The sequence below is a fragment of the Seriola dumerili genome, unplaced genomic scaffold (genome assembly GCF_002260705.1).
Source record: "Seriola dumerili isolate Sdu_G_001 unplaced genomic scaffold, Sdu_1.0 BDQW01000531.1, whole genome shotgun sequence".
In the NCBI taxonomy this organism is placed as follows: Eukaryota; Metazoa; Chordata; class Actinopteri; order Carangiformes; family Carangidae; genus Seriola; species Seriola dumerili.
In genome coordinates this window covers 1,082,973-1,203,489 of record NW_019174786.1, presented here as the reverse complement: position 1 = coordinate 1,203,489, position 120,517 = coordinate 1,082,973, and the positions used below count along the sequence as shown (strand labels likewise).

Below are 120,517 nucleotides of genomic sequence, written 5' to 3'. Positions count from 1 at the left end.
TTACCGCGCTGCAGGGGCTCCAGTGGCCGAATCGGCTACAAAACCTAAAAGCCTCCACCTACAGCCCTGTTGTTTTCACTAAGACTCCCATGACCACAGTTCAAAGCACGCCTCATACTTCCCTCTGCAGTGCACCACTCTCTGACCCTGAGCCCACACAGGAGCTGTGATCTAAAATAAAACAAACACTTTGTTCTCTGCAGAGTGAAGCCCGCTCGATATCGATGAGAGACGTTCCTGTGAGTGTGTGTCAGAGACTTGAAGCTGCGCGGCGTCCACATTGAATATGAGTTTGCATACTGATGTTGGTAAATCTATATGTTGGCTTGAAAGCAGCGAACTGAGCGGTGATGTGTGTGTAGTTCTGTATGTGTGAAGACGTATATGTTATATATGATGCGCCGCATGAGTGGTACATTTGAGGTGGCGTGCGCTTCTTTTGTCTCGTCTGTAGTGAATTTTATGTCTTTGCGATTGCATGTGTGCCTGAATTTGTTAAGCGAGCTGTCAGGTTTGTGCTGTTATCATTGGCTGGTTGTGGAACCTCCTCCATAAACATTCATTAGCTCCAAACATCAAGCAGGAAAGCAAGACCAGAGCAAGAGTGAGTGTGTAGGTGTACAGAGCTACAAAGAGCATAAGAAATGCCACAGACTGAAGTTGGGGAAGATAACTTCTCTTTTTCTTTTCAGTTTAAATCATCTAAAGCCCAAGGCAGAGAAATACCATAATGCTATAGTATCAGTGGCATGTATTGTTGGTAAACCATGTGTGATATAATTCAATGTGAGATTGAACAGATTTAAGGCTGGTTAAGAAGCAGCTGGTCCATCTGTGGATAGAAAAAAATCTGACATTTGAGAAGAAACCCAGAGATCCCATAAAAATGTCCCTGTTTGATGTTGTTCTTGAAACACTGACACTTTGAAGATTGATGATTTTCACCTGACAGAAACAGTCTGGGGTTGATCAGACTATGATAAACTTTAATTTGGCTTAGATCTCATAAATAAACTTTGATGTCTAAATTTGTCTGTTGCACAAAACTGGACCCTTTTTTTTAAAATATTTTTAATTTATATTCCTATTCATTAAGAGTCTTTTTAAAATAAAGCATGACTGACTGCCTGACTGAGCAGGAACAGATACAAAGCCTTTATTTTTCAGCAGGGATGTTCAGTAATGAGTCAGGCAACATCAGCATCGCCTGCAGTCTACGCTATATAAGAATCAATGTCACCTGATGAGATGATAACTGTACATAATGAGGAATAAACACGACTGGGTTTGTGGTTTGCTAGCTTGACATAAAACGAGTACGCTTAATTTATGTACCATTAAAAAGGGAGAGTGTGTCCAAACTTTTGACTGGTACTGTACATACTGTATATATATATATTCAGCTTAGTTGTTCAAACCACAAACAAAGTTTTCCTCATTATGTGCAGTTATCATCTCATCAGCTGACATTGATTCTTACATAACGGAGACTCGGGGACAACCTGCGGTCATAATGTTTAACTTTTGAAGTCGCTATAGACCCACAGTAGGACCAGTGTTTTCACTTGCTTGATTTGACCTCTTCTGTGGGTGTGATCAGTCTGTGGTTGACCTTCTTCAGACTCATGTTAGCTCTGTTACGCCTGCTATTCCTTCATCTTTCTTCACTAGTGTGATCACTTTAACGAACTCACATCATTAATTAGCAGCGTAGATCTGCCCAACTGAAGGCCTGACTGAAATTTGGTCGGTCCACCACTTTGATCCACACTTAAATATCTCAATGACTATTTATTTATTCATTTATCTGTGAGTCCTGAATGACTTTGTTGACTTTCAAGATCTCCTGTGTTTTTCTCTAGCGCCACTAGAACACGAACACTTGAACAGACACAACTGACTTTTGTAATCGCCTGATTATCATCGGGTCAAAATGTCATGCATCATAAATGTCACACATTGTTGTTGATGTTTGTAATTACACCTGTGCGATCCGTGCTGCGACATGTCATGAAAAAAAAGCCTGTATGGGTGGTTTAGTTACCATGAGCTATTTCTTTCACAGGTGCAGTAACAAGCACCCCACACATTCCTCCGTGAGTAATCATCAGTCTGAATTTGTGATTCACACTAAATCAGCGTCAATGCCACTGCACAGAGGTAATTAACAGTTACACCTTTTGGAAATCACAATTTTGACCAATAACAAACAGCAAGGAGATATTTATTTCTGTCCAAGTAAGAATTATTTTAATTTCAGTTTCAGAATCAGCCAAGATATCTGTCCAGGTTTGCAGGGCTTTTAAAATGAGTGGGTCTGTATTACTGTGCACCTGTCTGTTACGTGCAGCTAACAATTCAGTTTCAGCAACAAATCCAGTTAGGATTTCAGTATTATTTTGATCCTAGCAAGATAAGATTAACTGTGGGTAAAAATAAAAAAAAACTTAAGTGAACTCACCTTTATTTCCCTGTGTTTCTTCATTTCAAAGTCAGACTGTCCTCCATCATTCTGCCTTCATGTAATTCTTTGGTGCGTGGAAAATGTAGAGCTCTGTTTTTCTCCTACTTGTCATGCACAGAGCTCACAGCTGCTTCACACTCATTTCACCAAATTACGTCACATGTTCATAATGTCTGAATGTTGAAAGCGGCATATTTATCATATGTTGTGTTTACAGTTACAAAGGGGGTGTCGTACTTAACGCCCGTGGCCTCACAGAGGACTTTTTCTTTTCTATCCTTTTTTTGTTTTGTTGCTGTAACAGTGTAATGAGAAGGCGACAGCAGGCAGTGTCAGAGAGATGACAGCGGCCTGTCTCACTTTCATTAAACCTCACACAGACCTGACTGCACCCGCAGATAAAAGAGCAGAGGAGGAAGACAGGAGGGTAATTGGAACAGCAGTATATGCAAATATTTAGCCATTTAGAGGGTTCAAGGATGGCTGTGTGTGTGTGTGTGTGTGTGTGTGTGTGTCCGTATATTGGGAAATTAAGTTGCATGAGACTATGAAAACATCCTTATACAATATGTTTTTCACACTAGTTTTATTTTTTTGTTTTTTTTTTACATATGATGAGTATGACGTAACAGTATGACATCACTGTTTTTTAAAAAACTGAGCTGGTGCGACATCTACAGTATTCTGTGTAATGTGGCTCTACGGCAGCTCGCTAGCCTGTGGAAAAGCAAACCTGTTCTTAGATGGTTTGCAAAATGGACTGACTTTGAACTAGCACCAGACTTACGTTGGTGGAAAGTGGGTAATCGAAAAGTCCCGAAGATGTCAGACAACAGCGAATGGAAACGTCACCTGGCTGTTTGGATCACGAGGAGGAGGAAGAAGGAGGTGTAGGTTTTACACGCGCACAGATGTAGGTGATGTTCTTTGTGCTTCCAAGCTTTAAGAAACATATACGGGGTCTGGATCACATGTTCGGTGCAAGACACAGGAAAATGTGTATTTAAAGCGTGTAGAAGAGGATTTGTATGTTTTCATCCTGTCTGCACAGCGAGCCTCTGCTGCTGGTTGGAATAATTAGTTGCTATGTGACGATGGCATATTTGGGCCTGGCCTTTTTGGGTAGAGTGTAGGCACGTGTGGCATTTCATGCTGTGTCGGGTACATGTGCACGTCCAGGAGAGCGGACGGGGGGAGGAGGAGGGGGAGGAGGTGTGTGTGTGTGTGTGTGTGTGTGTAGGGGGGGGGGGGTTTGCTGGTTTGCTTTACGTGTCTGTGTGGCTGTGGAGAGTGTGTTTTAATGTACAGTGGAAGTTTGTGTGTGTGTGTGTGTGTTTGTGTGTGTTTGTGTGTGTGTTTGTGTGTCTTCTCCCCAAGCGGCTGATGTCACTCAGTAGTCGAGCGGAGGAGCATCTCCGGTTTCCTGGGCTCACAAAGAAAATAACGGCCGCTCTGTTGCAGCGCTCCATTCTTCCGGCAGCCTGTGGAGACCTGGTGGGCCTTACAGAGGACCCCTCACCCTGCTCATTATCAGCCCCTCTTTTTCACTCTCTCACAATGTCCCTCTCACACACAATTTCATTTTCCCCTGCCCTTTTTCCGTCTCTTTCTTTCTCTCTGTCATCTTGTTCGTCTTTCTCACAGCCTCTCTCTCTCTCTCTGTATTCCCTGCCTCTCTTAAGTCCTCTGGCCTTCACCTGCAGAAATTCACTTCTGTTGCCAAAGAAGATTAAAAACTATTAAAAAAACATAATGTTGGCAAAAGTAAATCCTCAAAGGACACCACCAGTGAAGATCAAAGTGTAAAACATCACGTTTCCTCACACCACCTTTCTGTCTTCTATCTAAGATTTCTCTGACACCTCAGACTTTGACAAAACACCAGTGAATTATGCATCTCACCTCAGTTGCAGCTTTCTTTTTTTTTTCCAATTATGATTCATGTTGTGTTTCAAAACAAGATGTGTTGCTGACTGAATGTGAGACGGAGTGCATCTTTCATCGAGGAGGGGGCATGCTTTTCTGTTGCCTTGTTTCAATAATGCAACAGTCCAAAGCATTCGTCCATACATCATTCAGAGGACTCATCTTCCCTTTCCTCCTGTGTGCTTCCTGAACTCACCACAACAAACTTTGTCAACGAAACTCACGTTTTTTTTTTGTTTTGTTTTTTACTGATTTTCACTTTAAAATTTTTTTTTTTTTTTTATAGAGGAGCTGGTGGCTCAGAAATTGATTTTCACTTTACTTTTTTCTTTTATATCCCCGAACATGTAAAAGTTGGTCTGTTTCTTGTTGCAAGAAGATGCTTGTTGCTGTGGTTTACATTGACATAGGGGCCAAAGGGCTCGGCGAGGTAGCACGCCACATCTTCTGGGGCGTCCGTGCCCAGGGGCCCGACGTTTCACAGTTGCTCCATGTGAGGTCACACGGTGGTGACGAGCACGGCTCAAACAAATCCTCTACTGACAGAAACCTGGGAGGAAAATTAGCGGCTGAGTTTGCTCCTGTCTTTAGTTCATTCGTTCGAGCCTCCGATGGACGTTCTGGAAAAGAGCTGCAGACCGTCAGGACAGAAATCCTTCTGTTTACTATCTATTTACATTTACAACTGTAGAGCTGATGGATTCAAGTAACGACCATTTATCAACTATTTATTTACATGCAGAATCTATAGTTTAGTACCGACTTGTTGTTTGTATTGTTGTTTTATATTTGCAGACATGATGGCTTATTAGAAGATAAACATTTATTAATAACGTGATGTTTCACCAGAAATAGCTTGTTCACAACCTGGCAACCTTGAAACTGTTCTCAATAATGGCTTATAACTTGTTTTCAAATGTTTTATGAACCATTAATATCGTCATAAGTTATAAATTATAAGGACTGACTTGTTAGAAAGTTGTACAGATCATGTCAAAGGGACAGAACGTTTTCTGATGGTATTTGTTTTCATTTTATAACTCAGATTTTCAAATGTTTTTGTAATAAGTTGGCCTTGATAAATGAACATTGCACAGATCAACGTGTGGATGCTTCTCCTGTCTTTATTCGCTGTAATATTAGCTCCAGCGTCCTCGACAAGCCTTCTTTGTTGAGTAATGTTATTAAAAAAAAAAACACATGAATGTTGAAGATAATAAACCATTCCCATAAAGTCTTCAAGGAAACAACAAATATATAGGAGATATTTTCTCATTTTGTTCAAGTATTTTCAGTTAATGTGCAGATGTAGCGTCGGCTCAGTGTTCATCTCTCTGTCTCGGGTCTTTTTCTCTGTCATGTTCAGGATCCCAAAGAGCTGGAGCGTGAAACTCGAGCCTCAGATAAAAGTACTTGGTTATTGGGTTATCGAACAGAAGGACAGAGAGCTGGTGGAGGAGGTGTGGATGGGGCGGTATATGGGTGCGGTGGGGTTAAGGCAGTATTCTTAACTGTGTGCTGTGGCCGGAGAGTGGGAGTCACGGATTTACAAAACAAATGAACGGTTACTCGAGGAGAGAGGAGGGGAGTAATCTGACCGCTCCCCTGCTTTGCATTCACATTAAAGAACTACTCTCTGCTACTTCTACCTCACCCCACCCAGTCTGGACTGAACACACACACACACACACACACACACACACACACACACACACACACACCCTCCTCCTCCTCCTGAAAGACAGCTTTCAGAATTGGATTACCAGCTCTGAATGGGGTCGGTTCCCCTCCGCTGGGTTCCGTCTCCATCCCCTGCCGGGACCAGTGGTCCTCACACACACACACACACAACACACACACACACACACACACACACACACACACACACACACACACACACACACACACACACACACACACACACACACACCAGTCCTCCTTAATTGGTGGACTGTGCCCTCATTACATGTCCAAATATATGCATGTGCTGCTATTGTCTCTCCCTGAAGACTCCCTCTTTGAATGCAGATTGAAAGTGCGCTCCTGTGTGTGTGTGTGTGTGTGTGTGTGTGTGTGTGTGTGTGTGTGTGTGTGTGTGTGTGTGTGTGTGTGTGTGTATGTGTGGTGATCACAGCTGCGGATGTGTCCTTGATGGCGGCGAACTTGAATCTCAATCCGACCCTATCCTACTCTAGGGGGGCTCAGAGACAAAGCTTCATACTGTCCATAGGGACACCCTGAGCACTCTTTCTCACGCCGACACACACACACACACACACACACACACACACACACACACACACACACACAGACACACACACACACACACACACACACACACACACATTCACATGCAGGTGAGCTCAGTGGGAGCTTGGAGAAAGAGATCTGGTGTCTTGTTATCTGCTGCAGCCTGTTGTTCTCTCTGCTTCACACCGACAGATACCTCAGAATAATTACCATAAAATATTCAAGCACAAGTGAGTAAAATGGGAGAATCTCTTCAGCAAAACCTACAATTATGCCCCATCCAAATACACATTTTGGCAATACATGAACAGAAACACCACCTGAGCTCATCTTTGGTCAGCTCAAACCCAAACCAGCTGGTTGCTGCGAAATAATTTGGGAAAAAATACCTCCAGATGCTGGCAATCGAAGCTATGTATTTATCTGTCTCTTGTGTTGGCAGGGTTTCAGCCCGTGATGCTAACAGGTAAAAATCACAAACCATTGTAAAAGTTACATATCAAACTGCATTTACATAGTCTTAAATTATACTGTATACATATATATATATATATATATATAAAATGCTGTTTATAACCCACGTTCCTGCTTTGTCTCCCTCCATGCATCAGTCACAACGCTGGTTTTATTCTTAATGGTTATAACAGTGGATGTGTATATAACAATATGAATGGAAATGCAGCTCTGCTTCATTGCCACGACTTCCAACTTGTGCATTTATGCTTAAATTATGTAGGAAAGATACCAAAGTCTTAAATATGTAAATAGGTTCAGAGCTTTCTAGGCAGTTCATTGCAATTTAAAGCTGCTCAACTCCATTTTTATATAGAAATTAGATCAAATATCTGCGTGTGAAGTGAACGCCGTTGCTCGTAATGACAGACTCACAGAGAATTCCCTCGACTCAGTTCCTCTCCGCCGTAAGGAGCATTTTAGCACCTTTCAGCTCTTTGTTTTCGTTTTACAGCCGTGACTTTCATGTTTTTTGTGCCATTTTCATTTGCTTAGTGGTTGTGTTGCAAAGCGTGGCTCCTGTTGCCTAGCAACCTTGAAAACACGTAACTTTTTTACACTAAAACATGAGGATTTAAGACTCTTGGTTTTAACAGTTGTACCGTTAGCTGTTGAACCGAGCTGAAACACAATACTTACATATAAAAGTGGCCCTCTGTCGGTGTTGTTTGCTTTCATTACCGGCGCACAATGAATCTTGGGATAGGTTGGTCCACAAAGGCTCCTCCCCCATTCTTCGTTGCCCAGGAAATTTGTCGGCTGCACCCTCCGAAGGATACGGCCCCTGAATTGGGACACAGCTATAGTTAGCAACAAGCTGGTGAACACAGTGGAGCAGCTGAAGAGCTTGGTGGAGACTGAATCAGAGCTAAAAGCTGAGCAAATATTGGACTTACATGCTGCAGATTTCCAGAAACACAACTTTAAATGAATGTTACTGTTGCTCCGTGTCCGCTGGATAAATGTGTGAATAGGCAACTCTTTGCTAACACATTCACCATGTTGTTGAGGCGTTAATGTATAAACATATGTTGTGTTTACAGCTTCTTGTGCTGCCCACAAGTGGCCGCCAAAAACTCAGTTATTACAGGTTTAAGATGGAGGATTCATACGTGAAATGTAATTTCTCATGGAGCTTAGGCTCCTTTTACTAAAGTGAAATCACAATTATAATGTTTATTAATGTTTATTGTATGTTTAGCAAAATTGATTCTGGTCTTGCAGTGCTGCAGAGAACGTCAATGCTCTTACCCATCATTGGTTGGTGTTTAGAAACCAAAGTTGACTTATGATAGAAGAGGAAATGTATTGTTTTCCACTTCAAACATGTCTTAGACTTTGGTTGCAGACGAACAACCCCAACCCATTTCCTGTATGCATCCACCCGTCTGTCAATCACCCAGGCCTGTCATCGTTTAACAGATTAATTTACCGATGTCGGAGGATGGATTAGTCATCCAGAGGTGTGATCGTCACGCCTGTCATCCCCCCACTTTACACGTCTCTCACTTCACCACCGCTCCCCCTCAGTAAAGAAAAAATAAAATAAAATACTTAAACCATATTCTCCCTCCTTCTCTCACCTCCTCTCGCACACACATCCATTACTCCCTTCCTGCTTTCACACTCTGTGTCTCTGTCTAGAAGCTCGTTCTGCAAGATGACCTGGTGGTGCATGTTTATACTTATACTGTACATACATATATATATATATATGTGTGTGTGTATATATATATATATGGTGAGACAGGAAAGGACTGTGGGTGGTGTGTCTAAGTGCATATACTGGGGGTGGGGGTGAAGAAGTGGCTGCTGAGGATTGAAATGTGACAACAACTGATTGTTCTTTTCTGTCTCTCATTTCAGTGCTTTACGGTTTATAAGCAAAAGCATTAGATTTTTATAAGAAGTAATACTGATTAAGTAATGAAATGGAAGTCTGATTAATGTGTATGACTATTCTTTACAAATCTAGGTACCACTTTACAATAAGACTACCCTTATTAAGGATTTATGAATGGTTTATAACTAGTTCATTAATTAGCTTGTTAACACTTTATAAATCATTTATACAAGCTGTTATAACACATTAGATTAAAAAGGGCAACACTGACCTGTTGCTTGCCAAAAAGTGGGTCCATGTATATCTACTGTATTTATAACTGTTAAAGGGAGTCTTATTACCAGGTGTAAATATAGTAACTCATTAATAAATGATGATGTATTTTACACTTTGCAATAAGGCTCCTTTTACCAGTTATAAATGATAGTAACTCATTAGTAAGATTAATGAGTAGTAAGCATTAACTTGATCTTGCCAAATAGTGAGCCTGCATCAATGTATGAAACTGTGTTAAAACTGTTTCTTCACGAATTAGAAAGTGTTAACAACCGAATAATAACCTCATTTAAAACCATTTATGCATCCTCTATAAGGGTAGTCTTATTGTAAAATGTTAGTTATTTCATGGGTTATAAAGACAGTGTATATTCAGTCCATGCACACACACATATAGACTAAGTTGCGAGGCACATCTGCAGGCTGACAGACAGACGCTCTCACATGTTCACAGATTTTCAGGTACAGGTAGTTTGTATTGTGTGATCTCACCTCAGTGTTTCAGACACAGTGAAATTCTGTGATGACGGTGGAAAGGAGAGAGACAGAGAGAGAGCGAGAGAGAGAGACAGAGCCGACAGCTGCAAGGAGATCAGGAGACGTCAGCTGACGCGCGGCGTCTTGAACAGATGTTGGTGTCAAAACATTTTTATGAAGTGTCTGCTCCAGTGGATGGGCTCTGATCTGGGAGTTCTCGCTTGTCCCTTTCTACTCGATCTCCTCCTGTCTTTCTTTAAACCACACACATAACAGAGCGCGTTGCCACTTATTGGCATTAAAATAAAACTAAACTTTTAATTACAGATCTGTTTCATGCCAAAAAAATATATATAATGCATTCAGCTTCTTGCTCAGTTTTTCTTTTAAAACAGTGAAGAAATGACATTTAGAGCATTCATTAATAGCATAAGTTGTGGGCTGGAGGCTTCTGCATGAATACAGGTTGACACATAACACACCCACTCAATGACCCGTAGGTTTAATAAGACGTTAATGAAAGCATAATTATCAAAATTGAATTAGGTAAATGAAATGTGAAGAAAAGAACATTTGATTTGGAGGCTTCACCGACAATTTTATCAACAGGAGGAAGGAGAAGAAACCATGTTTCCTTTAGATTACTGCTGATTATTCTCCAAAGCATAACTTCAGTTTTGAATTGATTTTCTTCCTCTGAAACAAGTTTCACGTTTCTAAAAGCTGATTTTCATACTCCACTTACTGTACATGAAATGAAACAAACAGCAGCCTTGAAGGAAGTAAATCAATCTAAATCTAATCTTTGAAATCAGTCGCTGTGTTGTGAAGTAAACAGAGTTTATAACAAATGGACAGAACAGGGTACTAATCTCTGACTCAGAGCATATTGATATTCAATCTGACATCCTGGTTTACTTCAGTCTTAGATGGAAACTTAGATGGAAAGTTGGAAGAGATGAAGCCAAGTGACTTTTATATGACTTGTATTTCCTTATAAACAATATACAACAGAAACTAAAGCTGAACATCCTGTATTCACCAAGTGCCATCACTTACTGGTTTTTTGTTGGAGCTGTCATCTGTAGAAAGTGAAGTGTGAAAGTTCAGTCTAGACCTTTCAGCTGTGTCACATGGTCTTCACCAGTGGTTAAAATCGTCATAAGGAAAGATCTGTTGACACGCAAGCTAAGCATTAGTCAGTCGTTATGTATCAAATTCTTGTCTTAAAAGCTGAACATGAAAGTTGACTCTTGACTTTGAAAATAGAAATCCCCGACTCAAGGTCCACTTACTGGCTTTTGTCACAGCTTTCAAGATGAGGTGAGTGTAAACGTCCCTAAAAGTGAGTAAAATCAGAACAGCTACTAAGCTTGTCCACCTCCGTGACGACTGGATAAACCAAATCTGCTGATGAAGACTTTTCTGATATGGTCGAAAGCTCTGGAAAAGGCCTTCTAAGTGGTCGTAGTTTGTCAAACTGGTCAAGAATGAACTGGTTAGTGCTGTTTCTAGTTTTCCTCTCACTTGCTCTTCTGCATGTTGTTGACGTGGTGGTGAGAAACATAACTCTCCTCCCCGCCTGCACTTTCTTTTACAGTCTACAAATTAAACAGGTCAAATTCCTCACAGATCCCGTCCACTTGGCAGACGCCCTCAGTTCTCGCTCTGAAAAGCACTAGACTGAGGATTAACTTATCGCAGTGTCGTTAAAACTCAGCCCGTTCTAGCTCAGTACAAACTGCTGCCTGCCTGGGTCCGGTTTGTTAGACCACCGCTGTTGTTATCCGACCACAGCGTCCCGACTCTGTGACTCAGCTGTTTCTGTCTCTGGGTCCAGGAGATGTGAACGAGGTGTCAACTCGACTCCGTCACTGAGCCGTGCAGCGGCGGACTGATCTGCGATGAAGGGAGGGAACAGAAGGACGGACAGACAGCGGAATAACAGGGCGCAGGAGACGTGGTCGACAAAAGTCAACTCTTCTGCTTGTTGTCATATGCTGCCCAGCCCTTTGGCATTGTGGGTAATGTGCATGGAGAGTCTTGGCACGTGTGAGTCAGTGTAATACTCTGATGTTTTTCATTGGTGTACGATTCTTCAAAATGATCAAAGATACTGAGAGTGTTAAAGTCAAAGTACAGCAGCGTTATCAGGAAAATATACTCAACGTTATAAAAGGAAAAGCAGCTTTTAAGCGTCATATTAATACACACAATATATTATATGAATATTTCAAAAGAAAATCATATGTTTTATATGTAAAATCTTTATAGAGGTGGAGTAGAAGTATAAACAGTACTTGGGTAAATCTCTACCTCTACTGTAAGGATGTAAAAATGGACGAGCACGCTCTCACACAGAAAACACACAACGTTTCCAAACTTTTGCTCCGCAGCTTCTTGTCGTCCGGCTGTAATCTTAGCTTCTCTGAAGAGCTCTGGAGTTGACGCGAAGAGGTCTGAACGGCAACACACCTGCCTGTCTCCACGTCCAGCCCCCAGCGTCTGATGTGAGCGTACACACAATATCTGACATGAGTGTAACATGATGACACTCCTCTACACACACACACACACACACACACACACACACACACACACACACACACTGACAGTGTAGCAGTGCCTGTGTCCCTGCTCATTTCTCTCTTGGTGAGTCAGAGATGCGTTGAAACCACAACACATCACTTCCATTTGGGTTCACACTCTGACGGGCTGTGGGCGGCATGAGTGTGTGTGTGTGTGTGTGTGTACAGAGACAGAGACAGAGCGAGAGCAAAAGGGCAAAAAGGGAAAAAGAGGTAACTTGTTTGCATCTGTCTGTGTGTGTGTGTGTGTGTGTTCTAATTAATTAACATTATCTCAGCGCTGTTGGTTTCTGAGTGGCTGCAGATTGCCACACTAGTGATTTTTCCACTCAGTGGATGGCGGAACTGGCCCACAGTGATCTGGCACGTGAAAGATGCTGCAGGAAGAGGAAGCTGTCTGAATGTGGCAAACACCCAGCAATGAAACACTGAGAGCCACACAACATCTGAAGCAGAGTTTCCCGCCTGAAGGCGTTCAGCAGACCGCAGCTTGAGAAAATAGGACATTAAAAAAAATACACACACACACACACACACACACACACACACACACACACACACACACACGTCACACACTCTGACCTTGGAATGATACTTTTTTTTTGTGCCAGTTTGGTCAGACTGAGTTATTCATATGGAGAATGTGGCTATGTATCTATGTGAGTTTTTTTCTATTGTGCATGATACGATATTAAAAAAGCGAATAGGAAAAAGCTACAGTTGAATAATTTTGCTATTTGAAATATCAAAAATTCTCATATTGCAGACAGCTGTAATTCTGAGTCTGCAATTTTGTAGTTTCGCCCCAAAGCACAGTCAGAGTCACTATTACCAGGCCTGGGACACTGAGGTCACATCTGTATTTTTAGCCACGCTAGCAGTATAGCTCCAGGGATGGCTCTGTCTGTCTGTCTGTCTGTCTGTCTGTCTGTCTGTCTGTCTGTCTGTCTGTCTGTCTGTCTGTCTGTCTGTCTGTCTGTCTGTCCAGAGTCAAATATCTCAACGACTTGACGGATTGACACAAAACTTGCGAGACATTCATGGTTCCCCCGTTTGATCCACTGACTTTTCCTCCGGCGTCACCATGAGAAATTTCTCTACAACCGTTAAATGGATTGCAGTGAAATTTGGTGGAAATATTCACGTTTCCCTCGGGATGAATAGTTCAATCATTTTGGTAAACCCTTGACTTTATATCTAGCGTTTATACTTGTTTAATACTTATAGTTTACAGGATCATTGAATGAAATCAAATTAATTCAAATAAATAGAATTAAATTTATTCAATTAAGTTAAATGGAGTGGAATTAATTTGAAATAAACACAAATTAAATTTACACCATTAAATGTGTACTCAAATAATTGAAATTAAATGTATCAAATTTAATTAAATTGACTGAAATCATGTCCAACAGGATGAACTGATGAAATGATGACATTGGCAGAGGCAGTAACTCTAGTTTAACATTATGATACATTTAATTGTTCATTCAACAAACCAAGAGCAGAAAAAGAAGAAGAACAAAGAGCAGAAATTTGTTTAACAACAATTTTTCTCCAACCACAACCGCCACTAAAATTACAGAGCAAAACATGAAAATTTGTATAATTGTCACCGAGTGTCAGTGTCATCATTTTCAGAATGGCAGGATTTCACAGTCACGCTCATCATGTGGGAGAATGAGTCCAGAGAGGCATGAAAATGAAAAGAAAACAAGTCTTCTTGGAAGAAACGAGAAAACAAACTCGATTGGATTAAAGAGTGTGCGAAGGAATGAATGTGGCCATTAAGATGCGTGGCTGAGGCTCAGACAGTAATGGTCCACTGCCAGACACCAAACAACATCTGGAGCTGGCACGGCACCAACAAACACTGCACATAGAAATATTAATAATGAGAAATGGAGGAGGCACATCGCCGCGTTTCGAACTTAATCCGATCAGAGATATGATAATGTGGCATGAAATGAGGATGAGAAGAACACCAGAATCAAACTCTGACCTTTTGCTGAGAGACAAAAACTATATGGCCAAAAGTATATAGACAGCCAAACATAACACATCTCCTGTTGAACATCTCCTGCGTTTTCCAGATCATTCCAGAGGTGATGGATTGTGTTCAGTTCAGGGCTCTATTTTAAAATCCTTTAGAAATCCTGTCTATATGTGTCTTATATCGTCTTGTCATATTGTTGTTGAAAGATACAAATGAACTTCCCTTGCCTTGCTTTTCCTGGAGCTGTTCTTAAAAGGGGCTTCACCAACAAAAGTGCCGTCCCCCGTAACGGTCCAGTCTAGACTGGTGGACTGCCAACAACTTTAACCTGGAAGACCTCAGAGACCTTAACGAGATTTGAGGGTTTAACATATCTGAGATGTGAAAAGGAGCCAGCGCACTGAGTGCCTTTAAAACAATCAGTAAGGTTTTAAAGTCAATTCTGTGCTGCAAGGAAGAAGTCCAGTCACTTTCCTCCACATCAAACTGATGGAAACCATTTCTTTATGGACCTGGCTTTTCCCATGGGAGCGTTGTTATGATGAAACAGGACACAGAGACAAAGACCTACAGCACACTAAAGTGTATGGTGTCCATCTACTTTTGGCCATGTGGTGTAAACACTATGCATAAAAGATGTGTTTGATCATTGAGACAAATAATATGGTTATCTGATTAAATGACAGTGTCAGTGTGACAGTGAGCCAGCTTGCGCAACACCAGGACCCTGAAAATGAAACTAAATTCTATTACTCACACAGGCGCTTCTCCTGCTGTGACATGTCCTCTGTGAAAAAGTGAGTTACAGTTTGGACTCCTGGCTCAAAGAGCATATTGACCTACAGTGGAGCAAACACCCTGTGTGCCCCCGAAACAAAATTACACTGGAGAAAATGAGTTGCAGCCTTATATGTCATATATATTCAACATTAATCCAATGTTATTTAAAGTATTAGTATGTAAATGTTATTTCTATGGTTGGAGACTGTGGTTGGTGTTATTGTGTGTAAAATGTGAGTTTGATGTTTAAATATAATTATGTTTTGTGTCACATGTTTATTTGCGGTGTCGTGCTGAAAGTGTTGCTTATGTTTGACACCAGTTTCAGAGTTCACTGTCATTTCCTTCAGTGAAATGAGACGCTACAAATAAAAGTTTGTGTTTCAGACTCTCTGAATAATCCGTAAAGGTCATGAAACAAAGTCTCAGTCTCTAAAACTCCCCTTATTAAAACCTCAGTCCTTTAAATTCAGCCATAATGCTCCACTCTTCCACATCTCATGACGCTTGCGACCCTTGGAGGTGAAGCTGTAAACACACAGCCTGTGGCGCCCTCCAGTGGGCAGTGGCAGAACGACACATCCTCACCTGTAACAAGAAAAAAAGAAAGAAAGAAGAAAAGATGATGGATACAGCAATCCAGAATTAGCTCGCAGAAAAAGCGCACCGTGCGTCAAAGTCCAGCTCAGATTATGTGACGCTCTAGCAGCTGCCCCGTGCTCACAGTGTGATGCGTCTGATTAATATGAAGAATGATTCAACTGAACACAGTGTCTTTCATGTGATGGAGCGTATTAGAACATTAGGGGTGATGATTAGATGATTGAGTTATTTAAAATCTCCTATTGTATCTTTAGTGTTCCTATAATGTATTGTGTGATATTATAGATATACTATTTCTTTTTTTTTTTTGAATAATGTAAATAATTGTCTGTCATTTTTATACTTTCTGTTATTGTTATATTCGTTAAGTTTTGCTGCTCAATATTCTATTGAATGTTATTGTAGGATTATCAACAGACTATTTTATTTTTTCCTTTAACTTTAAAGACTTTCTGACGGATTAAAGATTTTTCAGTGACATAATATGATTTGGTTTGTTGTGTGTGTGTGTGTGTGAGAGAGAGAGAGAGAGAGAGAGAGAGAGAGAGCGAGTGTGAGTGTGTGTGTCAGAGTCAGGGAGGCGGGGAGGGGGGGGAGAGGGGGGGCGCACACACACTTACACACGGATATACACTTATACACACATATACACACACACACACACACACACACACACACGCACGCGTGCTCTGCTGCGACTGTGTGTACCGCTTCAGATGCTCAGACAGAATTAAAAAATGCGCTCCTCCGCCTTGTCACCGGCGTTGCGCGCAACATTTTCTTGACGAGCCCGCGTTCCCACAGCATGGTGCTCGGACTCCGCGGCTCAGCAAACGTCTCCACACACAACTCTTCCCGGACGCCTAATTAGACAGCAGAGCAATCACAGCGCCGCGCGGCACCTGTTCCCACCTTCACAGTAGAAGGTAAGTTTTTTTCTTTCTTTCTTTTTTTCCAAGCGGAATTTTTGCGACTCGCTTGTCAGTGCTAAGGATGCTGGAGAAATGGCACGTGCAAACATACATATTTGTGGATTCATGTTTTCTCCTTCCTTTTAAAGGTCTCTCTCTCTGTGTTCTCAGGTTCAAAGCGCGTCGGCGTTTGTTGTTTAACGTAGTTTCCGGTCCGCAGGGGACGTCTTGGTAAACAATGCTGCTCAGTGATTCATGCATATGTGTCCTCTTGACATTCAAACTCTGCCAATTAATCAGCGAGTGATCAGGGCCATCATAAATCTGCGGGGTGCCCCACACTTCAGCCTGTGTCCAGCCAGAAAGTAGTGGTTTAATTGAATTAAGAGAGAAAACCTTCAAGTCTCCAGAAAGGAACAATTAGGGATTTTAATTTCATTGTATCATGCTGGCATTTAAGACACAAAGTGTAGGTGTTGTAATTATGATGAGCCACAGGTTTGTCCTCAGGTTATCAGAGGAGCTTTTGTTCTCACTGTGTAGACTGACAGGTTGGCTTTCTTTCCACATTTTTGGAGACATCTCAGTGCTGTGTTCTTTAGTCTAGAGAAGAAAAGAAGAAGAAAAAAAAAAAACGCTTCCAAAGTTTGACTCTTTAAATGCACAAGCAGTTTGTTCAGTTTTCCTGCAGCTGATGTTTCGATTTATTGATTCCCAGCACCCATGAGGAAAGATGCAAAAAAAACGATGCATTTAAATTGGCTTTTTTGTTTTACAGCTTCATAGGTGAACTACTGTCATTTCTGCACCTGTGTTTTGGCCGGCATGCACCTTTATGAGCCAGAACAGTGTTCAATTAGCCACTCAGACATTTAAATTTTAAGTATCCTGATCTCTTGTCTCCCCTCTGAGGGCAAAGTGAATATAATCTCACACCATTGGACTGTTACATAACTTTAAAACTGAAGTGCCATGCTGCCTGCGTAGGAGTAGATGTGATGTTCCCACTTCCTTGCTGTTGTTTTGCTCGTTAAATCTGAGAGAGCCACATTACTGTAAGTGGCGTTTTGTGACTTTTACATGACAGTTGATTTTTTGGGGGGTGTGGGGGGGTGGAGGTGGGGGTTCATGCAGATGAGGCCCCCGAGAAGGACTGATTGCTCTGCGAGTCCTCGCTGTGATTATGTAGCCTACCTACATGAAGTCTGTGATTGTTGAATGTGGAATGACATGTTAATTTTGAAGGTGGCATGACCAAATGTGTGTATATATTTATGTGTGTGTGTGTGTATGTGTGTGTGTGTGTGTGTGTGTGTGTGTGTGTGTGTAGGGGGGCAGCATTCTGCCCTGTGTTGTGTGGGAAGAGTGTGATCGCAGAGTGCCCAAGCATGACGCTCAGAGCTGTTGGACAGAGTTCAGTCCTTTGCTGAGCAGTCTGTCCTCGGAGCTGGGAGCGCTGTGCAGACAGACATGTTACAGTAACCTGACTCATGTATATGGCAGGCTTCCCCCATCGCTGCTCAGGAACTGTGTCATCATCATCATGCACCACAACAAAGAAAAACCAAAATGAGTTTCATTCCTGAAACAAATGTGTCCACCATTTTGAAAAAATCTGAACGATACTCAGATAAAACGATGGCTGGCAGACAAGAAAAACTCCTGACTGTCAAAGTGTTGCAGTTAAAGGCTTTTGCTTACAAAGGAAAACCACTGTAGATGATAAACCGACCAGTAACACCAGTAGTTTCTATAAGTTTAGTTAAGTGATTTTACACTAAATTATTATTGAAAGCTGCTTTCAACCTTTCAACTTTAATCTAATAGATTTTTTGATTTACTAATTCCCAGGAATAGTTCTTAATAATTTCATAAATCGGAGCAGGCATGTAGGTGGTATTTCTGAGGATGTTTTCATGGAAACGGGTTATGTAATTTGGTAGTAAATGGAGAAAATGTTGATTGATACTCCCACGTCCTTTTTGGACTTTTATTAAATTTTTTCCTTATCCTTTATTCATAGCCTTTACTGTCCCGTGTACACAGGGCGCCCATGCAAACGATGGCGAACTTCCCTCATTGGACGTCCCTAAGAATTCAAGGTCACATTCAGACAGTTTGGTTTTTGTACCGATATGAAGCATTGAAAGATACAGTTTCTTTTAGTTCCTTAAAATTGCTTCCACATACACAGACCCTGCCGTTAAAGAGCTCATAACACAGGAAAAAACAATACATCCCGCTGTGCTTCTGCATTAGATAAGACATGATGTCATCGCTATAGGTAGATAACGAAACAAGGCGGTGTGTTGTTACAGTCAAATTCCACCTACGGTTAAACTTTTGTTTTATGGCGGCTTGTTTTTATTGATTTGGTGTCAGTACAAACTTCCTGAATGTGTCACATGATTGCTCAGAGTCAAAAAACACACATGATTGGATTTAACCCGACACACCTGAGCTTTGTCGTGACTGTCATTAGACTCAGATATTCTCCTCTGGCTGTTTCAGAGAGCGCAGTATTAATGCAGGCTTTTGTCCTCTTGTGGTCACTCTAACACAATCTGTAAATGGAGGATGAAAGTGGTCCCTCTTTGTCATTGTCCAGACGACACTCAGAACGTTCACATGAGGGAGTAGAAAGCCTTTAGAGGGCTGGAAAATTAATTAAAGTGAAAGTAAGTGAAAGTTAAAGTTGGGAGTTTAGAAAGATGCAGAAAACGTCCAAAGTTTTAAGGCAAAACAACATTTTTAACATCCCAAAATGTGAAATAGTTTCTGTAAACTCACTGTAATGTGTGTTATCTTAATGTGTTTTAGCTTTTCTTTTAGTTTTTAAGTTACGTGATCTGATCGAGAGGAACCAAACCTCTGACTCCAAAGTTATTAAACCAGTTCTGGAAAGGCTGTTAAACTGGAAATGAACAAATATCTGCTAAAAACCTGTGTAAAATATCTGCTCAAAACATCCCCAACCCAAACTTAAAAAGGCACTCAGTGTTTTAGAGGTATTATTCACACTCACTTATCGAAAACCTCTGACATTACCTAACAGTGCTTTACAAAAATAACATTTTGTATGAAGTGCTTCTCATGCCCATCTGTCATTAGTCACACTGTGAATCACATGGAGGTCAAAAAAGATCAGAAAAGGCAGAATATGTGACGTTCAGAACCTTTTTAAGTGCATGAATCCTATTGTTCTCCCACAAATATCAGGGTTTTGGATTACAGACTGTCCAAAGAAATATTTACATTTCTGTGTGTTAAATGTAAATGTTGCAGCTCAAAACAAGTGTGAAATATCTGACAGTTTCTTTTTGTTTTGGGAAGCGGCAGCAACAAGTGACACCATCTTGGGAAAAGCAGGAGACAAAGTGAATAGATTGGAACTGTTTTGATATTCTGGCAAGTTTTCCTTCACTTATTATGAGAAATATTAGATTTCAAAACTCAACGGTGGATTGGGTGACCTGTTCAGATGGCCGGATTTGGCACTGCAAGCCAACTGCAGCCTTTCCAGAGAGAAAGACTCATTTAGCCAAAAATATTCTCTAAACATCAATTAAAACTTCCATCACTCACAAACGGAAACATTCAGTACACCAGCTCTTGGCTCACGCCTCTACATACTCGTACTCCACAGGTGTTTGCACTTGACTCTGCAGGTGTGAACAAACTGCACTTGATTGACAGTTCCTCCTGTTAGTTTATATTGTGGCTTTCAGGGTGGGACACTGGTAGAGTTTGAAAAGTGTAGCTCCACCCAGCTTCAAGCCGAGCACATAATGAGCCAGAATAAGTGAAGACACCTGTGCAGATTTGTGGGACCTTTAAAACCTTAACTATCACTTAAAAGCATTTTTTAGTATTTATAATTTATCCCAGCAATTATGACCATAAATTATGTCCTTTTCTGTTTTAATAAAATATGTGCAAGACATAAATTAACTGCAGTGGTGGGATGCAACTAAGTACATTTACGCAAGTGGTGTACTTAAGTACAATGTAGAAGTACTTGCAGTTTACTTGTGCTACTTTGTACTTGAGCTAAATTCCATATCAAAAGGAAATATAGAGAGAAGAGAAATGTAAAAATGGGAACTTCAGTGTAGATATAAGGATGGGAACTTTTTACAAAAAAGGGATATTCTGTGAGTGATTTATGTGTGTTACAGAGTTAAAGTAGTTTTTCCTCAAAGCGTCGATTCAGTGTTGGTTTAATTCAGTTAAGTGTCAGACTGTAGAGAAGAATCAGGAAAGACACTGCGGACCATTCCTGGAGAAATATGAGACAGTTTAAAGATTTTATGACATTATGATGGATAGTCTATAGCTTCTCTCTCCCTTTTACACACACATACACATGCATGCGCACGCACACACACACACACACACACACACACACACACACACAGCACTGGTCTGACAGAACTATTTGTGATAATGCCCCCTCTGAATCACTGCAGCAGTTAACCGATACGCTTCTAAAATTATGAATATTCACAGTTATGCTAACAGTCCTTCTTCTCTCCTACAGCCCAAGTGTTGCTTCTGACTCATACTAATGCCTTTGTACAACTTCATCACACACACACACACACACACACACACACACACACACACACACACACACACACACATACACACACACACACACACACACACACACACACACATTTTAACACACATCTCTCACTTCCTTGTCACTGGCCCGAGTGCCATTGCTACGACGCTCTTGCAACAGGCATCAAAACGGACACCTGTCATCAGTGCACAGGTCCCTGTGCCCACTGTTGCCCCCTGTGGATACTTATAGCCCACTGCAATTATGTTGTTCCATTAGTCATCCTACGCATGCGGTGATGGGCTGCTGGCTATACTTAGCCACCGTCATGGTCACTCTTGTGCAAATGAGAGATTTTACTGACTGATGCTGGTGGTTGGCGTCAAACACGATGAATAGAGATGAATAATGAGTAAACAGCTGTTGTTGACTTGTGATAGTGGTAAGTTTGTTTGCGCAGGGAACAATCATTGCTCATTAATGCGTGGTCAACTATTATTTTGCGTCTTTGTTATGTTAGAAAAATTTACATCAGAAGGTTGAATCTGGTATGTAATTGTGTAGAGAGCTGAAGCGCTGCCCCCTCATAGTTATTTTCAGCATTTTAAGACTTACTCTTATTTCTCTTTTTCCCCAAGAGTTCAAGGTAAGATGTTAGGTGTAAGCTTCTGCTCATTTCTTACCTGTATACTGCTATAGCAACCTCCCCATGGCAACAAAACTGAAAGAAAAGATAATTAATCAAGATTGAAAAACAACAAAAAAAAATTGTTAGCATTCAACAACTACATATCCCATGAGTCTTACCTTTTGGTGTGGTGTCAAAGTCTCATTGGAACTGTAGTTATTTAATGCTAACACAATGCTAACAAAGTATTTGTTGTCTTGTCTTATGTGGTGGTGATTGTTGCTTGACAAGAGCTTCAGCCATTGTTTAGTTTATAAATAAAAGTAAAGAAATTAAGTTTGATTTTGAACTCGCAACGTTTCTTTTTGACTAGAGAGCTGTTAATGCTAACGTTAGCTATGTAGCAATAGCAAACTTACCAATAGCTCTTTTAAAATGACAAGATATTTTACTATTCTGTACAGCAGCAGAGATGCATTTATTTAGCTTTCCACAACCGTTGACATTTTGGGAAATATACTGTCCATTAAATATGAGGCTGTGACCTGGAGACGGTTAGCTTAGCATATCTTAAATACTGGAAACGGAGGCAAACAGCTAGCCTCTGTTTAAAGGTGAAAAAAATCACCATGTCTCAGTTTTTAACATATCTTTATATCTTGTTTAATTTGCACAAAAAACCAACAACATTCTGTAGTTTATAGGTACTGGTTTTGTTAATATTTTTTGGCTGAGTGCATTAACTTTCTTGAGTATTGGCATGGCCACGAGGTGCCCAGGGAAACAGCAAATTAATTACAGTCATCCAGCTGCAAAACAGGTTTTAAAATCCGTGGTTTGATCATTATTTTCCAACTCACTGCCGTCCCCCAGCAGTGCCGCCAACAGGTGCCAAATTTTACACTGGCATCTGCAATTATCCTGCAGCGTTTGAAGGGAGCCATTATGGATCATTGTCAACACAGAGCTACATATTAGAATGCCAAAAGCCATTACATTATCAGGTCACATGAATTGAAAGAATTTGTAAACACGGTTGGAGTTGTGGAGCAGAGGTTAGTAATAGGAGAGGGGACAGGACTTTGGCTCTTTATAGTGCAGAGTTGTTAATGTAGTTGGAGACTCTCATGCCCTCTACTGAGAAGCGTTGATCTTGTTGAGGTGCAGCTGTCGTGGATGAAAACTCATGAGCATAAACTCAAGTTTTTTTCAGTCGCTAATCTGAACAAACACCAAGTTCCTGCAGCAACCCAGTTTGAAAATCATTTCAGTTTCCTGTCGCCACTGCAGAGGGAGAAAGTTGCAGACTCCAGTGCTGACGGTGCACATGGACACTTTATTTTGTGACTGGACTGTTAAAGTTTTAGTAAAGTTTGGGGCTGGCTTCTCCTGTTTCTCTCTGTCATAACAGGAGGTGATATTCCTGTTTCTGTGACTTTTTAGATTTAAAATGTTTTGGGTTTTGACAGTTTGACTGAATATGAGTCACTTCCTTCAATGCAATTGTGCGAATAAGTTACATTAAGTTTAAGTCAGCAGTTTGATGCAGAAATAGGGAATTATAGACCGACAGTAAAGTAGAATCTGGTGGAAATAAGGAAAGATTGTCGATTTGTCTGGAGTAGATAGTTCTGTAAACATGCAGAAATTACAATTTTGACACTATATGATCATGTGGATGTGCAAGAGCTGTGAAATGAGTTAGTTCAGAATATGCATGTTAAGCAACAGAAGAGAACCAAAGCATAAAAGAATATCAAAATATATAACAAATAAGAGAATTAAGAAAAACAACTGTGACTTAACAGTGACTGAATATGTGCTTCACTGGCTGCCTGCTTATCAAAATCTCCAGATGGAAATACCATACGTAGGATGTGACAACGTGGCAAAGTTCACAACATCGCTATCTGTTTTCAGCATCACTATCATCACGTTTATTGGCTGAAGGTTACAAAAAAAAAAAAAAATGTATCCATAGAGTTGAGACGAGGCTTGGATGCTGAGGCAGCGGCTGGAGGTGGTCCGTAGCAGCATCAGCTGTGCGTGGAGGGGGCGGCAAATGTTGTCAAGGATGAGGAAGGTTTCCTCCTCATCCTCCCTCTGCTGCTGTCTCAGGAGTCTCTGCGACTGTCTCTGCACTTATTTTGTTATGTTTTGTGTTGTTTCTCTTTTTCCAGTGGATGATGTTACGTACAGCACGGATGATTTGTCACCAAGGTATTTCCACTGCAGCTAAAATTGAGTTTAGGAGAATACATGAACCACAAACATCAGCAGCATTTCTGATCTTATTATTTTTGGACAAAGGATCTGTAATTGTCTTCAGAGCAGACAGAGATACTAATCTCTGCTCTGCAGCTAGAAGACGTGTTGTGCGGAGTGTAAAGGGCAGTTTTTCTTCATTGGAAACCTGCGCTCTTTTGCTTTTACTATCTCTATCATTATGGCCATATCCACCTACACATAAAACTCAGCTGAATACAAGTTCATGTGTTTTCTCTGGATGAAACTGATGTGGGAGATGTAGGGAATCATTTCCTGGTGGAGAGGCAGGTTGAGGCAAAGTGAATATATGAATAAAAAAAGCAAAATTATCACAAACATCTCCTGGAATTGATTGAACTTTACAGGCTGATTGATCCCACAGTGAATTCCTCCTTTACAGAACCATTTCCATTTACATTATTTAACTTAAATCTTGAAACATTTACCAGATAATTCCTTGTTTTTAAAAAAAAATATACCTTTCAGGTATGCATTGCCTGCATTAGTTTCTTTAGTTACATATGAAAATCAAATAAAAAATTCAAACTATAATAAATTGAAATTTTCAACAGTTGGAACATGGATAGTTTTGGAGAAAGCCATAACATCTCACAACGCCACTGCACCGCCACAGTATGAACAGTGTGTGAAAAATGTTTTCTTTGAGTTTCACATTTCCACAAACTGATTTTACCCCATTGAAATAAATGGAAACTACAGTTGTTGGTTGTTAACTCTGTGTGATAAACCACCTTAATGGGACACAAATTACACTTCATTGTCAGAGCAGTGTCCTTTGAATGAAGGTCTTTTAAGACTGACTTTTCGTCTCCATTCACTTTGCAACTCTCCCTCACTCATCACCTCACTCTGCATGGTTCATGCTGGTTTCCTGCTCTGAGCTGCAGCTAGTTGCAGTGGCAGCTGCTGACGAAACTCTTCACCAGACTCCTGTTCTCCTCTCCATCTGCCTCAGTGATGCGTAACGTGGCGAAGCTGTGATCGGCCAACATCTGGAGTGTTGGGAGTTTTTGAAAGAAAAAAGGTTGAACCCACCGATCCCATTGGGGGGCGCCACTGTGCTTTCTCCGCAGCCTGTCAGGGCACTTGTCTGGAGGCGGACAAACTGAATCCTGCAAATCTGGACACTATGACGTTGTCCATCTGCATCAAGCTGAGCTTCTCCATGAGCAACTGATCTCTCTCATCCTACACTGCTCTCTAAAAATGTAAAAAATCTTAGGTGTTGTCATCTTTTTATTCACTCTACAGCCCGGGTGAAGTAACTTCTTCCTCATCTCCAGCCCTGAAAGTGTTCTTTTCATTTCGAGTTTTATCTAACCAAATTGCGCAGTTATCTCACTGGCAGATACATGAAGCTGTGGTCTGATGAGTGACAGGTGGGGATGTTATCCTAAATCAATTATTTGTACCAGTGCCTTCAGTGTCTAAAAAAAACGGAATGGAGTATTCAGGGCTGATACCTATGTGTGTTTTTCAGTTAAGAAATGGTCTTTTGTAAGTGTTTGAGTCACTGCATCACTCTGTCATCACTCCCTCAGCCAGCATGTCGGTCAGTCCGTCCTTCTGTCCAGTGATGCAGCAGATCTTTGGCCAAATTTCTCTGCAAGAAGGTGTAAACTACACAGGTTTTTTTTCTTTAAGTCATTAAGTCAATATTTGCAAAATAAAATCTGATGTTCCCTTTCCAAGAATATTCATTAACGACCTGTTGATTTTTGCCATTGTAAACGCTTATTTCAGTTTCATATATACGGCTCCGTTCGCCCCTCGACTGATCCTCTCTCCCAGAGAAGGGGGGGGGGTGTAATTTAGTTTTCTAAAACTCCACTCCTCTCTACAACTCCCCACAGATTCCCACTTCTGGGCTCAGCACTCCATCTCCTCCGCCTCCTCCCTCCACCCAACTTCTGACAAGTCTTGCCCTAACTGTCTCTTCATCTGCTTCTTGTTAAGTGCTCAGTGCGTTCAGCAGCATCAGATTTTCTGGTCTCTCCCGCTGGGTTCCCGGCTGCTGCTGCTGCTGCTGCTGCTGCCTGCAGGTGCAGAAACACCTTGTTAGATATACAGTGTACGTCTCCTTCTGCTTATTACATTTCTAGTCTGCCAGCTGGAACCGCTGAGCAGCTGCAGGCCCACTGACGTTGTGATTTCCTTAACCCAGCTTTAATTTTCAGTCCCGGCTTTTCTCCTCTCTTTTCATCATTTTATCTTTTATCTTATCTCCTCTGTTTCTCCCTCTCTGTGCGTCTCTCTTTCTCTGAGGGAATTACATAAGTCTGTGTGTGCGTGCGTGCGCGCGCATGTGTGTGTGTGTGTGTGTGTGTGGGCAGCATTGCATTTTATATAAGGCGGACCTGGAAATGGCTAGCGAAACACTTGGGTCTTGCTCTCTGTTTTGTTTTCTCTCTCTCTCTCTCTCTCTCTCTCTCTCTCTCTCTCTCTCTCTCTCTCTCTCTCTCTCTGCTCGTCTTTTAGCCTTGTGTGGTTGTGTGTTGGGTCTTCGGGTTGTGGATCTGCGTGGTGGCTGGCTCCAGATATACAAAGAGGTGACTCTGCGGGCCCACTCAGAGTCACACACACTCATACACTTATTATTTATTTTTTCTTTATAAGCACACCTTGAAATCAGAAGTATTGAACTGCTCATTTGAAGATGATGTTGACTTGTAGTGCTCGTGTGAAGGGAGTATGTTGTGACGTTAGGAATACCTGAAGTGTGCATTTGACAGATGAAGCAGTTTCCGCTTTATTTATTTGCAGTTGACTGTTAGACAAGCCCCACCCCTCTTAGTTACTGTTGCTATGCCGGTCAAGCTTTCCATTCACACATGGCACATACAGTTTCAGTATTATGTTTAGCACTTTTTAGCCCTAGTATTATAGTGCTGTATTCAAAAGAAAAACTTAAATTATTAAAGGTTTAGATGCTTATTACAGAAAAACTTTCTTGGACAAGCAGCACAGAGATCAGATTTAAGCTTCGCAGCATGTTTCACTTGTACAAGAGAAAGGGATTTGAGGAACAATCAGTGTAAATAAAGAGCAGAACAGAGCCAACAATGTTCCTCTAAACTCTGGTACTAGTATGGCTGTGCTCCCTGTAATCTGTAATCTCACAAGGTAATATAGTTAGCTAATTAAAGAAGAAGTAAAGCTAGGTTGCTAACATTTGCAGCTCACGTTAGAGCACTTTTAGGAAGGGGTTTAGAAAACTGTCAATACTTCTCATTTCCAAACAAGATCAGGAAATTCTTCCACAGTTGTTTGCTGAAGTCTTGCAGCTGTCGGCACGAACCTGTGGCGATTACATAACACTGATCCCCTCTTTTGATTGACATCTCTTGTGCTTGATTCTTCAGACCTCTAATGCTATTTACCGTCTACTGTTAATGGTCCTACAGAGCACAGATTGACACATGGATAACTGGTTTCCCCCAACAGGTGGGGAGACTTACGTAAAAGGTGACAGAAGGTGATGGAAAATGTGGAAAATTTGAATGTGTTTTTGAATGAAAGCAATATTCATGATGCTTCCTCTTATACCACTGACAGGTTGAGGCATCATTGCTTAGAAATTAACTTTAGTGCTCTGATGTGAGGGAGGAAGTGACAAAAAAAGTACAGATTATTAATGGAAACACTTCACAAGAAAAAAAGACCTCTGCACCCCGGAAAACCTGTCACACCTTTAACATAGTGTGTGTGTGTGTGTGTGTGTGTGTGCATGTTTGTGTGGACATACTGTATAATTGTGTGTTCAAATGTGTGTGTGTTGTTGTGTTTGTGCGTGCGTGTGCATGTTTGTGTGGACATACTGTATAAATGTGTGTTCAAATGTGTGTGTGTTGTTGTGTTTGTGCGTGCACGCGCAACTCCAACTTGTCAGAGAGAGAGAGGGTGTTTCACTGAGTGGGAATGCCTGGTAGGACGTGGGGATGATAGGGGTTTCCATGGCAACCATCTGCTGCTACGCTCGCAAGCGTTCGCCGGCAGCCCACACAGTGTGACATCCAGCAGCAAGCCAATCTGAAAGAGAGAGAGAGAGAGAGAGAGAGAGAAAGTAAGCCTGTGATTGAATGTTAACATGAGAGAGCCAGAAATAAGGAAACACACAGGTTGTTAGCTAGATGCATTTATGCAGAAAGTGTAACTTCAAATAAATAAACTCTGTAGAAATATGTTGAGTTTTTTGGTTGTTACAGAGAAAACAGAAGGAGGAGTGGTGTACCACATTCAGAGCCACGCACAGCTGCACTCAACAACACTTTGAGTGATTATAGAGCGAACAGAAGGATTTAAAGCTGCTTTCGGATTTTTGATTCAAAGTTTGGTGAAGGATGACTTAGTTACAACCACTTTCAGTTGCTGGAAAGTTATTATGTCAAACATGAACCACAACTTCCCTGTTTCAAATCTGGCCAGGAACCTTTGCTGCTTCTTTCTCTCCCTGACTTCCTCTCATCTCTCCTCCTTATCTATCTAGTAAATCTATGACGTATCAAAAAGAAAAACAAACACTGTTTTTGTTTTGTTATATGAGACAGATGATACGCTTTTCTGAACTGGGGAAAAAAATGACATTAAATCTGACCAGAAGCTATGATAAATAAGTTTTTGTACAATCAAACCTGTGTTTCAGATGCAGGAGGTGGGCAGTACCCAGCGAGGCTCTCCGCGGGCCTTCAGCGTCCTGGATCGTCTGCTGCTCACACACCCTGTGTGGCTGCAGCTGTCGCTCAACCAAGACACTGCCCTCTACATCCTGCTCAGAGAGCCTGTTGGGGTGAGCACCGATCAATCATAGTCAGCATTAATACATGTTGGGCCTGTTTCTACAAGGGAAACATTATCATCTTATCAGTCTAAAACTGTGGGACTTAGCTGACATATTATTTAAGATGTAAGATTTATGCAATAAGATTTTACTTTTTATCATTTTGACTGAAGCTAAAAAAAAAGGAATAGTTCAACATTTTATGAACTGATTATTCCATTTAAAACACTGGTATCTTGTTGTTTTAACAAAGATGAAACAACAATTATTTTGTTCAAATGTTGTATTGAATGGGTTAGGGTTGTCCTTTATCTTGCATGGCTAAAGAGACTTTTTTGGAAAAAATGCTTTTTTGCTTCATAAACGTGAGATAAAAAGACTGATACCACGTTCATGTTTGTGTGTTTCGTACAGAGTTGAAGCTAGGAGGCAATTACCTGAGCTTAACATAAAAACTCATTACAAAATCCACTTAGCGAGACATTTAAAGCTCTATAATTAACACCATATCTTGTCTGAATAAACCACGCACAAACAGAACACTCCTGTGCTAATAGCAGCCTTTATACACCGAAATATTTCATTAAAGTGGATGCACTTCACATTGCTATTTGCGCCAACTGTGTCTTCCCCTGAAAAAAGACAATAACATCCCTGTACCTCTGGTGCTTCCAGACCTTTTTGGTGCGTAAATGCAGCTCCAGCCAGAGGAAGGTGCTGTGTTTCAGAGCAGCAGCCGACACAAGTGCCTCCTCTGTTAAGGAGTGCTTCATCTGTGAGGAGGACTCCAGTGAGTATAAAACAAGCTGGACTGGCGTGTATTAGCCAGCTGTAGCTACATAAATACACATAATGCTACATTTCTGTGCTTCACGGGGTGCAGCGCAGTTCATACACTTACTGTTTGAAGTGATGTGGGTCGGAAATTTATTCTTCCTGGTAAATTTGAACAAGTTTCCCACTGCCTCCTCAGCTGTCAATCAAACTGTGTCTGTTCTATAACCAGCATTTGCCTTGGAGAGCTCAGCACTCAGCTTCCCTGACTTGTGTCGACTGGTGGCCTTCTACTGTATCAGCAGGTAATGTATAATATTCACTGAAACATTAAAATGAAGTGAAATCTTAATATAGATATTATAAACACTAGTGTGTGGAAACAGTGTGTGTCAGGCCCATATTTCTGTTTCAACATGACAGTGCCCATGTGCACAAAGGCCTTGTCATCCAGCATCAGTGTTGGACCTCGCTAATGCTCTTGTGGCCGATTGGGTGCAAACTCCTGCAGCCAAGTTTGGAAATCCAGTGGAAAGTTTGGAGGCTGTTACAGCAACAGATTAATGCCAAGCCATGTTCATCAATTACATATGTGTAATGTTCTGGTGTCCATATACTTTTGGCTATTTAGTGTACCTGATGTCATTCAGCCCTTGTGTACAATTGGTTTAATTTATTCGATTGTTGATTTTTTTTTTTCTTGTCTGCAGAGATGTGCTGCCTTTCCCACTGGAGCTACCAGAGGCCATTGCTAAAGCTACAACTCACCGGCAGCTGGAGGCCATTTCTCACATGGGACAAGGTACAGTCACTGCATACTTGACTGTGTCACTTGCCCTAAATAATAACAGATACTTTTCTCAGGTATTTTTAGCTGCACACTTTGTGTTTAGTGCTAATTAGCAAATGTTAGCATGCTAACACACTAAACTAAGATGGTGAACACAGTAAACATTAGAGCTTTTCAACATCAGTGTGTTAGCAGTGTTACTGTGAGCAGGTTAGCATGTTGACATTAGCATTTAGCTCAAAGCACTGCTGTACCTCCCAGAGCTGTTAGCATGGCTACTTCTTTATGCTACTTTTCATATTGCTCAAGTCCCTAAATAAAAAAGAAAAGAAAAACACAAGCAAGAAGAGAGTAAAAATGTTAGCATGTAAAAATTATTGCCAAAGGTTTTATACCTTCATTTGGTACATAAGATTAGCTTGAAGTCCCTCTGTAATAGCCTCTTCACCAGATGAGCTTTAGGAATTTAAAAACATATTTTAAGGACAGGATCGCTAAGGGAAAACAAAAGTAACATCTTGCAAATCTAAAAATATACTAATAAGCAACTAAATAAGTAACTGCCAGGTTGTATCTATTTTAACATGGTAACATGTAGGACCTGCAGAGTGGTGGCACAGAGCGAGGTGTGACTTCATGATGGCTAAAACTGACACAAGTAAGATGCAGGATGTGTCTCACTGACTGCACCTCAAGCATAACCAGACTCTTTCTCACCATGGTTCTGCAAAGTCAGTCTGCTCTAGTCAGCTCACAGGAGAAAAAATGTTTATATTTCTTAGCAACCAAAAAAGGAAAATGTGCTGCATTAATGGGCTGCATTTTAACATAAATGATTAATTATCACATTAATTTAAAGCTCTTTGTAAACCTCTATCTTAAGCCTGTTTGCTGCATTCTACATTGTAATCTTCTGATTTGGATTTGGTGAGTTAATATCCATTGTACTAATGAATCTTTCATTGAAAATCCTTTGTATCTTCTTCTCTTTGTCTTCCTGTATTTTGCACCAGACTTCTGGAGCTCGCCGAGTGCCTCAGACATCCAAAATGGACCAGTGGACCTGTGTGCATCAACCAGTGGCAGCCAGGCCCAGACAGCGGTGACCCAGGACCGGTGTACCCTGCTGACCCGAGGCAGACAAGGCAAACTCTGCTTCATCAACCCGCTCTTCCTGCAGCTGGAGGTTAGCAAGGTTAGTGATGAAGGTTGTGTGATTATCTGTGCTTTTTGTCTCTCCCTTCAAGGAGAGTTTCATACTTTTTTACCTTAATTAAAAACGTCTATGTTCCTTTATAACGGTTGATGGAGAAAGATCAACAAACCTGTTGAAAATGTGTTTTAGAATTTGTCAAAAAGTCACAAAGGTTTTGTTCAGTTTGTGAAAAGTTCACTTTTATAAAAGTTACATCCATTACAAGTGCTCTACGGCCATCCTCCTTATATAGCTGCTGTTCACTTTGCACTTCACGTCATTCCCTTTGAAAGATAAAATTAGTCCACTCTTTCTTTTCTATAGCAGCCACAACTCACAAACCACAGTGCCTCCAATAAACGGCACCGCTTCAAGCGCAGCATTCGGCTCCGGCTCTCCGAGTCCTCCATGAATCTGTCCCTCGAGGGGGTCGGCTCCTACTCGCCTCCCCCGTCAGTGGAGCAGCCCGGTGGGTCAGAGAGGCTGCAGAAGACCGGCACTAACTCACAGAGGAGAGTTCATGCTGGGGCAGGGGTCCTGAGGAGAACTCCCGCTGTATCACCAGGTTCTGCAGAGGAAGAGGACCTGATGTCCGTCTATGTGCCTGAGGTAATACGTTTGAACTAATATCTAATCTAATATTTATTTGTCTTTCAGATCTTGCCTACACTGAGTGTTTTGAGTATTTTCTGAAACAGTGGTTCCAAACCCACTCAAAGTCGCAAAGTAAATCTGACAACACACTTATCAAGAGAGGGAAGCTGAAAAAATATGATATTTTTCAATCCTTACAATCCTGTAAGGTCATGTCATGTGATTTGGCATATTAATAGATAATTTGACCTCTTTTGACCTCTTAAAAAGGGAAGAATAAAGCTCTTGTGGGTGTTTCAGGGTGGACAGCAGGCTAACACAGTGAAAAACATGTACCAGATTTATTATGCACATCGTCTCATTGCCTTGGGACAGTGCTTGGTAATAATTATTTGATTTGTTTTAAACATTTTGTAGTATCTGAGCTTTTGTTTTCTATGGGGGATTGTGAATATTAAGATGTTTAGAAAATGATCTGGCAGCCAAATGAATGTTTTTAATGTAACTTAAAACCTTAAGTGTTTCAAACTAAGCAGTTTCTTATGTTGTACTCTCAACTCATCTGGTGCTTCAGGCTCATACAAACACTGAGGAATAAGTTCAAAGTCAAACTCAGTTCCCCTTCTTCTTTTACAAAGAATTCACAAAGAAGTTTTTAAGTAACCCTTGTGTCTTGTATCATTGTGTGAGTCATCCGCTGATGTTTGTGTACACACCAGAAAAAGTCATAAATAAAAAAGATAATAAAAACTGATAAAATGATGACTTCTTTCCTGGTCTAGACATCTGCCAAGGTGGAAGAGTCTCCAAGGCCCCAGCCGTCAGCCGGAGCAGGGGAGCCAGGTATTGAGGTGGCGGCTCTGGCCCTGGAACGCCGCCCGGCTCCGTCCCTGGCCGAGCTCGACAGCAGCAGCTCCTTCAGCAGCATGGACGAGGACAATGACTCGGATTCGGATCCAGAGAGCCTGGTCCAAACCCAAACACACATCTACCAGCGCCCGCCACTCATGCGCTCCAGAGGCCGCGGCGGGCTGCACCGTATGAGCGAGGCCTTTGTCTGTTTCTTTGCTCCGGACAAGCGGCTGACGCGGCTGGTGGAGGAGCTGTCCAGAGACAGGCGCTCCATCTTCGGAGGCATGGTTCAAGACTTCCTGCTGGAGCAGAGAGAGGTGCTCAAATCCCTGGCCTCATCTTCGTCATCATCGTCCTCTTCCTCATCCCGGGTGACCTCTGTGCAACTCCTGCAGGGTCTCCGGCTCTTTTTGTCCCAGGCAAAGTGCTGCCTGCTGGACAGCGGCGAGCTGGAGCCTCCCATTGAAACCCTGGTGCCAGAGAACGAGAAAGGTAAACAAACAGAAACCTGTCAGTGTGTCAGTACACTACAATTACTCACAAGTAGAACACATTATATTTGAACCATACGTTGAACCATGACTTACAAACTTGGACTGTTGACTTTCAAATGGCAGTAGGCCATTGCATAGTATTGCAAAGAACAGGGATGATTAACTCTCATATGCCGAAACAAAAATTAGATTTGGGTTGCCACTTGCACCAGAATCGCTTTGCCAGGTGTGTCTTGTCCCCAATTTTATGAATGGTTTATCTTTGTCCTCAGTTAGAGTGAATGATTTTCATTCTGGATCAAGTAGTAGTAGTAGTAAAACAGCTGTTCCAGCTGTTCCAGGAGCTCAAATTGACCAGTGGAGGAATCTTTCTGATTAATGTAAGATTGATAAAAGACAAAGCAAGATATACAGTAGTTTGTAAATGTCTTATTACTGATTGATACTGAAGTATTAATGAATGATTTACTAACATTAATAAAGCCATCTTATAAACCCTTAACAAAGTACTTCCTTTTATAAAGTCCCTTTAAACACACACTACAGTATCCCTGTATATTGCCAAAATTGTCAATTTTTTAAAATGTTTTTGTTCAAGCATTTACTTAGATTTGTTTAAGAAAGTGGAAAGAATTGTTCTAGTTTCTTCTCAACAATGATCACACCTGGGAGCTGCCCAGTGCCTCCAGTCTTTCACTGTTCATCACGGAGAGCCTCCAACAGAAAGTAACATAGAATCTGTTTTTGTTTTTCATTTAGTAGCAGAAGTAGAAGAGTAAATCTGGAGTCTTATTATGTTTTCATTTGGTTTCAATCCTAATCTGCTCGTGCGTAACTTTCAGCGGACAGTTTGAGTTCTTATGATGGAGAGGGAGAGAACAGCTGGAGGAATTAAATTAACTGAAAAGAGGTGGAATAAAAATCTTTCACTTTAACTGCAGAGCTAGAGTAGATAAAAGTTACGATTGAAGACAATATACAGCAACCAACGGGATTTTACAACCGGGAAATCCATAAGTGGTCCTTATGAATGGTTCAGTAAAGATGTAAAAATGATTAATAAATAATATACCTTTGCAAAAGTACATACAACATCTCTGCAGACCAGTGACCTCTGTCAGTGTCTCTGAACAACACCTGCATTTCCACTTATATGCATCCACAGGCTTTTAACATTATTGCAGCCATTAGTTTCACTCAAAATGAATCCCTTATAAAATATGCCTATTCTGAAGTGTTCCCAATTAAAATAAAAAGCGTATTTCAATTTTAAACTCTTTTGATTTTATTGGCAAAAGAAACTCAAAGTAAGTTAGTCTCGCTGAGTGAATTAGTTAATTGAATTTTGCTGATTGAGCTCAGAACGTAATCCAGCACAGTCTTCTCAACATGGTGAATTTCTCATATGCATGCACGAACAGTTCATCATATCAAATGAGAAGACGATGAGTGCAGCAGGAGACCACAGGAGAGAGAGAGAGAGAGAGAGAGAGAGAGAGAAATGTGGGAAAAAAAACGGTACTATTAGAAAACACTGATTCAATAGACACGGTGCCAGAGGACGCAGGTCTATGGAAACAGACAGCCTTTTCTGTTAAATGGTGGGCTGCCCAGGCTCCAGGCTCCAAGTGAAAGGCACTGTCAACACAAAGTAGTTTGCGTGGGGGGTAGAGCCTCATTCACTGGAGCTCATATTGTCTCTGGTATTTAGAAAACAGCATTAGGAAAGCCCTGCCCGACGCGCCTGCACTCACATCCATCAAACTCAGTGTGATTCTTCTCATTATTGTAAAGGCATCGCAGGGTGTTGCTTTGGAGGGATTGTAGTTAGATCTTTTGACACGGCCATGTGCGTAGGTTTTTCTTTTTCGGACTCCTTTGTGTGCGGCTGAGTGTGTGTTTGCAGGTGTGTTTGTGTGTAAATGTGTGTGATGATGGATGGTTGCCTGGCAGTGCAGAGGCTTCAGGGGAGAGTGGTTGGCCGCTGCCTTCCTTCCTCCCTTCCTTCCTTCCTGCGCTCTGATTCTGATTTATCTCGCTTTGCGTCGGTGGGAGACATTTGCATTTTTTTTCTCCCCCTCGTTTATCATAAAAAGATATCACAGTCCCACGCTCACTTGAAGAGCAGCACGATTCAGGGGAGGGTGGGAGGGAGGGATAGAAATAGGCAGGTTACTTTGAAAATGTAATCAGTTACAGATCTGTGAGTAAGAGCAAAAAAAAAAAAGAAAAAAGTCATCTTTTTTCAGGAGTAGCCAGCAACTGGTAAGGCTGTAATCACATTACATGTAATCTGTTACTCTCCAGAGCTGTGAAAGAAAGAGGGATGCTGGGATTGAGCAGAGGGGGAGTTGGAGGAACAGAGTATGGAGGGCGTAAATTAATCACAGGGGGGAATGATATAGTAAGGTAGATGGGGGGAGATGTTGGGGGATTATAAGGATGGCGAGGAGGGAGAGGAGGATATTGATGATGAGTGGAAAACAGCGTGCACTGGAGAATTGTTACACACATAGTCAGGACTGCCCACTGGCTGCAGGAGAAAACACTGAGGGTGTGTGTTTCCACGTGTGAGAGCATGCATGTGTACTGTACACGTACACGAGTTTCTGTATCACATATCACTGTTGTCAGGCCAAAAAAAAAAAAACCTGTATCTTCAGAGCAAAGAAAAATAGCAGTGTTTTTGTTTTGTTTCCTTATTCAGCAAATATATACAATATAAAACATTTAATAAATAGTTTATAAAGACATTTTAAGTGTTTATTATTATCTGTTTCCAGCCTCCACTTATATCAGCTTACAACTACACTATAGTTTATTTACCATTCGTTAAATGTGTATATGTTGCTTATAAGTGTTAAATAGGGCACATTTGATGGAGCTGAGTAATGTAACACATTACTTTTGCTGAGTAATTAGTGAAGTAATGTAATTACTTTTTCAGTGGATAATGTGTATCTAGTAACTTAGAGGTCAGCTTTAACTTTATGTAAATGAGGTTGAAATTCGGCTGCAGTCTCCATAGTGACTTCCTGAAACACTGACCATAAAGAAAAGAGGAAGGAAATACATGAAGCAGTGGTGAATCAAGAAGTTTTGTCTTTACCTGCCGTGGAGGAGAGCAGCATTATTGTAGTTACTGGGATCCCTATTTTGTATTTCTATTAAAATGCTCATGTAAAAGGTTGGAGAAAATCATAGCTACATTATTTACTTACTTAAGCTAACTACCTTGTTTGTGTACCTAGCTTGTGAGCATTAGCATCCCCTCAGTGTTGTGTAATTTGTTTTGCTTTCAAAATGAAACTTTGTGGTTTCAAGGGCAGCTGTGTTCTGTCACTGTTACACACGACAGCAGGGCACAGCCTCCTGGAGGCTCATCTTCACAGTGGGGTGTCCAGGTTTAGCACCATCATGCCTCACTGACCATATCTGGCAACCCCCGTCTGTAGCTGGAGCACAAGTGCCTGGCAGCTCGATAAGCAGGTTAGCTTTGTGCCCGTGCTGCCGGTGTTTATTTTCTTAAATTCCTGAAATAGTTCTGCAGTCAAAACAAGCTAATGAAGAAACCTGGTTAATCCGGCCGTGCATGTGGGTAAATGTGTGAAATAGTGGGTATTTTTATGGTGCCGACTGTAGTGAAGAGTGATTTGGATTTATCACACAATATGCACTGTGATAATCCCTGATTTAAAAGCACACTTAGTTGATTTTACACAAGGTCGACAAAAAAAACCTTAACACCTCCACAATCTGATGCAATCCGGTTCAGCAGCCCTGCAATAAATTCTACCTTCGTGTAAGTTACAGTGGTCAGTTTTTTGGTGTGAAAAGTGTGATGTTGACTCAAGTTTTTGATATAGTTGATATGATAGAATTTGTGATTCTGGATTACATCATCTTGTTATAAATGTGTATGTTAAATAAAAGTGCACTGTTTAGTTTTTGTTTGTATATCCTTTCCTCGTGTTGTGAAATCATACAGCTGTGTAATTTTGTCGGACATATATTTGAAGTCATATCATGCATAATATGGACCTGTAAAATCAGATGACAAGGTGAAAAGGTACATTTTTGACTTAAATTGCATCCGTCCTGTGTGGATGATGGATTTAGCTTTAAATGACGTTTGTACTGATTATTTTTCCTGGGTATGTACAGTATTATATTCTGTGTTGTTTCAGTAAAAAAGGGCAAGTCACAGTCTTTTCACCCATGCAATCAGTAAGACAATCAGAAGAAACAACTCAGCTCTGCACCAAGCTAAACCTCCTTGTTATATATTTAAACATTTCTATTGGCAGAGCCTTTCTACTTGACACTTCATTTGGCCTAATGATTCCCATTGCAATGATCAGCATACCTTTCTGGGCCTCTTGCCAGTGCCTCTAGATATGTAGACACATTTCTCTACCAACAAAAGCCAAATAAATAAAACAATTCTCTCAACTGTACAAAAAATGTTCAGTTTCAGTCTCCCAAATAATGAAGGCCTCCCTCTGCCCCCCAGATCTGGCACTGGAGCGAGCCATGTTCTCCTGCGTGCTCAGGCCTCTGAAGTCCCACCTTGAAAAAGCCCTGGTGGCGTTGCACAATCACGACGGCTCCAGCCAGTGTCTCACCCGGAACCTGCTCCGTCTGAGAGGGGACGCCGCCATGGAGCGGCTCGGCGTGCGGACGGGTGTCCCGGACAGCCGCGGGGTGGAGAGGGTGAAGCAGAAGCTGATCCTGATGCAGCGGACGCACTCGCCAATCGACAAAGTGCTGCTGCTGCTGCAAGTGTGCAAGTGCGTCCACAAGGCCATGGGGTCCTTACATGGTGAGACCAAAGTACATTGTTATTTTCTGGGATTTTAAAGCGGTCCTTATTTGAAAACTACGCTCATTTCTCAGAGATGAGAGAAAAAACAAATGTCAAAAAAGTGTAAAATGATAGACTTATCTAATACTTACACTGTCCTACTGTTATTTCCTCTGCAGGACAGGAAGTGAGCTGGGAGGACTTCCTGCCATCGTTGTCTTATGTGATTGTGGAGTGTAACCGGCCTCACATCCTGATAGAGGTGGAGTACATGATGGAGCTGCTGGAGCCCTCCTGGCTCGGAGGAGAGGGTACGATCTATATCAGTTTAATCAAACGTGCCAAACGTCCTTTTCAGTGGTTAAATCGATCGGACAGATTGTGTTGTTCTTCTGTGGAACAGGGAGGATTACTGTGAGTACAGCAATGAGTGGAGCAGTGCCAGCATTTATACAGTTTTTCATAAACAGCCAGGTCAGCAGGTAAATGAACAGATGTGGATTTGAGTCACATGACTTGAACTCTATTCAGGCTCATGTCGTGACTTAAGCCTCAGCTGGACAAAAACAAAAAGACTTCCTCAACTTCAGTGTCACTTTAGTTCAGCCTTAGGACTGAGGAGCAAACAAACCTTATGTTTACATTTTAAAGTGGCTTTAAATTAAGGAGTGAATGCTTTATAATTTGTTTATAATTCCAGACCCAAATTTTCACAACAAGCAACCCTTTTTGTATTACACATTGTCATTTAGTCCACTGTGAACAAAGAAATATTGATTTCTTGAGTAAGCGACAAAGCAACCTGCCAGAAGCCGAGTAGAGTAGTGAAGTTTTGATCAGTTAAGTCCATCATTAAAAGGTTATTCAGTGTAAGTGATTTAGTTTTTTCTTTTGCTCCCAGGTGGGTACTACCTGACCAGTGTGTACGCCAGCCTGTGTCTGATCCAGAGCCTGGACAGGGAGCAGCCGTTCTCAGGCTGCCTGACACCGGAGGCCCAGGAGGCGCTGAAGGAGTGGAGCTGCAGACGGAGCCGGGAGGCCCAGAAACAAAAGGAGAGCCAGCAGAACCAGGTAGATACCAAATGCTGCGACTGCAGTAGTGCAGCACAGAAACACTGGGAGCGTTGTGTGTGGGTTTGTATAGTATAGTATCGTATAGTGTCACACGCAGACGCCCTGTTTGAAGTGTAGACTGATGTGTGGACAGCAGGAACCTCTGCTTATTATGAAGTGAGATTTTCTCCAATGAACCATGTGAATGACACTCTACCGGCAAAACTGAACTTCTTGATGTCAGAGTTGCCGTTAGCGAAAACACCATATGTGTTTTGTAATTGACTGCAGGTTTCATGTCTCGTATATCTAGATCTCATATTTAGATCCCCGTTTATTGTTACCTCGGCAACAAGTACTCATCCTGGGGTCCTGGGACCACCTTCAAAGTAACCTAAGCTAGGCAGATGCCACACAATGTAGAGGCCAATCTGTGATTTGGTAGGTAGGAAAATAAAAGATTCATAATATAGTGTCCAGGATTCAAATCTCTCACCTTCTGATGGACAATTTGAATCTGAAGCTCTGGTTTTCGCTGGTTAGTAACTAGTTAGGCCGGTATTCTTCAAAGATTTGGTTGATTTGGTGCATTTCGAGTCTTTACACAGCTCGCTCAGATTTGAAAAGTCTTTTAACGTGTTTCTGGCTTTAGTGAATTTGTGTGCAGCTGACAACCTACCTGTTAGTCATCTGCCCTGATATCCCGGGCCTCAACTCCTGCTCTGTTTCAAACAGACTCTAAATATCATCGACATTTCACAGTTCCAAGTTCAAACACAGTTTAAATCCTATTTAATGTCTTTCAAATGGCACAGAAGACACAAACGGCAGCAAAAACAAGGAGATAATCCATCCAAAGAGGTGAGATGTGACATTGATTATACTGATTGTCCTCCATCTGTAACGATGTTTAGAGCAAGCAACAGTGACCCATGTTTCATTCAAGGTTGGTCTCAGGTTCAGTTGTTGCTGCTTAGGAAGCTGAAGGCAGCACTTTTAATTTTCTAGAGGTCAAGCAGAGGGTGAAGATTTTCGGTCAAACATCAGGACATCCATCACAAGTCAGACCACACGCCCGGGCTTCCCTCCTTTGCGTGCCAACACATTTCAAATTCATTTGAGGGGATTAGTTTTTAGACATTTTTAGAGGTAATCCGCTGATCTGGGGCTGCCGGCTTACAATGGGGCGTGCACTAATGCACACACACACACACAAACACACACACACACACACACACACACACACACACACACTTACTTTTACCTACACTCTCCTATTATCACTCTCCCGGCCCCAGATTGGTATAACAGTCCACCAGATGCCATGGAAGAAAGGCATTGTCATCCACAACGTTTCTGTCTCGTCACGTGGTGCCTCTCCTGGCTTCAAATAGCCGATCTAACTCACCCGGCAGCCAGATTTTCCACTGACACAGGCGGGGATCAGTGAGCCAAGTGCTATGAAGAAGTGGGCGGTCAGATAACATGAAATTTATTGAGCCGCATCTACCCATCGAAGCAGGCAAACACAATATGCACACGGACAGCGAGGAGCTCAGTGACTCTGTAAGTTTTGACGCTGGACGACCTGTTGATTATAATTGCTGGTGTGTGTTTTCTTTTTTCTTTTTTTTTTTCTTTTTTTTTCTTGAGTAAATTTGGCTACTTGTGCATCTGTGTGTGAGAGTTGTGTGTGCAGGTAGAGTTGGATGGGTGGTGTGTGTGTGTGTGTGTGTGTGTGTGTGTGTGTGTGTGTGTGTGTGTGTGGGGCAGAGAAGAGGATTCTCACTGGTTTCTCAAGATTGAATGTTTGGTAAAAGGATTATGTTCAGTATGTTTTCAGTGCAGTGTGTGTGTGTGTGTGTGTGTGTGTGTGTGTGTGTGTGTGTGTGTGTGAGTGTGTGTGTTTTGAAAGAGAGTTGTGAGGGCGTCTGTAGGTGGATGTATCTGACATTATATAATAGCTTAGGTACATCACAATTGCTGGTAAGTGTTTTAAGAGTGGCAATTGTTGAGACACTCGTTAGTTGTGTGGTTTTTAGTTTGTTTTTAGTTTTTTTTTGCTCTGTTGAAAATGTGGGAAAGTTTCTGTTTGGATTAAAGTGCAGAGGGAAAACTTCACCACAACGCCGAGGTAGAGCTTAATGGATTATATTGTGTGAGTTTGGACGTGGACTTTACTCTAATGGATTAATTCTGGGAGTTTGTCAATGAAGCTGTTACATGCAGCAGAGAAAAGAGCAATTTCATGAGGATGATTTTTCATGTGAAGCTCTTGGACCTGCTGGTTGTATGTGTGGGAAGTAGAAGCTTTGTTGGAGAGAGAATTTCTTTTACGAACATCATTTTGACTCATTTATTGTAGTGGATTATCAGCTTGTGTGTTTGCACAGCTCTCACTCCTCCTCTGGCTCCATCTCTCTCTCTCCTCCCCCTCTTTTGCCCTCACTCCATAAGCCTCTTGACCTCTGTTTTGCATGAATACAGTATATAGTCACTATTTTTTTTTCTTTTTTATCTTTTCTCGCCCTTCCTCCCCTCCTCCCTCCCTCCCTCCAGAGGTGCGTTCGGATACTGTTCCAGGACGGGGAGAGGAGCGCCGTGCGGACGTTGCAGTGGAGAGCCGGGGAGACCAGCCAGGCCCTGGCTCAGCTGTGTGCCTCCACCTTCGGAGTGTCCGACCCGCAGCAATACACCCTGTACTGGCGCAGCGGCGGCGAGATGAGGGCCCTGCCGCCTCAGGCTCAGCCCCAGGACCTGGCCAGCCACAGCGAGGGAGGCCCCTCGCTCTCCTACCTGAGGACCGACCACGACTTCAGCAAGATGCGGCGGCTCACCAGAGGTGGCGCCGTGGACCTGAGCGAGTCGGTGTGTGAGGAGTGAGTGGGAGGGATAGAGGAAGGAGGGAGGAGGAGGAGGAGGATGAGGAGGAGGAGATGGTTGGTCGCTCTCGCTTTCTCTCTTTCTCTCTCTCTTGTTCTGTCTCTTTCTCTCCGGCGGTGTGTTGTGTCTCGTCGTGGGTCAGGACTTGTTGTGAAAAACTACAGCCCTTCTCCAGACCAGGAGCAGACCTGAAATGGTAAACTCTTCCTTAAATGGACCAACATGCAGAGCAGAGCAGGACCAACATAGGGACTGTTGCCAAAAGTTGTACTATGTACCACTCAGTGTGGCTGCTAGTGTAAAGGAGTGTACTATTTGTGACATGGAAAAATGTGTAATAAATGGATTTGGTTGTTATGTGAAACATGAACCCACAGTATATACCATGAAGGGATTACATCATTCAAACGTGAGGACGCTCAAATCCAAAGACAAATTCTGTGAGACTGCTGTTGCCTGGAAACAAAATCACTTCCTGTACGCACACAAGAAGGCAAATTGTCCACCGTGGTGATGTAACCCTTTCCCTGTATACTTCTGGGCACAATCTAAAAGACACTTGGATGTTTTATTACTTCACTTTTATGTGTAAAAGTCTGCAGATCTTTGGATGGAACCACATTGTTAAAGGGTTTGGGGATACAAACCTGTCTGTGCCCCCCCTGCGAAAAGAGTTTCACTAAAAGGTGAGATGTGTTTATCGCCAAGACCAAACCTCAATACCAAAGTGACAAAAACAGAAAAAGAGAGGCCCTTTTGTGATGCAACAGTTTACTTTGAAAGAAATCAGGTTTACAAGCTCGAAGGAAGCTTTAAATCAGCTATTTATTTTTAGAATCACCCACAGAGACAATTGTATTTTTACGTTTTTGAGAAACAGTGCAGGCTCTCCTCCTTGCTCGCGTATTCTATTAAGTGTTTTTGGCAGGTGCAGTAATAGGCGAGTAGGAGGGAAGTGATAGAAAAGCATCAGCTCTCTGTTTTTAAACCATGTGAGAATTAAAGAAAAAAACAAAAGAACATCACATCGACACACCGAGACAACCTGCAACAGTTTTACTGAATGACTTGCGAATGTAATCTTTTTTCCGGTTCAGAGTTTAATCCTCTCAGAACTGCATTCACACACATCATGTTTCAAATCACCGCTTTTGAGTTCTTCTGTTTCTCTTGGCCGCACTATTCAATGACACTGCGTTACAACCCGGACTGAGAGGACAGTCCGACCAATAAACCAGGACCTCGCGGTGACTGGTAGAATGTAAATGTAAAAGTCACCAGCTTCTGGTGGCTCCTGCTGCAAGTCATCACTTTCAACTGACTGTTCAACTCAGTGTCATTATCAATTATCATATTGTGTATTTAAAACTAACTTTTAATTGTTCAATTTGTTGGGTAGATATCGAACCTAAGTATGGATTTTCAACATATCTGGAGTTTTTAAATCAGCTGAGGAGGTTCATTTTCCAGAACTATGATGTGTTTTGAGCATTATTGCATGCTTTTTCATTTGCCGTGAAGGTTTCTGCGAATGTGGTGTATGTGTGCGTGAAGCATGTGTTCATTGTGAGAGCTCACTATTTCTTTTCAATGTAAACTCACATTACTGTATTTTGTCAGGTAATTCAGTATCGCAATAAAAGAAATTGCAATATCTGTTCACAGTGTTGTTACATGCAGTGTGCACTGATGTGCGATTGTGTTTGTTGTCGTATGATGTCTTAAACAAACTCAACCAGCAGAGGGAAGCAAATACTAACACCACCAGTTGACACCTTGCTGTTACAATACATAAATACCTTAAACTTTATTATATTATTATATATTATTCTATTAGCCCATGAAAGACAGAACTACACACTTTTTGCACATGGTTTAATTAGTGTGTATGATGGAATTCATTTAAGAGCATCTTAGAAAGATGGCAGCTCTTTAAAAAAAATTAAACATTTGTCTAATAGAATATTTAAACAAATATTTTCAAAATGCAAAAAAAACAACATTTTATCTTGATAGCTGGATTCAGAAAAATATCAATAACAGAGACTCATGCTTTGTTTCTAGTATCTATTTTGGCAGGTTAATCTTTATTTTTCATTTTAAACATTTTACATTTTCTATGTCAGTGGTGTTTTCAAGCCTATACTAACATTATTCTCATTAGTTCCAGTATCAGTTTACATCAAGAAAGTCCAAGGCAATGTGAGGTTAGATTCACTCCAAAAGTCCTGTATCATTGGCTGTAACTCATGATTTAGATTTCACCTAAATATTATAATTTGGGTCTGGTATGAGGTTGAATAAAGACCCAATTTAAGTGTCAAAAATGTCTCAAACTGCCAGTGTCCTTGTCCTTGGATCACCAATATTTTACCATCAGCTGTTTGGGTTGTGATGAACATATGAATAAATTCATGAGACTTTATACTGAACAAGATTTTATGGGACATTTTGATATGGATGTACTGTGATAAAAATGGGTCTTGATTCAACTTCACTGTAACAGGGATTATTTTTAATATTAGTTAACTTGCAATTAATTGAGCCATTGTTTTGTCCATAAATATCAGAAAATTACAGTGTTATAAAACAGAAAAAACAGCCAATCCACACATTTGAGAAGCTGGAACCAGAAAATACTTTTTGCATTTTTCTTGATCTACGACTAAAATAATGAATCAATTAATCCAGCACATGTGGCTGTGAGAAGTGAGAAGTGAGTTGATATAAAAAACGGAAATATTTGGGTGATAAAAAGATTTTTTTTTTTTTTCATCTGACTCCACCTCCCAGTTTCTGCAGCACCCCCAGGCCTTTCTCTTGGTACTCCGCTCTACTCAGCCAAAAGGAGTCCTTGTCCTTCATGATGTTGGCCAGCACGGCACCACCCAGGAACACCATATGTTTACGTCTGGGAGGGTCCTCGATGCGAATCTTAAACTTCTACACAGGTGATGAGAGAAGAGGGGAGATGCCATTAAAACACAGAGCACTAAATGTATATACATTACCTATATTATGCTTTTTATGATCTGTGTTTTTGTCTGCGTTAGAGATACAGACAAAACTACTATCAACAATTTAAACTCCAGCTGTGTCCCCCACTGCACTGTCCTCCAGCAGAGCAGAAATACTATGAATGTTCAAGTTCTTACTGATAGTTTCTGAGTGTCTCCATCCAGCACGCTCTCCAAGTAGAGCTGCTTGATCTCTCTCTCCAGTCTGGACGGAAGGCCGGGATACATGGTGCTGCCTCCTGACAGAACAATGTGCTTATAGAAGTCTGACCTGCACACAAAAACAGATGGTAGATGGGAAAATGATGACTGAGTGTTTTGAACGTGTATCTTCTCTCAGATAAAAATCTTTTTTTTTTAATAGTTGTACAGATTCATAAAAAAACAGCAGTGATGAGACTCAGACCTGAGGTCAATGTCTGCAGCCTGGATGGTGTTAAACAGCAGCTCGGCCACTCCCGCTCCCTCCACGTTGATGAGGTGGGGCTGGAAGAGGGCTTCAGGGGCCCCGAACCTCTCTCCACCCACATTCACCTGTCGGCCATCAGGGAGCTGCACCAGAGAAAGAAGACTGTTGGCTTTGGAGCCATTTCTGATCCTAAACAGACACAGTTCTTTGCCATATATTTTACATGTCATTGTATCAAACTCTGAGCCAGTGCTGTGATATACTTGGACCCATGGGTGAAATGAACAGACTGTATTTGGACAGTGCTTTCCAACCTGGCTGGATTTAAATGGTCACAAGTTCACTAAAGGGATAGACAAGATTTGATACACAAAATTTTCTAAAAGTGAAACAATGTGAGAAGGAAAAATCACTATTTGGTTGAACCAGTCACAACTCATGTCCACACTGAGGTTATAACCTCTTATAAAGGACTCACAAGGAAACTTTAGCTTGATTTTATCGGGTCACAACCCAAACAGGTTCAGTGGCACAGCATTAAGAAAATTCACTTAGCGCTAATTAAGATCATAAATGTAATTTATTGAATTTTAAGTGAATCATTTTTTCGTTTCATAATTTTTCTAATTATTCTGATGGCATACGTTTTTTTTGGGGGGGGGGGGGGGGGAAAAAAAATAAAAATAAAGAAAAGTAAGTATTTCAGTCTGCCAAAATGTATTTTGTGATACAGCCACTTGGGGCACCAAACTCAAAAATCTTCAAATTGTACCCTTAATTAAATTCAGAGAATAGTTTCCTGCTTCCACCTGTTTCCAGTCTCTGTGATAAGTGAATTGTACCTGATGCTGCTAGCTTGTTAGCTTAGCATACAGACACGAGCTAGATATTGATCTTCTCATTAAATCTCATTAGAAAAACAAGACAGCGAACAGAGCATTTCCCAAAAATGTCGGAACTACCCGCTTAGGTGGACTAATGCTAATCCTTGAACAAAATGCTTTCCTGGGTTTTTGTCCTTCAACGTACAGTGAACGACTCGACCAGGTAGGTGGTCTCCGTCGCCAGCCGCTGCTCCTGATCGATGTTGTATCCCACGTAGCAGAGCTTCTCCTTCAACATACGCACGGTCTCAAAGTCGGCTGAGTGGTTGAAGGCGTAACCGCGGAGCAGCAGGAGCTGGTGGTGTAGGTGATTTGTTAAATCACATATTTAAAAAAAAGTTATTTTTCTTATATCGGTGTTTACTGACAGATGCATCATTTCTTCATGTACAATGTTAAGAGCAGACAGTACATCTGAAACTCTGAATCTGCCGACTCACCTTGATGAGGTAGCGTGTGATGTCACGTCCAGCGATGTCCAGCCTGCGTGTGAGGTGGGGTAATGAAAAGCCCTCGTACACTGGACAGATGTGGGTGACACCATCCCCTGAGTCAACGACCACACCGGTAAGCAAACCTGTACACCCAAATGAAACATTTAAATAATCAATGAACCCATCATTAATCAGCAGGACGCAGACAGTACATAGGGGTTTCCCTAGAGCAGGAAAGAGAAGTTAGAAGTTTGATTTCTTGTGCCATTAAAAATTGCTGAACACTTCAAGATTAAAAGTAAAAATATACAAAATCTTTAATCCATTAATTGATCATTCACCACTTAATTTAAAAGCTGTTGCTAATTCCTTACCCTGAGCATACAGAGTGAGCACCGCCTGAATCGCCACATAGATGCCGTGGAACTGGTACTTCTCAAACATGACCTCTGCGATCTTTTCCCGGTTCTTGGTTGGGTTCATGGGTGGTTCAGTCAGCAGGATCTGGGAAAGGTAAGGATAATAGACGGCTGTGTGAAGGCTTTATGTTTATGATGCAGAGTATTTCTCCAGTTATGGGCATTAAAGTTTATATTTTCAGTTCTTACAGATAACATGATTTTAGTATTTCATGGATTTTGTTTTGTTACTTCATGCCATAGATATATAATATACTGAGCTTTATTTTGAAAGGTTGAAACTGTGTGTTTCTTGCAAACCACTGTAGCAGCACAGACATTTTACAAAGGAACTCCTTCGACCTTTCTCTTTTACATCCACCATACAGCACCTGCCCGGCGGTTTTGTACCTTGCATTCTGATGGGTCGATGTTCAGGCGGTCGGCACCGAAGGTGTAGTCCCACAGGTGGAGCATGTCGTCCCAACAGCGCACCATACCGTTCTCCATGGGGTAGGACACCTCCAGCATGGAGCGACACTCGCTGGCCTCGTCCCCCACCATCAGGTCCTGGGTAAAAAGAACAGGAGGAGTTCAGCCATTGTAGAGGTGGACTGTGCGTTCAATTAGGAATCTGTGGGTTTATCTTGGTATAAATAGAATAGATTAGAATTTGTTTTTTCTAATGGAAAATGGGAGGACATTTAGCATGAAACTGTCCTGTTTTTGCTTTGCTTTGCTCAGTTGTATTCAAGGGGCTGGGTATCATTTCATTGCTGGCGCCATATAATACCTTAATTTTGGTACAGATACTAAAATGATGCTGTAGTTTGAGGAATGTATAGCCCACATGTTCATTACTGTCCTAATACAAGAAGCCTTACAAGAACTTTATCTAAACGATATAGTCTGAAAGTTGTCTAATTAAAATCAGGAAATGGTTCAAAGGATAACCATATGCCATCAGAGTGACTTCATCTACAGGCTGCATATACACTTGAATCTAACCTCACCTTTATCTCAATGTTGCCCACTTTGGTGCTCGATCGTATGATTGGTCGACCCACCATGGCAGGGAAGATGTGGTCAGGGAAGTTGGATCCAGCAAAGCCACACTTCACAAACTGGGGAGGGATGTGAGAAAGAGACAAAGTGATTGTTTTTATGTGTCAATAAAGTTCTAATTTTTTTAATGTTAACTGAAACTGAAAGTTTGTTTCTATAGCCCTGAACTGATGATGCACATTAATTGTACTCTTACTGCACTAAATCTTTTGTATGCATAATTTCCATCCATTAATCAGTCCCATGTGGTTTAATCCAGTGCTCGGCTTAATCTGCATCCAGGAAACTGACCTAGAGTGGATTATTATAATGCTTTTACCAGATTGTCTTTTATTTATCTGACAATGCAATTGCAGTTTCATAACATCTTTAAGACCATATAGAATCATTCATTTAGCATGCATTTGGTAAATAATTACGGTGTTACCTGGCCTTTTAATGGCATGCAACTCACTGCAGACTGGTTCTCTCCCTGTCATGACTACACCGAATAATGTGCTGTCTCAACTTGTCTTTGTGACCATAGACACATTCCTTAGCCTGCAGGGATGAAATACATTCCTAGCGGAGGCAAAAATAGGCTACAGCCAGTTTCTGACTGCAGGTAGCATTCAAATCACACCTCATACTCCTCTCAGATATCAACATTTAAATGCTACAGTACAGTATTAAAGAGCCACTCATGAGGTTTTAGTGCTTCAAATCTCTCTTCCTGCTTTTCATCCAATTGTTGCTCAGTTCAAAGCATTACAACCATTTATGGCTGTGTGCACATAAGAGGTAGGGTGACAAGTCCAGACAGATGTGGATGTGGAATCAGGCTCTAGTATGCACACAGATTCACACCCTGGACTTTTTGTTAGCTTCTAAATGAAGCATACTTGCAACAATCGTTTTAAAATAAAACACTGAAATTTAACACACTTCTTGTAGGTTTGCATGAAAAGCTGTCAAAAAAAATTGGTTTACTCAGACAATTGGATACAGTCAACATACAATTATAATTCAATGCAATATACTAGAATAGAATAAAGACCATGCATAACTGATACTGGTAATACTCTGTAAGACTCCTACATGATACATTATTGACAATTTGGACTTACCCCTGTCCCATTGTCACAGACCACCACTTTCCTTCCCTGGCTGTCCATCCTCTCACAAATGCTATAAACAGCTCAAGATACTCCCTCCTGTCAGGACAGGGGTCCAACTAACAAGTGACAAATTCAAGATTTCTACACATGAATTTAGTAATGACAACAGCTGACAGGTAAGCAGAAGTCTTCCTGCTACTCCTTCAAGCGTGGGCGGGATTACTGAAAGTGAGGACGCCCATTATTTGTGGCCTCTGTGCAGGAGGAAGACAAGCACTACACTTTTTTTTTTTTTTTTTTTTTTTAAAGACAAACAGGTAGCAGTCTATCAACTGAAATGCTCACAGATAATTTTTTAAGTTGACATTTGGTCCATTTATTACTCACATGTCCCTACTCTGGAGACATGTTTCTCTACTTATAGTGCAGACCATATAGACTTGGAAAGTTTTCTCAGTTCCTCAAAGAATACAGCCTAGTAGAAAAATCACAATGACACTACAGTATACTAAGTCTTTTATCTCATTTTGATATGGTGCAGTGATAAAATTCATACACTCAATTTTTTTTTCTTATTTATATATAGCCTATGCAATATTTTTTTGTTTTCTTTCAAGTTTTGTCACAGTTATTTCTGCATTTTGTATTTAAGAACTTTTTCCTTAAAAAATAGAAGTAATACCAGCATTTTCACAGCAGCAGTTGTAAAATGTTGTTTTACTCAATAACATTAAAAAAGTAAAAATCAATCTGGAATGTATTGTCTTCCTGTATTTCTGGCAGTCATTAAATAGCCTATATTTGGTAACCAGAAACATTTTGTCAGTACAAAACCACTGAAACATTTATCGTTAAACATGTTTTAAATCTTCATTATTTTACCTATTAATGTTCTGTGCATCGTAAAAATCAAATAACAGTCACTAAAGAGACATTGCGTCATAGTGTCTGCCCCCTTGTTTTTCTACCGTTAATTGGTCTACAAGAAGAGCCGCCATCTTTGTTTGGTTTAGAAGAGATTTGCAACTTGTCAACAGTTAAAAGTCTTCTTCATTGTGCACCAGAAAGTATATTTTTCGGTTAAACTGGGTAGAAGAATAGTTTTGGAAACCCGGAAATGTCCTCAAACTATTGGTAAGTGTTGTCCAACAACCTGTGTGGTTTTGTTGTGTATTCATTAAAGGCTAACCTAATTGTACAAAAATCGTCAGGGCTAATGATTTCCCAAGAAAAGTGCTGAAGTCTTAGCTGTGATATAAAAAAGTCCAGTGGACTCCACAAACCCAGCTGGCGATCATGGAGCATTTACTACCTAAAGAGACAAATATCTTTCTCTGGAGACTAAAACAAAGCTAAGAAGGGAGTCAATGTTGGGCTTTACATTCATGAGGTCGCCAGAAACACAGCTTTAGATGAATGCTAATGTTGCTAACGTTGTCTGCCATAACAACTGCAAGGTGATAATATGTCAGAGTTGTGTTTCAGTTTGTTTTGCACATCACCAGGGGGCCAAATGTGGAGTGACACTTAAGTTGAAAAGACCTTTTTCACTACAGACATTTTCGACTCGCCAACAAAGGTGTTTCTAGTAACATAATCAATTGGTGCATTGTAATAATTGCTGGAACTGAGTTGTCATTGGTGTTGCACCTTTGCTAGTCCTGCTAGTCTGTGTAAAGGGTTGTACAAAATGTTATGAATGTTCAAACAATTCAAAGGGGCATGACAATAAACATGGCATGGCATTTTCTGATGTAGCGGGATGGACCATACAGTGTGTGCGTATCACTATTCACTGCTTTTGTGGGCTCAGCTCTTGAGATGATTCACACAAGAGGGGGGACATCTTACTCTGTCAGATCAGACAGTAAATCACCATATCCATCTTTGTTTTACCACAAAACAATACAATTGCGACATTAACTTTTCATTGTGTGGAAACAGGAGGCGTGGCTGTAATCAGACTATTGCAGTCGTGGCTGTGCTTTGGTTTCTGTTAATGGAAATGAAAGTAATGGCTTACTATTTGATTTGAAAATGATAACTTAGTTTGGAGATATACGTTAAAAACATGATCTACACAGAAGAGTCATCCACTAAATCAGATCACACTGAATTGCTGCACTGCAATAATACCGTTTGGAGATTACAAATATAATGAGCCAGTATAACTTTGGATAAAAATAGGTTCATTTATTTACATAAAACATTTACAAAATACATGTTTTCATTGAAATGCAGTAATGTGTTATTGAAATGATGATTGTAAGAAAGACAGCAAACAGTAAGCCTTTGAGTGTGTTTTTCTGACATGAGGACACAATCATATCTGACCAGGTCTCACTGTTCTCAAATGTAGTAGGCACATTGAGTTAAGACCTATTTAGTATTTCACTTTCTCTTTTTCATCTTTTCTGTTTCAGCTCCTACAGGAATTCATCATCAGAGCACCTCAGGAGCATGTAAAGAAAACCCTACATATAAAAACAGATGTGAACAGGTAAAACACAGCAGGTAACAAAAATGTTTTGAGCAGCACACGTGCATTGTTAATTACATAAAGTTAAGACTGTCTAAACTTGTGTTATAATGTTTGATTGCATTGTAAAGAGTGATGCCCTTTGTTCCTCCTTAAGGCAGTGAACTGTGTTGAATTCATTCACTATGTTTACATGCACATTAGCACCTAATTACTCTGAATAGCCACATTAAGGTAATAGTAAAGCAGTTTTCCCACATGTGCCTTATGAATGCACTGTATGAAACTGGACTGTGCACTTTACATGATTAGGTAAAGTTAGCAAATTATTAATATGCATGTAAACATATACACATACGGTAGAAGCCTACTCAAGGCATTTAATGTTTAGTGTGTCTGGGTTATTTCCATACAAATGTATTATGTAGCTTACATAAAAACTTCTATAAAATGATCTATCCAAAATATTCACTGAAGCCAGTATCAAAACTTATAGCATTAATATTCACATTATCTAAAGACCATGAAAAATTTGTTCGATGTAGAAGTACTCATTGGATGTTTACCTATCTACCGTCCTGAGTCATGGTCAGCAGTAAACTAATTCATATAACAGTCAAGGTCATGTGCCATGGTGCTGTTTTAAGTGCATAATATTGTTGCATATCATTCCCCTTACATTGTCCACTCAGAGCCACGTCAAGTGGGCTCCTAGTGCTCGCCCTCCTCCCGCTGAGAACAGCTCCTGTGTGTCCACAGCCACAGAAAGGTCAAGTGTCTGTAACATATGTCTGAGTCTGACGACAGACACTGCTCTCATCTCTGTCCATGAAAAGAGCCCACCGTCTCAAGACTCGAACTCGCTGTCACTGCTGACGGAGATCTCTGGAGTGGAGGCTCCTGTTCCTCTGCGCTCGGTCTCTGTGCTACAGTCGCTGGCCTCTGGGCTGCCTAGGTGGCGAGGGGAGTTAGGCAGCAAGTGGGGGTGATGGTGGCGCTCCTGAAGGGACCCATCAGGGGAGCTTTCAGGGGGCAGGAGGGAAGGATCCTGCTGCAGTCTGAGTGGAAGGGACAGGTGAGAGAGGTCAGAGTGAGGTCCCAGATTGGAATCTTTGTTAACACTACATGTGGCAGAGCTGCTCTTAAGACAGAGATTATCTCTTTGCTTTAGTCAAGCCCTGGAGGGCAGAGCTAAAAACAGTTTTTCTTCTCAGAAGATGTTTGTACAACGCAAACTGTATGTAGGCATAATATTTTTTAGTAATAATCATCATCATCTGATGTAATTTTTTGACATACCTGTTCTTTGCGGATGCGGCACGGTCTCTTTGGCGGCGATTCTTGAACCAGTTGCCGACCTGTGTGGGCGTGAGTCCAGTGGCCTGGGCCAAATGCCGTTTCCTGGACGGGTTGGGGTAGGGATCTTGGAGGTACCACTCTCTCAGCAAACTGCGAGTTCTTTCCTGGAGAGGACAGAAGAAATATTTGTCTTATTTAGACCTCCATGCATAGCTCTGTGTGTCTCATATATTATGTCAGCTCTTTCTTTCTGTCAATGCTGCACTTTGTAGCGATACCATATGGTGGTTTACCACAATAATGTGGTTCGTATTGCTTTGATATCATCCTATTAAACCACAATAATCGTATCACTCTCATATGATGCTCAGTATAATCTTGTTAGATTAGATTTATAAACAGATGATTAAAATCTATATTGTAAGTATAGCCTACATAAAAATGTATATCCACTAAATTGGATCATGGTAAGGGGCTTAATAGGCGGCTGCAGAGGATGTCCCTTCTGAGGTTTGGAATTAGAAGATTAAGTATGACCAGTACTTCACGCTGCCACAAGAGGGAGATCACACTAACACACACCCAAGAGGCAAAGTTCATGCTTGCTTGCTCTCTCACCATGCGCTATCTTGAACCCTGTAAGCAGCTCTTTTTCTCCCTTATGAATATTAACAGCGAGTAGTGTTATCATAACTTTAAGTTACAAAGTCTGCTTCCACAGTTACACCACCAACAGTCTCATGACACTGAAACATGCATGTTTTGTAAACACAATGATACTCAAGGTGCTCTGCACATCAGGGCATTACAGGTCATTATTTTGTGACAGGAAGAATATTTTTGTAAAAAAGGCGTTTAAACAGGAGAAGCCTTTCTGTAACTGACTGCATCATATAACAGTCGTCCAGCTAAATAAAAGTCAGCAGGTAGATGGAAGGAATGTCCCCAGGGTAGCAGATATATGGCTGATTCAGACTCCTGCAGGTCTGTGCTCATAGCCACTTAAAGTATTTGAAAGTAATAGCTGCTAGTTAAAGATAAAATGAAACTAATGAATCCTGTGGGGAAATCTTCCCTTTGCAGCTGCAGACAGTAAATGTTAGAGCAAAGAACAGAATGTGAATAAGAAGAGAAAATTAATGCCAGTGTCAATTTTAACACAATATTAGAGATAAATGAATAAATAACAGCTGTGTGACATAGCTGCATTCATATGTAAAGTTATTTAAAACTTGCAAACATGAGCTATAAGACAAATATGAGAGTGACAACAAAAATCAAGAAAATTAACATGATGCATCTCAGTTTGTCTGACATTGTTTTACAGAATGTAAGAGCATCAATAATCTGGTCAGAAAATAGCATCCGGACTTGTAGGAGATCTCTGATCTTGCATCAGGACACCAGGCCTAAAGTAGTTTAGTAGGCTTCACAGCAGAAGGCAGAGGGATAACCACGGCTCTAACCATGATCATCTTAAGAGCTCAAAGACCAGGCGGCTTGATATAGCAGAGTTAAAACAGCATCTGTACAAGAGAGAAACTGATGGTCAAGTTTCCAATGTTAAGATGTGATTTCATATCATCTCAGGACGTGTTATAATGTCATGCCATTAGACGATTCTGGTCTTATCTGATATTCTACGTTTAACCCAAAGACGAGGGAACACGTGGGTTTTACACACTACATCACTCTGTCACCAGCAGCCATGTGGCTCAAATTAAATCATTATCAGGTTATTTACCTTAAAGCAGTGCGTCTTCTGCTCGCCGTCCCAGATGGTGCGGGGCAGAGGGAACTTCTTGCGGATTCGGTACTTCTCCACCGGGCCCAGCGGCCGCCCACGGAGCCTCTCTGCCTCTCGATAGTGCGCGTCCAGCCACAGGTCTTGGAGTTTGGCGTGCGACTCGCGCGTAAACCGGTGGCTCTGGAGGATTTGGTAAAGAGCCTCAAAATTTCCCCCGTGGAAGGCGACCAGCGCTCTCGCCCGCATCACGGACTCGTGTCGGTTCAGTGCTTCCCCGGCGGAGCCAGGGACAGCGGCGGGCAGGGACCAGAGGAACCGGCCGAGGCGCTCGATGTCCCCGGTCTCCTCCAAGTTCTCGCAGACCCGAGCGACCTGGTCCGGTGTGAACATCGGCAGTGGGAACATCTCGCCTTGCTGCGTCTCAGTAGCTCACCGAGGAAGTTGTGAAATGTTCACAGGGCGCATGAAATGATATATCCAGCCGTGCGTAAAAGTCCGTGCGCTCGCTGCTTCTTTTTTTGAGATGACAGCAAGTTCATCGATACTTGCAGCATCTATCTGCTGCCTCTCTTATGTAACTGAGTCTTTCCTGGTATTGGGCAAATGTTCCAGAGTGGCCGATTCGCCAGAGTACAGATGAATAAAGAAAGAGGACAGGGAGTCAACCTGTATTTATAGCTAGATTCAATTAGCATCTCTGTAGTTGTTTTGAGAAGGATTATACGTCCTGGCCATTAGCCTCTTAGTGGGGGGTTGTGTGTACAGAGGTGACTGGCTGATCAGCTTGTTTGGCTTAGCCTCAGGATATATTGACTGCCAGGATAACTGCAGTGAGCAAACAACGGAGGATAGGTTATTTAATAGGTCGGATCTGATAGAGATGGAGCCCTGAGCAATGGATGGGTTCACAGCAGAAATGAATGCAGGTTTTAGACAGCAAGCAAAACATAAGAGGCAAAATGCAAAGAAATGAAGCTTTCTGGTGTCGCCTTTGTCACTTTATGACTGAGTGAAAACTTGAAAACCATAGTGACTAAGAATTATTTCTTGGATGGCACAATTAATTGCCACTGGTCATGAAAACCTGTATCACATGTGTCTTGACATTTGGCCGTGAGGACATGTCTGGCCACAAAGCTGTAGAGATCTCTGACCAGCTAATACCCATGTAATTAAAACAGACATGGTCACACCTAAAGGCTACCCTCTGCGACCTTTTGCCAGGCCACGAGACATGATGAAAACGCCCCTAGACATCGATGTGCGGTGCAACTCCAGGACACGGAGTTAATGACCGCTGCCCGGTTCAATCCTTCTGATCTTAGTAGCCCATTAATCAGTCTTAGGGCAGTTTTCTTATTAATCAGGTTAAGGACCCTGTAAGCATCTGTCAACTATAACGCAAACATGTTACATTTGATTTGCACATAATAGCCTCGAGGAAAAGTAGTATAAGTGTCACTTTAGCATCAAGAGAACAAAGCCAGAATAAAGAATGAAAAGTTATAGATTTTACATTTACAATAAACACATCTGAAGGCAGACATGGATTAGTCCCTGGAGTGAATATTTAGGCTTTTCACAAAGGTTGCAGTCAGGTGAAGGATCATCTGGTTTAAAATAAGGTGAAGGGGTGTAAAATCCCATCGACAAATCTGTCTAGAATACAGATATCAGCCCGCCAGACGCTGAAGCCTCATCAGTGAACATCTGGAGTCCCAACTTGTGTGTGCCAATAATTATGGATATATATTATATATAATATTTTGGATTTTTGTAAGTAGACAACAGTTAGTTATCATGGTGTCAGGTTTCCTTTTACAGTTTTGTGTTGGGGAGATTTATATTAATCCCCAAATTATCAATAATCGCTCCAACAAAAACAACTGTGAACAAAAGATTCAGATATACACATGAAACAATTACACTGTCAGATTAAGTGAAAATGAACTGATTGCATATGAAGCTGATAAAATATCTCAATTATTTGGAAAAAAATTTGATCTAAAATTTACCCACAAACCACTTGTACTTAGGATACAAACTAACATTATGTAGACTGATGATTTTTTCAGAATGACTGTACACCATTCAAAATGGCTCCTTTCAAATTAGTGTCATTATCTAAGCAATAAATCCTTTTTGTTTTTAAAAAAACTAAGTTACACCACAAACAGTTAGACACTTGTTTACAACATTTTAATTATGATTGTGGCTTCATTAGATTGCTGTTTGTGTAATAATCAGTTTTAACACTAACACAGTGGTGGCAAGAAATGTTAAGATTTGCAAGTAAGAAAATGAAAAGTTATCATTTAAAAGTTGATTGAAAAGAAACATTTAAATGTTACATGCTTACACTTTTTTATAAAGGTAATCAGTCATTGAGTAATCATGTAATTTATAAGATATTCTCACATTTGAGGAACCAGAAAAATATTGACTAGATTTCTTGAATCTAGTTAGTTTTGTGTCAGATAACCAGTTGACTAATCCTTTCAGTACCAGTCATGGAGGAAGCTGTTAAATTTCTGCTCCTGCGATGCTGTGCGGTAGAGTTTAGGGTATAGAAAGCGTATAGAATTACTGTATAAGCAGTGGGCAACCATTTGATACGTGTTAGATCCTAAATCTAGATTAAAATACCAGGTGGGATTGGTAGGCTAATGGAAAGGGGGGTATGTGTGATTATGTGTGTGTGTTGGCACAGAAGGGGAGAAATGACCTCAGTGAAGATCATGCTCACAGTTAATCTAACCCCTCCAAGTTTCAGACACTTTGCGCCACTGACCGCCACCACTACACACACACACACACACACACACACACACACACACTTACTTACCTTCATTACAAGAAATCCGCTGGCCCAATCTGTTTAACACTTTGAAGGCAGACTGAACCAAAATCTGCTTAAGTGCTCCCAAGCCGTTGCAGAACAGATGATGTGCTTGTAGAAGGGTGGAGGGTCCGGGGGGTTGATTATATATCTTTGTAAAATAGAAGAGCTTGACATCACCGATAATGCTATTGTAAGGATTTACTGCCCTTAAGACAATTACCATTGATAATTTACCCCCCACTTTTGAGATATGTGTAAATCATGTTGGCCTTGGCCAGATTTTCTGTCAGCATAGCAACACCTTTCACTACTACGTTAACAATTCCCAGTACCATCTCCAACTCTCTGGCTGGCTTCTTTTCTTTTTAATTGACACTAAAAATGTTCACTGCTCCACTTTCAGAGGAGTATTACAGACCAAACAGACAAACAGAGATTTATTTGGGTCATGTGTGCACCAAACTATCAGGTGAGAGGAATTGTACAGCAGCTCTCTTAAAGGGAATCACTCAGGACTATCAACTTTATCTCTACATATAGTAGTTGTTAGGTAAACACTTCATTAGCAGCAGCAATGTGTTTCTCTGAACTCCTGTCAAACACAAGCCATGAACAGCCAAAAAATGGTAATTTTCAAAGTCAGTGTACAGCAATGGTTGAATGTAACCTGGTTGGCTGGAGCATTTGTGTGTGGAGTTAACATAAATTTCTTGTTGATGTGAAGGTGTTTGTCTGTCTTTTTCTGTGTCCTAATTCAGGTGGGGGATCGTCCAAATGACCTGGGACACTGGACCTTAAGGCTAAACTGTGCCTGTGCTTCTTCCCTGAATGCCAAATGACAAAAATAACTTGTACACGGAGGTGGTTCTACCCAACTTTTAAAGGTAAAAAAAATCCTCATGTTTACCACCAGGAAGTCACCCTCGGATGATTGACCTATAAAAAAAACTACCATGTTACCCAAGTTAACAGCTTACCCTGTAGAGTTTTTGAATACTGGTGCTATGGATCAGTTTTCAATAAGTGGGTCCCCTTTTTCTCTTTTTTTTGTATCGTGCACAAGAGTCCTCTCAATTCAGGAAAAAGAAAATGGAATTTCTTTGTTGGAGCTTGTTTGACTGGGGGCAAGCCTTGTTGGCCCATTACAACATATCTGGTCTTTGAATCCAGACTTCAGGTGATCCAGTCCCGAAATTGGGACAGCTAATCAACCCTATGATACACTCACAATCTGTCTAGGGTGTTCCCCGTCGCACACCCAATGCACACTGGCGTACGTTTTACCCTTACCTCCAGATTCAGTATAAAGCAATGTTAATTATAAAGAGTGATGTCTGTCCTATTTGAACTCACCAGGTTTTGTAGGAACACATCCCGTGTTCAGTAGATATAAAGCTGTAGTTTTTGTATTTGTATTTTTTGCTTGGTCAGTGTATTGTGGTTTAATTCAAGAACAAACTGGAGAACAGCGGTCGACTGATTTGGTATCTTCAATGGCTGATGGCAATATTCAGAGAGCAGGGCGACTGATATTATGTTGTTGTTTTTATTCTTTGCAGCTGATAAAACACAAAAATTTAATAATAACAACAAATAAGACACAAAATTGATGAACTTAAATGAACACTTATTTAACACTTATGTATTATTCACTTGAACACAGAAAAACATTTCAAACTAAAAGATGTGCATTGCCTGTTGCATTCTACTTATTATTTTTTAAAAAGCCTGTAATTAATTAAAAAAAGTAAACTCTCTAATACAAAAAGACTTTTACTGAAATGTCGGATGTATGTATCTGCAGACATTTTTTGTTTATCAGCGTCGAGAGCATGATGCCTGATATCACCCCGATTAATCAGCCGACCAATTAATCAGTCTATCACTACTGGAGAACATGTTAAACTCGTCAGCAACTACAACACACACACACGCACGCACGCACGCACGCACGCACGCACGCACGCACGCACGCACGCACGCACGCACGCACGCACGCACGCACGCACGCACGCACGCACGCACGCACGCACGCACGCACGCACGCACGCACGCACGCACGCACGCACGCACACACACACACACACACACACACACACACACAAAATGTTGGAACCCCACTTGACATAATTAATTAGTGGCTTAAACAGAAGCCTCCTGCTTAAAAAATGACCTGTTGATTTTGCCAGCAGCCAAAGCGGGGGGCACATGCATCTGTGTGTGTGTGTGTGTGTGTGGAACGGGGGAGTATTACCATGCTGTATAAATCCACACCAAGCACAATTAACAAGCAATTGGGAGGAGAAGTAATTAGTATTATCTGCTTATCACCGTCAACCCCTATTCTAAGGAAAATGGGTTAAAAAACTCACAATGACACATGCACACACACACTAATTCCCTCCAGGCAAATGTGTAGGAGCTAATTGCAACCTAATTTGCAACTCAATAGCAGTATCCTCTCAGACAGGGCTATCCCCCTGCATCCTCCCCTCCCCTCGTCCCCAGCATACTGTGTGTTAGCTTTACCTCTCAGCCCATGCTGATAGCACTCACCAAACAAACGATGTCCATCGCTGTGGGGTGAAAAGAGGAAAGAGAGGAAGATCTCTTGATTCAATAGACACAGGTGATATAAAGTAAATGTGGACTGTGATTTCACCAAATACTAATGGAGGGGGGGCCTCGTTAGAAGTTTAAAAGTTTACATCTATAGTTGAGTTTTAATGGAGAGATTTATAATTTATATAAAGTAAAAATATAAAAAAGGTAAATAGATATATAAAGAAATATTTGATATTCATTGGACAAATGTGAATATTTGATAAGCATTTTCGGCTGTGGTATATGAGTCTCCTGTCTTGGAAACACTTTCAGGGACTTGGGTTCTTTAAAAGCTTGTGAGACTTATACCTAATAAATATATATTAGTTTTGCCATACTGTAAGATCAAGGGGTGCAAGTAACGATTATTTTCATCACCTAATAATCTTCAGATTATTCTCTCAATTAACCATTACATTATGGTCTAAAATGTCAGAAGAAAATAGTGAAAAAAGCATCAAAATTTTCCAAAATTCCTTATCCTTCCACAACCACAGTAGAAACACTGGTTGTTGACTAAAAAGTGTGTTTCTTATAAACTATACTGGGGTTTTCTTCTCAAGACTACATAGACCTTGACCCCAGGAGAACATTTGCCCAGATTTCCAGATTTCTTTAATAAAACCTTAGATATTAAAAGAGAACTTGTTTTATTAGGAAACTCAAAAGGAGATGCTTAAAAGTCAGTGATCTGGCAGCATGTGAGTAAATGTTCAAACATAGTGCTGTGTCACTGTGCCCGGTTTCTTAACATTAAAGTATTTCCAGGGGGAATCCCTTCTACTTGAATTAATACGTGAGTCAGAGCAACAGGCTTCTTTACACTTCAAGGTGTGAAGTGAAAAGCTGTCTGGAGATTATTTGTGTAATGAGATGTTCTTTCCAGGTATCGTTCGCTGATGGATTGGGTCATTGTTCCCTCCCGTGTAATGAACCACCCCCAGACAGTATCATGTTTGCTGTTTGAGGGATCAGCTTACCACAAGCTCACGGTTAGCTGGCAAACTCTAATTTAAGCCTTTGAAAAATAGCCCAGGCAAATCACTGCTTGCACTGGATTATTTGTTTTCTTGTTTTGCTGATTGTGGGCACAGAGCTTTGAATACTGAGAAGTGACTGTCTGGGTGACACAGCAAGTGATGTAACAGGCTGAGTTTCAGACTGTTTGGACTCTTGACTGTTGAAGTTTTTTTTAAGTCCCTATTTTCGTTGTGAACTGTTTTAATAATCAGCCCCAAGTGACTGACTGAGTGAATTTTTAAGTAGTTTAAAGTAAACATCAAGCTGACACACTGTACTGGATAAAAAGATTAGATTATTTAAATTAGTTTTTTGTAGGATTCAGTAGCCATCACCTCCTTTAATGTTTCCAGTATATGATAAATAAACCAAACACTTTCTCAGGCCATTGTATAACCACAAATAATGATTATTTTGGATTAATTATACAGAAAGTTTAATTTAGTGTAGTCTTTCCTAAAGCACTGCCAAGAGGATTTGATTTACTTACATTAAACAACATACTGTAACTACAGAAGCTTGTATGTACAGTAGAAAGCTCTGGCTACAAACTATGTATGAAAAAAGTAAAATATACAAGTAATGTTGTGAAGTGTTGTGATAAAAGAGAATTCACAGGCCTTAATTTGAGATGGTTCAGTAAGAGAAACGGTAGACAAAATTGTTTCACTTAAATATTGGTTAATTTTTATATCAAAACCTCTGTCTTGCTTTGTCAGAAGAAACCCTCCTCTTCCTCTGCTTCCCGCCATCATCATATGTAACAGGTGTTGCTGGAGTTGTTTAGGAATCCTGAGGGATTTAAGGTGGGACTTATTCTTACCTAATACTATAATGCTCATTAATTCCTGCTTTGGTGACTTACCTCCCCCTGATCCTCTCTGGTCGGCCCGGCCCAGCCCAGCCCGTCCTCGCCCTCTGTGTCTGCTGATGCTGTCAGGGCCTCGGCAGAAAGACTGCTCAGCTGTCAGGCGGAAAGAAGCATCGGAAGGGTCATTTGTCTTTCAGCGGGGTAATCATGGGGAAAGGCGGGAACATGGTATTGTAAAATAGGGGTACATAGCTGCATGGGCTTGTGACAGTTATATTCGAGAGGTGATAATTCACTTGTCTAACAAGTGTCTAACAAGTGTGTGCAGAGATTTTGAGCATATTTTGCCCAAAACAACAGTTTCCTTAGACAGGTGAAAAAATGATAAAGTAAATTTACTAGAGGCAATAAGTCCCTCACCTGGAAATCCTGGGTTCAGACCTCATGACCACAAGCGTTCACCAGCATGACACACTTTGTCCTGGTCTTTTGTTCTGTGCCTGAACTTGCACTCTCTCATCATATTGTAAACTGAGTCAATATTAGTATAGTAAACACACAAATACAGTTGTGCCAGTCAATTTGTTTTCATGGGCCATAATTCTTTCTGAAAAAATGAAGGCTCTCAAAAAAATGTTCTTATGGTCAACAAGTAAAACTAACTACATTAAATGTAGCTGAAACTGTGTATCCGCAATGATAAACACATATGATTAGACAGTCAGCTAATTTCCAATAACAATTGGTTTTGGACAAAAATGTCTGAAAATATGGGGGATGGACAAATGGACCTGTCAACACGTGTCAGCCCTGAGCTGATCCAACTAATGGGCAGATCATCTTTCACAATAACCAAAACATGAACACACTGTGGTCAGGCAGCTGGACATGAGATGCATGACTGCACTCGGTGATACTAATATTTGTTGTTCATTGGGTATGATCTGAAATATTTCACACAACCTATTTTATTTTATTTTTTTGCCAAACCTCTTCAGTCTGTCTATCCTCACACTTAACAAGATTAAGTAATTTGGCATGCTGAATGCTGTTCTCATGCTGATGCTCACACACTGAAATGATGCCTTTAATTAGTTACAATTTCCTCGGTATTGTCAATGCCTGACAGTTGTTTTCTCTTCTTAGTGTTTTCTATAATAATGCCCAACAGTGCTCTCTCAGACATCTCACATTTGGACCAATTCTTGTGTTTTTTAAGTGTACGTAAGATGCTGGTAAACATTTTAGTTACAGGTAGACTGAACAAGCAAAGCATTTGCATAGAATTGAGGTTTGTCTAATGCTAATGAAACATTTTTTACATACAGGATACTGTAATACAAAGCAAGGCAAATCTACCAGAGCATTACGTAGGTTTATTGCTCCTGTCAATATAAGGAATCTGTTTATACTGATTATTGCAGGACTGTGAACGGGACTGTACAGCTTCCGCTCTGCTTTAGACAATAAAACTCCCCTTCTACCAAATGTAATACAACCTAGTTACTGCATGATTTCCACTTCATTAGATGTTGTAACAAAGTTCAGGACAGAGGAGGGAACTGTTAGAAAACAGTTTCTTCATTGCAGTATGTCACATTTATGCGCCAAAATATGGTGTTTAAAAAATCTCACTTTCAACAAACAAGAAAATGTGAATGTTGTAATTCACATTAGAAATTAGCATCACATACCTGTGCTATGCCGGCTAAGTCCACTATCAACTTAATGTTTAGTCAGTTGTCCCAGTAATTGTAATAATGTCACTGGCGTTGCTGACATTTAAAAATAGTGAAAACAAATACAGTCACCCTCACTATGGGCTTATATTGATTTTGTTTAAAGTCGTGTTGTGAGATCCTTTGGTACAGTAGCTGACAGCTCAACTAAAGTTTAATCTGTCATATAAATCCCACTTAATCTCCCGTACTACAACTGCTTTATTAAGTATGTTAACTACAGTAAGTGTTCGGCCAGGTTTGTTGATACAAAAACAGTTGCTTCTTCCAGCAAACTCAATAACTTTAATCTTTTTTACTACTTTTGAAAGACTTTAAATTACTACACGAAGTAAGGACAATCATCGTTTTCTATTGCAGCAATTGTAAGGCATGATAAATCCGTCTGGTAATCTTTGCGACATTGTTGGCATACACCCAGTTTGTGTTGTGCAAACATTGGGGTAATTGTATCATAGCTTCCATCATCTGTTAGTGAATTATTGTGATAAATGAGCCTTGTATTGGGGAATCGATCGAAGCAGAATTAACTCACTGTGGCCAGGGTGGCCAGTGTGTGTGTGGGTGTGTGTGTGTGGTTGAGAACATATGTTTCAGAGTTTCACTTCGTAGTACGTACTGTTTAAGTACAGTATGTATTTTTGAGTTTCCTTCAGTACAGCATGACATGGCTAATATGTAGGTATAATGACTTTTACTGATTACTCACCTGTGTGTGTATATTTTTGTCTACTTGTGTATGTCTTTTGTGTCTTTTCCCGCTGGGTTCATGTGACAGCAGGGGTGGGAGGCTAAGAGGCGTTAGTTTGGTGAGAAGGATTACCTATATCTGTTAGGCCTCCTTTTCTTTCCCCCGGGCAGTGTCACGTCTCATTACTTCTGTCCTTTAGCAGGATACATTTAAACTGAAGGCAGCCTGGGCGTCCAGGAACACCAGGTTTAGAGGCTGAGTGATATGCGTGCCCTTTGCTTGAGAGGCTTTTTCCAGTAAGCAGACAGGTAAACTTCTCCCAAAGCTGGCATTGATGGCAGCTAAGCCTTCACTTGTTTAAGTGAAACGGATGCCTACATCACAGAGAGAGACATGCTCAGCGGTTGGTTACAATCTGTTGTTGTCTGTTGACTGTCTCAACAAAAAAGACTTGTTCATGTTCCTGGGTGACACATCTGCATGTAATTAACATACAAATTAGCACACAACACATACAGTATATGACGGGGGGAGGTTATACAGGAAGAAAGCAAGGTGGACTGTGTGACTACAAGAGAGCAGATAAAAGCAGTAATAGAACATTTATGCAAAACGATTAGTTTACGAATAATTTAGCTGATTGACAAAATTAACTGGCAACAATTTTGATAATAATAGTCGTTTAAGTCAATATTAAAGGTGCTGTATGTACGTTTTTGATAACATTACCATGAACAGCTGTTTATTTACCAGTCTTGAAGAAATGTGAAATTGTGACAGGCATTTTTTTTTTTTTTTATTCCTTTTTACTGTTTTGTGACATTCTTAGATCAATTAATCCAGAAAATGATCGGCAGATTAGTTGTAAACAAGCATTACTTGCAGTGCTGTAACATTTTAAAATGTTTGGGTTTTAGCGAGTTGGTCGGACAAAATAAACAAAACGTCACCTTCAGATCTAAGAAATTTGTCATCAAATATGTAATTTTTTTTATATACTTTCTATAGAGCAAATAATTTATTGATTAATCTAAAAATAAACAAGTCATTAACCGCTCATGAAGATAATCATTAGCATACAGCCTTAGATTTTTCATAATTTGCCAACCTGTCCTAACAGAAGACCTCAGTCAAGCTCGTGACAAAATTCAGTTCAGCCTACATGGATGGATACGCATTACCTCAGAGATAAGCTGAAAAATGTCAGTTTTCGACATAGTTAAAAAAAATTAACTGTCTAACCCTCTTGGTGCTTGTTAAATTTTCGTCTGGGCCCATTCAAGCCTATTTTTATTTTATGGCGACAGACATTTGTTGCAGAACTGCTGACGAAAGTATTTTCCACACTGAAGATACAGTTCCAGAGTGGAAAATATGCAGTGTAAGAGTAATCTATTTCTGTCAGTTTTCTGTACCAATATATTTTAAAGTCCCCCCCCCAAGGCACTCAAGTTAATAAATCATTTATTCAATGAATGTAAAGATCTCCTCAACCACTTGGCCTAATCACTTGTAAATCCTTCCAGTCAAGTGGCTCATTAGAAGAAATCACTGATGTTAAGCTGAGTGGCATAAACATCCTCTATAGTCCTTTCCTCTTCAAACTGTTGTTAAACATGTTGCAGTGGACAAACAAACAATTCATTTGTACCCACATTTCATTTTGCGAATTCCTTCCATGAGTATGGGTCATTTACTCCTTTATTTCTCACCCATTCATTGACCTTTACAGAAGGGTCTGTATGTCTCCAACGCCTGTATGTTGACCCCTTGCTCTCATTGCCCTCACCCTTTCCTCCCCCTTCTCTCGATGAACCCCCCACCGCCTGCTCATCTCGCCCTCCAGCTGGTTCCTTCCACCATCCAGAAGCCATGGAGCTCTCCTGTCCTTAGCAGGGCGGCTAATCTAGATGGCGGGAGGCCTCCCTCCTGCTAGCGTACACAAGAGAGGGCAGCCCTAATTGCTTATGTCGTAAAGCTCTGTGACCCAGATAAGCCTTCACTCCCCAAAGCTGTCGAGATAAACCCCACTTTACCTCACCAAACCTGCCTCTCCTGATCCACACAAGCCACCCCCCCCCCTAACATTTCTGCACCTTCTGCCACATTATTAACACCCAGGAAAGGGGGAGTCATGTGAATACTGCCAATTTATGCAAAGTTAGTGGTAACCTTGTAAGAAAAAGTAGCTCAAAGGAGGTGGAAAAAATTTGGATAGCAATATAAGACAAAACATTTTAGAGGGTTCCTTAAAAATCAGCAACATATAGTTCAGGACATGCTTTTTAATCATAGTAAGTATGCATCTTTGCATTGACCAGAAAGCAAAAGTGCCCATATTTACTCAGGACCCACGACTTGTGGTGGATGATGATTAGATGTCCAATGAAAGCCAAACTAAAGCCAAAAGCGTGAAGTTGCGTGCTACTAGCTCTCGCGTGCCTAGCTCTTCATTGAGCCCGGTAATGCAGGCTTAACCACAAAATGCCACGGTGCTTCAGACAATTGTCAAGTGGCGAATGTCACACGTGCCCTTCTTCCCTAACAGGTGGCCGGCTCACCGGTCAACACTTGGGTTACTGAAGCTCTAAAACTGGCTTTTGTTGAGATGAAATGAAAAGTATTGTTCTTCAGAAATATTAGTCAGTAACTCTGGTGGTGTAGACGTTTGGTTGCCATTGCAGAAGTAATTCAGTCCACATCAAACAGGAGAGAACTCTTAAAGTCCACTTTAAAACAGATCTTAATTACAAAATAGGAGCTTTTAATTGGATGCTGGCCTGACTTGCCCTTTAATCACCCATCACATGCTATTGGTGCAGGGATGCCTTTAAATCCCCATCTTAAGCCATGTTACACCACAGGTCAATATCAACTGTGTCAAGTGCTCAGTGAACGATACTCCTACTGATATCTTGTAGCTTTTCTAATGGTGAATTGCCCACAATTTGAAATATACAAATTACTACCTAATGTCACACACAATTTCAGCTCAAATGAAAGAAATCTGCTTTATTGTTGCCTCTTACAAAGGCATGTTTGTCATGTTTCCTTGGCTTGTCCTGCCCTCAGCTTCTTTACTTCCTATTTAAATGATGCTTCTGGAAACTCTGTTGACATTACTTGTCATTATAAAGCCCTCTGGTGAAGTTAATTGATTGGATTTGGGCATTTCCAAGTGCTTAAAGAGCTTTCTGATGACTGGGGGTGTTGTTCAGTATCTGCGACCAAAGACTGCATCTTGTATAATAAAACTATAGTGAATAACAGTTATGGGTTAAATAAAAGTCCTCCATTAGGTTTAATATAAATTCCAACAATACAAATCAGGCATTATATTTTGTGAACACAAAAGAAAAAATAAATACAAAAACTGCATTTTCAAGTAAGGAAAAGACACATGAAAAACAAAGCACCACTTCACATCATCACACAAGGTAATTTGTTGAAATTGATCTCACTCCAAAAATACCAAATAAAATTATTTAATAGTAGTTCTAAAACAAAAATCTTAAATGTGCCATACCAAACATAATTTTTCGCACAGTCACACAATTTTGTGCTACAGTTTTTCCTGCTTGGGGTCATTAAAAAAATGATTCAACCAATTCCAGTCAACGGAAAATGTTTTCACAATAAATATATCATAAACACTACAAGTGAAGAAGGAAAAAAATATTTAAAACTCTCCAAAATCAACAATTATATAACAATTTAACACTTAAAAGTAACCAAACATCATCTTTTTGTGTATGCTTCTTATACTCACTAAACAGACATGAGAAAAGTGGTAGTCAATGTTTAATACTGTTTGTATGTACCAGTAGGTTACAGAGTAAAGCATTAGGTTTATAATTTGCTATTTGTTTCTAGTGGTGTTGAGATAAGTATTTCCAGAGCAATCCTTTTAACAACACGGGCTGCTTTTATCTTTGTACCCACTAACCATGCTACATCTCCACATGTAGCTCAGTCACTCAGTCACATACACTCTTCTAAAAGGGCTGAAAAAACCCCGCTTTAGATAATCTAATCGACTACTAGTGTCAGATCCTCAGTGTTATCATACAGCAGTTTTTCACAGTGTTGGCAAAATGCTAGTGTCTCTACATAAACCTTCCCAGTGCTTTGTTGTCCTTGTGATGTGTGAGTAATCACCTCAGACAGTTTGAGGCAAGAACAAGCACCGACAGCGTACTGAAAACTTCTGAAATGTGCTGATGGCTGTGGCGCAGAGTGAATTCACATCCCTCTGAGCACCAAACAACACTGGTGTTGTGTAATCCCTGTGTTCTTCTGTGGCGTTTCTAACACTCACTTCAGGCTAAAATATGTACAGCAACCGAGCGCTTAACACTCAAGTGTCTGTTGCCATCTGGTGGCCGGAGCACGTCACTGATTGGCACAGATTTCAAAGCGTCACACTTAATTTCCAATTACACTGAAAAGTGTACAATTGTGAAAGACTTAAACAGACTGAATTGCCATTTTGTTTCACATCATTATTATCAAATCTAACAAAATTGTTGAAAACCATACGTAGATGGAGAACTCGTTACCTTACAGATCAATCACATTCTTTCATTATAAACTGCATTTGCATCCAGCAGCATAGTTCAGTCTTTGCAACAGAAAGACCCTTTTTCCTTTCCTTTTTTTATAATGTCAAACTGTAAATTTGACATCAGTTTGATATTATTATTGGCTGCAAAGGGGATGACTAGATGTGATTTCCGCTGAACTACACGGAACAAGGCAATCTTTGATCAGCTGTCATGAGGTGTAGAACCTTAAACTTCATGTTACATTTCTGGATTTCTGTTTCTTTGAATAGATAGAGACTGTGACTTGTCATCACGTTTTTGAGTCTATTTTTGTAAATGGACAAGCTCAAACATGTTTTAAAATAGAACATGTACCTCGTATAATTCAGAATTAACGTAGATCAAAAGCCATCTAAACTTTAAATGTGTATTTGACTCAAAAAGCAGTAATCTCATGAGTCGCTAGCCAGTTTTTTCCTTTCAGTCCCAACTAGTAGGACGCTCTCAGAAATCCCTGGAGAACATTTCCCTACTGCTCATTTTTGGAAGGACTTGAAATAAGACCAAGAGTTGGATTAGCTTTAACTCCTACTGTTCTATCATCACAACACACCGTGGAAAAATGATGATGCTTTGGACAGGGAGAGCCTGACTGGAAACTAAATCTGGTTAAAATAAGAAAAAATGTACGTTCATCATTTCAGCAGAAGACTTATTTCACTAGAGACTGATGCAGGCAGGATATAGAGTATCAGCATCTTCTTGTGGAGGATGGGTATTTGGTTTTCAGGCCCTCTTTGAAGCTGCGAAACAGAACCCGGTTGTGTTTGTTCTCCTCGTCTTTCTTGGCATGGAACTCCCCCTGGATCTTGAAGCCCCGGTGCACCACGAAGGCTGAGCTCAGCACAGAGAACCTGTATCCGGCCACATGGAGCTCGCAGGCCTGGATGGAGACGGGAGGAGAGGGTGAGAAGGCAGACATAAAGTGGGAAGTGATGAGAGGGAAAGGAGAGGAGGTGAGAAGGGAGGTGAGAAGAAAGGTGACAGCAAGGAGGAAAGATTATTTTCTCAGACTTCAGGGAGCTTTCTTCAGAGCCACATGAAAATGTTCTCATTTACTCAATTTAGTCAGTTGAATGAAGAGATTTAAAAGGATAAGGCTGGAAACAGTACATTTTTATTGTTATCAACTACTTTTCTTATTATTATTGTTAGAAACCACTGAGACTTTTTTCATGGGGTTTGTTGACGGTAACAAAAATACAGATTAATACCAGGCCTATCGTTGATTTCAAAGGACCATGTAACACAGGTTAATCCCCAACTACTGGAAGTAATCCATTAATTTACAGCTCAAAAACAACATAAAATGTACATCTGATTCTAATTTTACATTAAGGATGGCCAGTTGTTCAGGACAAGGTTGTGAGAGAGTTTCTGGACTTATTGGTTCTGCATTTCATATTTAAAAGAGGAGGCAATTGGAGCAATTATAGTACTCACCTGGCTGATGCGATTGAAGCCATATTGCTTGAAGTTCTCGTCATAGAGGGGCACAGTGCGGGGCCCGATGTAGAAAGGCTCCCAGGGGTCCATCCAGGTGAGAGTGTAGGCAACTTCCAGGGTGCTTGTCCCTCTAACGTGGCTGTTAACCCACTGTGAGTAGTTGGTGGGGGCCTGACAGCGAGGACACAGCTCTTCATAAAACGGCCGGACCTCACCTACCTGGTAGAGCTGAACCAACTCTGCCTTGCTGGCAGGCATCTTCCTGGCATGACGGATCTCGAAAGCAGGTAACACAAAAACCTCGTCACTCCCTGGATCTCGGCTCATGATCATCGCCAGGAACTGCTGGTGCAGGTCAGCGCTTGGCATCATGTCCATGTCAATGACCAGGATGTAGGAGGACTCTGTGCCACCACGGGCAACATTACGAAGAAGGTTGTTTGGGTAGGAGACGTTTCCACTGATGGCATAGTTCTTGTATTTATCCCTGTGGGTCTCCAGTCTGGTGAACACAGAGGGGCAGTCCTCAAGCCCTGCGAAATGCTCACGGTCCTGTTCAGGGAAACTGGCCATCTCTCCTGAGAGGCAGACCAAGTGGAAGTCCACCAGGGCTTGGATCTGAGGGCAGAAGAAGCTGAGGGCATAGACCAGAGCCGTGGCAAACTTGACATCTTGCCCATGTGCGAATATGGCCACAGAGAGAGGGTTTTGCCACCTTTCCAGAAGAGATTCCAGGTGATGCAGGTTGTTGATGGTCGTGTGTGTGGCTAAAGCCAGGACATTGGAGCTGGGGTCGGATCCTGGTTTCTGATTTGTGGTGAAATCACTTTTGATCAAGTTCTTGTACACCCGGTACTGACCACTGTTGTCGAAGATCCCACCGGTAGACAGAGAGTACCTCAGACGCTCCTTCCGCGTGTTTTTCTCTTGGTGCCCATTTTTCTTGGCTCCAGAGCTCCCAAACAGCTCAGAATATCGGTACCGCTGCTGCTTACCGTGAAACTTGGATAAAAAGGACAGGTATATGAGCTGCAGCAGCGCCACTATCAGCAGAGCACTCAGCACCACTTTGAAGGCGGAACATTTCTTGGAGAGATGCATTCCAGAGAGACTGTGAACTGGCCGATTAGTGTACACAAAGCAGGTCCAAACACCGGAGCAGGCTGCTGTTGCCTTGAGGGCTTGCTACGTCTGTCCAAGCGTCCCAGCTAACGTTACCTACATTGCTACCACGGTGCTAACACTACAGCCTGTTAGGCTGGAAATGCAACGAATACCCGACGGCATATTTTGCTGGTTAGTGGCAACGCTGCCCCAGGTGTTCATATAGCTATCGACAGCGCGAATAAAAGGACGAGACGAATCCAGTTTCTTTGATCGCCATCAAAACACAGTTGTTATCATTCTGCGCTGCTGCTGCTGCTGCTGCTGCGACAGCGGCGCATGTCGATGTGTAATAACCGTAATGTCTAGAGTAAAGGCGCCGGTGAATGTGGTCTTGAAGCACTGCTAGGTGGCTAGCTGTTAGCAAACCTGACTGACTTGAAAATGAAGGGCTGTTTTCATGTCTGAGGTTTTCATGAGAACATTACACATAAACAAAATATTCATGACTATTGATATGATATATCAATAAAAATCTGTCTGCTGACTGAGTGCAGTCCATAAGACGAGGTGGCCGAGTGGTTAAGGCGATGGACTGCTAATCCATTGTGCTCTGCACGCGTGGGTTCGAATCCCATCCTCGTCGGTGACTTTATTTTGCTCTAATTGCTTATACAGCCATGGTTTTATCCGAACCTTTAAGCAACTCTCCCCTATAATTTACAAAAATACATTACGTTATTTTTTTTCCAGATTCATGTTTAATTTGAATTAAAACATACTCAAGCTATCCAAAACACAGGCCAAAAATAGATGTGTCAGCAGCATTTTAAAAAAAATCTTCAGGATGGGACCCTTAATCTCCCACAAAACCACAGATGTGAATTATGCCTGTGCAAGTGTAAGGTGAGGTTGTGTCTACACAGAGAAGAAGCAGTGGTATTATGAAAATATCTGTTAGACCTTCATTATGATCCACTAGTGCCGACAGAGGAATCTGGGAGCAAGAAAGACGGAAATCAATCAACCCCATTTTTGACTTGACTGCCGTGCTGTTTGCAGTCCACTGGTCACACGGTTACATTTGTGTAATCTAAATATGAAATCTACCAAACCTGCATGATTCTTGCTTTAATGGGTTTCAGTCCTGATAAAGGTTAGAGGTGACACTACGAACAGTATGTATATCTGAAGTCTACAAGATTGATTAAAGACACCACACAACAAAGCGCAATTGTGACATTCTTTAATTGATGATCATTAACAAAAACATTTTTGCCCTAACAACTACATGAACAGTGTGACAGTACCCATCAGGTCCTAGGAGGCATTTCCTTGATTTAGACTGTTAACAATTTAATTTAACCATTCCAAGCTCAAGCATGCGCTACAGATCAAAAAGAATACAACACATTATGTTGTGTTTTTAATGACAGGACTTTATTATTAAGGTGTGCTGTAGCATTCCCTGGTCACATCACTGTTTTGAGCTTTAGTAACTACTGAATACAAACTGACCTCACATCAGTATTATGTATACAAACCAGCAGCCTTTCAATGCATGGCTTATGTTTGAAGACGCACATAAAATGTGTCACAGAGGGAAGGTGAATAAAGCTGACAAGATTCATTTTGATCTACAGGGACATGTTTACAGTATAATCTCTAACACATATTGGCAAATGCCTTCCAGGACCAGTTCTGCCTTGACAAGGGTGACTTTCAACCTACTTTAGGGGCCTATGAAATCAGCTTTTATGTGTTCACATTTTTAAGTTGTTAGTCCAAAATCTTAAGTTTACAAAATGCAAAAGCATGTTTACTCAAAATGCAATGTGATCTAGTTTGTCTTGTATGTTCTAGGTGTTATTAAATTATTTTGAACTACCTAATTATATCTTACATGGGGGAAATTTTTTTTTATCTGAGACAATAAAATAACATTAACTCACTCGTGTGTAAATGAGAGCAAGACTAAAAGGCAGAATTTAATTGTTGAATTTAAGCCACAATATGAAGGCAAATATAAGACAAACAACTCGTATTTTTACACACACTAGCATTCACTCTGAACATACGTAAGCAGAGTACTATGTACACTTTGAATATTGTGTCTGTTGCAAACTACTTCAATGCCAGGTGTATTTAGCAGAAATTTCAATGATCTCCAAATCCAAAGTTTTCCTGTGTAGGGTTCCGTTTTTGAACTTAGATTTTGTGACTCCAACTGTGTTTTCAGTACTGCAGAAATCATAAGGCCCTACTGTAGCCCTTTATTATAAATTATGACACTAAAACACCAGCACCGCTTTTGGACCCGCTTCCCTCGCTGTCCCTGGAGGACGCCGCTGACTGGCCTTGTGCCTCTCCCTCGCCCTCTCCCACCAACCGGATGTTGTAGCGTTCCCTGTACTCTGTGAGTTCCCGTCCTTTCGTCTGCATCTGTGTGTTGATGGACTCGATTATTTTGGAGATCTGTGGGGACAGAAGGAAAGAGAGTGAGAGCTTTTCTACTAAATGAAATTTTAGATTCTTCCCTGAAGTTGTCTCTGGACTTATTTGTATGTTTTAAATGAATACATACTGAAAGAAAGTGCTTGTTATTAGTGGGTTGAAAGGCTACATGTATGCAGCCATTAGACAAAAGTGTTGACCTTACAAGTATGTACTTTAAATTGAAATGTTGTGAAACTTGTGTTCATGTTAACAGCCTCAGTTACCTCGTCAATAGAACAATTCAACGGCACAATGAGCAGGCTTGCTATTCCATTTCACAAGTGAAATTTAAAAATAATTCACTCGTACATTTGTTTTACTTTTCTCATCCATTACCTGTTCTTTGTTGTTTTCCAAGGCCGGTAGAACTTCTTTTACCGTTCTCTCCACCAACACTCCTCCTACTAGACGAAAGCATTTCCTCGAAGGATCCACATCTTTCAGGGTTTCAATTACTAAGCTGAATTGAGAAAACAGAAACATTAATAACCAAAAATTATTCAGTTGAGACATCTTGTTTTCTGGTCTGAAAACTGTCACTCAAAAATCAATTGGAGATTATGCTATATAGTGATTTTATTGTTTTTAACAGTCATTAAAATGAAGGAAAGGAAGAGAATTCAGTGCAGAGGTGGGATCATCAGCTACCAACCTGTGCTCGTTGATCTCCATCTCCAACTCAGCAGCTTTAGAAGCCATACTGCGTTGTTCCTGCCGCATCCTCTGAAATGTTGCCACCACCTGTCACACAAAAACTAGAGTTATAATAATTGGTGGATTCATGTACATATCACTTCAATGTTACAGCTGGTAAAAACAGAACTAATTTGAACAATTTTTAAATTCTACCTTTATACACTACTGGATGGCTCAATCAATAAAAATACATAATTTTTTTATATGTTGGTTATATTTTATATCAGTTTAGCATCAGTTAACAGTAAATGCAGTCCAAATGTAGTGGAGTAGAAGTACCAAGTAAATGTAATTAATTACTTTCCACCACTGTTTTTTTATTGATAAGATATCTATATTTACAAAAGTAGCATTTCGGTTGCAGGAGTTTTGTGTCAGAGTATTCAGTCACTTGAGAAAAGGATCTGAATCCTTGCTTCACTGCTGGTTTAAGACTTGTGTGTCTTCACCTTAGTAAGACAGGGTTGGTGGTCTTCAGTGATAAAAATAGCTTCTCCCACTCCCATCCACCAAACCATACCCATCCCATTAAAGGCACATGCTGTTTAAAATGCGCCTTAACCATATTTATCTGTCTGTCAGAAACATAAACAGGCGATAAACCGTTTTCAAATGCAAATCATATTTAGGGCTTCACTGTGGTAGACTGGTGCAACGTTTTGTGGTGAGAAAGCAGAATGAGAACCGGGTGATGGCGATGGGGAGGCTAACGTTAGCGTAGCCACGCTGGGAGTCAGATAAGCGGTTTTAGCTCCACCTGACACGGCTGAACTACGACGGCAGTGACTCTAGCGACTTAAGCAGACCGAGATGGAGGTGAGGGTACCTGTTCGGCTGAAGGGCCGGACTGTTTTCCTCCGGCGCTGCTGCTAGATTTGCTACCCGTGCTGCTGCTGTTGGCTGCCATCTTGGAAGGGTGTTTCTGAGGAGGACCCCGGCCAGGATGTGTAGAGCTGGTTCATGCGATTGCCTGCGTGCAAATGGAGTCCCGCTTGTAAGGATATTTTCTTGCCTTTTTCCTCGATTGTGAAGACAATCAGTATTTTCTTTTCTTATTTTGTTTCTTGTTTCATATTTTAGGTGGACGGTTGGAGCACAAATAAACTTGTTTTCAAAAGTAATTAAAGTCTTAAAGGAAAAAGAAGATGGTCCACACAGTCAACTGGCAGCTCATTCATTCATCTTTATTACTATTCAGAGATGGGTTGTTTGGTTTTCATTATGTGTTTGTCATATTGGTGAAAATCATTATACTTAAAAGAAAATATAACAGAAATCTGATGTTGAAAATTTTCTAAAATAACATGCAAAACAGTACATCCAAACCATTCTGCACTCTTATCAACCCCAAAGCCTTAAGGAATGTTTTTATTAGTCTGTATGTATGTCTGTAAGTCTGATTTGTTTCTATTTATTTTGCAACGTGTGCCTTATTAAAAACATAAACATAAATACTGCCCAGCAGGTGGCAGTGATGTGCCTTAATGCTTTTCTAGCCACCGAACATTACAGAAGAAGTGTGAAGCCTAAGCCTTCCTGTTGCAGAGGACTGAACTGAACACTGACCCAAACGTTAATATGATACTAACATGGACTAAACAGGGGAGGTGACAAGCGGTCCGGGTTACCTCAGATCAATGTTCACGGTCAGGTGCATTTTGAGATCATCAGCCTGGAGACACAGGATCAGGCTGCAAAACAGGTATGTTTATTATTCTGATATGGGAATATACTTGACAGCTATTAGCTAGCCAAGGGACAAGGAATGTATGATGAAAATCTGAATTTGGATTGTGTTATGTAAATGATTTTGTACAGTTGAGTTTATATCTGTAAAAAGAAAACACTGAGATGGAAGTAGTTCACTGACACTAAAGAAGTGGTTTCGTTTTTGTTTCAAATGTTGCATTTAAATGACACTGACTTAAATGCCCTCATATCCTCACTGTGCTTGCAAAGCTGTACAATCTGATACATTAAATATGTAACAGAAAGACTAGTGCAGTTAATGCTAAACCATGGTTGACATGCTTCCTTGGCATGCAGCTTCTCTACACTGTATAATAACCTCTCCTCTGTGCAGGATGTCCACTGCACCTCACTCAGTGGCTGCAGTGTGTCAGGTGACGGCCACCCCGGATAAAGAGGCCAACTTCTCTGCCTGTAAACAGCTGGTGGAGGACGCCAAGGAGCGAGGGGCCAGCATGGTCTTCCTGCCTGAGGGCTTTGACTACATCGGGTCCAGTCGAGAGGAGACACTGTCACTGTCTGAGAGCCTGACAGGAGACACAATCTCACGATACACTCAGCTAGCTAGGTACACAAACTGTTATTTCCAGGAACATTTTCAGATTTTGTAAAAGTGGATGTAATGGCAAGTGCTAGTGCACATGCATGTCGATGTATAGAAACATTTGTGACATAATTAGTCCATTTATAACTGCCATGTGCGTCAAGTTTTAAAATGTATGTTTACAAAGCCATAATAGAGGAATCAGCAGATCTTTTGTTTATTTGTTCACCCACTGCATTCTGCTACTGTCGAGTGCTTGCTAGATTATATTGTATTTATTTTATTTAATCTGTTAAAGTTTGTCTGTGTTTTAGGTATTTTAATCATCTTTAAAAGCAGCCTTTTACCATAAAAAGTTTGTTCAGTCCTGCTTTCTCTACTGGAAGATATGTTCAATAAGACTGATGGATAAATGCTGGATAAACTACTAGAAAAGAAAATATATTCATGTACATGAGATTAAAAAAAAGCTTCAGACCTAAAAGTGTTTTGCCTGCAGGTCCTTGTTAGCTCTGTAACTTTTTAGCTTATGTACAAAGAACTAAACTTTGTGTACAGCAGTAATTGAAACTGTGCAACCATCTTGTGCTCAGTAAGTATTTCACAAGTTTAAACAATGAATCTGTTAAAACTTAAGTGTCCTGCTCTTATAGTCAGATCTTTATATTTAAGTAAAATGTAGTTACCTTGCCACAATTGGCTCTTGTTTAGGATTTTTACAACTTTTCTTCTTCCAGGAAGTTGCAGGTGTGGCTGTCTCTTGGAGGATTTCATGAACGAGGACATGAATGGGAGACTGACAGACGAATCTACAACAGTCACATCATAATTAATGATAAAGGTAGTTTCCATTTAACAATCTGTTTTCCACTCAATGATTCCTTTTACTACACACAAATACATGCATGCAATACTCATTATTATTGACACATTGTTATTACACCCCCAGGTGACATTGTTTCAGTCTATAGGAAGTCCCATTTGTTTGACGTGGAACTGCCAGAAAAAGGTGTATCCCTCAAAGAAAGTGCCTTCACCATCCCTGGACCCTCCCTTATGTCTCCAGTCCAAACTCCCATCGGCAAGGTGCCATTTTATCAGATAATAGCCATCACCTAATAGATAGGTAGATGATTTTTAAAATTTAGATTAACAAAAAAGGTAAAAATATTTGGTGGATAATTATCTTGGATAATTTTTGATATCTTAGAATTTCACATTTCCAGGCATGTCTTGGATCTACTTTGGCCTTCCCAACTGTAGCTTAACATAAGGATCTGTTCATATGTTTGTCTTGATTTTACTATTTTGTTGTTGTTGTTGTTGTTGTTGTTGCCGTAGGTTGGTTTGGGCATCTGCTATGATCTGAGATTCCCTGAGTTATCGCTCGCTCTGCAACGGCATGGGGCTGAGATCCTGACATACCCATCAGCCTTCACTGTAGCAACAGGAGCCGCTCACTGGGAGGTGGGATGAGTCAGAATAACACAGCCAGAATTTCTATAAGATATAAATTTAAGCAAAACAAAGCAAAAAAAATTGCAATAATAGTGTACCTGAAATGTATTTATTCCCAGGTGTTACTCCGTGCACGGGCAATTGAGACCCAGTGCTTCGTAGTGGCGGCAGCACAGGTCGGTCGGCACCACGAGAAGCGCTCGTCGTACGGCCACGCCCTGGCGGTGGATCCCTGGGGCGAGGTGCTGGGTGACTGTGGAGGCGATAATCCAGGCATGATGCTGGTGGAGATCGACCTGGGAAAAGTCAGCAGCACTAGGAGAAACATGCCGGTCCAACAGCACCGTAGAGACACTGGCTTCTACCACAGTCTGGAGAAGACTTGACTACAAGAGAAGTGGAAATGTTAAAAGACAATAGACTAAACAGGACGTGGTCTGTCAGTAATAGATTACAGAGGAGATGAGCTAAATAGGGTATTAAATTTGTGAAGTTGGATTTCAAACACATAACAGGTCTTCTCTTTGTGTCTCAGGTTGTTTTAGGTTTCTGTCATGCTGAATCATGAGCACTTCAAATGCCACGATTAATAATAGATCAAAAGGGAATCATTTTCAGCTTGTTTGATCAAAAACAGCAGACTGAGAGGGTGAAAGCATTAAATTACTGTGTGAAGAAACAAGCATACATTGTTGTCAGGTGAAGCTTTTGTTGATTTTGAAAATTGAAAAAGAAAATTGGTCCAGATCTCCAGCCCAAGTCATCCCACATTAATTTGTAAAGGCAATACTCATACTGATCAATAGATGGCACTTTTGGCCAGTAAGAACTGGAGAAAATGTTGTGATACACAGTTTAATTCTGAAAAATTTTATAGTAATACATTCCTGTTCCAATATACGTTGATGAAGTGATATTGAAGAGGTGTGTGAAAAATCACTTGCAGTTTTTTGCAGTATTGTTTGAAATATTATTGTGCTGAAAGGTTAAGTCATGTTATAAACTCATAAATCTGAAAAGTATCTCTTGGTCTCTCTTCTTTTATCCAATACAATGAAACATTCATTTTTATTTTTTTTATTTCGCTCAATGGTTACATACAGTATGAGATCTGAATGTATATATTTGATATGCAAAATGATAAACAAAAAACTGTTTTGTCATCGTCATGTTTAAATAGAAAAGTGCTATCCACAAACTGTTGCCACAACATTGGAAGCAATACTGTCTAAAATATCATTACAGGTTTTAGCATAAATATTTTCTTTTATTTAATAATAAAAGAGTAAAGAACCAAAAATAGTCCTTCAATCAAAAATGTGTTTCTCGTCATGTTTTATTTGCTTTTTTAGCAAAGTGCTTTACGTGCTGAAAAACCACAAATAAGTCTCATAAGGAAGAATCATTTCACTCCACACTAATTTCTGAATGTCACACACCGACACACACGATTAGAGCTGCATTTAACAATTTTTTATCGGATTAATCTGTCCATGATTTTCTTGAATAATTGATTACCTGTTCAATTACTCAGAACTTTTCAGAACCACATCTCACAGTCTCCCTCAGACTGATTTCTCCTTTCGTCTAAAAGCCAAAGATTCTCATTTTTGCAGTAATATAAACTGGAGAAAAGCTGCAAACCCTCACATTTGAGGAAAGTGTTCATGCTTGATAAATGTCTACTATGATTAATCGATCATCAAAATTGCCGACCAATCGACCACTTGTTTTAGCACCACACAGGACCATAAAGTAGCACTGGTTTTCATTTCTAGTGAGTGACTCCACTGTCTTTAATCCTGGCTGTTTGATTGCAGCAAGGGTGGGATGATTTATTGATGAGATGTTCTCCTTTCTGCCTGTTTCTCTGTCACAGAGACTGAGGAGGAGCAGGAGGGGGCCGCTGCTGCTGCTGTTGGTGCTGCTGCTGCTGCTGCTGCTGGTGGTGGTGGTGGTGGTGCTGCTGCTGCTGCTGGGATGGGAAACAGGAAGTGACCATCACTGACACAGGAATGGGACTGAAAACAGAAAACACCATCATGATGAGGAGAATGTCAAATCCACTCGTGTGGTAGGAAACTAAATCCTCCCTTCAACTCAGGAAAAGGATGAATTGTTGTGTCCGGGCTGGAATTGAGGCATCAGGAAGGTAACGTTGCTCTGCTTTTTCCTTTTTTTTCTTTTTCTTTTTTAAATTTTTAATTCCCCCCCCCCAATCACCCGTTAGGTCGGTTAACCTAGCTCTCTGCGCTGGAGAATGGAGATGTGTGTGTTTCACCATCCGAGGCCATCCATCCTCCTATCGCTGTCAAATTTCGGGAAGTCTACAGGATGATTTCACGTCCCTGTCTCTGCCACAAACAGGTGCTAAGCTAGCTTGTAGCTCAGTCTGCGTGAATTCACTGGAAACTCGCTGCTAGCTTGTGTGCACGTCTGAATATATTGATTTGAGGCTGTTTTTTTTTTTTGGTTGTTATTTTTGACGTTTTTGTGGACCCAGGCCCTCGACTGCAGCTAAGAGAAACTGAGGCTGCACGATCCGACAGCTGCACGCAAACACTCCTCCCCGTGATGTGCTTTTTCCACGGGCATTTTCACCATGTAATGCAGATGTAACGTTAATGCGTGCACGGCTAGCTGCTGAGCCTGTGTGGAAAAACGGGACTTGTCTGTGCCATGCTGGCTGTGTCATGGTTGTTTTTCAGTGTTAGTATCGAAAATCAAAGTCTTGTGCTTGTAATTGTGCAGGCTGCCTTCTTGACCAGCAATTCAGTCATGTAAATTTATCAGCTAATTGCAAGAATTCCCTCATTTAATGTCATTTCCTAGGGTGTAACTCACTGTCAAAGAAACTGACGGGCGAGCTGTCTCAAAAGTTGGGTCATATATTAGCAATTATACTGGCATTTTTCTAGCATTGAAGTTTCGTTGTCTTAAAGCTCACTACATAACCGCTGTTTTTAGTCAGGTTTGTAAATAACTTGTGAAAATGACAGTTCCTTTCCATCATTATATAGCCCATTGACATTTATTTCTAAGTTTATTCAATGAATAATCAGTTGACAAACAGCAAATTATTAATTATTATTTGAAAATTAATGATTTAAATACTTTTAAGGCAAAGTGGCAAATATACTTGGCCGATTAATCAATACTTAAAACAATTGTTTGTTAAAGCTGCAATGTTTTTTTTTTAAATAAAATTATTATGATGATGTTTAGATGCCATATCTACTCACTCACTCAAATACTCACTTTTGCAAAGCAAGAATGAGCACATGCTTGATGAATGACTTAAACAGTTAATCAAACAATTTATCAATTAGTAGTTAATAGTTGATTGACTAATCTTGTCAGCACAACCAGAAAAGTCCAGGGAGGTCACGGGACTAACTACTGCACATGTCTCTAAAACTGCCTGCGATCATTAGATGTCCATTTTAATATTTATATTATTCCATTTCACATAGTCCCAGTAACCAACCAAGACCAAAAAATAAGCTGTCCTTAACACTAACCTTAGTGTTAATGTTAATCATAAACTTATGTTAATTTTTCGCCACTCTTTCCTTTTCACTCTGTTCAGGTTTTCAATTGTATATTAATGATTTATGATTAGCCATCTGTCCTGTTACAGCAGGATCAGACTCTGGTAGTTTTACTCTTTCCACCCAGTTCTTAGAGACGGGTCAAACCAAAGGCACTGCAGCGTTCTTTATTTAATTTGCTTTGGCCGTTGGTGTAATCAGCACCCCTGATTGTGTTATGTTTGGCTGGAGTGTTTGCTTCCATTGTGTTAAGCATGACCTTAAAGTTTCATTCACAGTCAGACAGTCGCAACATCTCATTTAAGTGTTTATCTCCCTCCCCTCAGGTCACATAGGACCCAGTCTGCAAGATCACCTACCGTTTATGTCTGATATTGTTGATCTGGATGTAGAAGGTCATATTGCACAGACCAGCAAAGATAACTGATGTTTCTAAATCTTGCTAAGTTACAGTCTTGTGGTCACTTCCTTATACATCTTAGCTGAAAACATCAATCTGGTCTTTACACCTCCACAGTGAGATTTCTGTTTTAAAGTGATACCTGCTCAGATCAGTAGCACAGAATTACAGCGAATTAAGATACTTAAATTAACTTGTAATGATGGATGTTCATTATTACAAAATTAAACGTACTAATTTTTTCTGGTAGATATTTTGTCTGGTAGATTTGAATCAAATTCCTTTTTTATTCTAGGATGTATCTACTGCTGTCTCCCAATTAAATTAATATTTGCAGACTGGCGTAGGCTGGGTGAAATTAATAGCTGACAAAGCCTCGTTGATAGTGCACACACACACGCTGAAGGATTTCTTGAATGGCTGTATTTCTTTTATTTTCGCTGCAGGCCATAGCACATGTATTATTCATTTTTCAGCATTCATTTTGAAAAGAAAGAACCTCCTCTGTCTTCAGTCAGGCCCATTGTTTTTTATATGGTAGTATCTCCCGTTGAGACAGCTGCATACGGACTGATAATGCAATTTACGTGATGTGCATTCCAGGTCTTCATCTATCTGTAAGACCCATGCAGAAAAAAACAGAAAAAACATTTACTCTGGAGTTGAAATTCACAGTTTAATGAGGAGTTTTACTTTCTTTTCATACATTACAAACTGAAAATCATTGGATTTTTTTAACTGTTGGTTAGCTAAAACACATAATTTGTGATGGACATTTGTTACGAGTCAGTGAAAAGCTATATAGAATAATTAAGAGATAATATATTTTATTAGTTAAATTTGGCGACTCGCTTTTATCCATAGAGTTTGCATGTTTTTCTCCATAAACTGAATATGTGTGTATTATTGATGACTGAACAGCTTCAGCAGTTTGTCAGTGTTAGTGATACTTGTGATCGGCTCCACATTGTTGAAGTGTCGTTCATTGCGAGGAGAGAAAGCTCCCTGTTGTGTCGGAGCTTCTGCACCGTGAATGTTTTGCTACAAGGCGATCCATATATCGACCGCCCGCTGCCTTTGAAGGATGTGTGTCAACTTATTGGCCCCGTCTATGGAGGAGGTGTGAGCCTGTCGGTTAGAGGGAGCGCAAAACGCTGAATCACATCCCAGCAACGGTCGCCTGGGCAACACCTCCATAGTGACCAGCAGGAGGAAGATAAGGCCCCTCGCTGCTCAACTAGTTGTGTAATATCAGCAGACCCTGCAACGTTTTTGTTCCCTAGCTGTTGATTATACTGCTGTTATCGACCGTCACACACACACTCCTCCCTCTCCTCCCTCTCTTCCGCTCAGCCACGTCTCCAAACTGCAAAATGAAATCTGAGTGGCTGGGTGGAAACTCCTAAATAATCAACAAACTCCAGTCTCCATGGCATAATTGCTGTTTTGATTTCTGTTGCAAACAAGAATGGGAAACATGAACAAGTACGCTGCAGACTGTCATAATTATGGCTATCAAATGTCACCAGCAGAGAGAAATAGGAGGAAAGATGACAAGTCTGATTAAAGCAGACCATCGTTAAGAGGCTCAGCAGCACAGTTCATTTGATATTGGATCTGTCTGCCTGAAAAGATAATTACACACCTTTTAACATGCATTTTTTATTCTCACTCCATTTTGTCCTGGTTAACAGTGCAGCATGAATCAGCACTCCTGTTGTGCTGTTTTCTTAAAATCTCAGAATGATTAAAAAAGCTTTGTTTGAGTCCAAAAGAAATTATGTTGGGGAATTAAGCAGAAAGCAGGTTTAAATTTCACTCCGATACGAAGTCAAATCACAACGACTCTGCATTTAACCGCACGTCAAAGCTCAGTAAACAATGATATCACATGAGCTCACCTAGAAGCTCTCTGCCTCGACACTGACTTTGCATACAAGCTGAATTGAATTTCCAGGCCACGCTGATTTGATATAGCTCAAAGGGAAGTCCTGTCTCATGGTGAATCAGTGTGATTGTTGGCGCAGGAAAAGTTTCTCTTTCCTCTTTTCCTCACAATAAAGAGTTTGTGCCCGGGAGGATTACTCTTCTTCAGTTACCCTGTTGGCGTTTGCCAGAGGCTTTTGTCCATGGCCAGCCTGTAGTTTCACTGTCATAACAATGTGTCAGGACTTATTAGGTAGAGCTGAATGACTCTCACTGCAACAAAACCTCTGAAGTAAAAGGTTTAGTAATGTTGCAACCCGCTTTTAAATGTAAAATAAAATAAGTCAAGACTGGAGTGGTCGATATTAGTCTATTTAAGATATGTGACTGTGTGATATGTGGATCTGTACTGTGTTGCACTTCTGGCCATACACCTAGTGATTTCACAAACACACACTCGGCCTCCTCTTGCTGACTCTATTCACTGGGAAAAAAAGTGGTTTTATTTTCCTGACTGAAACAGTTTCTATAGAAGAGGTGAAATCCTCTCTTCCTAAATCAATTGTGCTGACTTTTGTTTTCCTTTTTTTTTTTTTTTTTTTTCACTTTAAAAGGCCTCATCACACCACAGGGGAAAAAATGAAGAAAGAAAAAAAAAAAATTAAGATCAAGTAGGAAATTGAATCCACTAAGGTTGATATGGAGGGAGCTTAGAAATCCATTATGCTCAGGTCTTTTTTCACAGAGACACAGATGAATATGGAGTCAGCTATCAGACCGTAAAGGATTAGTGAAGATCAGTCAGGCTGCAGCACTGGAGCACATTAAATGTCTTTCTTTATTACTTTGTGACTCATCGTGTCTCTAGGCTGATATTCCTAAAAATATCTGCAGGTTATCTTTAATTTTCCAGTGTCATTGGACTGTCATTGTGCTCAGCCTGGTGGGGGTCATTTTAGGCCAAAAATCTGTCACCGCCTGAGTCACGTTTGTGGTTACACGTTCTGTTGTAGTTTCCAAACTTTTCCACACGGTGGCAAAGTTTGAGAGCAAGTGAAGAGCTTTGTGTCGATGCCGCTCTGCTGTGTTTGGTCCAGCAGCATTGTTATCATAATCATCCTCTCATTGTAGGGAGGACGTCCGTGTGTCGTTTTAATCCCCCCAGTCTATAAATACACCACTTGGCCATGTGAACAGAAATGTTTTTTGTTCATTATGTTATCACTGCCAAATATCTTGATTTAAAATGTATTAAGTTATTGTCTGAAGGGAACAAACAAGTTAAAATGGGAAGCTCACTCCTAGCTACATGCAGTATTGCCAAAGTGCACAATCAGAGATATTTAAATAATTCAACAAATAATTTAAATTTGGTGATTCCAGCAAAGAAATATGTAAATGAAAAATACGAGAAAAGCTCAATTTAAACCCCTAAGTATTAAGTCATTATTAGAAATGTTATTTTCCATATGTGCTGAATTTAATCCTTGCCTGTAGACATATTTCACATTTATGCTTGTGCACTGGCTGAAAGACTGTCCAGGTTACACCAGCAATTAATTGTAGTTGATTAATTGAAAGTATACCAATTCTACACCCTCCTATTTACCCTTAAATTAATACCTAATGACTACAGACCTGTAAAATAAAGCTTTACACATAGATACGATATGGACGTAAGAATGAAAGAATGGAGGCTGTTTCTTAGCTGCGGTATTGACTTTCTGTCAGATGTGACCAAGAATCCAGAGCGAGTGTGAAAAATAATCATTTACAATGGATTTATTGATCGTCTAAAGTCTACAATCAGAGGTCAAATGAGTTTTTCTTCTTCTCCTGGCATCTCGGATCAAAAATATCTATTCTCAATCAATCTTCTTTGCCGCTGGCATGGAGGCTCATGAGTTCAATTCAGCTTCACACGTCATCGTCATACAGCCCCCCCCCCCCCCCCCCCAGTCCACATTCATCTTACAGCTTGGAAATGTAGTTGACTGCTGTATGGCTGATGTATGTCTGTGTGGCTTGTTATTTCTATAAATCAAAATAACACTTGCTCATGAAAAGAAATGAGAAGCAGATTGAAAATATATGTAGGATTTCTTTTTTCAAATATTGACCAAAGGCATTGTTCTTTCGGAGCGTTGTATTGCACTGAGAGGTGAAAATGGCAGGCAAGGAAAAAAGACAAATCTACACACATCAGAAACATAGAGGAAAGGTCAAATTATCTGTGTCATATATAGGAAAATACTTTGTAAAGACTTTGTGGGCACTTCTCACTTACTATTGCTCCTTTGGTTTTCCAGTGCTGGTTGCTTCATCCTCCCAAAAAAAAAAAACAGGACAGAAATGTAATAGATGGATAAAATGAATGAATGTGTTTCACCTTTCAGCTTGTACTGTTAGTTAAGCTTTACAACCAGTTGGTTGTACTTTGGTTTTTGTTGTTTGTGTAAACTGTAAGCTGGTCTGAGGACTAGCTCCGGCGCCCGACTACGTCTGTTGTGTTGTTCAACTAATGACAGTTGATTTTCTGGACTATATCTGTTTGTGTGACTATAACCTCATCCATCACAGCCACACTGTGTACATCTGTGTTTGCTGTTTACCTGTGAGTCAGTATGCACGTTAACAACCTACCCTCCTCATCTCTGTACCCGATAGACTCGCGCCGCCTTGTAGACTCTATAATCTAGCCTCCTCACAACACGGTGTGTATATCTCCACCACTCCCCTCCTCCCTCCTTCCCTCCTTATCATCCAGGGCCCCGGCGTGTTGCTAAATGGAGTCGGAGCAGCTGTACCACAGAGGCTACTGCAGGAACAGCTACAACAGCATCGCCAGCGCCAGCAGCGACGAGGAGCTGCTGGATGGAGCCGGCGTCATCATGGACTTCCACACCACTGAGGACGACAACCTGCTGGATGGAGACGCTGCCTCCCCAGGTAGGGAGAACGGGATACCTCCACATACCTCACCTAGCAGTTTGATTGGTCCCAAATCCGGATCTCTTGAGCTTCCCTTCCTTGATCCAGGCTTGATGACCCCCAGCCCTCACTCTCCAATCAGATAGGATCTTTGCTTGAAGTCTCGCTGATGCCTGCCATCATGCCCTGATCTTTCAGTTGCTGCGCTTCAAGTCCAAAATCGATTATCTTCTGGTTCACGGTTGGCCAGACAAAGCTGACAAAGCAGGGAGCTGCTGCTCTGGTTGTGAATCACCTCACTGCTGATGTCAAGATGCATCAAGTGTGTGTCCGGTTGTGTGTGCTGCTGTCCTGTGACACAGTCGCTCTGCCATCTGCCCCTTCTTCATCTCCATCCACACCCATCAGCTGCTCTACATGCCGCCTTGTCACACCCTTCAGACACCTGCTACCCAGCATCATTCAAGATGATCGTCCTGCTCCCATTTTGACCCGCTGAGCCTCACAAATGGTTATAAACTATTGACTGATATTTAGGTTGAAAATGTATTCGGCTATAGAGAGTCAAAATAACTTGCTGCTTCTCACTGTTTTCATTAGAGCCGGCTCAGGTGACTTCAGTGTGAAACTTAAATCTCACGATAAGAAGCTTTCAACCGCATCTTCCTGTCTTTATGAGTAAAGAGAATTGGCTCAGGAAATCAATAATTCAATGAGATTTTCTGTTCCTCCCAAAATCAAGTAAAAAATAAATTGAGGATCAGCGAAATAGAAATGTAAACGGAAAATTGTTTTCCCATTTTAAAGCTGTGCTGTTGAAATTTGTGAGTTCAGATGACATTAGATTTCTACAGGCATTCATTTACTGTTTTTAATCGCTCTATCTATGCATATTTATTGTTATTTAGAGATCTAATAACTAGACTAATTCATTTGTGAAATCATATTAATCCCTCTTTGTATTTTCCATTTAAATATCAATTAATACGTTGTTTTATAACCATCTTCAAGGCTCTCAAAGGAAATCCAGTTTTTATTAATTATTTTAAGTTGTTTATTTTCAACTAGAGTCATTTGTTTTGTCGTCGTCTTGTCTTGTTGTAGTTGTTGTTCTGTCCACAGTTTTGCCTGCTCCTCTTTCCTGTTTGCTCGTCTGCTTCTATCTTAACACCTTGACCCGATCACCTCTTTGATGTTGTTGTTTCCTGTATCCTGCAGTTTACTTTGTGGTCTCGCTACATCTTCTATGTGTGCTTTGACCTTTCGCACATTGTACCTCCTCCTCTCTGTCTCCTGCCTTACGTAGATTATCCTGTCAGGCAGCAATAAAAGTTTGGTGGTAGTAACAATACAGACACGTGGCAGAGCCTGTTTTTTTTTTTTGTTTGTTTTCCTAAATGCGTCATCGACTGGCTAAATATAGAAGAGGTTAGGTGGGGCATGGTGCGCAAGTGAGACAGAGTGATTTTAGCTTATTAAAATAAACCAGTGATCTATGATGCACTTTTAAAAGAGCAAGTTGTACCATCGTGCTTTCTGCTGAGTTCGATCATTAGCTCATTCCTCGTTAAGACTGCTGCCATGCTTCTGCTCGTTTGGCTGCCATGCTACATGAATATAGTCATACCTGCCATACCAGCGCTGTCACCTGTTTCTCATTCATTCAGCACCCTAGTGGCACCCAGTCTGGTATATCTGGTGTCCCTTCACCACCCGATCTGCTGCATCCTGTTTGTTCTTTCTGGTTTGAGTAAATATGCTGATTCCTCTCTTGTTCCCCCATTTCTTCAGCTTTGACTTGCAGCTCATCAAACAGAAAACACACATGCTGAGGGTTGTGTTAGAGGTGTCGCCTGAACTTGGCTCCCTAAACATGAATGGCTTGTATTTAATTTCAGTGCTTCCATACTGAAATTATTGCTGGTGTGACTTTGTGAGAAATCCCTGCCATCTTTGAATGCAGATAGAGCGCTGAAGCTGGCAAACTAGTGTGTTTATGCTCGGGATAAAAACACTCTGTCCTGTACATACTCTGTTTTAAGTGTTGGCTAAGCAGAGAGGTTATTTTCTGTCGATCTGAATTGGATAATTAGGATTAACCACCTTTTATATGATTCAGTTTAATGTTTTTGGGTTGCTGACAGGGCTTATAATAAACACACAGTACACATAAAATACACGTTTATTTAAAAGACTGTAATGAAAGTAAATTGCACCAGTTGCTTCAAGTTGCCTGATCGCAGCTGTTCCTGTTTTGTTCTGACAAGTCATGTGGACAAGTGTGAATTCTCACATGTTGTTGGAGCTTGAAGGAAAGTGAGGGGCTCACCAGAGCCTCGAGGAATTATCCTCTGGGAAGCTGTTGCAAATTATTTTTGCTGCTTTTGGGATTTGGCATTTTCTCTGCAGTCTTTATGAGTTTTGTATTTCGTCTTTGCCGAATCACTGTATTAACAGAAGTATCAGAGGTTGTGTTTATATACTGTATGTGTGTTTATGTAAGAGGGATTGGCTTACATTTCAGTGTCTCTGGTCTCTGCCTGGTGATTTCCCTCTTATTGTTTTACTGTGAAACTGGACCTCTGGGCAGTTAAACACAAAAGGTGAAAGCACACAGTAACCCTAACCTACCCACACTTACACTGTCATTCCTCCTGCAAATACAGAGCGAGCTGCATCAAGCAGATACACAACACATAAGTGATACTATTATACTGTGGAGATTTGTCTATTGTAATTAACTTCTGTACTGTGTGCGTCACCTACCTGTCTCATCAGTCTTGATTTGTGTGTGACATGCCGCCATGCTCTTACATTCCCATGAACCAGTTTGGCTGCCAGCCGGTGTGAACTAGTGTTTCAGGAAATCTCTGGATGAATGTCACTCCTTGAAGTTGTTGTGCTGCCTGCCTCTGCCTCCCCGTGCTATTTTTACGTAATGGTGAGGGGTGGGTTCACAGGAAAGCTTGTAAAGCCCTCCTCTCGGCTAAGTCTGCAGTGTGAGCAGGGGGCTGGCTCGCTCCGTAGCCCCATGGAGATTTTTGCTGAAACTTTTGTTTGGCTTTGGAAAACTTTGGCTCTTGAACTGAAACGGATTTAGTCTTCTTTCTTTTAACTCACTGGATTACAGAAACTATTAAGACTTTCTGTTTAAAACTTCATATTGTGGTTTTGTTGTTTTTAAGTCCTGACGGGGCTTGTTGAGGAGGGTGATAACAGACTATGGCTGACATCACCTGTGCCACTGCCTAGCGACAGGAGCCCTGCTAAAAGGTAAGGGGTCCTGGGGGTTTAACATATGACAGGCTGTTGTTCTATATATCAGGGTACCAGTGTTTACGCGTGGGAACTGCAAAGGATGTCGAAGGACATGACTTTGTTTCATTGTTTCATATAATAACACATGATTACACCAAGTTTACAAAACACCTTCTGCCTTGAAATACAGTAACTCTGTGACCCCGTTTGGATTTTACCCATGTAATCCGGTTCTGAATCATGTAATGGATGGAAAGTAAGCGGCGTTCCTCTGTGCAAGTCGGTAAATTCTCTCTTGCAATATGTTACATATGCTATGAGATGTCCAGATGATATCTCATGTTGTGGTTTCATATCCTTCTTGAAGAGTCAACACGAGAAAGGAAGATTGAGCAACTGCTCTGTTTCTGATGTTGGAGCCAGTTTTTGCTCACTCTTTCTTGCTGCAGTTCATTTTCTCTTTGCATACTGCAGACAAGGCAATAGCTTCAGTGGAATATATTCAAAAATCACCAAAGTTTACAAGGCAAATTCGCAAATAACTCCCATGGGCAGATATTATTTCTTGTTTTTTGCAGTCACAAAGCTTTCTTTCATTTCATTTGAAGTGATGCTGGGTTGAATCGGAAAAATACTGCTGTAGATGACTTTATCCTTTATCCTTCAGGGCTGCAACTACAGATTCGCAGATCTGCTTTTTGTCATTCCTGATGTCAATTCCTACTTATACGGATATAATTGCTCTCTCCTCTCTTCTGAAATCTTAATACCTCATTGCACTGAGCTCATTGAGATCATATTTACTACAAATGAGCTCAGCAGTAAGGTAACATCAGGCCAGGGGTTACTATGGCAATAACAGCGGCCCGCCATGACTGAATGAATGTAATTTTAGAATGACATTGGCAAAGAAATTATATTTAATATGGTTTGGTCACATCTGGCTGATACCTGATTTGCCTAATAAGATGCACATTGGCCTTAAGGCTGATCCAGTGTATGGCATTGGTGCACCTTTACCTGCAACTAATATGTCATGAGGAAATTTTTGTAAATATTTGTGTTTTGTTCGTATTTGTGGGAGAGATTTGTGGAAAACAGGACGCAAAGCAAAGTGATGCATAGCTGAGACGGGAGGCTCTTTTTTCAGAGGGAAGAATGCAGATGTTTCAGTAGAGTTGAAATGAACATCAGTGCTCAAACTTGTTGTTTTCATGTAGCACACAAGCAGAAAAAGAAAACCCCTGTTTAATGAAGGGAAAAAGTGATGAGAGATTTCACTCAATGGAGGCGAAAACATCAACAATCTCCTCCACCCCAAGTTCTCACACAATGCACTTTGTCGCCATAAAACATTCATCGAGTTTGTTTATGCAGAGATATTTTAACGTTAGTGCTAATGCATTAGTAACATTAGTTGCATAGTAATGATCAATATTTAAGAGCTGGTGATTTAACATGCTATAGCTGATGATGGTAATAATGGTGGTAGTTAGCTAGCTAACTTTAGGAGGTTTAGCATATGTAACATAATGTGTGAGAGAAACACGAGCCGTCTCACAGGAAATAAACTGTGTTTCCTGCACCACAACCTGCTGCTGTTGAAATCGAAGTACTGAGCTGTATTGGATGCCTACAATATTAGTTAATTGTTTTAATCTATTCAGAAGTTCAGTTCGGTTTATAAGAAATGCTGCTAGGATCTCCCTGAACTTTACTTTTCAAAATAAAATGTTGGAATCTGCCCCAAATATCAGCTATTGATCTCCTTGATTACTAATTATCGGCATCTGCATTGGCCCTTTAAAACTATATTTGTCCACCCCTACTTGAAAATGCTTGATTTGTCCAATCAACAGTCTAAAACCAAAGGTATTCAATTCACTGTCTCATATGGGAAAGATAAGTAAGAAACATTCACATTTGAGAGGCAGAAAACAGCAGGTTGCTTTTGGCTTTTTTCTTAAAATTGTTGCCAAATAATGTTGAGCAATTTGACTGTTCCTTTATAGTCATGCACCTCACAGTGTAGCACAACTGTCATCAAGCTCCTCAGCCATGAAAACTCCCATTTATCCTCCATACTGTCACTCCCCTGCACTTGTTCAGAATGGAATATTCCATTTTAGAACTCACCTCCCTCCCTCCCAAACACACACACACACACACACACACACACACACACACACACACACACACACACACACACACACCCCTGTGACCCGGCACCATGGTCTGTCCCATACAGGCAGGGCCCACTGATCTCCCCTAGCAACCAAGCAGGCAGGGCTGACCGGCCTGGTGTGATCGCCTTTCCGTGTGCGCGCGCGCGCGTGTGTGTGTGTGTGTGAGAGAGAGAGAGATGACATCAGCAGCTCTAGCAGTCAGCTGCTGCAGTGGAGAGGGAGCGAGAAAGAAAAGGGAGGGGGAGGGAAAGAGGACTGTGCACTCACACTCACACACATACACATTCTTCCGCTCAAACACACACACTCACTCTCTCACTCAGTCACTCACACACACAGCCCCGCTTGTCTTCCTCCGGTAAACATGGCAGCGGCAGCAGCGACCGACACACACACAGCGAGCAGTGCGTAGTGAAGCGTAGCTTAGCTTAGCCCCGTCTCGGCTGTCAACATGGAGGAGGAGGACGCGGCGGCCGACCCCTATTTGCCCTACGACGGGGGAGGGGACACCATCCCCCTGCAGGAGATCCCTAAAAAAGGTACGCCACATCCCCTCTTCTCTCTCTCTCCCCCTTCCCTCCGATTCCCCTCGTGATGACAGAGGCCGTCCTCCTCCTTCTTGCACACTGAGTCCATGCCTCCATATGGCAGGCAGACACGGTGCAGGTTAAGCCAACGCTGCCTCCTCTGCTGCTGATGAGGCATGGAAACCGGAGAGCAAGTATGGATTAGGAGCTGCCATTGCTAATGACAACGCTGATTGTTCTGTGGCAGCAAAACAGCTAGCTGTGTAGCTTATTTCACCATTCACCTCTCTGTGGATGATTAACCAGCAGTGTGTGTGTGTGCACGTCAACCAGAGATAAAAGATAAAGGAAAGGCCTGATTTAGTGTGAAGGCTCGTGCTTGGGCCTTTTAAGCAGCAGCAACTAAAGAGACCGTCATGGGCATCCATTTTAATGTCCTCACAGAAACACATGCACAGGCTGTGGCTGCCACATATGTGGATGCTCATGGACCTAGGCTGTGTTGTCTAAGCAACCTTCCTGCAGTGTGAGGACACCTGTTGGCCAGATTCAGCACGTCAGCCCATGTCACACATAACAGTGCAGTCAGATTATGACAAATTACCGCTTTTTTTTCTTTTCTATCTAACAAATTTGAGTTCTGTATGCTTGTTTGTCTTTCTTGTGTGGCCTTCAGGGAGTTTTCCCCTTCAGTTGTGTGCAGTTGGTTCCTCCAGGCCTTGTTAGATTTTTATGGTGAGTGAGCAGAGACAAAAGGCCCCTAGTGAGTTTAGGACACATCCGCTGCTGCGTACATCCACTTTGGACAACAGCCTCTGCCTGCAGACATCTACGGGGTTTTTTTCCCCTCTATCTTCAGTACAACGTGTGGTCCTCTCACAGCTTTTGAATGAAATGGGGTTTTTTTTTTCTGTCTTCTAGGTGACCACATTTTATAACACATTCATCTCTCTCTTTCTATTCCGGCTGTTTTTAGCTTTACCCACGTATCTTCTGCCAGTTTTCTATGTCATGGTCATGTTTGAACAGGACCTGCAATCCAGACACTTAGCCACGATTCTTCTACAGAAAGTGGTGAAAGAAAACGTATAGTGTGTATACTATTATATTGAAAAAAAATAGATATTGATTTGGTCACTTTAAGGTCAGTCACCTTAAACACTGTGACCTTTTTTCAACTACCAAAACCAGCCTGTCGCATGTAAACACACAGAGGAGAGTTGTGTAAAAGGGTCTTTTGAGTCCACAGGCTTTTCAGACTTTGATCAGTTATCCATTAGCCTTTCGTGTGACTCCGGGGATTCCTCCAGTCTGGTCATCAGGCTGGCATCGGTCAACAACAGGGCTCTTCAGGCTGTAAGGAGGTTGTCAGGGTCAGTTTATGATGCTGATCACATGATGGCTGAGCAGACTAACCCTATTCCAACCCCGCTGACCCACAGTGTCCCAGCCAGCTGCTTCTAAACCTCGCTGATCTGATTTACTTAACAGTAGTATAGTAGGCCTAATACTCAGGGATGCGGGAGTGGTTGGAAGAAGCAGTTGACTGATGGTCGCTTCACATCTCATTGGTCACAGTTACACAGGAAGGCCATGTCAAAAGCTTTTCATTTAGAGAAGTGGTATTATTGACAGTCAGCTTGTGGTGTTATTGACAGTTAGCATGCCTGTGTGTGCGCTGATGTGGCTTTTTGCCCCTGATGTAGTCTGAACAGAATCGCAGTGTCACTGTACTAATGCACAGGAGAAAGACAGCCTTATTTTTGTGTGTGTGTGTGTGTGTGTGTGTGTGTGTGTGTGTGAGTGTGTGTCCTTTGTCTGCGTGCCTGCTGAACCACTGGAGTGCGATGTTGGCGACGTGCTCGCATGCATTCGCCTTCGGTTTCTGTTTTCCGTGGCATCACCCTCGCTTGGCTCCACGCTCCTGCCTTGGCTGACGGTGGACAGCAGTGCAGTGTCATCAGGAGGGGCCTGTCTGGTTTCTCATCAGTCAAATCCTCGGCTTTCTTAGTGGAAGCTGAAAATGTTCCCCTCTAAATGATCCACATCCTTTCTGTACAGTGTAGAGCAGCAGTCTCATCTTTCTGCTCTGTTGTCGTCATAGCCTTGGTTTTTGTCAGTGATGTACATTTCACCTGCATGTAGGTCCCTCAGGTGCAAATTTATTGAAACAATGACATATTTGCAGTCGGTTTGTGCCACAAAGATTTTTCATATATTTTCTTCTAATTTAGATTTAGTTTAGTTTTATAAACATTTGCAACTAGTGAGTGGTAGTTGGAAAGTTGCTCACTAATATTTAGGCAGGGATTTTTGAATGAATGAATTAAATCTTTATTTCCCATTACACACATAAAGGTTCACCAAGATGGAGTCCAAAGTCATTATCATCACTACCTCATACAATAGGTGGTTTGAAAGGCCTGTTAAAAAATCAATATAAAATGCAGTGTCCCCAATTCATATCAATCCCTGTATAAACATTCTGGCTCTCCTCGTCTTGGCTCTGGGCATCAGAAACTAGCTGTGCTCTGAACTGAAGATATAGTGACGGGAACAGGCTGTACAGTCCTTTCAGAGCAAGATTCATTATAGCAATGCGGCTCTGACAGCGTAAGAAACTTCTCCAGCATAGTTTCACATCCCGTTCTGATATCTGGAAAGACGTCTTACAAGGAGAGAAACCCTCACTGACTAAGTCCATCTCTTCTATCCTACACCGTGCGTACCTATGCAGCAAGCGGAACACTCCACCAATTAAAGGTAAAAGACAAGAATTGTATTGAAAAAACAAATAAAACAAGAAAACTGGACTAACCAATGCTGTCAAAATAGTTTAATTGTCCCTGATACCAGGAACAAAAAGTATCACCGGTGAAAGAACAGCATTAAGTTCCTATAGGAAAATTATACATTTTCATTGAGAGAACAAGAGTAAAGTAGTGAGTAAAAATAGCTTACAACTACAGAACTTACCTAGAATGCTATATTTGAAAGCTACAAGAAAAGGAGAATACATGGATAATTATCCAACAAGGATTACAAGTTCTGGCAAAATGGTAAATGCAACAGTGAGTATGTTAACATGTAAATAAGTATCCTAGTTTTGACTCTTGTCCTGCTTTGTCTTGGACTTTTCCACATCAAGCAGCTCTGTCATTTGTGTTCCACCTGATTTATCTCAACAGTTAAGGATGTATTTATTACTCTGCTGAACTCCAGTTAGGTTTTGCAGAACCTAGAAAAGAGGTAATCCAGGTTTCTGGAACCAGGATATGGTGCTTACATGTGCAAAATATAACTGGGGCCAGAACTGAATGAACCGCGTTTCGAAGAAATTAGCTGGATAATGTAAGAACCATAAAATAATCACCAAAATTCCCTTTAAATCAGATGGTGTTATAAAGTCACACTACCCACTAGAACAACAGTTTTTTTGTTGTTTTTGACAGGTCTAGAAAGTTTTTTCTCAGTCCTTTGAAAAAAAACAGACCTCCATATCAAACTGCTACTGTCATTGAGTCAAAAACTGAGTCATCACCGTCCCACCGGCCCTGTACTCAAACACACACAACACCATCCGTCCCAACAGCCCAGACTGCGGCTGTCACTGAAATCAAAATGGAGAAAGATAGTATCAGTCTCCCTGCCAAGCCTTATACTCTTACTGCTGCTGACTCCACAACAACAACAACAACAGTAGAAGCTTACTCTCTGTTTCCTTCCTCCTAACTGGGCCGGACATGTATCGGCTGGTCAGATGAAAGCTGTACTTGACCGTTTTGTCTCTGCTTCTTACATGAGATTCCCACCAAAGGGTTTCGACTTGTTTCTCCTCTCCCACATCCCAGAAAACATCAAAGGGAGCGATATGAGCTAATAAGCTGCACTTTCAAAGACGCTGTCACGGCCCACGTTCATAATGCAAGATGTCTTTGGGAAACCGGCTTTATCCTCTGCTTATGTCTCAGTTCGGGGGGGGTGGAAAAATTTTGCAAGCGTGAAAAACCTTTATTCTAAATTGAGATGTAGGTGATTTGATACAAAGCAGCTTCTCATTTACACTCCTTTTATAATCTTTCCCTTCTGTTTTTCTGGCGCATTGGGCTCTGTAGCCCATTTTCTACATAGTAATAACATGGTAATGGTGCAGCGGTTGCAGTAATGTTTGGGAAAAGGATTCAGATGTGTCGATCCCATTTTATAATGTTTTTTTGGCCCTGCTTACGACCATGTTAGGGTTTTTTTTTATGTTTAATGTTGATCACAAAGAGTTAACAGCTATGATCAAGGCATTATAAGATGGTACGACCCTGTTCCAGTTGTAGTTATGCTCAGGAGATTAAAAACATAAAGGAAAAAATGTATCGTGGATGTTCAGAAGGCTGCAAGGTTTTCTGGGCTTAGCATTAAGCACAGTGTGTCATTCAGTTGGTATTGGTCTCGCCCACGTTTCTGTGTTCACACCTTTTATCTTTAGCAACATGAGAGCCACAAAGTCAAAGCAGTGCTAAGGCACTTTTGTTTCATATTATTACAGATCGCACTATATAGAAAATGCAAATAAACATTATGTGATTTTTTGACTCTAAGTGCCACTTAAGTAGAAAACTAACTCTAATTTATTGGTTCTTTTTCTTCTTTCTTACTTTGAGCTCATCAGGTAAAATAGTGTTCTAACTTTGTGATCTGTCAAGCTCTGACTGAAGGGGCTTTCTACCCTCAGTAACACCCTCTGTTTCCAACAGTTGCTTGTTGAGCAGCAGCACCAATATGTGACAGACTGCATGAAACTGAATGAAAAGAAAAAGAAAAGCATGGAGGAACCAAAGGATGCATCTCATAGTGGTGGAAATGACTGAAACTAAACGTATAACAGTGTTTATGTGGCCTCATCTCAATGCTACGGTCTGATGTCTGAAGGAAAAAGAAATAATCACCTATGGCTTCAGAAATTCTGATTCTGATTCAGGCAACCAAGCTCGTATTGCATCCTGTTTTCTATCCAAGATTCTGAAGTCACCGTTGTTTAAAATCACAGAGCCCCATCTGTTTTTTCTCACTGCCATTGGCTGAATTTCTCACTTAGTAACAGTGATATAACATTCAGCAGTGCTGCGCAAATCAAACAGAAACGGTTGGTAAGATAATACTTTTTTTTTTTTTTGCTGTTAACTTGCCCTTAAAGACACAGTGAAATACAAACTGCATTTTTCTGGCTCTTAATTTTTGTCTCTGTGCTTAATTTTTCTGTTATGTCTCGGTGTACTCTTGAAATGATCACCTGCCTATTCGTTTCCATTTTCAGGAGGAAATAGATCATGTTACAAAAGCTAAAGATTCTCGAACTGCCTTTTCACTTGGACTTATAATACCACAGTTTCTTTGAATTTAATGTTTTTAGCCGCAGTCACAGTAGCAGTAAGTGTACTTTTTTTGTTTCATTTTGCAGCGTCAGATTTAACCCTGTTGTTAACGATAACAAACACGCTAATTACTCCCATGTGTAAATAGATTAATCTGGTATTAGTGAATGTACACAGACAGGAGAAACAAGTTGGACTTGAGATGTGTCACATAAGCATTTGGAGCAGTAGCAAATAGTTTCCTTTTGGTTCCTTTGAGCACTTGAGCAGAGGCTTTAACTGTTGCTCTGTGTCTCTCTTTTGTCGTTTTTACACACAGTGCTGCTTTTGTGTCGCAGATGAAGAAGTCTCACATATTTGTGTCATCACACGTAGGAAGCTGAGGCTCAGCTTCTCGAACAATTTCACATTGGAGGACGGATTGTCCCTAATTTTATCAAACACACTCTGTGCCAGATTAAACGTGACCGTGCATTTTAAAGTTGATGAAAAAGGTCTGTTATACTTGAAAATGGGGATTGAAGACTGTGAAGATGTTTAATTATCCCATTGTTAATTCAGAACTACAGTATGTTATTACATGTTATCGTCATGCAGCCGCATCAAAACCAAATAACAGCCATGTAACTGTTGCGATGTTTTCCAGATAAGAGTCAGAGAGAATAAACCTCTGGGCTGCTTTTCCTCTCTCTGTTGTAGTCAGTGTGTTTGCATGTGTGTTTGTGTGTGTGCAGATGTGAGTCAGCCAGTATGATATGCTGTCCCCTCTCATATTGAATCCAGCCAGAACAGATCAGACGAATTATGTTCATAAGTCTTGTTGTTATGAGCAAAGTCACTGTCCTGATCTATTTAAAGGCATTGGACAATGTTTGCTTTATTTTTGTTTAATCATTAATATGTGCCGTGACTAATCCTAATCATGTTGAAGTCATTGAGGACTGACTGTACATGGTTGTTGGGCCTATAGGCAATCCTATTGTTCTGCAGCCTGCAGTAGGCCGACAACATCAGACCAGCACTAATGAGACTGCCAGACATCCAAGCTAGGGCGCCACAACAAAGCATCTGCTAAACGATTTAAATATAATTAAAACATCATTTACTTGCATTTTGAGATGTCACAGGTCTGGTTTGTACAGAAAGAGCTTTTAGTAGAGGTTGCTGATTGACTTTTTGAAAGCTTAGACGTTCAAAAAATAAAATACAAAAGACCATCTGCATACATGCACACATCCACCCACACATAGTGAGCTGCATCTCAGACCAGCAGGGAGCTCTGACTGTACAAAGTATGGATAAAAGATTTCCTCCAGGTGTTTCAGCACTGTTTGCTCATTCAAATGTTGCAACAGTGCACATAAGCCTCCACTAGCTTCGGTTCCAGATGAGTTGATGAACTACAGGCCTTACGGGTTTTTCTCAGCGTGGCTGAGCAGTGTTTCTGATGGGGATGTAGCTCTGATGTGCAGCCAGCAGCAGGCAGTGCAGTGATGGATCTTTCTGTTTCTCAGGATCATTTGTAACGATCACATGTACAGCAGAGCAGCACAGCCAAAATAACCGCATCACAATCTTTTCTTTTTTTTTTTTTAAATCCTAACATGCTTGCATATAATATATATATATATTCTGCTTGTATATGGTTTATCAACTGTATATTGTTTAATTAAAGGCTTTCTGTCTGTTTCTCCTGCTCAGGGTCTAACTACGCCATGTCTAACGGGGGCGGGGTTGCCAGCAGCACCACACACCTGTTGGACTTCCTAGAGGAGCCCATCCCTGGTGTGGGGACCTATGACGACTTCCACACCATCGATTGGGTGCGCGAGAAATGCAAGGACCGCGAGAGACACAGGAAGGTGAGGACTCCTTAAATCCTCCATAGGCTTCAAACAAACTTTTCATATGACTTGTTGTCAGACTAAAGGTAGTAGGGTTTATACCTGTTTTGATTGGCTGTCATATCCTCCTCCTGCCTCCCCAGTTTCTCTCCCACAGTTTAATGTCTTTTGCGTCTTGTCTTTTTAATCCACATGAAATCAATCATTACAAAAGGAATAACGGAGCTCTGATATATTCACGTTGTTGTTTTACACCTTCACACACCTGTGCAATTAGAAAGGAATTTTCAGATGCTGTTAGACACGGACACACTTTGTTTGAAGCATGTCACAGGGTCTGCTTGGATGTGCTTTGTAACTAAGATGTTTAATTTGACACTAAGCAGTCAGAGGTATGTTTGTGGCTTGGCCCGTTTCCAGTTCATAAAGCTCTCACGTTAGCTGGTGTCAGCAAAAAAATCCTCCACTGCACAGGAAGTGATGTGTCGCACATTTCCTGCAGCAGCAGCAGCGGTTTGTTTGGGTCGTACAAAAGAAGAACTGGGTAGTTAGGATCAGCAATTTTAGCCTCGAAGGCTTAACAGCGGATCCATCAGCCCAACAAACATACAAAAACAAAACTTGATCCTTGGAAAATCGAGGAAAAAGAATGTAATATCAAATATTTGAGGCAACTATTTTTATTGTAGAAATGTAGATTGACAAGAAATAAATTCCAAGACCAAGGTCAAGAATGAACTCGACAGTGTAGAAATGTAATTGTGCAGATGTCATGAATGAACCAGAATGAATGGACACACAATAAACTGTCGTCTTCCTCGCCCACAACTCGTCACTGATTCACCTGTCTCTGTCAACACGTCTATCCAAATATTGACTCAATTTTCCTGCCCTTTAGTGCAGCTGTCCCGGAAATGATAACTCTGAGAATTTGATTGGTATTTGAATACTTGGTCAAACATTGGTTTTATAACCTGGTCTTATCCTGCCTTACAGAAAACATCAGTTTTATTGAAGCAACAGTGGAAATCATGCCACAAGAGCAGATCACTGAATGACTTATCATTGGTATTTTCAAACCTTTGGCATCACTGCCATCTACCTTCTTATGATTTTTTTTGTCTCTGTGTTTTCAGATAAACAGTAAGAAAAAGGAGTCGGCATGGGAGTTCACAAAGAGCCTGTACGACGCCTGGTCAGGGTGGCTGGTGGTGACGTTAACCGGCCTGGCCTCAGGTAACACACATTCACACATGCTGTACAAGCACGCAGACTCACAGCTGTTGTCTCCTCTGCTGGTGACTCTCACATGCTTCGCCTCAGGCAGTCCACGCTCAGTCTTACAGCTCGTCTCTTCTGTCTTTTGCTCTCTTTTACCCACTTCTCATGAGCACACTTTCTTCACCAGACCAGAGCTCAGTCCTCTGATCCACACATTATTTATGTTTTTACGACTACCAAGAGAAAGAAAACCGACCAGCCCCTGTACTACCCTAGTCAAAGTAAAGTTGCCTTTTTGAAGCTTCTCTAAGTTACAAAGGAAGAGAAATAAGAAATGGGTTCATTGTGTTCCCCTGCTTTTATCCAAATAAAAAGGTCTGATGTACGGACCGACATTTTTCTGCCTAAATGAGCCTGTAACACAGCTGATAAAGGCTCATCTGACCTGCAACATGTTGGCCTTAAATATGTAATTTAAGGATTTAATTTAATTCAGACCATCATTGACTTTTAAAATATAGTTATAATATTTATTCAGAGAAGTGTCCGCCATATGATGTGGATCTTCCTTGTATATATTAACATTTCTGTAGTGATTTGTTTACAAAAACTTCCATTTTGCATTGATGTAGGTAAATATTTAGGGAGTGTGACAGTAGGTGTCCCTGTTGTTTGGCCATCAGGAAAAGCACTACATTTTAAGAGAAGGATGCAAATGAAAGAGCAGCCTGATCGCAGATTCATCAGGACTCATTTTGTATTTTCCTTTGGTACAGTGACATTGATAACGGGCAATTAGCAAGCTAACAGCCACCAAACACCTTTTTCCTTTTTTTCTCTTTTTCTACCTCCTCTCACCTCCCTGCCTTCACCTCTTTGCCCCCTCTTTTCCTTCCTCCTCTTCCTCCTTCTGCCAGGTGCTTTGGCTGGCCTTATTGACATTGCTGCTGATTGGATGAACGACCTGAAGGAGGGCGTGTGTCTGAGCGCCATGTGGTTCAACCACGAGCAGTGCTGCTGGACGTCCAATGAGACCACCTTCGCTGAGCGGGACAAGTGTCCCCAGTGGAAGAGCTGGGCTGAGCTAATACTGGGGCAGGCTGAGGTAGACTAACACAGGCACACGAGAGGCCCGTCAGTCACTGCAGCAACATTTTTCTGTTGCTCAATAATATTTTAATTGATTACATCAACGTCAGAGAGAAGAGAGGTTTTTATTTTCCCTTCCTCTACACGTATATTCTGTTATATTTTAGTAACAAGCCTCTCTGTTTTCTGATCTGCTACTGTTCTAATGTGTTATTGATGATGTTTGCCGTCAGTTCAGACCCAATAACCCCAATAACTTTTCCCTCATTACCTGAATGCAGCAGAAGTTACAGTGACAAAGGGAGGAGGGGGAGCTTCGTTATAGTAAAGAAAGATGTATTAAGAGATAATTGCACAGCACACATGCATGCTCGCCAATGCTCTCACACTTCCAGACTACATGTTATACTGTATGATATTTGGTGCTGGTGAGTTTCCAGTTGTTTATTCTTTTACTTCACCTTCTCTCGTCTTTCTCGCCTCACTTCAGGGTCCCGGCTCGTACATCATGAACTACTTCATGTACATCTACTGGGCTCTGTCCTTCGCCTTCCTGGCTGTCTGTCTGGTAAAGGTGTTTGCTCCCTACGCCTGCGGCTCAGGGATCCCTGAGGTGAGGAAAATTGTGCTCTCACAAAAGTACAGTTGAAACTCGCGAGTAGCTGCATTCACAGTCCATTCGGAAACCTCTCCTTGGTAATGCATTGAAGAAACTCCGTCAACCGAGACGTAAGGATTGGCTTTAGTGTCATTTTTTCCTGACAAGAAGTTTTGAACTTTTACTCATTTGGTAAAAGATTGGCCAATATTTGCCACTAAACTAATAAGGCTAGTCGGCAATCTCTTTTTGTGTGTCTCTCTTTCTGTTTCAGAGTAAGAAAAGAAGCTTGTGTGGGATTTCTGTAGACTATTGATGTTTTGTTTTATGCCTCGGTTCTTTCATCGATTTGCTGTGGGTGTCAGAACCTACGAGCTGCGCATGAAATCTCTGCAGCTGCCCCTGACTCTCCATGACAGTGATCTAATTGGTAATGTGTACTTTTTGGGATCCACCCAGTGTGCTTTCATGCTCGTGGGTTTCCCTTTAATGCCCTAGAAGTGGCTTAAAATTGTTAATTCAGTGGGCAGCAGGGAGACGGGACAGGTTCGACCGCACTGTGAAAAAGCCATTTTGAGGTTAGAGCTCTGAGGTTTCAAAATAAATGTTTCCTTTTTGTTGCCGTGGGAACAAGAAAACTAGAACTGCGTTGCCGGGGAAATTGTGTGGTAGTCTGTGACTTTGAAACTGTTGACAGGAAGAGAATAAAGGAGAGGATCAGACAGAGATGCAACTGAAGAAAAACATGAGTGAATTTGCTTAAAGAGATTGAAAAAGCGAAATTGAAAATACGCTGGTTCTGTCCCTGATGTGACTCCAGCCTGGAAATTGTTGCATGTCATTATCCTCCTCTCTCTTTCGCCCCATTTCCTGTCAGCTCTCTACTGTTCACTGTCTGGTAAAAGCATAACTACGTCGATAATTTTTTGAGTTATTTAATAATCAAAAATGCAGTTTTTGTTTTTTTACATCATATTAAATTGAACATCTTTGCGGTTTGATCCGTGGTTTTGTTACAGTGCGAAGGTGGGACGTATGATGTCATCTGTCTCTTCATTTTAATTAATTCTTAATTACTGACGTTCACTGTTTCTATGCACTTCGTAGAATGTGTGAAGTAGAGCTGCGATAGTTAATCGATTAGTTGATTGACAAAACAACTAAACCATCTACATTTTCTTAACTTTTAATAGCCTTAAATCAATAAATTTAAGAGCAAAAGCAAAGGATAATGAAAATGAAGATGCCATAAGGTGTTTCTACCCTTTGTGACCTCCATGGGAATCACACCCTGAACTATGCTGCATGTATCCTTGTAGCTCGACTTCATTTTAATCTTCTTTCTCTCTACCCACCCTTTTCCCTGCAGATCAAGACCATCCTGAGTGGGTTTATCATCCGGGGCTACCTGGGCAAGTGGACGCTGATGATCAAGACCATTACTCTAGTGCTGGCTGTGGCGTCCGGCCTCAGCCTGGGGAAGGAAGGTCCCCTGGTCCACGTGGCCTGCTGCTGTGGGAACATCTTCTCCTACCTCTTCCCCAAGTACAGCAAGAACGAGGCCAAGAAACGAGAGGTGAGAGAGAAGACGTGGTGGCTGTTATGATATTTGACCATTTAAATATAGGTGTTTTGCGACCACATTTTAGAAGCCATCATGTCAGCTGAGGTGCGTTTGTTTTGTCCTCTCAGGTTCTCTCTGCTGCGTCGGCGGCTGGGGTGTCGGTGGCTTTTGGAGCCCCGATAGGAGGAGTTCTCTTCAGCTTGGAGGAGGTACAGGAAATGTCCTTTTACACTCCTGATCGAACCAGACATTACTCTACAGCTGAATTTTCATGCTCCAAACTCTCCTCTCTCTCTTCCAGGTGAGCTACTACTTCCCTCTCAAGACGCTGTGGCGCTCCTTCTTTGCCGCCCTTGTGGCGGCCTTCGTCCTGCGGTCCATCAACCCCTTTGGTAACAGCCGTCTGGTGCTGTTCTACGTGGAGTATCACACGCCGTGGTACCTGTTTGAGCTCATCCCTTTCATCCTTCTGGGAGTTTTTGGAGGTCTCTGGGGAGCCTTCTTCATCCGAGCCAACATCGCCTGGTGCCGGCGGCGCAAGTCAACACGCTTCGGTAACTACTTTGTCTTAATTCAGGATTGGGATCAGTAAGTGTGACATGAGAAGGTGAAGACGTGAAGCCGTCCAGGTCACTGTGAGCTGTTTGTACGAGCAGAAAGACGTCACATGGGCTGCCATGTGACGTCCAGCAGATGTGGGAATAAATCATTGTGGAGAAAACATGAATGACTGAACACATTGATATTCTCTAGCAAACAGCCAATATGTCCCCCTACCAGGCTGTGAGCAGACAGACCATTGTTTACATGCACGCACAGCTGGAAATACTTACTGAGTAACAGCTCATTTAAGAAATAGTTTCAGTAAATGTGCTTGGAATATTGGCTAAAACAAACAGACGACAGCAGTGACAGTGATGGAAAACAAAAACGCTGAGTGAGCTAAAACCATATATTCCAAATGTTTGAGGTATTTACACTTTAACGTCCTGTCACACTTATAATATGTTCACTTCAGTGATTTGGGTTAAAGTAGAGGCATAGAGACAGAAACAGAAGATGTAGTAGGTCATGCAACTAGCATTTCACATTGCATCACTATTGTCGGACCTTCTGTCAGACCAACGGCTCCTGATTTAACAGACAACTCTGGTTCTTTGTAATTTCCTGAATATGCAACATCATGCTAAAAGCTTCCCCACAGAGTCTCACGTTGTGTTGTCTCTCTCCTCAGGAAAGTACCCAGTGTTGGAGGTGATCTTCGTGGCCACCATCACAGCCGTGGTTGCTTTCCCGAACCCGTACACCCGTCAGAACACCAGTGAGCTGATAAAGGAGCTGTTCACCGACTGCGGCCCTCTTGAGTCGTCGCAGCTCTGCCAGTACCGCAGCCAGATGAACGGAAGTAAGGCCTTCACTGACAACCCCAACCGCCCGGCGGGGCCCGGCGTCTACGCTGCCATGTGGCAACTCTGCCTGGCGCTGATCTTTAAAATCATCATGACCATATTCACATTTGGACTCAAGGTGATCCCCGGATGTTTCTTCCGAACAGAGCAGAAGTTTTAACCTACACGTCTTTATCAACAACTAAACCCAGTTTCCACTTCCTCGTCCCCAGGTGCCGTCGGGCTTGTTCATCCCCAGCATGGCCATCGGGGCGATCGCAGGCCGAATCGTTGGCATTGCCGTGGAGCAGCTGGCCTATTACCACCATGACTGGTTCCTGTTCAAAGAGTGGTGCGAGGTCGGGGCCGACTGCATCACTCCGGGGCTCTACGCCATGGTGGGGGCTGCGGCATGTCTGGGTGAGTCAGCAGATAGTATGGCAACAGTTATGTATTTGTTTTAATGCTTTGTTTCGAACAGGGGTTGAGTGATAATGATGATTTAAAGCAGCATTTGTCAGATCTTTTGAAACAGAGTTTATAGCACTATCTCTTTCATATCTGGTTGTATGAGGAAATTTTGGACTAAACTGGACTGATTCATTTTTGCTTTCAATTAGATAAATTACATTTATTTTTTCCGGGTATTCAATTCACTGGATTAGACAAAAAAAATAGGCCACATTATTTTGTCGATGAATGGTTTCTTTCTTCTATAAAATAAACGATCTCGATAAATACTGTATCACTGTTGAGATATAAAATTACATACACTGTAATCGAAGATGTTGTCATGTCATCCACCCCAGCTCCTACAGGTAGACCTCTGTAGAGTGAGTTTAAAAAATTGAGTTATTGTTTTGAATAATTAAGATTACATGTTTTTGTTTCAGTCTCTAGATGGGGCTAATATTCTTTTTTTTTTTACATGTTACTTTCTTACTCTCCTCCGTGTGCAGGTGGTGTGACCCGTATGACGGTCTCCCTGGTGGTCATTGTGTTCGAGCTGACAGGCGGTTTGGAGTACATCGTCCCCCTCATGGCTGCCGTCATGACCAGCAAATGGGTGGGTGACGCGTTCGGCCGCGAGGGAATCTACGAGGCCCACATCCGTCTGAACGGATACCCCTTCCTCGACGCCAAGGAAGAATTCACTCACACCACGCTGGCCAGGGAGGTGATGAGGCCACGACGCAGCGACCCGCCGCTAGCGGTGCTGACGCAGGACGACCTGACGGTGGAGGAGCTGCAGGGCGTCATCAATGAAACCAGTTATAATGGTTTCCCTGTGATAGTGTCCAAGGAGTCCCAGAGGCTGGTGGGCTTTGCTCTGCGAAGGGACATCACTATCGCTATAGGTAACGCTGCAGAGCAAGACTGTTTCAACAAAGTAGTTTCTCCCACATTTCACAGCAAAATGTAAGAACAGTTATACAGCATGAGAGTTGTACTTGGTCTGTCTGGTGCCTGGATTCATTTAAGGTACAATCCTTTGATTATAATGCACGTGTCTCTTTTTCCCACATCTCTTGTTCCCCTGTTCCTCCTCGTTCCTTTCTCCTCAGAAAATGCGCGTCGTAAGCAGGAGGGCATCATGTTGAACTCCAGGGTGTACTTCACTCAGCACGCACCCACCCTGCCGGCCGACAGCCCTCGGCCCCTCAAGCTGCGCTCCATCCTGGACATGAGCCCCTTCACCGTCACCGACCACACACCCATGGAGATCGTGGTGGACATCTTCAGAAAGCTGGGGCTGCGCCAGTGCCTGGTCACTCACAACGGGTAAGTAGGAACTGAAAAGCAGGGAATAAAAGAAGATGGGCAGGAAGAGGAGAAGGCGAATCCTTCTCCCCATCTTTTTCTCTTCGGTGCCGTTACGTTTGACTAACCCGTCTGAAGTTGACAAACATTGCACAAACACATGTACACACTGTCTGGTGTTGCATGGGCTCTCAGACCCCTGGATTTACCCTGTAATCTGCATGGCCTGGCCTAACCGCTGTGCTGCGCTCCCTTTATCCTCCTACTGAGCAATAACAGACAGTCTCCTCAGTAGAAGAGACTGAGCTGCTGAAACTAACTACAACTACATAACAGGTATCGTGCCAGGAGAATATAGTCGGTCAGGAAAACCATTCGATTTGTGCTCTGAATCTGAGAGAAGAAGCATGTTGACAGGAAATCTGAACATTTAAGGTTTTTCCCCCATTAATTTATAACAGTGTCTGGCTTTGTTTTTTTACAGTTAGTGGAAATACATGACAAATATCTCGTGATCGGTTTGATGCACACTGTCAGGAGGTCCAGTCTAATTTTTTTTTTTTTTTACAGACTTGTGTTTTGCACAGAGCCACCTGCTGGTGTGATGCAGGAATTACAGGGTTGATTGTCTGTAATATCTGATAAACTCCTCAGTTTACAGATCAGTTGTTACCGTCACTAGAAAGGAGCTGTGCAGCAGTGTTTGTTTTTATTTAAATATTTTTTAAATGTCCATCTTAAAGGATGAGGCTGGTGTTATTCTATATGTTTCTTAATGCCAACAAATTTCATAAGTATAGTTGTGATGTTCATTCATCCCTTAGTACTTTATAACTTCTCTACGTTGTCTGTGGCCTACGTCATCTTTGAATCTTTAAAGATATATGGATTTATTTTTCTTTTTAAAGACTCAGTCATTTCCTAAAACAGCTGGAGCGCTGTAGTCTTTAATCAAATGTTACTCCAACAGTAAACAGTGCATTCGTTGGGGACTATTTTAAACTGGGGATCAATACACCTCTGGTGCTCCAGTGAGTATTTATGACAGCAGAACAGTTTATGTGGAACCATCTTCAAATAAACTACAGTGCCCATGTTTATCGTAATGATGTTACCTCGTTAATGTTTAACAGGAACAGGAAAGCTTTTCAATCAGAGTTTGGATACTTAGACAAAAGATTAATAATTTGTTGCTTTTTGTCTTTTCATTGAATTTGTTGACACCAAGAAAAATATAGAATATCACCAAACTTGTACTTGGACATTGATTTTCTTACACTACATTTGATATAATTTACATTTTAAGATGCTATTGACATAATATTTTAGTTTTTATCCAGTTTTGTTGTTTTTGTGTTAATTGAATTGTGTAACTATTTTTATCTGTTTAATATTTTAAGTTGCACCCTGTTATGTATGTTTTGTGTTGCCGCTGTCTGTTCTCTCTCTGTTTCTCTTTGTTTGTTGTTTTTTTGTTTGTTTGTTTGTTGTTTTTGTTTTTGGGCAGTTTACCGAGTAACAGGTGTGTGTTTCAGGATTGTGTTGGGCATCATCACAAAGAAGAATATATTAGAGCATCTGGAGGAGCTCAAGCAGCACACGGAGCCCCTGGTGACTAGCCCCACCCCACACATGTGACCCCTCCCACACTATCACACCTGTCTCTTAGGCTCCGCCTCTTAGGAGGGATGCATGAAACTTGGTGTGAAAGGCTGTTGACAGTTCCCAGCTAAACATTAAGACCTCCCTGTTCTTTTTCTTTCTTACTGTTTGCACTCTGTTGTTCATGGGTTGGTTTGGTTGGTGTGGATTCACCTTTAATGAAGTCGTTCATCTTAGAGAAACATACGCACATAGGCGTTCTCTGACCTCCATCTTCATTGCCGGTAGCTGTTGCACTTTTGGAGACATCGGGCAGAAAAGCTTTCTTGTGTTTACTGTGGGTCCTGTAATGTTGGACCTCCATGGGAACTGTCACCCACATCACTTTAGAGCCCCTTTCAGACATGTGCATCGTTACGTAAAAGTGCTGGCAGTTAAACCGTTAAACACGACGATATATTTTTTCTATTAACTCCCTGAGTTTTTTATTGTCTGTAAAAGTTGTGACAGCACTTTTTACTAGGTAGGACCCTGTAACATTTCCATAAAATTTTCAACACTCTTCAGGTCTGAGTTAAATGCTGTCACGTTAACATGAAGACTACAGCAGCATAAAAAATAAACCCAGAGAGTTTAAATGAGTGACTTTCTCTGTCTTTTAGGAACACTGCAATAAATTAGTCATTTAATTATCATCTAAAAAATATAAAGGTTTCAACCATATGAAGGTCAAAAATGAACTTTGCTTTAATTTTAAGTCGGAGTGGATGAGAAGAATTTAAAAAAGCCAATGATGAAACAAAAACAGCTACTGAGCTGATTTTAAGTCTTAAATTTAACTTGGTGAAAATTGTAGAAAGATGTGTAATTTATTTTGCCTCTCGTTGTGGTGTGGTGAGGAAAGAGTAAAAACGCACTTTGAAAATCATTAAAAGCATCACTTCATCAGTCTCCCTACACTTTCAGCTTTAAATCATGCAAACTGCTCACAGCGTGAATATCCGGCAAAAACTTTCCCATAACGCATGTGAAAGCAAATAGTCAGACTCAGATTGTAGATTCTGACGCAGGCTGCAGAGTTCTTTATCTTATCTGACAAATGATGACACCAGTGACGAAATGTTTTCAGAAATCTGAGTTGATAAGACTGGTGAGAAGCTGAGGGGAGTGTCCCTCATGAACTTCTTAAACCGCAGAGATGAGCAGTCTTTCAAATGCAAAATACATTTTAAAATCCATCACTGACGAAGCGGTACCACTGCTCCCTCTCGAGCATTGCAGCTAGCATTTAGGTTACGGAGGTCTGTTATGAGCTCAAATATGGGCCAAGAAGATTTTGAGGTGGTGAAATGATGCTGAGAAATATTGTTATAGTCAAAGCCCTGCTTGGTGCCAAAAATCCTTTTTTTTTTTTTTTTTGTCAATTTTGTTAAGTATTAACTTTTTATGTAACATGACTGTGTTGGTGTTCGCGTTTTCTCAGGGCTTTTGTGTAACCGCACCACTGATATAATCAGTCCACAAGCTTTTTTTTCCACAATCACAAACCTCTACACATTCACTAACTTGAATTTCTTAAGATGAGCTTTAAGATAAATTCTGAAGATCATTTCACAAGCCTGATTGACCCTTATTTGATCCTGTAGTTTGTGTTTGAATGCCAGTCGTTCAACAGATAGATGAAGCCAGCAGTGTTACAGATTACATGTCTGAAACGTGCTCGTTAGATTCCCAGAGCGCAGCTTTGCAGCTCGTCCCTGTTAAACTGCATTTGTAGCTACTGCAGCTCTGCTTAGTGCCGCGTCAGCTGCGTCATGCTAGCACCTTCATGTTTTTTGTATTTCCTGATGTGTAGTAGCTACAAAGCTTAGACGTGTTCTGGCAGAGATCCGATCACATACTGTAGAACCAGACATTCAGTGGTAGATATAATTTCTCAGCATGTCTGCCGTCATGTAACCATGATGCCTGTTGTTTGTTAAGTAGTTGGTCATTTCATTTTGAAAGTATTCACCCACCCTCAGTTTTCTGTCTTCATTAACGACTGCTTTTTCCTTTTTTTTTTTTCTTTTTGTTTTGTTTTTAAACCCCTCCCCTCTCAACCCCACCGTTTCGCCCTGGGTCTCCACAGATTGACGACATCTGACTCGTCGCCTTAACAACCACTTGGCGAGTAGATAGCCGCCTTGGGAAAGCGGACCACCGTTGTTTTAATGTTTTTTTTTTTTTAAAGGGTGGAATTTGTTATTGAAGGGGAGGGAGAACCTCTGTAGTGATACGATTCATCCCCATATTACCCCCATTACCCCCATTACCCCCATCCTGTAGTGGTAGTGAGCACTGTGGTGGAGTGACGTTGTTGTGTTGATTGGCTCTAGTCGCGCTGTAGAGCGCTGCCCAGTTAACGTGGTGTGATAACATTACCTTGATGAAGTAAATACTAATCCCATGATTTAACCTGCCAGTGTTTGCTCTAAGCCGCCGGTGTCCTGTCCAGTTTCAAGAGAGAAAAAAAAAAGATTTTTATTGTTTAAAAAAAAAAAAAAAAAGAAAAGCCTTGAAGTGCATCTTTGCTTTATAAACAAAAGAAAGACACACTCACTGAATGGTGCTCGTAGAGGCTCTTGAGGAGTTATTTAGCATCTTTATTACACTCTCACACAAAAGGCCCATACAAACACTGTTGCTCTCTGAGCCAACGCGTAGTGAGTTCAGCCAGTTAAACCTCTTGCCTGATGGTTGCTGAGTCATTCTGGGAAATGTAGGAAAATCTTTAGCTGCAGTAGAAGCTGACCTCAGTAGAAACAAAATGAGGGTGACCTTTGAATATTTAGTTGAAATGTCCTTTTTCACTGTCCAGCAACATGTCCACTGTTGATACAGAATAGTGTTAGCATACCTTCTCCACTTCGCAAGAAAAGTCTTATATTTTCTTACAGCTTTATTTTGTATTGTAAATTAGTTTTAAGTTTAGTTCTAGGTAACATTTCACTTCCTGGTCAGAGGTTCCAGTCATTACCTGGAACTGAACTCGGACACCGCTGACTTACAGGGAACACCGCATTTAATTCCCCTGTCCCTGCATCCCTGATACCCTTTGATCTGCACCTGGTATCCCAAGTGTCTGCAACTGTCTGCGTTTGTTTCATTAGTCAGAAAATGAGCACGACGGTTGCAGATCTCAGCAGCTCTTGGGAAACCCGTGTCTGATCTGTGTGACGTCTCACCAGTGTTTCATGCCTCCTGCTGCTCAGTAGCTGTAGCTCTAATCCCACCACAGGTCCTCTCAACTCCTCTCACACAGACCTGGGTTCAAATGTTTGTTTCTAGACTCTTTGTTTTTGACTCTCCAGGGTTCAAACGAAGCTGAATGTATGAATCTACTCCACCTCACAGTATTAAAAACAAACCGCACTAAACGTTTTGGACCCAGCTCTGCACTCTTGTAGCTCTGTAGCAGATGGACAGCTTCTACTCACCGCTTTCAGCTGTTTCCTTAAGTCTTCAGATGCTTCTCTTCACCTGACCTCAGACTACATTCATGCCTGAATTCAAGAGCATCACAAACAGAACTTAATTAATCATTTGTAATGTTGAAGTAGCTGTGAAATCAAAGCCATTTTATAATTAGACGAATCTCATCTGTGCTCTTGGTTCAGACGGAATAATTCTGACCGACTGAGTTTTCAGAAACATGCTAGGGACTAAGTCAGACTTGGTTAACGTAAAAGTGCTTAAAACTTGAAGGAGAGGAGGAGGAGGAAGCAGCTCTGTCCCACGGTTTAGAAACTTTGAATTCACAATGAAAATATTGAGTGTCCTGTCACGGCGCTCTCTTCTGGTCTCACTCTGTCTGTTTGTGTGAAACAGAGTCACATTGTCTGTTAAATCCTATTGTGGTGTTGAGAAACGCTGCAGTTTAAATGGAAGCTGTGGTTTAGTCATTTTAGACATTTTAACTATAAAAAGGAATGAAAAGAAGAATCAGACAGATTCACATACGAGAGCTTGTTAAAGAGATGATTTCAAAGCTTCTCATGAAAAGCAGAATGTAGAAATATATAAAACTATTGGACCATAAAGTAGTTTTCTACCATTTTGTTGTTAATCCAGGTGTATTAGCTATGATGGCTATAATTAGCTGTAATATCCGATCAGCTGTGTGTTCAGTTGCACAAACAATTGAATGTAACTCAAAGTGGGACATTAAAGACAAAAGTGAATTCCCCATCTCCACTTCCATCTCCTTAAATGATTTCAGCCTCCTGTGACAGGGACGTGTCTCCTCTTCTCCTTCTCCTCTGAGGCTTTAACTTTTCACCACATGCTCTTCAGTGTTCCCCGTCTCCCCTGTAGGATCCAGTTCTTCCTTCTTCTCACCAGCCTCTTTTTGGACCAATAACATAAAACCAAAACTGGTGCAGGGTCCGAAATGACACCCTGCTCTGAAGAGGGTAGTCGGGTGCTGTTTCTGACCTGCTTTCATCTCTTCCTCCTCTGGTTTACTCACCTCCTCCTCCTCACTCCTCTCCTCCTGCTGACTTTTGCTTCCTCAGGGACTCATGTTTTTGTTGGCTCCAGACATTTATTTTTATAATTCATTACCAATGAACCAAAATGGAATAAAATTAAAATCATGTGCTTCTCTCTGATTGGATGCTTCCTTGCCAACAAAAACATGATGTTGTTTTCTCTCCCTCACTACAAACCACCAGATCCTCCTCACTTCACTAAACCTCTTTCCCCCCCCCCCTTCTCTTTCCTGTTCCTCCTCTCCTCTGTCTCCACCTGCAGGCGGCTTCTTGGTATTATCACAAAAAAAGATATCCTTCGTCACATGGCTCAAATGGCAAACCAAGATCCCGAGTCCATCATGTTCAACTGATCCGCTCCTTCCAGGACGGCCGGGTTGGAGGAGGAGACGACAGCGAGGAGGAGGAGGTTCATCTCCTGGACGGCTCCAATCTCTGACATCTCTGGATCCTGTTTTTTCTTTTTAGTTTTCAGCTTAGTAGACCCTGAACCTCGCCGACTGACTGTGGCCCTCAGAGACTTACCGGCCATTAGAGGGAAAAGACAATGATAAAAAAAAAAGACTTTGTTATTATCATTCTGGCTGCTGAGGACACAAGGAGGTCACGGGTTGAAGCCACACACACACACACACACACGAGGAATGCACTTTTTACACACACACACACACACACACACACACACACACACACACACACACACACACAGACAGACACACTTGCACAAAAACACACACTTTTGCACTTGCAGACACCTCAAACATGCATGCTGTCTCTGCACACACACGAACACGCATAGGACCCCCTAACCTGTAAAGAAACACCCATTTGCACTCTTCATGTGCCTCACCCTCGTCCTGTCTCTGCTGATGTCGTGGTGGGCGTCGCCTGGCTGGGGTCAAAGGTCAGAATGAACCGCTGATGAGGGATGCGATGAGGGACCTTGAAACCTCCAGGCTCCCGTTAAAAAAAAATAAACAAAAAAAAAACAAACATCACTTTCCTCACCCCACACACGCACACGCACCCACCACACCTGTCCGTCCTCCAGAAAACGTGTTGTTTACCTGTGAATTAAGTGTGTGTGAGAATATGTGTGTGTGTCCTAAGCGCCACTACATTCCAGCCAGGTTACCGTGGGAACTGAGAGGACGGTCTAAATGAGATGGCTTTAATGAGCGTGTGTGTGTGCATGTGTTTGTGTGTGTGTGTGTGTGTGTGTGTGTGTGTGTGTGTGTCTCTCTCTCTAAGTGAGAGAGGGAGGTAGAGAGAAATAGATGGGTACTGTATTTCAAGAACAAAACTGTTCCCTCTCAGAATGAAAAAAAGTGAAAAAGTAAGACCTTTGTGAGAGTGTGTTTATCATTTCTGAGCCAGCTTGAGCCGTGTGCACGTGCGCGTGTGTGTGTGTGTGTGTGTGTGTGTGCCCGTCCATTCAAAAGTGAAGGCGGTCAAAGTGTTTACGTAAAGAGGGAAAAAAAAAGAAAAAGAAAGGAAAAAGTGTCCGGGTTGAGTTTTACTGTGGTTACAGGAAAAAAAAAAATCAAATTTCCTTTTTCATCTCAAACTATTACTCTTGTTATGACTTTTAAAATATTGATCTTGCTATAAACAATTAACTTTTTATGGCTTGAAGCAAAACAAAACTGGAAATCTGCACTTGTTTTAAGTGAATCTGTTGAGGTTGTTGCAGAGGAGAAGAAAGATGGCGATGATGCTACATGGGGACGACTTGTTTTCTTTTTGCTGAAATCTGTCCATGTCTCTGGGAAGTAACATCTTATATTTTCAAAGAGGAAATATTGTTTAGTAGATAATTAATCCTCCCTCAGTTTATCAAAGTAAATAAAGGCTAAATAAAGTGTCTTCTCTCAAAGTCCCGACAGACTGTTTAATACTCCATCCATCTTTGGAAGCGAAAATCCTACGTTCCACAACAAAAACTCAGTTTTACACTTTAACACAAACACTAGAAAAATGAAATGTTTCAAAATGTAAAGAGGTATTTTATCTATTTGGCACCTTGTCCACATCACATTTTGTTTGAGTAGTATTTGCTAACAGTTGTGTTTGCTTTAATCTACATTGTGTGCCAGATAGGTGGAAGTTCAGGCATCAGTTAGTTAGAGATTTATAACACTTGACATTGTGTTTTAAGACAATTAAACTAGAAATAAAAACAAATAAATGTTCAAAAACCAGGTCATTAAATTACGGTTTAAAAGGTGATTTTGAACTATTTTAATTTTCAATCAACCTGTCTTTTTTTTCAATTAATCAAGCCCGATACTGATTTAAAAAAAAATTTCCAAATCAATTTCCAATCATAATAAAACTACCAAATCTTTACACTTTAGTAGCTGGAACAATTGCTGCTTTAAAAATACTTGAATGGTTAATCATTTAACAGTTTCCAGCACTAAATAAATTTGAGTTAAGAACTTAAACTTTCTTCCAAACTTAACACAATCTGGAAAACCAAAAAAACCTCACCGGGCCTGCCGCTCCAAGCAGGTTCAAACTACTCATCAGTCAATAGATACTGTTCAAACCTGGCACACCTGCTCCTCAGTCACACATGTAGATTAAACATGATTGGATCACTCAGTGGTTGCCAACATTTTGAGCCTGTTACATGTTCAGGACGTTACAAATGAGTTGTGAACAGTATCAACAAAGAGCGATGTTATATATGTGTTCATAATTTCTACAGGAGATGCAACTGTCCTGTACCTCACAAGATAAAAGCATCAATTGGATTTAGTTTAATTTAATATGATTGATAAAATAATCTCCACTCAATATTTATTAGTGTTAGACTGTGCTTTACCACATGGACTTTTCAGCCAACATAGATGAGAAAGTGCTGACAATGGTGGAAAGTTAAAACATCTATAAGACTGATTAATATGGTGAGAAGCTGATGATGGACTTTAATTTGAGATTGTTTTATCAGCTACTGTGTCTAAGGTCAAGAATGAACCGTCAAGCTCAAAATTGGTTAATTTTGTGTTAAAATAAAAAAAACCAAAAAAAGGTTCATGGTTCATATCCTGTCAGTCATCCCGTGACCAGTAAGATCAAACAAAAACGAAGACATCTGGCTGCATCTGCTTTTGGTTGCAGCAGGTTGTGCTCAGTCTCGTGTGTCCAATCTTGCTTCGTCTGCCAAGTGCCTGGCAAAGGTTTTTAGGCTTTTCACAAACACCTGCTTACTCCCGCTCATCTCCCCCACCTTGTCCTCAAAGCATGTTGTGGTCCTTTTTAAGTAAAAACAATGAAGGGAACTGAAGCGATGAGGAGATGGCACCTTACCTGTAGAGTGGCGGCAGAAAAGTGTGTGTGTGTGCGTGTGTGTGTGTGTGTGTGAGAGAGAGAGAGTGAGTGAGGGAGGGAGGTTGGATTCATCCTGTGTACGTCTTTCCGTTGCAGTGACTGTCCTGCTGTGGGCTGACAGGGAGCAGAGCGTCGTCTTTGTTAACCAGTGGTGTTGCCTAACATTGTATTTCATACTGATCTCGATGTTTTTTCCTTTTTTTTTTTTTTTTTTAATTTATGGGTAGTGTCGATAGAGTTGTGCATTATTATGAAGAATTTTATGTATGATTACATTGATTGTTTGATTGTACATTTAAAACAAAATATGTAAAGATTAAATTTTGTTTTAAATTAAAAAGAAAAAAGATTCAAATTGCACTGGGTTTGTCTTCGTTCTTCCTCCCTCAGTTTCTCCACACTCATCCTTCACTTCTTTACTTTTCATAACCTACATTTCTGGGCAAGTATTATTTAATTTTTCCGTTAAGGTGCCAATATACACAGGTTTCTGTACTACCCAATATCTACCAGTAATGGGTTTATACATGTAAAAAAAAAAACGGTCCAAAGGGGTCTCAGACTTTTGGACCTTACTGCATGCTCTATAAAAACACTGTATTTTGTTTTTAAATTTATACATAAAATATAAATACTCTTAGGACTGAAATAATTTCCAGTCAGTGTCTATTTTTCGCTTGTTCTGGAGCTTTCAACCATATCACATGATCTTTATCAGCAGATAGAGTATTCTCAGTATGCTGCTGCTTTCTTTGATCAATCTCAAATTTTAGAGTCTGACGATTTTTGATCGTCTGTGCTACAACAGTAGTTTTGAAAGACCCTTTTTACAATATGGCTCTAGCAAGTTCCCCCAACTTTACAAAAATCTAGTACTAAATCACTGTAGAAGTCCGGCACAAGTAAGCTTTACCAAAAATCCAACCTATATTAATTTGACTGCTCTTTAAAATCAGCAAGCCTTCATCTTCCAAACTAATTTTCCATTGATTTGACTTACTTGCTGCCAAGATGTCCAATTTCAAAAGGAAATACATTAGAGAGAGAAATTGCCATTTCAAGGTGTTTTGGTAAATGTTGAACAAAGACTAACAGTACCTGTTACAAGAGGTGGACACAAAATAAAAACCTGGTCAAGACTGGAAAATCATGAGTATATGTCTTCTGAAAATTACAACCATTGTTTGAGGAAATCAACACATGACAATCTCAACAGTCTGAGCTTCTCTGCATCATATCAGTGTTATAAGTTGTTTGTGTTATTTTATCCACCTCCTGTGCTCATACAAACAGTTCACACTATGTGGTTTTGTTCTGGTTTTCAGACTGGAAAAAGTTTTCCACTTTTCTCAAACACAAAACAGCTTTTATAAAGAATCCCATCAGAGTTTGAATGTATCACAGATGGACACAAAGTTGGCTGCAAGAGACGAACTGCTCCATGTCTACTCCTCGTGTCCCATTACAATACATCTATCATTCATGGCTCCGTCAGTCATTAACCTGAGACTTTTTCGTTTGTTGTTCACCTGCTCGCTTCATTAAGCTTCATCTGCTTCTGCCGTGTGAGAGAAACAAACATGATATCTATAACAAATTCCATACAGAATTAACTGATTTGATTGAGGTCCCTTGTTGGTGGAGTTAAGTTTCAGAAGATTTCATTATTAGTCATTAGTTTCAACGAGAGGGTGTGTGCTATACTAAACTGCAGTGGCTCAGGAGGTACAGTGGGTTATCCACTAACGGTGGTTGATTCCCAGCTCCTCTTTTTGACATATAAAAGTGTCCTTGGGCCAACATACTGAATCCTCAATTTTCCATGATGCGTCATCGATGAGTGAGTGCATATCAAAAGTCAGCAGGACTCCAACCTGTGGTATTCACAGTCAATAGATATGTACTGTAAGCACCCAATCATGTGATTTTCTTTAGGCAAAGAGACACAAAAGCTGATCAGTGCTTGATTAGTGCGGTTTTAGTGATTAAATTTTGGTGTTTGAAGGTCAAAGGTCAAAGTCACATTGACCTCAAAGAACAATCATTAAAAAAATGATAGTATAGTAAGGCATAAAAAGTCAAACTGTAATATGGCATAAAAAAGTCATATGATGGAAAGGCAAAAAAAGTCATACTATAGTGAGCCATAAAAACATAATAGAAAAGAAAGGCTTGCAAATGTCATAAAAATTTCATTGTACAGTAAGACATTAAAAAAGTTTAGTATAGCAAGGGATAAAAACTTTCAAGAAAATAATGTCACAGTATAATAAGGCATATATAGGTTATGGTATAAAAAGTTATGAAATGTGATAAAAATATCATAGTATATTATGGCATAAAATGCCAAAAAATATCATAGTATATTATGGCACAAAAAGTCAAAAAAACAAAATACTATGCTAAGGCATAGACAACAGAGTGTATAAGTCCTAAAAATGCCAAAAAACGTCATATTATAGTATGGCAGAAAATGT

At 41.1% G+C, this 120,517-nt stretch overlaps 7 protein-coding genes and 1 non-coding gene across 14 annotated transcripts; 4 read left to right on the top strand and 4 right to left on the bottom strand.

Moving 5' to 3' along the window:
- Positions 1-28,049: 28,049 nt before the first annotated feature.
- On the top strand, positions 28,050-42,385 carry LOC111235609 (ras and Rab interactor 2-like). Its single transcript, XM_022764117.1, has 12 exons — positions 28,050-28,115; positions 28,754-28,897; positions 29,564-29,678; positions 29,895-29,967; positions 30,373-30,464; positions 31,466-31,647; positions 31,972-32,256; positions 33,024-33,585; positions 38,101-38,409; positions 38,571-38,702; positions 39,293-39,462; positions 42,004-42,385. Exons 1-12 carry the CDS (start codon positions 28,050-28,052, stop codon positions 42,325-42,327), a joined length of 2,454 nt encoding a protein of 817 aa, XP_022619838.1. The 3' UTR covers positions 42,328-42,385.
- Positions 42,386-44,380: 1,995 nt separating this feature from the next.
- Positions 44,381-49,832, bottom strand: LOC111235596 (actin-related protein 2-like). The gene is made up of 9 exons (XM_022764104.1): positions 49,641-49,832; positions 48,483-48,593; positions 47,881-48,039; positions 47,446-47,575; positions 47,078-47,214; positions 46,783-46,932; positions 45,751-45,896; positions 45,483-45,615; positions 44,381-45,270 (listed from the first exon to the last, which is right to left on the bottom strand). The coding sequence occupies exons 1-9, from the start codon at positions 49,686-49,688 to the stop codon at positions 45,100-45,102; spliced, it is 1,185 nt and encodes a 394-aa protein (XP_022619825.1). The 5' UTR covers positions 49,689-49,832; the 3' UTR covers positions 44,381-45,099.
- Positions 49,833-51,827: 1,995 nt separating this feature from the next.
- On the bottom strand, positions 51,828-55,561 carry LOC111235645 (homeobox protein SIX6-like). Its single transcript, XM_022764164.1, has 3 exons — positions 55,154-55,561; positions 53,410-53,573; positions 51,828-53,168 (listed from the first exon to the last, which is right to left on the bottom strand). Exons 1-3 carry the CDS (start codon positions 55,559-55,561, stop codon positions 52,958-52,960), a joined length of 783 nt encoding a protein of 260 aa, XP_022619885.1. The 3' UTR covers positions 51,828-52,957.
- A 12,589-nt stretch (positions 55,562-68,150) lies between these two features.
- Positions 68,151-72,338, bottom strand: b4gat1 (beta-1,4-glucuronyltransferase 1). The gene is made up of 2 exons (XM_022764216.1): positions 70,911-72,338; positions 68,151-70,350 (listed from the first exon to the last, which is right to left on the bottom strand). The coding sequence occupies exons 1-2, from the start codon at positions 72,012-72,014 to the stop codon at positions 70,159-70,161; spliced, it is 1,296 nt and encodes a 431-aa protein (XP_022619937.1). The 5' UTR covers positions 72,015-72,338; the 3' UTR covers positions 68,151-70,158.
- Positions 72,339-72,581: 243 nt separating this feature from the next.
- trnas-gcu lies at positions 72,582-72,663 on the top strand. Its single transcript has one exon. It is a non-coding gene; the product is annotated as a tRNA-Ser (tRNA).
- A 583-nt stretch (positions 72,664-73,246) lies between these two features.
- On the bottom strand, positions 73,247-76,123 carry pfdn2 (prefoldin subunit 2). The gene is made up of 4 exons (XM_022764156.1): positions 76,036-76,123; positions 75,166-75,254; positions 74,850-74,973; positions 73,247-74,492 (listed from the first exon to the last, which is right to left on the bottom strand). The coding sequence occupies exons 1-4, from the start codon at positions 76,114-76,116 to the stop codon at positions 74,301-74,303; spliced, it is 486 nt and encodes a 161-aa protein (XP_022619877.1). The 5' UTR covers positions 76,117-76,123; the 3' UTR covers positions 73,247-74,300.
- Positions 76,124-76,756: 633 nt separating this feature from the next.
- nit1 (nitrilase 1) lies at positions 76,757-79,982 on the top strand. Its single transcript, XM_022764158.1, has 6 exons — positions 76,757-76,911; positions 77,293-77,526; positions 78,240-78,343; positions 78,452-78,588; positions 78,844-78,969; positions 79,080-79,982. The coding sequence occupies exons 1-6, from the start codon at positions 76,847-76,849 to the stop codon at positions 79,344-79,346; spliced, it is 933 nt and encodes a 310-aa protein (XP_022619879.1). The 5' UTR covers positions 76,757-76,846; the 3' UTR covers positions 79,347-79,982.
- A 988-nt stretch (positions 79,983-80,970) lies between these two features.
- On the top strand, positions 80,971-115,395 carry clcn3 (chloride voltage-gated channel 3). Of its 7 annotated transcripts, XM_022764084.1 has the most exons (16): positions 80,971-81,112; positions 87,605-87,786; positions 100,807-100,967; positions 102,086-102,185; positions 103,088-103,275; positions 103,750-103,872; positions 105,227-105,433; positions 105,550-105,630; positions 105,723-105,975; positions 106,656-106,948; positions 107,043-107,229; positions 107,769-108,167; positions 108,375-108,591; positions 110,106-110,181; positions 112,304-112,341; positions 114,967-115,023. In XM_022764084.1, the coding sequence occupies exons 2-15, from the start codon at positions 87,624-87,626 to the stop codon at positions 112,316-112,318; spliced, it is 2,463 nt and encodes an 820-aa protein (XP_022619805.1). In that variant the 5' UTR covers positions 80,971-81,112; positions 87,605-87,623; the 3' UTR covers positions 112,319-112,341; positions 114,967-115,023. The 7 variants fall into 7 exon arrangements, with proteins under 7 accessions (XP_022619805.1, XP_022619802.1, XP_022619807.1 ...); XM_022764081.1 differs by lacking the exon at positions 112,304-112,341 and having other exon boundaries at positions 114,967-115,395; XM_022764086.1 differs by lacking the exons at positions 87,605-87,786; positions 112,304-112,341 and having other exon boundaries at positions 114,967-115,395.
- The last annotated feature ends 5,122 nt before the right edge of the window (positions 115,396-120,517 follow it).

Coding starts and splice junctions, on each gene's coding strand:
- LOC111235596 (XM_022764104.1), bottom strand. CDS start 49,688: ATGGACAGCCAGGGAAGGAAAGTGGTGGTCTGTGACAATGGGACAGGG. Junction 47,215..47,445: donor GCTCACTCTGTATGCTCAGG/GTAAGGAATTAG, acceptor TTGGGTGTACAG/GTTTGCTTACCGGTGTGGTC. Junction 45,271..45,482: donor GAGACACTCAGAAACTATCA/GTAAGAACTTGA, acceptor TCACCTGTGTAG/AAGTTTAAGATTCGCATCGA.
- LOC111235645 (XM_022764164.1), bottom strand. CDS start 55,561: ATGTTCCCACTGCCGATGTTCACACCGGACCAGGTCGCTCGGGTCTGC. Junction 53,574..55,153: donor AGAAGACGCACTGCTTTAAG/GTAAATAACCTG, acceptor TGTCCTCTCCAG/GAAAGAACTCGCAGTTTGCT. Junction 53,169..53,409: donor GCCGCATCCGCAAAGAACAG/GTATGTCAAAAA, acceptor CCTTCCACTCAG/ACTGCAGCAGGATCCTTCCC.
- b4gat1 (XM_022764216.1), bottom strand. CDS start 72,014: ATGCATCTCTCCAAGAAATGTTCCGCCTTCAAAGTGGTGCTGAGTGCT. Junction 70,351..70,910: donor GCTTCAATCGCATCAGCCAG/GTGAGTACTATA, acceptor GTCTCCATCCAG/GCCTGCGAGCTCCATGTGGC.
- pfdn2 (XM_022764156.1), bottom strand. CDS start 76,116: ATGGCAGCCAACAGCAGCAGCACGGGTAGCAAATCTAGCAGCAGCGCC. Junction 74,974..75,165: donor ATGGAGATCAACGAGCACAG/GTTGGTAGCTGA, acceptor TTCTCAATTCAG/CTTAGTAATTGAAACCCTGA. Junction 74,493..74,849: donor TGGAAAACAACAAAGAACAG/GTAATGGATGAG, acceptor CTGTCCCCACAG/ATCTCCAAAATAATCGAGTC.
- clcn3 (XM_022764081.1), top strand. CDS start 87,624: ATGGAGTCGGAGCAGCTGTACCACAGAGGCTACTGCAGGAACAGCTAC. Junction 103,873..105,226: donor GCGGCTCAGGGATCCCTGAG/GTGAGGAAAATT, acceptor TTTTCCCTGCAG/ATCAAGACCATCCTGAGTGG. Junction 108,592..110,105: donor TGCCTGGTCACTCACAACGG/GTAAGTAGGAAC, acceptor TGTGTGTTTCAG/GATTGTGTTGGGCATCATCA.
- LOC111235609 (XM_022764117.1), top strand. CDS start 28,050: ATGATAGGGGTTTCCATGGCAACCATCTGCTGCTACGCTCGCAAGCGT. Junction 29,679..29,894: donor CATCTGTGAGGAGGACTCCA/GTGAGTATAAAA, acceptor TTCTATAACCAG/CATTTGCCTTGGAGAGCTCA. Junction 38,410..38,570: donor GGCCATGGGGTCCTTACATG/GTGAGACCAAAG, acceptor TTTCCTCTGCAG/GACAGGAAGTGAGCTGGGAG.
- nit1 (XM_022764158.1), top strand. CDS start 76,847: ATGTTCACGGTCAGGTGCATTTTGAGATCATCAGCCTGGAGACACAGG. Junction 76,912..77,292: donor AGGATCAGGCTGCAAAACAG/GTATGTTTATTA, acceptor TCCTCTGTGCAG/GATGTCCACTGCACCTCACT. Junction 77,527..78,239: donor CGATACACTCAGCTAGCTAG/GTACACAAACTG, acceptor TTCTTCTTCCAG/GAAGTTGCAGGTGTGGCTGT.